General features: G+C 46.8%; 5 protein-coding genes, 2 long non-coding RNA genes, 1 other non-coding gene and 1 pseudogene across 15 annotated transcripts; 7 read left to right on the top strand and 2 right to left on the bottom strand.

Moving 5' to 3' along the window:
* The first annotated feature begins 36,053 nt into the window (after positions 1-36,053).
* Positions 36,054-40,781, top strand: LOC136474546 (uncharacterized). Its single transcript, XR_010762942.1, has 5 exons — positions 36,054-36,340; positions 36,439-36,529; positions 36,616-36,870; positions 37,001-37,038; positions 40,684-40,781. It is a non-coding gene; the product is annotated as an uncharacterized lncRNA (long non-coding RNA).
* Positions 40,782-50,323: 9,542 nt separating this feature from the next.
* LOC136477903 (dehydrin COR410-like) lies at positions 50,324-51,785 on the top strand. Its single transcript, XM_066476159.1, has 2 exons — positions 50,324-50,729; positions 50,841-51,785. Exons 1-2 carry the CDS (start codon positions 50,442-50,444, stop codon positions 51,420-51,422), a joined length of 870 nt encoding a protein of 289 aa, XP_066332256.1. The 5' UTR covers positions 50,324-50,441; the 3' UTR covers positions 51,423-51,785.
* A 30,170-nt stretch (positions 51,786-81,955) lies between these two features.
* Positions 81,956-82,064, bottom strand: LOC136478668 (small nucleolar RNA R71). Its single transcript, XR_010764386.1, has one exon. It is a non-coding gene; the product is annotated as a small nucleolar RNA R71 (small nucleolar RNA).
* Positions 82,065-87,998: 5,934 nt separating this feature from the next.
* On the top strand, positions 87,999-91,094 carry LOC136474545 (GDSL esterase/lipase At5g55050-like). Its single transcript, XM_066472114.1, has 5 exons — positions 87,999-88,437; positions 89,715-89,845; positions 89,956-90,192; positions 90,308-90,557; positions 90,677-91,094. Exons 1-5 carry the CDS (start codon positions 88,179-88,181, stop codon positions 90,904-90,906), a joined length of 1,107 nt encoding a protein of 368 aa, XP_066328211.1. The 5' UTR covers positions 87,999-88,178; the 3' UTR covers positions 90,907-91,094.
* A 246-nt stretch (positions 91,095-91,340) lies between these two features.
* Positions 91,341-91,916, top strand: LOC136470486 (uncharacterized). Its single transcript, XM_066468320.1, has one exon. It carries the CDS (start codon positions 91,341-91,343, stop codon positions 91,914-91,916), a length of 576 nt encoding a protein of 191 aa, XP_066324417.1.
* A 3,540-nt stretch (positions 91,917-95,456) lies between these two features.
* LOC136470485 (protein FAR1-RELATED SEQUENCE 8-like) lies at positions 95,457-96,980 on the top strand. The gene is made up of 3 exons (XM_066468319.1): positions 95,457-95,636; positions 95,897-96,161; positions 96,259-96,980. The coding sequence occupies exons 1-3, from the start codon at positions 95,457-95,459 to the stop codon at positions 96,978-96,980; spliced, it is 1,167 nt and encodes a 388-aa protein (XP_066324416.1).
* An 888-nt stretch (positions 96,981-97,868) lies between these two features.
* Positions 97,869-101,373, bottom strand: LOC136470484 (uncharacterized; annotated as a pseudogene).
* Positions 101,374-107,278: 5,905 nt separating this feature from the next.
* On the top strand, positions 107,279-113,286 carry LOC136474541 (uncharacterized). Of its 7 annotated transcripts, XR_010762939.1 has the most exons (5): positions 107,280-107,648; positions 108,750-109,075; positions 109,966-111,026; positions 111,188-112,494; positions 113,003-113,286. XR_010762939.1 is itself a non-coding variant. In XM_066472112.1 (3 exons), exon 3 carries the CDS (start codon positions 110,012-110,014, stop codon positions 110,927-110,929), a length of 918 nt encoding a protein of 305 aa, XP_066328209.1. In that variant the 5' UTR covers positions 107,279-107,648; positions 108,750-109,070; positions 109,966-110,011; the 3' UTR covers positions 110,930-111,131. The 7 variants fall into 7 exon arrangements, 4 of the variants coding, with proteins under 4 accessions (XP_066328209.1, XP_066328210.1, XP_066328208.1 ...); XR_010762940.1 differs by lacking the exon at positions 113,003-113,286 and having other exon boundaries at positions 111,188-112,951; XM_066472112.1 differs by lacking the exons at positions 111,188-112,494; positions 113,003-113,286 and having other exon boundaries at positions 107,279-107,648; positions 108,750-109,070; positions 109,966-111,131.
* A 367-nt stretch (positions 113,287-113,653) lies between these two features.
* On the top strand, positions 113,654-129,104 carry LOC136474540 (uncharacterized). 2 transcript variants are annotated; one of them, XR_010762938.1, is made up of 5 exons: positions 113,654-114,345; positions 114,436-114,598; positions 117,037-117,183; positions 127,625-127,774; positions 128,855-129,104. It is a non-coding gene; the product is annotated as an uncharacterized lncRNA (long non-coding RNA). The 2 variants fall into 2 exon arrangements; XR_010762937.1 differs by lacking the exon at positions 117,037-117,183.
* Positions 129,105-144,179: the final 15,075 nt, after the last annotated feature.

The raw sequence follows: 144,179 nt of genomic DNA, 5'->3' as shown, positions 1-144,179 counted from the left end.
GAATTGTTTCTTTATATAAAAGGGGTCCGGTTGCTTGTAATCATTAGCTCAGCATAAACCAATCATTGTTGACATCTTATTGCCATTGATTAATATCTGCTCAAATAATGACATTTATCTTGAATGATAACCGATTCTTCTTATACAACCCAATGAGCTTTAACCGATTTATTCTTATGAATATGCTAGAATCGGTTGTTTAGTCGATCTCCTTTCATATCGGCTCTCAGAGCCGCACATTCGAGACTGTTTGGCAACATCGGCAAGTTCCGCCCTTAATTACTGATAAGCTTTCTCTCCTAGTCAATTATAGGGTCAAATTGACTAACATGTCTTAGGAGGAGTGCGTAGGATCGACCATCCCTGCGCTGAAGCTAGGCGGATCTATAGCTCCATCGAGCAGACCCTTCCGGCTTGCTGCGTGTGTCCTCGGCACAGGACAAAAATTCTATGTCAACAGGTTTCGAACAGACAATAACGCAACCACACTTCCTGCCCAAATGATCGAAGTTGGCTCCACCTTGCCTGACCCCTGAGGGCTAGCTCTGCATCGCCCAACCCCTGAGGGCTAGACTCTGCCTCGCTCGATGTCTAGGGGCAGACTCCGCCTCGCCCGATGACTGAGGGCTGGCTCCACCTTACCCGACGCCTAAGGACAGCCTCCGCCTCGCTCGATGACTGAGGGCTGGCTCCACCTCGCCCAACGTCTGAGGATAGGCTTTGCCTCGCCCGACGTTTGAGGGTTGGCTCCGCCTCGCCCGACGTTCAAGCGTTGGCTCCATCTCGCCCGACGTCCAGGGCTAGGCTCTGCCTCACCCAGCGTCTAGGGGTAGACTCCGCCTCGCCCGATGTCTAGGGGCGGACTCTGCCTCATCTGATGATCGAGAGCTGGCTCCGCCTTGCCCGATGTCTGAGGGCAAACTCCACCTCACCCGACGTCTAGGGGCAGACTCCACCTCGCCCGACGTCTATGCGCTACTCCTTCATAACTACGCGTGCAGATAAGGCGGGGCACTCAAGTCAACCACAATATCGAGGACCATACCTTGCATGCCTATAGGAAAGTACCATCAGGATATGACCAGACAAGCACTTTAAGCCCTTCCAGGCATGTTAGAGCCCAAACAGTGTTTTGGGCACCGACATTTGTCCTACAGTGTTATGGGCTACGGCATTTACCCTCGGACACGAATCCTGACAGAAACATACGACAACCACTATGGTCTAGGAGGAAACTCATGTCATCTATAGTAACGAATGTGGGGCCTCTATGCCACCTGCTCCCCATAGGGTCACGACTCGGCACCCTGGTGCATCGCGCCGCCCGCTGGGGCGGGATAGGATCTGACCTACCGAGTCAGTAGAGTAGTCGCAAACTGGACGCAGAGTCATTATGCCTAAACCAGTATAAACCTTATGTCTTTTAGCACACCATCTAGGCCCAACGCGCAACAAATACAAATTTACTAGTTGGTGTTTACTCGAAACACTGATAGTTAGCACGCCAGGTAGGGGACCTTTGCGTGTTCCAGTGTTAACATCAGGCCATGGATGGCTGGCCATGGAATCAGCTAGGTCCTAGGCGCACACATGCGCTTCGGTGAGCTAGACTTCATCGTCATGGTGGGAGGAGAGTTGGCGTTGGCCCATGTCGCCATCTAACCTCTCCCCTCCATCAGCCTCAACTACGGGAGGCTTAAGCGCTAGCTCGATGTCTCCCTTGGACCCTAGCCAACTAGGGAGGACCTACGCCGCCTTACCCTCTCTCTAGAACACCCCACACGAAGCACCCCGGCAGCGCTTTTGTTCGGTCTCCGCAATGCCGCGACGATCGTTAGCCACCTTGTGGCACATCGCGTGATCCCATTCCCCACGAACAATGAGTTTGTGGGAGTGATCGAACAGGTCATAGAATCTCTCCATGACCTCCTCATAGAGGAGCCGAGGTCCCCCTCTAGCTCTAACTCCAGTAGGGGGAGCCATCACCCCTCCCGGGAATGCTTCATGATGAGCACCCCTGAGGGACACGTCGAAAGCATCCCTGAGGAGGAGGCTACCCCGGCGAACAACCTCAGCGACGAGGCCGAGGGGGAGACAGCGGCCCCACCTCACATGAGGGTGGAGCAGCTAAAAGCCTGACACTGGGAGATCGAGGATGCATGACTCTAGTTTGAGTAGGAATGTGTGGAGCTTGATCGGGAGATCGAGCGCCACAAAGACGGTGGGCGCGCACGCGCCATGGCCCGCGACATAAACTGGAGGATCATCACCGATGATGAAGCCCTCCCTAGCTTCGCCCAGGCAAGCCAAAACATCACCGCTGTAGCAGCCCTGCTCCATGGCCTTCCAGAGGCCATGACGCCTGAGGACTATCGGGCCCACCAGGAGATTCACACGCTACTCGAGCATGCAGCGGCACAACAGGTAGAAAGTGTGTTGTCTCGGCGACTCGAACTCGACATCAGCCAACGAACTCTCTCCGAGCGGCTTGATAGGGATGCATCGGTCCACCAGGCACCGTAGGGTGGCAGGCAGCGCACCACGGTGCTGGTACATCAGTGTCTTGGTCGCAACCGCGACACACGCAGCACCCTTGACGCCCGCAGACATACCTACGGTGACCTAAGAGAAGGCACTCGCTGTGGCTATCATCCTCATTGCGGTGGATGCTATGATAGCGGCGAGGACCGAAGCCTGAGCCCTGGCTTGTTGGGCCCTCAGGCCTTCGGCCGTCACATCCTCAACGCTACTTTCCCGCCAAGGTACCAACCACCGACCAATATCTCAAAGTATTCTAGGGAAACAAACCCTGGATTATGGCTCGAAGACTATCGGCTTGCCTACCAAGCCGATGGTGTGGATAATGATGACTTCATATCCACAACCTTCCACTGTTCTTAGCCGATTTGGCACGAGCACGGTTGGAACACCTGCCGTCCAACGCAATCCAGAGTTGGGCGGATCTAAAGGAGATCTTTGTGGGGAACTTCCAGGGCACATACAAGCGCCCTAGGAACCCATGGGACCTCAAGAACTGCTGATAGAAGACTGGCAAGACCCTCCATGGGTACATCGGTGCTTCTCCTAGTAGTGCAATGAGCTTCCTAACGTCGCCGATGTCAACATTATAGGAGCCTTCCTATCTGGACCACTTGCGAATCTCTAGTTCATAAGCTAGGATGCAAGGGCCCGTGAACCACCAAGGAACTCCTGGACATTGCCACCAGCCGCGTCTTGGGCAAAGAAGCGGTCGGAGCAATTTTCGATCGTCTCGATGGCAAGGTAAGACGAGACGAGGACGTCGGTGAAGGCGCATCCAATCATTCCACCAAAAAGAAGAATAAGAAGCAACGACGTGTGGGCTCCCTTGTGGCCATTGCTAACCGCAAGGGTGGTTGGAAGCCCACGGAGGACACTTTGAACTATTTCAAGAAATTACTGGAGGGGCCATGCCTGAACCATGTCTTCCTGGTCAAACATCTGTACAAGGACTGTAGCCTTATATGGCGGTTCTTGTCTGGGGGCTCCAATAAAGGAGAGCATGGGAAGGACCCTGACCCTACCATGGATGACGCTGAGGAGAAGGACGATGGCTTTCTGACACCAGACGATTGCCTCATGATCTTTGGAAGATCAGCGGCATACAACTCCAAACGCCATTAGAAGGTCACACACCATAACGTCTATATGACCGAACCGGCCACACCTGTCTTCCTCCGATGATCAGAGTCTACCATAACCTTCGATCAGACCAACCACCTAGAGAGCGTCCCGCATCTGGGGAGATATCCGCTTGTGGTTGACCCGGTCATCGGCCCGAATCGGCTCACCAAAATACTGATGGATGGAGGAGTGGCCTTAACATCATGTACGCTAAAATGCACAACAAAATGGGCATCGACCGCACACGCCTCCACCCAACCCGAGCACCTTTCCACAACATCATGCCCGAAATGCAGGCCATGCCACCTGGGTAGATCGATCTACCCATTACCTTTGAGGATCCATCTAATTATAGGACATAAACCCTCACCTTTGAGGTGGTCGGGTTCCCCAGAACCTTCCACACCATCCTAGGACGTCCATGCTACGCGAAGTTCATGGCCGTCCCCAACTATACCTACCTTGAGCTAAAGATACTAGGCCCCAGCGGGGTCATCACCATCGTCACCTCCTTCTAGCACGCCTATGAGTGCGAGGTCGAGTGCTGCGGTCACGCCACAGCGATTGTTGCCTCCAGAGAGCTCGTCGCCATCAAGGAGGAGGTCACTGAAGAAGCGCCCGACCCCAAAAGGTCGACCGGGTCCTTCGAGCTAGCAGAAGGTTCTAAGGAGGTCCTGATAGACCTCAAGAGCACTAAGGGATAAACAGTGCGCGTTGGTACCATGCTTTTAAAAATGGTGATCGTTGGCTTCCTCCGCGCCAATAGAGACATCTTCGTGTGGAAACCCTCAGACATGCCAAGCATCCCAAGGGAAGTCACTGAGCACACCTTGAAGATCTGCCCAGGCTCCAAGCCAGTAAAGCAATGCCTGCATGGCTTTGATGAGGGGAAACATAGGACCATCAGCGAGGAGATAGCAAAACTTTCAGTGGTCAGATCATCAAGGAAGTATACCACCTAGAGTGGTTAGCCAATCCTGTTCTTGTACGAAAGAAGAGTGGGAAATGGAGGATGTGTGTCGACTATATAGGTCTCAACAAAGCATGCCCAAAGGATATGTTTCCTTTGCCATGCATAGACCAAATAGTTGACTCTACCTCTGGGTGCGAAACCCTCTGCTTCCTTGATGCGTACTCCGGGTACCATCAAATCGCGATGAAAGAGTTTGACCAGCTCACGACATCTTTCATCACACCCTTCTAATCATTCTACTATGTCTCAATGTTGTTCGGTCTAAAGAATGCTAGGGCTATGTACTAGCATTGTATGCTCAAGTGTTTTGGGGACCTCATCGGGTGGACCATTGAGGCCTACGTTGACGACATCGTGGTCAAGTCCAAGTGGGCTGACCACCTCATTGTTGATCTTGAGCAGACCTTTGCAAAACTCCGAATGAATGGCATCAAACTCAATCCTGAGAAGTGTGTTTTTAGGGTCCTAAGGGGCATGCTACTTGGTTTCATCGTCTTCGAGCGTGGCATCGAAGCCAACCTAGAGAAGATCTTAGCCATCACAAGGATGGGCCTGATTCAGAACATAAAGTGGGTACAATGGGTTATGGGGTGCCTCGCCACACTCAGCCACTTCATCTCGTGCCTCGGCAAACGAGGTCTCCCCCTTTATCAACTTCTAAAGAAGGCCGATCACTTCGAATGGACGTTTGAGGCCTAGGAGGCACTTGACATGGTCAAACAGCTTCTAACGAAGGCCCTAATCCTAGTTCCTCCTACCGATGGAGAATCCCTCCTGCTCTACATAGCGGGCACCACGCAAGTGGTCAGCGCCGCCCTAGTAGTGGAGCGGGAAGAAGAGGGGCACGCCCTCAAGGTGTAGCGCCCTATGTACTTCATCAGCGAGGTCCTATCCGACTCAAAGACCCGCTACTCCCAAATCTAGAAGCTCTTGTACGGCATCCTCATCACAAAGAGGAAGCTATGCCACTACTTTGAGTCACACCTGGTGACGGTCGTGACGTCGTTCCCCCTCGGTGAGGTCATCCAAAGCCAGGACGCCACGGGAAGAGCCACAAAATGGCGCTCGAGTTGATGGATCAGGGCATTACGTATGCCTCTCGAACAATGATCAAGTCCCAGGTGTTGGCGGACTTCATCATAGAATGGACCGAGGTCCAAATGCCCCCAGCGGTCATCGATCAAGAGTACTGGACTATGTATTTCAATGGATCGCTGATGAAGAGGGGCACCGACATGGGGCTGGTCTTCATATTACCCCTCGGGGTATGCATGAGGTACATGGTTCATCTCTATTTCCCTTATCCAATAATGTGGCTGAGTATGAAGCACTCATCAATGGCCTATGCATTGCCATCGAGTTAGGCATCCGATGCCTCGATGTCCGGGGCGACTCCCAGCTAGTTGTCGACCAAGTCATGAAGGAGTCAAGCTGCCACGATGCTAAGATGGTTTCATACTATTGAGAAGTCCAATGGCTAGAGGACAAATTCGATGGCCTCGAATTCAATCACATCCCGAGGCGCCTCAATGAGGCGGTCGACGTGCTTGCAAAGGCGGCATCCGGCTGAGAGCTGGTGCTAACAGGGGTCTTCACCAGCAACCAACACAAGCCCTTGGTTCGCTACGAGGGGTCGGCATAGGCCGATGACGGTCCACCCGATCCAGGCTCAGGGGCCGATCAACCCTCGGCTCCGTCCGACCCCGAGGTCATGGAGCTTGAACAAGATCCAGTAATAGAGCCCGACCCTCTGGTTGATAGGGGAACACTCTATCTCAACTACCTACTCCATGACACACTATCGACGGACAAGGCGGAGGCTCGATGACTTGCACGCCATGCCAAGTCCTTCGTCCTTGTGGAGGGCGAACTATACAAATGAAGCCACACCAGGATCCTATAGCCCTGCATCCCCATTGAGCAAGGGAAGCGCTTGCTGAGTGATATCCATAGTGGGGTCTGTGGTCACCATGCCATGCCTAGAACCTTGGTTGGAAACACATTCCGACAGGGCTTCTACTGGCCCACTATAGTAGTTGAGGCCGAGCAGATCGTGCACACCTACGAAGGGTGTTAGTACTACGCTCGGCAAACTCACCTCTCGGCCCAGGCACTCTAGATGATCCCCATCATGTGGCCCTTCATGGTCTAGGGGCTCATTCTGGTTGGACCTCTCAAGAAGGTGCCCAGAGGCTACACCCACTTACTTGTCACCATAGACAAGTTCACAAAATGGATAGAAGCTCAGCCGATCTCTGCGATCAAGTCTGAGCAAGCCGTGCTATTCTTCCTTGACATCATCCATCGCTTTGGAGTATCGAACTCCATCATCATAGACAACGGCACACAGCTCATCGGCAAGAAATTCCTTTGATTCTGCGATGAATACCACATCCGGGTTGATTGGGCCGCCGCCACGCACCCTCGAACGAACGGGCTGGTCGAGCATGCAAATGGCATGATCCTATAGGACCTCAAACCCAAGATCTTCAACCGGTTGAACAAGTTCAGTGCACGGTGGGTCATCAAGCTCCCCGCGGTACTCTAGAGCCTAAGGACAACTCCTAGTCGAGCCACCGGCTACACGCCCTTCTTCATGGCCCACGATTTCGAGGACATCCTACTAACTGACCTCGACTATGGAGCACCAATGATCAGGGCATATGACAAATAGGGAGCTGAGGCATCCCATGAGGATGCCATGGACCAGCTAGATGAAGCACGTGATGTCACCCTCCTCTGCTCAGCCAAGTACCAATAGGCGTTGCGATGGTACCACAGCCGACGGGTGCAGGGCTGAGCCTTCAACGTTGGGGACCTGGTCCTTTGTCTCGTACAGAGCAACAAGGATTGCCACAAGCTCTCCCTGCCCTAGGAGGGGCCGTACATCATCACAGAAGTACTCCGGCTAGGCGCCTACAAGCTAAAAACCATTGATGGTGAGGTCTTCACCAATGCCTAGAATATCGAGCAGCTACGTCGTTTTTAACCCTAAATAAACACATACTTTCTCTTATTAGTTTTGTCATTGCAATCCCTGATCTTTTGTGACATCTGACCCCTACAAGTGCGAGGGGTCAAGTCTCACTCGGGGGCTGATATGAGTTCATTTATCCTACGAACATTCTTTATGTCTGCCCTCTTTCCTCACGGTAAATCCTAAGAGCTAGGATTTTAGGAACAAGCTCTGAGTAAAACTGGGCGGACTGCGAGACACCTACACCCTAGTGGCTACGGTGCCTTTGCTCACTAGTGTGATTAGAGCTAGCTCACCCGCGCTCCAAGCTTTTATGAACTTAACTATGGGAAGGGTCAGAAGACACTAAACCACTTTTGCAGAAAAGAGGGAGAAGAGCTGAAAAGCTGTTTGTTGTAACAAAATTTGAAAGCTTGTCAATTTATTACAAGTTTCGCCGCCTGGCTTCCCTGCTTAACTAAATTTTGTGTGGGATGTCCACATGCTTTATATCCATAGGAAATTCTTGTTTCAGTAGGTAGCCTGAATTGACCGAACGGCACGACCATTGCCAAGAAATGGATGGGCTGAGCTTCCCCTTACAAATTGATTTCATCACAAAAAGGGACTGATGTATTCATAAATACAAAAAACTATTCACACGGGGGCGCCCCCACAACTTAAATGGTTACATTTGTAGACCACTTCTACTCTAAATACTACTGTGACCATTGTGCCACGCTCTCCAATGGCAACGTCCTACCGCTCCGCGGGATCCCTGAGGGTGCCGTCGTCTATAATGTCAAGCACCACGTTGGTGACCATGGTGTCTTCGCTAGGGCATCCAAGGACTACGCCATCATGATCAACCACAACCCTGACAGTGGCACCTTGGGATGAGGTAGCTCCTGGATCGGGATGCTGCCCACCGAAGTATGGCCGCCAAGGCTGGTGGATGTCTCCGACATCTCATCAAACTTGATGAACTGGCCGACCTAAGCAGCTGCAAGGGTGAAACACCCCATCAGCGCAGTCCTAGGTGGCTTCCCCACCGACAAGGCTCGCTCAGAGAAGATTCACCTAGAGAAGTCTATGTATGGCTCCATCCCAACGAAGGCCTCGTAGACGGTGATGAAGCTGGTGACGTGTAGCACCCTCCAGTGTGCCTCCTCCTTCGGCGGAAGTGGCCCCTTCTCGGTGAAGGCGGCCAGCACCATCTTATCTATGTTGGATGACCTCCAGCTCGACATCACGCTCTGGATTCATGAACGGATCTATGAGTTCTCCTCTCCCTCGCTTTACCCTCTCTCACTTGGGAACCGCTGTGACGCATGAACGCACTTGGCAAGAAGGAAGAAGGAGGAGAGGTAGCAGCTCAAGAATTGGTAGAGGAACAGGACGAGAATGCTCTCCCTTCCCCTATTTAAGGAGGAGACGTAGTAGTTGGAGGAAGGCGAAGGTTTGGGGCGAAAAACCATCTCCCTTCCCCTATTCAATGCGGATAGGAATTCGATGGGATGCGTCTGGACCAACGGGATGCGCCCTGGTCGATGAGATGGTGCCTAGTCAAATAGGACATGGCCTAGGCATAGCCCACCACTACTGCACTCCAGGCATGACAAACAAAGCATAGCCGCATGCAGGCGACTCTCTGCCTTCCTAGGCAGGACCTAGAAGGGCCCAACGACGGAACCTCCATTAAGGGGAGACCAACGGGCCTGTTGAGTCTATCGATGGCCCAGGCAAACACCGAGCGACAAGGTTAAGGAACCAAATGGCCACCAAAAGATATGCACCCTTATTTACTTACTTTACGTATCAATTTCACTACCGAGCCTCCGACCCCAGCAACAGTAGGGGCGCGGACATCACTCAGGGGCTGTCGAGAGTGTCTACTCGTTTAGACATCCTCTTTGCTTGACCCTCCGTACATTTAAAAACCAGAGGCACGGTGTGTGGGTGTAAACTTTGAGTAAAACTGGTCGAACCGTTAGACCCTACGTCCTAGCGGCTATGGCGTTTTTGCTCACCAGCCTGATCGAATTCTTTGTCCCCGCACCCCAAGCTTCAGCATCCACCTTCTCAAGAAGGGTTTCGAGGGGTCTATCTGTGGAATCTCCTCCAAGGAGAAGCTGTTAGGTCGCCCAAGTCGATCGAACGGCTTGGATCGCTGTCGAGAGATAGAAACAAAAAATTGCGATGCTCGTGCAGGTTACACCGGCTTTGACACAAATGTTGGACCCAAACCACGCACAAACATGCCTGATATGAGCTCCCCATCACTCATGCCACCAAGGTAACATCACCGACCCTCGCCTTCATTTCCATTATATCGTACATTCATCCCATACATCCAAGCGTTGCATATGCAATTACTGCGTCTCAACACTTCGCGTCGTGTCACAAAGCGGTAGTCTCCTCATTCGATATGAGTGGCAACTAATCAAGGTTCAAAGGCTAGCCCATGAAGGGCTCGAGGCTGCCTCATGTCAAATAGATCCAGGGGAGAAAAACTAAGATGAGCCCCAGCGGCCTTGCCTGACCCCGCTCAGAAGCGGATAGGGATATCTCGACCTTTCACGTTTGATTCTAACCTCGAGCCAAACCCATAGAATCTTCGTCGAGAAGAGGCCAACGGGCCACCCGAGCCTATCGAACAGCTCGGGCATCTGCCAGAAGGTGGGTTAAGAAGTAGTGGAATGCCACATGAGGGCTCGGTCGACCCTGTCAGCGGATGACAGACCCGGATTCCACTCGAACATGCCCATTAGCGAGCTCATTGAGCGTAGCACTTGAGCCATCGAGGCAAATGTCGTTAGCTTAGCCCCTCTGGTTATGGAAACCAAGGATAGGGTAACGCATGAAACACAGCCGACCCCTATCAAACCCCAAGGGGCTCAGGGGCTCAAGCCGCCCGATCCTACATCAAGAGACCAAGGTTCGAAGGTTGGTCTGCGAAGGGCCTGAGGTCGCCTCACGTCGAATAAGAGCCAGGGGAGAAAACATAGGTGAGCCTCAGTGGCCTTCGCCCAACCCGCATAGAGGCAGATAGGGTCATCTCAACCTTGTTGTTCGATCCAGCCTCTAGCCGAGCCAATAGAATCCCCATTGAGGGTGAATCTGTTGGAAGGTGGGTTAAGGAGCAACGGAACGCCACCCAAGGGCTTTGTCGACCCTATCATGAGCGATGGGACCGGATTCCATTCGAACATCCCTGTTAGCGATCTCATCAAGCACGTCACTCAAGCCATCGAGGCAAGTGATGTTACCTCAACCCCTTCGGTTGCGAAAACTATGGATGGGGCAGCGGTCACAAAAATGAGCCAAACCTTGACCAAATCCCCACCACACGTGGGGGCTCGAGGAAAGTTGGACTTATAAAGCGACCAAGCGCACGGTCGTAGAATGATAGCTAAAATCCTAAGGAAGGGGTACATGCAAGTACGAAAGTAGTTTCGCTATCCACTCTTCAGTCTTCAGTGACATTCGACCCCAGCAACCGCAAGGGGTCGAATCTCACTCGGGGGCTAATAAAGGTATAAATACCTCCTTTTTTCAAAACAGTCGCTGCGTCGGCCCTTTTCCTTAGGTTAAAGTTAGTGGCAAGGTTTGTGGGAATGAATAGCCGAGCATGCCTGGTCAGACTACAAAAAACCCACGCCCTGATGGCTATGGTAACTTTGCTCACCAGCATAATCAAAGTTTCCCTCTTACACACCTCGGGCCCTATGGTCTTAAACAAATGGAAGGGTCAGATTACATGAGCCCCTTTTTCGAATGCAAAAAGGGAGGAAAGCAAGTTCAATCGAACAAAATGAAACTATGAATCTATTTTTAAGATACAAAAGTGCCGACACTTGTCCACAAATTAAAGATAATATCCATCAAACCCATTCGACTAACTACCCCCTCCGGGAGAGAACCATATCTTCAACTTTGCTCACCAGAGGTTCCGCAAGAGGAGCCACCGCTGCTTCTATTTCATCCAGCTTAGAGGCTTCATAGCCTGGCGCGTAACTAAGGCTCATCACCTCCAAGTCGATGCTTTCATCGTAATGCGAGCAGGCGATAGCGAAGGCTTGGGTGATCCCTGAGCGAAGTGCTTCCTTCTCTAGCTGGCGCTCCCACGCCATGATATCTATGGCATGGGCCACGAGCGAGCTAGTCCCCTCTGCCTGCACTACCTATAGGTCGTCACAGACTACGCCAAGGGCAACCTTCAGTACATCGAGGTTGTCGCTCTCTACCTAAAGAAGACTCCTCACCTTATTGAGATCTGTGGCCAGTTTGGCAGCGGAGCCCTCAGCCTCTAGCTTCTAGGCTTTCGTGGTTCCAAGCTCAACCTAGAGGGAGCTAATCCTCTGCTGTGCCTCGTCGCACTCTCAGACGGCCTGGTCGTGCTCCTCGTGGGCCACGCCGAGCTCTGAGCAGAGCCTCTCCGTAGTATGGTGTAGCTCATCTCGATCTTTGCATAGCTGGGCGACTACCTTGGCATCTAGTTTTGCCCTTTGCTCTAGGGCCGCGGACCTCTCCTCAGCTCCTAGCTTGAGATCCCGCTGCTTCTCGGCCTTGGCCAGGACGTCGATGATCCACTGGTGGGTCTCGGCATCCCACTAGAGCAGCTCGTCCCACTCATTCTGCACTCTAGCAGCCTCCTCCTCATCCCACTGCACCCTCTCCGATAGTTCATCAAAAGAATTCTCAGCGTCCTCCGCGTCCCGGTGGGCCTCGGCCTCCCTCCGTCGAAGATTGTCCGCCTCTGAGGCAAGGGGAGTCAACTCGGCCACCCTCTGTCAGAGCTGGGCAGTCACATTCCTATGCAGCCATGCCACATCGATGAGGTAGTCCTAGTCCTCCTTATGTTCATGAAGGAACCAAGATTTCTCCTGGCTACGAGAAATAAGAGACTGAGAAAATTACGGTGGTCAAAAAACAAAAATAGATGAAGAAAGAAGAGAGCGAGATGCAAGACTAAGTGAATACCCGGCCGATGGGAATGATGACATCTCACAAGGCACCCCTGGCCTAGTTCAGAGCTTCCAACGTGGTTGTGATCCCCTCATTGAGACTCTCCCGCTCCATGCCCTCGACAGCATCATCGAGGGTGAAGAGTTCCAACGATGGGTCCCGCGGATTCACCCATTGGAGCAGGGGCTCATCCCACATGGGCGGGTGGTAGCCCTCTGATGTCAGGACTAGGGACAACTTCCTACCAGTCTCCTTGACAACCGTCGTGGTGTCTAGGGGTCCCTCGGCTACGATGCCCTCCGTCCTACCCCTGAGGGGCATCATCTCTAGGGCCACCAGTAGCACAGGACGCGCCACTTCCTCAGGCGCCACCCCTATAGCTTCTAGCTATGACCCATCCATCATAGAGGCCATCACCTCTGCCTCCGTTGGCGGGACCTTGTCTAGCTGTGCCACGCCCGCCGTGGTCGACGCAACGAGTGCGGCTGACAACTCTGTTCGCTCCGACGTCGGTAGCGGAATCGCTTCCATCGCCGGTTGCGCAGCAACCTTCGAGGGCACCCCCTCAGCCTTACCGACCACTTGACCCACTGAGAGCACGGGCACCACTACGGGCGATGCCTAATTGGCCAACGGGGCTATGACGCCGGCTCCGCTCTCACCCAAAATGGGAGTGACATCAGGCAATGGCCCCCACCTTACCTGAAGGGCGATGCTCTTCTTGGGCTCCAGCATTAAAGAAGTGCCCCGTCTGACCCGTCTCCCGACACTACAAAAGAAACAAAACGCGTGAGTCATGATGAAAACAAGCAAAAGCAGAGAAAAACAGAGAAAACAGAGAAGCTAGTGACTTACGTTGGCATTGTTGGGCGGTGCAGACGTTTGGGGGACGAACCCCCAGGCCCCCTACTTCGCCTCGTTGGATCGAGACCATTTTGAGCTTGCCCCTTGCTCCTGGGCAGAGGGGTCCACCTCCCTTGTGTCTGGGGGTGTGGCAGCGAAGCCGCCCCATCCATCGACACCTCTAGCGCGGTGATAGATCTGCCCGTCCCTGGTAGCTCTTGAGGTGCAGCGGCGGGGCCACCCCCCTGCACCAGCATCTCGAGCGCAGCGAAATACCCACCCGCTCCTACTGTCTCCTAGGGTAGGCTGATGGTTCAGCCCATCTCTACCGGCCCTGTGGACACTCTTTCCCTCGTGTGGAACGGGAAAGGCCCCTACACGGATGAGTGGATACCTATCAGCGTATCCTCACTCATTGGGTCATCCCACACAATGTCAGCAACTACCTCGTCATCCCCATCATCATCATTGTCATCGTCATCACTGTATCTCTCCTCTCCTCACTCCTGTGCCCGCAACTTCTGTTGCTTATTCCTCCTCTTGTCCTCCTTGGCCTTCTTCTGCCACTCGACCGCGGTGCGATTCAGCGCCGCCATGAGCGGGTCCTTCGGCAGCGGGGCCTGGTGATCCATAAAGATGAGTCTCTTTGGCTGGTCCCCCTATCTCAATATTAGCATCGAGGGGTTAGGAGTTCAATTAAAAAGGAGGCACGGGGAAAGAGAACTTACAAAGTCAATGTACCCTGGTTCTGGCCGCATTAGGGAATGCCCTGACACCAGATACACAAAATAAAGAATGGCGCCGGTGTCATCTAGCGAAGGCTCCATTGCCTCCTTGATACGCTGTGCCACTTCGGAGGGGGAGAGTGCTCCCTCAGCGAGGACCATCCCATCAAGCGCCACCCCAGGCGCCATCATGTGCAAGGGAAGTGCGCGCCTCATCAGCAGCGCCACTCTCCGCATGTGGTAGGCACCGATGATTCCCAACCCCTTCACGCCCCTCTCTTTTAGGATGCAGATGATGGTGAGGTGGTCTAAGATTTTCTTCTTGTCTTTATCCGAGACCCCCCACTTCCTCCATGATTCTAGGACCTCTTCGATGAGGCGCTCGATGAACGCTGGCAAGGGGGTGGCTACGTCATCCTTGATGTAGAACCAATGCGAATGCCACCCCTTGTTGGAGGTCGACAGATGCATCGGTGGGTATTCATTTACTCAGTTGTTGCGGAGCTAGATGCTGGCGCATCCCATCAGCACATTCAGCTCTTGCCTCTTCTCTCACTTCTTTAGGAGGGTGATGGCGAAGAAATACCACCACAGGTCAAAGTGGGGACTAATCCCCAAGAACCCCTCACACAGGGCGACAAACGCTGCAATGTGCTGAATCCCATTGGGAGTAAGGTGCTGCAGCTCCACCTTGCAGTAATGCAGCAACCCCCGAAGGAACTTGTGGGCAGGGGTAGCAAATCCCCGCTCATGGAAGTGAGCGAAGGACACAACATAGCCTTCGGGCGGTGACAACACATCCTCATTGCCAGGCAGCCACCACTCCTCAGCGGTGGTCCACACGCAAAGAAGGCCACGGTGAACGAGGCCCTCCAGGTGCTGGAGGATGACATCGGATCTACACCATGGCTCCATTAAATGATTGGAATGGATGGATGCGAACTTAACGGTGGCTGAGATGCGGATGCGGGAGGCTTAGGCGATTGGTGACGGAGATTGTAGATGCAAAGGCAAGGAGGCAATATAAGAAACCTTGGGGGCGAATCCTTTGGTTTTATAGGGGTGATGGATGCGAGGAAGGCAACCATCCACCTAGATCTCTACGTCTGCCATGATTCGCCACCACATCACCACACGGGATATGCGCCCGCAATCCCTATCCTTTCCCTCCAAAGACATGTCGGGCATTTCGCCTTCCCGGGTGGACTAGGACTCTTTACCGACAGAAGAGATATGGGTCAAAAAGTGTTCCTTTGGCCCGCCTAGGCCTAGGAGTTTGAGAATTGGCCCATCAACGGTTTCGACGACCATCCCAAGGCAGCCTTATGATGAAGGATGGGCCCACAAGCGACCAAAACCTAGGCACACGAGTGTCACTAGCATCTCGACCCACGATTGAGTCTCAGCCAGGCTGACTCTTACCAGATCCCCATGAACAGGATACCAGGACTCTAATCAAACTATCCAATTATTAAAACACCAAATCTCATAGCCATACCCATGAAGGGTCCAAATTACCTCCTAGATGATTCTATTAGAATCACCCGGGGGCTCAGGGGCTACACCTGACGAGTGCGCTCGTGCGCACCCTCTAGCGAATTGAAATACCCCCCGGGCAATTCTATCCAAATCACCCGGGGGCTACACCCATCGGGTGCGCTCGCGCGCACCCTCTGATGAATCAAAATACCCCCTAGGCGATTCTATCCGAATCTCTTGGGGGCTTAGGGGCCACACCCATCGGGTGCGCTTGCGCGCACCCTCTTGTGAATTGAAATACCCCCCAAGCGATTCTATCTGAGTCACCCAGGGGCTACTATCGAGGATTGAATATCGAGGTACCCAAAGAGGAGCTAATAACCATCAAAACATTGATGGTTCTGAATAGACAAGAACGCAACCACACTTCTTGCCCAAATGACCGAAGGTTGGCTCCACCTCGCCTGACCCCTGAGGGTTGGCTCCGCATCACCCAACGTCCGAGGGCTAGCTCCACCTCGCCCAACCCCCGAGGGCTAGACTCCACCTCACTCGATGTCTAGGGGAAGACTCCACCTTGCCCAATGACTAAGGGCTGGCTCTGCCTCGCCTGATGTCTGAGGACAGGCTCTACCTCACTCGACGTCCACGGGCTGGCTCCACCTTGCTAGACATCTAGGGGCAGGCTCCACCTCACTCGACATCTAGGGGCTGGGCTCCGCCTCGCCCAACATCTAGGGGCAGACTCCGCCTCGCTCGATGTTCAGTGGTGAACTTCGCATCACCCAACGATAGAGGATTGGCTCTACCTCACCCGACATCTAAGGGCGGACTTCGCCTTGCCCGATGTCTAGGGGCAGACTCCACCTCGCCTGACGTCTATGTGCTACTCCTTCATAACTACGCGTGCAGATAAGATGGGGCACTCAAGTCAACCGCAATACCGAGGACCATACCTTACATGCCTCTAGGAAAGTACCATCAGGATATGACCAGACGGGCGCTTTAAGCCCTTCTAGGCATGTCAGAGCCCAAAGCGTGTTGTGGGCATCGATATTTGTCCTACAGTGTTATGGGCGTTGACATTTGCCCTCGAACATGAATCCTGCTGAAAACATACGACAACTACTGTGGTCTAGGAAGAAACTCATGTCATCTATAGTAACAAACATGGGGCCTCTACGCCGTCTGCTCCCCGTAGGGTCATGACTCGACACCCTAGTGCATCGTGCCACCCTCTAGGGCGGGATGGGATGTGACCACTTGCTGAACGAAGCCAGAGCATGGCCCTATCAGGATCACCGAACATGCTATCCCTGGCAGCATCTGCCATGTCAGCAGGGTAGGTTCAAAGGAAAAGGAAGACCCAGCACCTTCAAAGGACCTTCTTTGCCTCTGGTTTTTCTTTTCTCCCATCTGTAATCCCTACTCCCCCTTGATCTATAAAAGGGAGGGCAGGGCACCCCACTAAGGGGGATCAATTCAACACACCACGCATCATATAACACACAGCAGAGCAGTAACCAAGCTCTCAGCACCATTTCAATCTTTCCATCAGAGACTTGGGACATGTCCCTCTCTTGACCGTTTGTACCCCCTACTATGAACCTTTCAGTGCTAATAACATGAGTAGTAACTGCAAACTGGACGTAGGGATATTCTGCCTGAACCAGTATAAACCTTGTGTCTTTTAGCACACCATCTGGGCCCAACGCGCAACAAATACAAATTTACTAGTTATTGTTTACTCGAAACACCGACAATATGATTACATTCTATTATTATAACAATACATATTATTCTCTGATGTTGTATTAAAAGTGATGTGAGAAATGGTTTAAGAATGTTGTAAACTTTATTCTCTCATTTGTGATCCGGATGAAAAATGTGGATTTTCGGGTTCTCCCTTGGGGTGTTCCCGATGGAGAATGTTGTAAGCTATATGTTGGCAACGGTGGAAGGGCGTATAGGACGTGCATTCATGCATATCCTGTTTGTGAATTGTAGTGCTCGTATTGCTTGCAGAGACGCAATCCATAGGTGTCACGCGTGTCGTATTGTGCACGACTGACTCGTCCTATTCTGGAGTTATTTCTGCACTATGGCTTCATGCTCCGCGTTCACCCATGGTTCACGCATGTCATGACCCATGTCTCCCAGTACCCCTTTTCTGCGCTCTTGTCGAACCCTTGCCCTATAGTCATACTAGTTAGTAATGGCCTCGGACATTGCTCGCCTCAAATGCGCAAACGATTTTGTTGATTCATTTGTAGTGACCCCGCATAGGAACCCTAGTGGACTATGCCAGGACCACTGAGCGCTCTACCTTTATAAATAGAGCCTAGCTTAGCCATTGGTACCACCACTCGGCGCACTTTAGCTCATCTAGCTTTTCCTTTGAGCAAGCTTTTCGCTTAGTCCTTCCTCACAACCACCACCAAGGATGGCAGGAGCCTAGGTTAGTAGTTACTACTTGAACATTAAGGGTTTTCCTAGAATCCTGCATGCCAACCTACAAAAGCTCGGAGTCAAAGATCATCCTGAGTATGAGGGCCGTGAGTATGAGAAGCGTGGCATCGAGCGGTGTTAGGTTACCGTCTACATTGAGAAGAGTGAAGAGTTCCCTGACCTCACTGAAGCCTAGAGTGTGACCGCAATCGGGTTTTGCTTCATCGACACCTACCAGGTTGTGGCCCGCAAAGCCTTGCGGTACCTTTCCTAGATCTATGAAGATCCCATTGCTCGTACTCATATGAGGTTCTTTCCACCTTTGGACAAGAATCGACGGGCATGGAGGTCTTGCATGGAGGCCTTGCAAGGACGGGATGCATAAGAAGATAGTCCTACCATGGTGCACTTGACCACGTATCTGCTTGCTCTAGATGAGCAGTATGACCAGCAAGCCTCAGAGATAAGGAAGTGTCTCTGTTGAGCCGAGGAAGCCAAGATCTTCACCTAGATGCTCTAGGTTCAAGTTGCCAAAGCGCATGCCAGTGCGGCAGCTACTGAGAGTCGGGAGACTGCTATGTCGAAAGCTTTGAAGGAGGCTAAAGATTGTCATGTCCATCAGTTGGGTGAGGCCTATCTTGTCACCAGGGCCAAGCGGAGGACATTAGTTGTGGAACAGCAGGATCCCTTGATTGCGGAGGGAATCCCTATCCATCTACCAGAAAGAAGGAGAACTAGTATTGCAGCACCGCTAGCACCTCCTCCCTTGGAAGTGTGAAAAGTAGAACCATTGATTCCTCTCACTCAGCCATTGCCAAGAGAAGTGGTAGATCCATAGCAAGGGCGGTAGAAGAATCCGCCAAGCCCAGGAATGAAGATACATGGTCCAGAGTAGATTAGTTGCCTTGGGATGCTGTACTTGTAGTAGTAGTCCTTTTCGTCGCTGTCCTCCGGTATTATACTTTTGCCATTGTTTTTCGTTCGTAGTTGTTGAGATCATCCGACCATAGGGAATGTTGTGTCGAAAATGGAAGACTGGATGCCTATATGATGTACCCATATAAGACCTTTGGAATCTGCATTTTGTTATTTTGTTGTGTTTATTGTGTCCATCTATCTTAAGTCTCGTTAGGCATGCTTACGGTTTTCAATGGTGATGTTATGCGGGTTACAAGAGAAGTTACTATTTAGTTGCCAGCAGACCAGCCGTGAGTGGAGAACATTGGACATTGCATCGACTAATTGTGGATGTCCTAGTAAAACACTTGAATCTCTTTAAACCAAATCCGCCGTTCGATTTGAATTCCTTGTCCCTTGTTGTGAAGGGAACCCTTGTTGTTTGAATCTTCCCTTGCAACACTCTTATTCTGTTTCTATGACCCCACTGCCTTCATTGCGTGTAAGTTGGTAGTAGTTGCCTGGTTAATAGCTTATGGTGTTGTGATGACACCAAGGGCTCTCTATGGAATAACTGCCACATGGTGACGCTGCTCAGCACGCGCTGGTATCGAGTTTGTTGACCAAGTACCTTTACCAAGTTACACCTCCATACCGCTTTTGCTACAAAATATTCCCCTTGGAAAATATTTAGGTGTTCAAACGGGAAATCCACAATGGGTTGATGAAATAGTGTTCTCTCGAGGTAACAAGGTGAGGTGGTTTTGGAGGAAGAACATATGACATGGTCTTGGTTTACATGAAAGAAGGATGTGGTCAAGGAAGGAAAGGAAAAAAGAGTAGTAAGTAAAGTTAGCAGTGGATAGTCGGGTGTGATTGTAAAAGCCTAAGTGGACGTCATGTCACAAGCCCTGTGTTTAGTTGACCGCACTACGCATGCTGGGTTATTTTGCTACGTGCCCTAGAGATGCCATCTGTGTTGGGCCCTCTTGCATCCCGTTTTTAGCGTGGTCGTGGCATCGTGACCCACTCGCCGTCTTTGTGTACTATGTGTTTCTCCTTTTCCCTAGCATCCGGTCGGCCCTCGACTCCCACGCCTCATCCCCATACTAGACCTCTCTTTCCCCTCCCTTCTTTTCTTCTTTTGGGGACACGGCCGCCCGCACGCTTGCCTCATCGAGCGGACCCCCTCTCCTCTCCTTTATTTCCCCCTCTGCTGCTCGTGTAGGAAGCGCACCATGGCTGAGTTTATCCCCGCAGCATGAACCGTCTGTGTATGCCATCATGCCGCCTCCACTTCTGGTGTGTTGTGCCCCACCTCTGTTCACCACTATAAGATACCCTTGGTCCTTGCTCTTCTTCTTCATCCCCATCCCTTTGAATCCAACGCAGAGCTACGAGATCCTGTACTAGGTTAGTCAGTCTGAGATGATGGTGTAATCTGAGAAGAAAGGATCTAGTTTTGTCGAAGAAGTTCAAGTCTACCATTGGTTAGTCGATCTTAGAGTTCACGATGTTTGACTTCTTAGTCGACTGTTTTTGGATCTGTTGGTCATACGCCATATTTTGAATAATCATTATCTTGTTGTTTCTCCATTGTCCTCGTCTATCTTGATTTCTAGATTAAGTCTTGGTTGTATTAGGTTGCTCTTAACCATGTATCTCTAAATCCCTGTATGGTTTAGCATTAGAAGTCGTGTAATCTTTCGTATGATCTCTGATCTACATAATGTAATCGTGTTTCTCCTCTTCTGGTTCTTGCTTCGAATCTCAGGACGAGATTCTTTTTAAGGGGGTTCGTTGTAACACCTCTAGTGTTATGAGCTCATTTCACACCGAGATTCAGGCCTAAGAAAATTTTTTGAAACAGATTTCTTGGATTTTTTATTTAAAACATACTTGATGTGATAAGTGAATCATATGTGACTTCGTTTTGTGGACTCAAATAAATGCCCAAGTTAAATTACTCAGTGCGTAAAGATATTTAGGAATATCGAACGATAATTCTAGCCAATAGATAGCGAATGGTTTGTTCTATTAGATTAAGCATGAAAGACAACTTTTATAAATAAAATAAAATCCATTAATAAATAGAACGATATATATATATAGCTTTTGAATCTAATTTAAATTCGAGCTTTGTTGAAAATCTCCTTGTGCCTAGATGTTGCTAATTGTCTAAATTAGTAAACCGATAGAAATATGTATAGGTATATATATATACACTCACATGTTTATTTTGGGAAGTACGCTCAGTTGAAAAGCCTTGGTCTAGTGACATGTTTTTAAGTATAGACTTGTTTTAGTCCCTATGACAAGTTGGTAACGTACCCGCGACAGCTGCCCGTCTAGCCGCCTCATAAATTTAACCTAATTGGTGTGAAAACACGTAACAGACGAGAGATAGCACATCAGCTTCATTTACTTTTCTTGGTGCGTCGTACAGCGTACTCGCCTTGCGTTGCAATTATGCACCGCCCCGTCTCCCATCGTGGCTCTGCACCCCGACGTGTCTGTTTGCCTACGCCATTGTCTTTCTCTCCCTCGCTAGCGTTTTGTCTGAATTTTAATGGGAGAACATGCTCCGTCGTGCCCACGCCCCTGCTAAACACCATCGTCTATCTGCCCGCTTCGTCGCATCATCGCTGCGGCACCATCCATGCCTTGCTTATCTCTTTTTCTCTGATTGACTGTCTCTGCGTGTCTCTTCTTGGACGAGTGCAGTAAGCCATGTGTGTTTGCTTTCTCGTGGCCTTGCTTGAAGACTGCTGAGCCGCTCCTTGCTTTTCCTCCCTCACTGCTTGCCTCCATCGTCGGCCTCGCCTCCTGACCTTTGAGGGCGCACGAGCCCGCTCGGTTCCACGCTAGACCAGCAGCTTCCACGGTGTTGCCCCTCCCCTTCCTTCCCCACGTGCGACCTCCCAGTCTGCTCTGGACCGCTGCCCTTCTGAGCGCCTCCTCCACAGTCTGCGTGCCACGGCCGTGCTGGCACATCATCATCGACGTGCCGCCCCACAGTCTCCGTTGGCCAGCGCACCGCCTTCCCTGTAGTAGCCACAGTGCTCCACGCCACTGTGTGCGCCCATGCCAGGTTTGCCGGTGCCATAGAGCCTGTTCGCGCTGGTCGTCGTGCCGCACCACCCACGGGTGCGCCGTGGCCACCCACACGTGCGGCCAAAGCCACCGAGTTGCGCTGCAGTGGCCGCTTGCCTTGAGCCACGCGCAGCTGTGGCGCCGACGCGTCCCCTACCACTGGGTCGTCGAGGAGGTCCGCCATCACACGAAGGATGGCCGCACAGCTCCGCCTCGCCTCGAGCCTCCTCTGCACTGACGTCGCTGCGCCTCCCTACCACCCTCGCTAGCTACCGCACCCTCACCTCACCGTCGGTGTGCTCTCACCGTAGATCCGCCTGGTCCTGAGCACCGACGCACATGGCTGGAGCTCCGTGCTCTAGCTATGGTCGAGCCGTGTCCACCAGCGGGTGCGCCCGGCAGCGGTCAAGCCGCGATGCCACCTCCTCACCGCCGTTGATGACCTCATGGCCGGATTTGGGCGCCAGTCGGTTTCCCTGGCCGTGCTCTACTTTTGAAGAAGAGAAGGGTGAGAATTAGAATAGAAGATTTTTTTCAGGGTTCTAGGTGTAAATACGTGACTCACATGAATAGTGCATTTGTACCACGGGTTGATTCAAGGAAAGCTCAGGGTCTCATCGCTAAAGTGCAGCCGCCACCCTGCCTGGTCATGTGGGCTAGCTTACTGGGCCACCGGTCGTGCCCCCGCTTGGGCCGGCATGGTGCCGCCCGTGCCTAGGCCGTTCGCGCCGCAGGGGGCTGTGCTCGCTGCGCCTTGGGCCACGGCCTAGGCCATCGGCCGCGCGCCTGCTTGGGCCGGTCCAGTGCCACACGCGTCTGGGCTGCGCGTCTGCGTTGGACTGTTGGGCCGCTTAGCCACCGTCGGCCTTTTTGTTCTAGAAAATATTGGGCTAGTTTAGTTTCAGAAATAAATTTGTAAAATCAAAATAAAATTGTGTAGGTGTCCAAATATGGTGAAACCAATTTTGTTAGGCTTCTAAAATCATGATCTATCTATTAGCGTAATTGGTTCATTTAGTTTGAAAATGTTTCTAGGGTTGCTCTAATTATTTTAGAATGTTTAAAATTGTTAAAATGTGAACTTGTGGGAATTTTTGTGAGAAATCAATGATAGTATTAACTCTAAAAATTTTACAGTAAATTACTAATATTATTATCTACTCACTGTAATTTTTGTAGCTCCAAAATAATTAGTTTGCTAGATAGGTAATGATGCCCTATTTCGAATGATGATTAAATCGATAGAATAGAATAAAGAAACAACTTAAGTTTGTATAACTAAAACATTGGTTGGGAAATAATGCCTTATTTCACAACATGGATATGTAGCCTAAGTAACATCATCATTAGAACTAGCTCGTTAACTTGAGAGGCGTAAATCGTATTTTTACAAGTCACGATTGCAGTCGATTAATTATGTCTTTGCATTGCATCGCATTGCATATCATAATTGGGACGCCGATGGATCACGGAGTCATTAGGAGTTGCTAGAGAAATAGTACTTTTGGAGATCGTGTCACCATGATTGTGAAAGGATCAAGATGCCCAAGAGGGGGTGAATTGGGCTAATTCTAAAATTCTTTGCAGTAATTGAACCCTAAGGTTAGCCCACTTCACCCTTTGTGCCTAGAAAGTGTTTTTATTATTCTAACGCACAAAAGTTTAGCAACATATGTTCCAATCCTACACTAGCATGGTAATTCTATGAATATAAAGACAAGAATTGAATTGCTCAAAGTAAATGCTTAAAGTAAAGAGAGAAGCAGGAACACGGCGATGTCTTGCTGAGGTATCAGAGAGTCGCCACTCCCTACTAGTCCTTGTTGGAGCACCCACGCAAGGGGGTAGCTCCCCCTTGATCCGTGCAAGGATCAAGTGCTTTCTACGGGTTAATTCTTTGACACTCTATCACGGTGAATCACCCACAATCGCTCACAACTTGAGTTGGGTCATCCACAAGCTCTACCAGATGATCACCAAGCTCCCAAGCACCCCAAGCCGTCTAGGTGATGGCGATCACCAAGAGTAACAAGCACGGTCTCTCACTTGACCATGACAAGCCTAATGAGAAGGGTGGATGCACACTTTGCTACTCTTGCTTTCACTAATGAGGCCTCTCATTTGGATTCTCAAATCTCAATCACCTCACTAGGACCTTGCTCTTCTTAGCACTTTCAAGGGTGTTTCTCAGCTGTTGGAATGAGCAAAAGTGATCCCTTGAGTGAATAGAGGAAGTATTTATAACCCCTCATTCAAAATGAACCGTTATGTGCCTCTACGGGATGACCGGACGATCCGGTCAAGGTGACCGAACGCTCCGGTCAGTTCACCCGCCTCTGTGCAGTTTAAGTTGTGACCGGACACTGGTCAGCGTCCGGTCAGAAAAACTACCCTCTGGAACCTTACTAATGTTGACCGAACTTTGGAACCCAGCGTCCGATCACTTTGCTCCTCAGCGTTCGGTCAGTAGCTAGAACCTGACCAGCGTCCGGTCAGCACTAACCGAACGCGTCCGATCAGGATTTTCCCTCTCAGGACCCTTACTGGAGTCGACCAGACGATGGCACCCAGCGTCCAGTCACTCACCACTCAGCGTCCGATCGCGTCCAGACGACTTCACCTTGATCAAATGAACTGACCGGACTCTGTGCCAGCGTCCGATCAGCATTTGACCCTCCATTCACTTCCAACTCGCAATCATATGTGAATGAAGTTTGCTTCAATTGATCTAAGGGCTTTTTAGGAGCTACCTAGTGCTAGATTTGATAAGTGTGCACCACACCTAACCTACTAGACTCACCTAGGTCAAGCTACCCGTCCATACCCCCCTTAATAGTACAGCCAAAGGAAAAACAAAGTCCTAAACTACTCTAAGTGTCTCTTCAACACCAAATGAAACTTAGAACTAGTCCATCCTTAACCTTGTCGTCCATCCTTTGAAAAACCGAACTGATTTCCATCGTAGGGGCATGACAACCATGATTGCCCAATCAATTGCCATTACCATGACCTAACTTAATTGCATCTGCAAAACACACGTTAGTCACAGTAATCTCGTATTGTCATTAATCACCGAAACCCAACAAAGGGCCTAGATGCTTTCAGATGGAAAGCTAACTTCTGATTAAATCTTACCCAGGCAAGCCCCGGTGCACAACCCCTACTTTTTTGCACATTAAATTATATTTGTGCATTCAGTTTTAAGGAGTTTAATGAAACTCACTTGCATATATATATATATATATCCTTATCCTATGAGTCTTACTAGTATGACAGGATCGTGTAGATTGCTATGCTATAGGACTCCGATAGAAGTCGAGTGATTGCCTGTCACTCATGAGAGATAGGAAATATATTATTGTATTATTATCACTTGGAAAATATAAATGGTGACCGGATAGGGATATGGTTTGGGTATTGGTGGGTGTAAGAGGTTGTATCCTGTGGCCATGGAGCATTGCATTAGACGATAGGCAAGTCACAGACTTATTATCCCGAGCACATACTTGGGTATGGGCGCTTGGAAGACTTGTTACTCTCTTGTCATGGGTTCCGGCTCTTTCCAGACCGACTGTCTTGGTGGTTTTTGGGTTAGGAGGTCTTTGCACCGCATTGAGTCTGGGACTCAGGGGCGGGGGCTTGGAGTCCCAGTTTGGACGGGGAGGTGGACCCCATGACAGGAGGATAGTGGGTTGGTCCTGCTTGTGCCCGGGGTACAAGCGGGGCATGTGTTTTCGGGGTACCCAGCTGGAGGCATTGATTCGCGAATCGTCGGGCAATCCAGTATGGCTTGTCTAAACTCTAGCATCGTAGTAAGAACTGAAAGATGAAAGATGGTAAAAGAAACTCTGATTGCCTACCACCTGCTTGAAAGTAGCATATGTGCTTACATAGAATGGTTAATTGATGAACTAATGCACTGTTAATAAAAATCGAATATAAGGATGCACGATTAGTAATGCTTCCTGCAGATGCAATAAACCCATAAGCCAGATAGCCTTGTATATCCTTGGAGTCTTTTCTTTTCTCCTGTCGGGTAAGTCTTGCTGAGTACAATTGAGTACTCAGGGTTTTATTTCCCCTTGTTGCCGGTGACAGGTGGAGGCTTGAGCTGACCTTTGTGTGTGGATTCCTCCTAGTGGGCTCAGAGAGGATTTCCTTTACGCTGCGATCATATTTTCTATTTATAACTCTTACTAAATGTTTTTATAAATGAAAGTTTTATAATCTGTTATCGTAGTTTAGTTTATATTCCGCTGTTAACTTAAATTATTCATAACTCTGATAATATGATTACATTCCGTTGTTATAACAATACATATTATTCTCTGATGTTGTATTAAAAGTGATGTAAGAAATGGTTTAAGAATGTTGTAAGCTTTATTCTCTCATTTGTGATCCTGATGGAAAATGTGGATTTTTGGGTTCTCCCTTGGGGTGTGCCCGATGGAACTGCGTAATTTGGTGTCCTCCATTGAATACTTAGTATCCAATGGAAGACGAATACTCCTGAGAGGCATTGGATTAGGCGGTTCTGCCACAGGCCTGAACCCGGCCTAAAACACTGTTTCTTGCTATTTTATAATGTAAAATGTGCAGGCGGCCCGCCAAGACCCGGGCTCGGCCCAAAAAATTAGGCCCGACTGGTCCAGTTGGACGGTCGTGGGCGGGATTTTTTTAGCCCAAAATAACCAGCCTTTTTTGGCCCGACCCGAACCCGGTCCGGCCCCAAAATACTCAGGTCTAGGCTGTGGTAGGGGATGACTGCGGTGGGCGAGACAGAGTGGGGCAAGCAGATGATGCGGTGGAGTGGCCACGTCGGCAGATGTTGTGGCGACGGGCGGTGTGGTGCCGCGGCGGGCGTAAGGCGCAGTGGAGGCTACCTCGACCGTAGCCGCAGTTGGGTGAGTGGGGGGAATGGCAGTCGAGATTTTTTTTAGGAACACGCACAGTGGAGAGGTGAGTTGAGGACCTTGAGCCGCCGGTCCGCAGGCCCAAGGAACGGATGGCCGCGGTAGAGCATTAGCGTATCGAGAATTATGAGTTTATGACACACACAGTGGTAGCAAGTGTGTGGCCTCGGCTTAAAAACAAGCCCACAGTAGCAGTAGGTCAAGCTTTAGAGAATAATACCTGGATGAATGATATCCAGTACGGTCTAACTATGATTGGTTTCATGGAGTTCTTCAGGCTTTTATGACTGTCTTGGAGAGGTCAGGCTAGCAAAAGGGAGGACCAACATGTTTGGAAATTTGATGCTTCAAGAGTTTACTTAGCTAAATCATCATATAGAGCTTATTTTTAATGGTTTATTATCGATTTTTGAACCTTGGCGCCCTATTTGGAAATCATGTGCCCTAGAAAAATGTACGATTTCCATTTGGCTTGTTGTTCGTAATCGTTGTTGGATGGTAGATCACCTAGCTCGTCTAGGATATCATCGCATCCGAAAAAGGTGTCCCTTGTGTGATCAAGAGGAGGTGACAGTTCAATGTTTACTTATTGGTTGTGTGTTTGCACGGCAAGTTTGGTTCAACATTTTGTCACCTTTCACCCTTTGGGTCGTCTGGGAAGTGCAGCTTCTAGACACGATGATTTTTGTGTTTGCTAAGTGGTGGGCTAAGATAATCCGCATGATCAATAAGAAGTACAGAAATGAGCACATTCTCTCGTTGTTTTGACTGCGTGGTTGCTACAAAAACATTGTAATGTCTGTGTCTTTGATGGGGATTCCCCTTCTGTTAGCGATGTTTTGTGAAAGTTTAGGGATAAGTATATATTACGGTGTCTAGCCGGAGCTGAGAAACTCCAAGCTCTAGGCTGGATAGGTAGGAGCTCTCCCTTGAGTTCTTCCTTGCTATTTGGTCGTTAAAAGTGTTTTTCGGTTAATGGTGTTGTAAGTACTTCCAAGTTCCAACCATCTCATATATGGCCTTGGCATGTTGGTATTGTTTATGGACCCTTTCTTTCCTCTCTATAATAGAAAGATACGCAGTTCTCCTGTGCATTTTTCAGAAGAAAGAATTATGACACTGACAATAATCCAATGTAAAAAAATAAATATGGGAAAGCATGCATAAATAGCTAGAGAGCCATGCTAAAGATAAAAAGAACAACCATGTTCGCTTGAGCTACTTTTCAGCCATGAAATAGTGTTTTCCTCTCACAATATTTCAGTATAAGCTAAATTTCAGCATAAGCCACGGTCCCAACGAATGATGGAGTCCGGAGATACGGGAGCTGTGACGTGAACGTAGAAGGAAACAGAAATATCCAAATTTAACATCGAGCTATCTTTTTCCTTGTTGTCTAGGTGGTCCTTTATGTGATCTTATTATAGCTTCTCCAACGCGCCAAGGTGGCGTAGTGCCCCAGCCTCCACCTCGCATCAACCATCCATGTCATTTCGTCTGGTGGTCTCATAGAGGCCTGTGATAGTCTGCAGAAGTAGTAGCTCTATCTGACAAACAGCGTGTTCGCTGGTTGGTTTTTGGGTTGGTTTAGACTGGTTGATGCTAGTTTGTTGCAAGAGAAAAATACTATTGACTGACTGAATAACGAGCGAACATGATGAAAGAGCAAGGAGAACGCTCAAGAGCACGCTGTGGTCGATAGATGGTGGTCTCGGGGAGGGAGAAAGGAGAAAAGGTGCTGCATGCCCACTTCTTTTTGCCGTGCAGGAGCAGGATAAAAGGAGATGGTGGCATAGTGGTTCTATTTTTTTCTCGGTCAACATGGAATCTAGTGGGTACCTCAGTATGCCTGCGTTGTAGGTGCCCCTAGCAACAAAGAAGCCTTTTTCAGGTGTAAAAAGCTGCTTCGAGTTAGAAACAGCTAGAGATATCCTTATGTTCCCGTGTTTAGTTGGTGGAAAGTTGGAAATTTGATTACGGTAACACTTTCGTTTTTATTTGGCAATTAGTGTTCAATCATACACTAATTAGGCTCAAAACGTTCGTCTCGCAATTTTCAACTAAACTGTGCAATTAGTTTTTTTTTCGTCTATATTTAATGCTCCATGCACGTATCGCAAGATTCGATGTGATGAGTACTGTAGCACTTTTTGGGAAAACTTTTTGTGAACTAAACAAGGGCGAGGTTTATACATGATCCAACCACCCAACCAGATTTAGGAATCTTGTTTGTATCCAACACGTATGCTCGTGGTTCAGCCAAGCGGGCCGAAAGAATGGGCTGGATCATCATCTGCATTGGTAGATGAGGCCCTATTTTGTCCCGGTCTACGGGCCGAAGCCAGTGAGTGTGTGAGAAACGGTCCTGTCTCATGCTTCCCTCACGTCTATGGAGCTGACTTCCCTAAAAAAACATCTATGGAGCTGACAGCAGCACCTACTCGAATTTTTCATATAAAATTAAGACATCTCCTACAACTAAAAAGAATAAAGCGTGGACACTTTTTAGTGCGACATTTGTTTTGGGTCTGCCTCTCCGTTTTGGTGCGACAAAAACTTCGCCTCACCTTCTTGCTGCCCGTGCGAAAAAAAATTCTTTCGCGCGACAATCGTCCTCTCACCTCGTCGGTCCGCCCCCAGCGATCCCCGTCTGTTTTCACCTCGCTTCTCCCGTGCGATAGCTGGCCCAGAAAAGGAAACCGCCATCCCGTCGCTCCCCCGTGATTTGTCCATGAGACCCGCTCCTGCGACCCATCTCCTCCAATCACTCTCTATCTCCTCCCAGGATCCCGCTCCAATCATGCAGGGCCGCCGCCGCGCACGCCGCTACCCATCCCCACACCCTGCGGCCGCACATGTCGCCGCTCCCTGTCACCGCACCCCATGTCCCTGCCGCAACACCATCCCCATTGCTCCTCGCCCAGGTCCAAATCTCCGCTTGCCTTGCCGTGGATCCTGGTGGAACTAAGCGGCAGCAGCGGAGGACGCACGTGGTGTGTGCTTGGTGGCCTCCATCTCGCCACGCTTCTCGATGTCGGTGGTGAAGCGGAAGCGTCGCTTAGGGTTCTTGACGACACTGCAAAGCAGTGCTAGCGACGGAGCCTCCTTACAGGAGTTCTTGGCCTGCAAGCCCCCGAGCCACATCTCCAGATGGCTCTCCATCCTCCTCTCCGTCCTGCAGGTTCTCCGGGTCCTCCCTCCGCTCCGCCTCGGGTCATCCGGTCAAGCACCAATCAGGCGTGCTCGTGTGGTCTACAACTGACTTGTAGTTGAACCTTTTTCAACATCGTTGTATGTATTAGGCATTTTATATTCAGATCTATTTATGTGTGAACAAATGATTGTTGTGGAGTCTAGAAAATTAAACAGCAATTATTTCTTGGATCTGCTTTGGTTAAACACTATGAACATCTAATTTTTTTTAGATTGACATAATGAATTTGATGTTGATAAAAAATCATTGATAAAAATGTACCGTACATTTTTAAATATTTGCTAATTATTTCAGAGCCAGACATTCTTGTTTCCAGTTATGTACTATGCAATGATTCAATGGTTCGTCTGATCCATATTATATTCCTACTGCGTAGAACCAAAAAGAGTGGTTTCAGTAGACATTCTTTACTGGACTATACTTGTGCTCTACATTTTTTTTCTTTTAGTATTGTAAAGTATTTTCAGTGGCATTGACGCCTACAGTTTCCTTTCTTTTTTTTGAACTGCCTGCAGTTTCCTTTCATGCTTGTCATGTTCTTAAGGTAATTATAAATTGAATCACTGATGGTGTTATTAGGCATCCCAATGCAGTATTGTTCATTGAATTATCAAAGAAATAAAATTATTGTGAGGGAGTTATCATATGATTTTAAGTAGCCTGTTTGATGTGCAGGGTCGGACTATTGTTAATGGGCGTGTTGAGCAGGTAGCAATTAAAACTGGTGAAGATGTTGAGATCTTGGGTTTGACACAGGTTAGATCTTAATTTTTGAATGCTTGAGATCGAATTTATGATACTATTAAATTATTGCATGTTTATCCTACTTTCTAATGTTTGAAGTATGAGATCTTAATTTCTTTAATTGAATGAGTTGTTTGTCTATTAAATCCAGCATGTTAGTAGTTAACAGGGACCAAGATGTCTTAAATTCTAGAGCTGCCCAGGTCACTGTTTTGGTTAATGGTCATGGCCCTCATGGTGCAAGTGCAAGACATGAGCTCCAACTTAGTATATAACCCACTTTTTCTTGATTGTTTAGTTTTTTGGGTGATTTATTTGTAAATGTTAGACAATAACTAAGCACAAGACCAGTGCTATTATTAGTACCAACTTAGTATACAACCCACTTTTTCCTTGACTATTTAATTTTTGGGTGATTTATTTGTAAATCAAACCCATAGCTAAGCACAAGAGCAGAAAGTTCTAATTTTCTATTTTTCATTTTTGTGATTTAGTACCCACTGCAACGACATGTTGTGATGAAATTTATTCTTGGTCGCACAGTGATCCCTGAAGACTACAGTTACAATGGTGGAGATGTTAAAAAAGATACTAGACCGTGGAGGTCCCTGAAGACTATAGTTACCTGCAAAAGAGATGTTCAAAAACATACTAGACCATGGAGAGATAATGATGGTGAAAGGAGATTGTGCCAGGCCTTTTGTTGATCCAGAGTATCATACATGCAACTTGTGTGCAGGCTGGTAACACCATTGGTCTTCTTCTTCATGGTCTTAAGCATGGTGATGTCGAGCGTGGCCAAGTTAGTATTCCTGACTTTTTTTTTATAAACAACATTCCTAACTTTAAAGTGCTCTGAGAAGTTTTAGAAATATCCAATTGTCTGGAAACTGCCTTGCATCATGGTACATTGTTGCGTGATCACCAAAAGATCTATACAATTCTTTTATTTGTGATCTTTAGTCTTTGTTACACAATTTCTAGGTCTCCAATATCGAGATTGAACAATCTCTAATGTTGATGCACTATCATTTTGTACTATTTTAGGTGGTGTGCAAACCTGGTAGTCTAAAGACATACAAAAAAGTTTGAGGCAGAAATATACATCCTGAGAAAAGGACGAAGGTGGCTGGCACACTTCCAAGTATGTTGTAGTTTATAGATGGAATTTTCGAAAAGTCAAAACGTCTTGTAGTTTGGAATAGAAGTTGTTGCTTATCACTTGTAACATATAGTTTTTCTTGATTGATGGAGCACACATGTAGCACCAATAACATACGGAAAATTGTTTGATGATGTGAAAATTTTTAAACTGATTTATGTTAGTTGTTGCATAAATTATTCAAAAGAGGACATTATGACTTCATTTATTGTAATCTTCTATATTTGTTCACATAAAAAATATGAACTATTATATTATATTCTAATTGTTCACGCTTTGTGAGAACTCTTGTAATATTGATGATTAGCTAGGGTGTTGCGAATATCATGTTCAAAATATTGTTTTTAATAGTATATCACACATTTAAAATTGAATTATTGTGATATTTTTTCCGTCACCCGCCAGGATCTTGTGCTGTCATCATCGTCGCAGGCGGTCCTCGCCGTCATCGCCCTCGCCATTGACGTCCTTCATCTTCCTCACTAGACGATCCATCCACGGTCGGCCATCGCATGCTCAGATCTATGTGAGGTGCGCTGTAGGAACCACCGCACCAACAGGGAGGGCGACATCACGCACCCAGCTCGGCATTGGTTTGGCTCGATCAGGAGGTGCCGTGAGTGCTGGTGCGTGTCCTAATCCTATTCATCCTGTTTCTCAGGTCTTTTCCTAATGCGGTTGTTTAACCAAATCGAATCTTCTAATTAGATTGTTTTTTGAATTGTGAGTTGATAAGGTTCTAAAAGCCATACCCTTCCCTTACGCCATCACCACCTTCAAGTTCACGTCCGAATCACTCATGTGGCTGCTCAATCTGCATATCAAATCGAGACTCCCTCAAACTGGTATTGTGTATAAACAAAAAGGAAGATTACTCACCTTTGTTGTGACCTGCAGCTATAAAGATATTAGTACAAGATAACTAGACGCTCCAATTGACTAAATTGCACTGATGTAAAACTCGTTTACTCATATAACTGATGTGATGAATTATTATTTATTTGTTGATGCAGTATGCAAAGCTACTGCCTTTGGCTTTGATCCACATGCTTGGAAATGAAAACATCAAGAAAATTCTCATTCATAAAGAGGTGAGCTTTTTGCTCTTAAAATGTTCCCTAACTGTAGATTCACAACAGTTCAGCATGATATATGTTGTGCACACTGCACCTCAGCACGACCGATTCTTCCTCATCTGCAAGGACCAATTCCGGTTGGAGATCCGCCAACCAATTCCTTGGCCCTAGGACATCACCTCCCAGGAAAGCTGAACCCTCTTCAGGTATTATCCCCTCCCTTCAATGTTTATTCCCATGTAAAATTATATTGGTGAATTATTTTTGGTAATATCAAGTTTCTTTTCATAGAAGGGCGGGCCTGGTGTAAGCAGTAGAGTCTTACCGCATGTGACCGGAAGGTCCCGGATTCGAGTCGCGGTCTCCTCGCATTGCACAGGTGAGGATAAGGTTTGCCACTAACACCCTTTTCTAGACCCCCGCATAGAGCGGGAGCTCTCTTCACTAGGTACGCCCAAGTTTCTTTCCATAATTTTGTGGGATCTATCAGGTTCGATTTCGTTTCTGTCAATTTTTGTCATGCCATGGCAACACTTGCGAACATGTCTCCATGTTGTAATTCTTCTGATGCTCTCACAGTTCACCAAATTCACCATTAATCCTCAATTATCTTGTTGTTCAGCTGCATCTCGAATTGGTTAAATTTGGCTGTATTCAATTGCAATATGGCTCAGTTGTGCCATTGGATAATAAATAAATTGGAAGCTATTTTGGTGAGCATAATCTTTTTTATGATTTCACTAAATTCAGGTAGTTGTGCAGCAGTGTGTTGCCGTGATATATATTAGAATAGTAGCTTAATTAGATGATTTCATATGTATCTCAATACGTGTCCTCTGAAAGTTATATGTGTGGTTAATCCCATGACCAGGCTAGATGAAATTTCAACCTATTTTTTCTCGTACTAACCAAAATATCATATATTCATACATGTGAGATAGAGCCTGGCCGTAAAGTTTAATTTTTCTGGTGTTCATTGTCAGTATCCACAAAGTCAGAGTGTCAGACTATCTCTAAATAAATTTTACCTAATTACTAAATTTACTGATCTGTTGTGGTCACTGATCAGGAATATGGCGTGTCCCTATAGGGTGAGGCTAAGATTCATGGATTTCCTTGGCCGGTTTGGACAAGGTTTATTCTTATTGCAAAAGCCATGGGATTGTCTTTTCCCACCTTGCAAGCTTCATAAGTATCATACTTCAATAAAAGTTAATATGTGGACTTAATAAACAGGTTTGTCGGTCTAAAAAAATAAGTTTATCTTTGGCCAAACTTTTTACCAATCATGTGTTTATTTCCGTATAACTTAAATGGCTTGCTGGTGCCAGGTATTTAGCTAAAATACTTAAGAGAGATCAAATTTGGCATTGGATCATATGCATGGAATGTCTGCTTCATATGCAAGAAGAAGCGTCGCCCCTACAATTTTTGTTTTTAAGACTTAAATGGCCTAATAACAACAATCCTCCAATAATATGGCAATACTGATAAGAGGGTGTGCTGATGTAAGTTTCTTTTTATACAGTTTTGTAATTGTAATACATTCAAGGCTTATTTGTTTATGGGAAGCTATATGGCAATATAAGCACAAACAACTTCTGAAGTTCTTCGCAGAGCCACTACGGGCCTAGCAAGTCCTAATACAATGGACTAAAGAAGGGTCATGATACCTCGATTATATTCTCCTATCATTGTTACAGCTGCAGACACATCATTGGTGATCTTTTTCCTCTGCCATTGCTTCTGTGTGCTGTCGTATGCTATGCTCAAAATGTTCTTGAAGGTATTTGTTAGATTCTATGCTTTTGCACTTGTATGCTATCATTTAAGTCCCCTAATATATACTGGTTGCATAATGAACAAAATATTTTCTTACAGTCTTATTAGAGGGTGGAGATACGCATAGTGCACGGCAGTTTAGGGTACCTGAGACATTACACTATGTTGCAGTTGTCTTTCAAATTGTTGATGTCACATTTCCATCCATCACAGCTTATTCTCTTTGGAGCGTCAATGCGTGAGTGAAAATGGAATTAGCAAGTTATGGATAAATATTGCAATTAGCAAGTTATTTAAACTACCAATGTATACCAAATAATCATTTGTCAACCGGGCAAGTGATATGTGGCTGACTGGCAGTAGCTCAAATTATAATTATTTATTTTTAACTAAAAGTATTGAGCTTTGGAGGAAGAAGGCTCGAAGGGGGTGTTGTCAGAGAAACCAACAAGTAATTGTATCATGAACTTGCTTCTGTCAATTTGAGCAACACACTTTACTAGGTGATTCATTTTTGCTGGACGTGACTCTTTGCTTTTTGGTAGATTGATTTTTATGGTATATTAATTAATTATTTTTCAATAATGATATTAATTAATTATTGGACCACCGACCTAACTCAGATCATGTTTTTTTTATATTGGTAAGATTGTTTTGCCGTTACTATTGTCATGGAAATTTCTTCCTACCGATATAAAATATTATCTTAGCTGCATCATGAAAAGATCTATATAATAGAGTTTGTGAGCTTGCGACGTCGTGCTCTCAGTGACTGTTAATTTTACGAACTTCATTTTTTAAATTAAATATCAGTTTAACGTCGTATTTAATTTTATAGTATTATTATATTATCGTATGAACCATGTATTTTTATTATGAGGATTTAGCTATCCCATAACATGGCACGGCACGAAACAGTTTCTATATATTACTCGGCTACGTCGCTACGACTTACTCTCATCGGCCGCATAAGATAAGATAACACTCAGCGTCTATTGGCCTACCCCAGCACGACGCGTCGCCCTCCACGATTGGACGCGCGGAGGCCTCCCGATCCCTGCCTCTCCCTAAAATAAATAAAATAAACCGGTCGGCCTTAACTCATCCCAAAGCAAAAACAAAAAAAAGGGAAAGGAAAAACAGCCACGCCTCGCCTCGCCTCGCCACCGCCGCCTCCTTGGTCCTCTTCCTCTCCCCCGGCTGCAGCGCACGCGGATGCCGCGCCCGGCCGTGCATATCTCCACCGGCGATGCCGCTTCCTCCCCCCTCGTGGCAGCGTGCGCCGATGCGGTGGTCACGGCGACGACCGTTGGGGCTCGGGCGGGCACAGAGCGGTAGCGCTACCAGGAGGCCGCCCTCATCCTCATCTCCGTCGTCAACCATGGGCCATGCCGTCATCCTCCAGTTCCTGGCCATCATCCTGACTCTCAGGTTCGTGTCCCCTCCTCGATCTCGATGTCGATCTCGATCCGGTGTCTGATGACGATCTTTTCTTCTCTCAGATCCCAGTGGTGGAGGAGGTCCAGCCGGCACGGCATGAGTTGGGACGGCGGAGAGTAATGAGTGACCTCAGCAGTCGGCACCGTCACTCAGGTACTCCAGTTTCCTCTGTTTTTGTAATTTTATTTTGCCTCTCTGATTTGTCCCCAAATCCAAATTGACTTGGATTCCTGTTCTAGGGTTTTGCCTCTAATGTCTGCTGCTCCACTGTTCATCTTCTCCGTGGATCCCAAGGAGGACGGGACCAATTAGCTATTCCTACCTCACAGCTAAGTAATTGCTATTTGTTAACTCATGCCCTGCTATCTTCTTCTAGTCTCAACTGAGGTGGCCGTTGTTCTCTGATTTAGTTATCGTCCATTGCTCTCATACCTTGCCGTTCTAATTTTTGATAGGATGTCACGGGCACAAAAAAAATACAATTGGATAGCAGGGTAAAGATTATCTCACATTTGCTTGCAACTTTCTTATGAAACATATATTCACAGAATATTTAGCCTCAATTGTGCTAGATGTTCATCTTACAAAATTCTTCTGCATCCCACCCCAATTTTTTCAATCCAGGTGAACTGGTACGATGGTACAAGACCACTAAAACAAAGGTATGAATATTTAGTTTCCATTGGGCTCTACCTCAGAGAAGTGATTTCAGTGAGTTACTAGATGGTTGAGTGCAATTGGTACACGGTTTCTTCACTTACACCAGCTGCAATTTATGACCATCATTCTGCATAACTGTGTTGGCCACTGATCTTCTCCATTACCTTATATATGTTCCTAGAATGTTGATGATATGTCAATGTCAAGTGCCATTGTTTTTAGTTTGATTTGAGCTGTAGCCGAAAGATATATTTTTTTCATGTCTGCTAAATTTCTTTGTTCAGCAGCTTTGTGCTTGTGTGCCTCGGCATCAAGTTAGGTATCCGCTGTTCTCCCATCTGATGCAATATAGTTATGGGCGTGTTTGTTTGCCTAGACGTCGGTAGCCTGCATGGACCAGCCCAGCCAGGCTGGGTAAGGCCAGGCCAAACAGGTGCAACAGCACCTTGTTTGGGCTTTATTCTCAACTGGGCTAGGTCCATGCGGGACTATGTTTGTTTGCTTAGATCAGGTGACTGTTCTCAACCACCACCCAACTGTTAAGTTGGGATGGTGTTTGTTTGCCTAGACAGCCCGCCCAAGCACCAGAGATAATAGAATTGCACACAATGAAGGCATAGAGCAGATAATTGAACAACACATGTTTACAAGAGTTGAACCGAGATTACAACTCCATAAAACACAGTTTCGTAATGCTAAATTAACGGATACAAGCAATGACCACTACTAACAGTTGTTGCACTTGTTCAGCTTCATCCATATGACAAACCACAACACAAAGGAAGATAATGCATACAGTTTTGTAACTAATAGAAGTTGTTGATGCTGCAGTTTCTGTAGTACCAGCAGATGAAGGTTTGGAAGAAGGAATTGAGTTGATAGTTGAGTTGAAATCCAGAATTACTTTCATATGAACTGTACTTCTTATGCATAGCTTCTTTGTACCCCAAAATTTCCTCACTGCACTTAGCCCAGGTGCTGTACACACCTAGGTTCCTGCCCTTGAAAGCAACATACCAGGCACACATTTGGTCTGCAGTTAAGAAGAAGGAAAGCCTCAGTCCAAATAGGTTCAGGTGCAAGCCATCAGTTTGTTCAATGAGGCTGTCTAATCCACTTGAAGTGGTAGACAAGCTCAAGAAACAAACAGTTGTAGTACACATGGCACAAGATGTAGACATCACAGACATATTAGAATAGAGTACAAATGCCTTAGTTGTTCATGCACTACATCATAGGCAAAAGAAAAAGGTATGTGGCCTCAGACAAAATCATGATTTAATACCTTCTCATTACAGTCATTGGTGTCACTACTGAAGTAGCAAATAGAGCAAAACAGAGGAGGGCGTGTTTGTTTGCCTGGAGAAGCCAAATGTAGATAGTAGAAAACCAAAATCATGACAGCCATGGAAGAAGCATGAGAGACGTCCAACCCAAGCCATGATCAGTGATAGAGCAGTTACTTGGGTATGGACGTCTCACATGTTTTGATGATAGCCATGAGAACCAAGAACCCAGCACAAAGAGAGATATAAGCATAAGCAGTGCCACCTCTATAAAATAACCTTGTGTCATCATCAGCCTTAAGCAACAATAAAACCAAGTTCATAATAGCCATGGGATCATGAGACACATCCAACCCGATCCATCAGCAAAGAATACAAAGAGCTGTTGCTTGGGAATGGACATATCTCACGGTTTAGAGTGTAAGGAAAATGGATCCTAGACTAATTTACTTTGGATTTTGGTGTTTGATGACCAACACAATCAAATTGGATTAATGAAGTTGTAAGTGATTGTTTTATAGTTTAATAGGGTGCAAGACGCGACTTGGACGAAGGCGTCGTGATGATCCGATGATCAACACCTTAAACAAGACCCTATAAGCACAAGAGAAGACTTAAGATATCAAGCAAAGTCCAAGTATGAAGATAGGAACCAAGTCGGACGTAAGATCGCGAAGATACGAGCTCATAGAGGTGACCGGACGCTGGACTAGACATTGGAAGGTGATCGACCGGACGCTTCGATCAGTGACTCGGCTACAACAGGCGTTAGCAGCAGCGACCGGATGCTAAACAAGTAAATTAACCGGACGCTGGCGGCAAATCGACCGGACGTAGAACAACAACGTCCGATCGAGTATAGAGAAGTTCCAAAGCGGCGAAATTGCGACCGGACGCTTCCGGTGGCATGTGACCGGACGCTGGCAGCGTCCGATCAGTTGATCGTGGCTCTAACGGTCGGGACAACCGGACGTGTCTGGTCAAGACGTAATTAGCGTTCGCTCAGTAGCAGAAAAGCAGGATTTCATCCTCAACGGCTACTTTCTCAGTGGGGCTTATAAATAGATCCCCCAATCGGCCATTTGAAGTGGGTGGTGCTGAGGAAACATATCTAGGGTGTTAATACATCATTTTAGTGATCTCTACTTGGATAATGCTTAATGATTCATTAGGTGATTAGCGTAGGTGCTTTGCGAAGTGCTTAGGTTGATTAGACCACCGCTTATGCGCTTGCTCTAGGTTTAGGTCTATTGTTTAGTGAGGTTTGCATATCTCTTACTACTCGGTGCTTGCGCGTACCATTGTTGTACATTAGAGGAGCTTGTACTCTTACGAGATCACACCAACCGCGTTTGTGGTGTGGCCGCCACTGTGTACCGGAGGGAACAAGGCCCGCGGTGCTTCAACCGGAAGCTTGATAGTGAAGACGACGGGGAGCATCCGGGAGAGGCTTGCCGGAAGGCACGTTAGAGACCCACTTGTGCGTGGGGAAGGCCCGAGGCTATCCACGGAGTTATCTGACTGGGAGCTTGGCCATTGCGAGGGATTCCTTGCGAGGGCTCCAACGAGGACTAGGGGGAAGCTTGCGTGCTTCTCGATACCTCGGTAAAAATATCGGAGTCATCGATGGGAGTTTGCATATCTCTATCTTGCTTTTTAGCTTCCGCATTTACAATGATTGTATTACTCCTTTTGTGGTAGAGATAGCAACACACTAGCAAAACCATAGGCGCACATTTAGATTGTTTATCTTTTGCATAGGTTTTGCTAAGGTTAGTAAAAGATGTCATAATTTTGAAGTAGAATTTTAAGTTGCCTAATTCACCCTCCCTCTTAGGCGTCACGGTCCCCTACAAGTGGTATCGGAGCAGGTTGGCTCAATTTGGACCTTTGGCTTAACCGCCGTTGAGTCGACGTTTTTTAGAGTGGTTGGGATGGATACCTCTAGGCCTCCGCACTTTGACGGAACTAACTTCTCTTATTATAAAGCTAGAATGGTTTATCACCTTGAGACGGTTGATTTGGGTGTTTGGAGAGTCACTCGTGACGGGGTGAAATCCATTAAGAATCTCGATAAAGCTACGAAGAGTGAAGAAAAGAAAATGCATTTCAATGCTAGAGCTAAAAATTGTTTGTTTGAATCATTTAGTATGGATGTGTTTAACCAAGTGTTCACTTTAAATACGACACATGAAATTTGGTTAAAACTTCAAGAGCTCTATGACGGCACATCTAATGTCCGTGAGCAAAAACATTGTCTAGCTAAACAAAATTATGATTCCTTTACAATGAATGATGATGAGTTTGTTCGTGATATGTATTCTCGTTTGAATCTAATTATCAATGAGTTCCATTCAATAGGATTAACAAAGCTAGATGATGCGGACATCGTGAGGAAGATCATCTCCGTACTATCATAAAAGAAATATGCAAACATCATCACCATCCTTCGCAACATGAAGAACTTGAGCACCATAACCCTGGGCATAGTGATTGGCAGGATAGTGGCATTTGAAATGTCACGTAAGATGGGTCAAGACGAAGCATCTTCATCAAGTAAAGGCAAAGCTCTCGCATATAGCGAGAAAAAAAAGATGAAGGGCAAGCAAGTTGAGATAAGCTCAAGCTCAAGCTCCTCAAGTGAAGATGAAGAACAAGATGAGGACGATAATGATGATGATGAAGATTCAAGTGAAGATGATCAATTTTCCTCCTCCACCTTCGACCTTGATGAAGAATCAATCATACTCCCTCCGTTCCTTAATATAAGCCATATAGTTTTTAGCACCAATATTAACGCACGGCTTGGGGAAGGATGTGAGACCGAGGGAAAAAGGAAAATTAGGCCATCTTCTCGCTCATAATTAGATTGCTTCCTAAATCTAAGGGATTAGTTGGGGCATGTGCTATGTACGGTGGGAAGGTTTCCAAACTAATCGGCGTGGGAGCTGATACGTACCTATATTTTGGAATTTTCTTTAGAAATCTATATGGCTTATATTAAGGAACGAAGGGAGTATTAATCAACAAGGTGGAGAAGATGATCCAAAGGCTCAATGTCAAGGGTGTGTCCATCCAAGTTTAAGATCTCATTTTCACCGATCAAAGAAATAAGCAAAGAAAGAGAGGATGCTATAGATGCGGCGAGTTGGGGCACTTTGTGGAAGTTTGTTCAAACAAGTCCACACATAAGACAAAGAAGGCATGCAAGAACCATGCCCTCACATCAATAAGGTCATGGGATGATTCTTCAAGTGAAGAAGAACACTATCACAAGAGACGAGGGCGTAAGCACTCATCGTCAAGCTTCTCTTGCATGTGCCTTATGGTACGAGGTAACGAAAGCTCATCCTCTAGTGAGAGTGATAGTGATGATGAAATACCTTCCTATGATGAAATTGTGCAACAAAATCTTAATTATGCTAAGTTTGCACTAGTCAACAAAAGAAGCTTAAAAAATTAAAAGAAAAGCTAGATAGTTCATAAGAAGCATACAAAACCTTGCTTGAACAATATGAGAACTTTGCTAATCTCAATGTTAAACTATCTACTAAAATTGAGCAACTTAAGGCTAGTGCAACAACAAATGCATGCATAATCAATGATGAGCAACTTGTAAAGAAAAATAAAAAATTAAAAGAAAAGTTAATTAGATAACAAGATGCTTATAAAAGTTTGCTGGCTAAAATTGAAACCATGTGCAAACATTATGATGATCTAATTAATAAAGTTGCTAATCTTGAAGCCGTCGGTACAACCTCCACCAAGGCATCTAAAAAGAAAAGTTTTATCTTTAACATGCCTAAAAAAGATGCTTCTACTTCTTGTAATGATTTATGTTTAGACTCACCCCTTGTGCAACCAAGTTTGTGTTGAGAAAGTTGTGGATACACACACAAGAGGTTGCAAAGGAGAATGAGCAACTCAAGCAAGAAGTAGCTCATCTCACCAATGACTTGATTCAAGAGAAAGGCAAGGCGAAGCAAGCCCAACTTTATCAAGATAACACCGTCAAGGGAGTGAAAAAGCCTGATGAAGGACAAACAGTGGTTTGCTACGTGTGTCACAAGGAAGGTCACAAGTACTATGAGTGCAAGGTGAAAAATGGGAGAGGAGCGAAGAAGAAAGAGAAAAAGTAAACAAGCAAGCTCTTCAACACCTACACCAACAAGGTGGATAAGAAGGCATCCACACCATACTTGTTAAAAAAGAAGAAAAATGACAAGGTGGTGGCCATCAAGGTGAACAAGAAAGCCAACAATGAGATCAAACGATTTTGGGTGCCAAAGGAAATCATTTCCAACATGAAGAGCACTAAGAAGGTTTGGATCTCGAAAGAGAAGTGAGAGGTCCAATTGGACTTCGGGGAATTTGGAAACTTGGCAAAGTATGGATGCATTTCATGGGGTGCATCATGATGGACAAAATCATTGCCAAGTGGGTTAGTGAATACTATGGACCCAAATTTTCCTTCACATGTAAGGTAACTAGATTCAATTTGTTTCAAATGGTACTAGATTTAATCTCCTACAAGTGGCATCTTTAAGGATCTAGTTACTCTTCATGCCTAGGTTTGCATTCGCATGTTTATATCTTTTGTCATGCATACACTTGGTATATCTTATGGTAGGCTTGCTCGGTTTTATTTTTATTCTTTGGAGCAATCCTATATGGTTTAAAATTGTTTAGGAGCACGGCACATAGCTTGTCTTTCGATTGTTCATCTAATATGTGCCAAAGTCCAAATTATAGATAATTTCTCTCGAATATCACCTTCGAAAACGACTCTCATATTCATGTGATGTCATCTTTCAAGTGGTATTTTTTATTCTAAAATCAATGTGCATGTTTCCTATAAGTATTCTATACTTGTGTGCACAAATTTCGGGGGAGGCTACTCTACAAGTTGGATGTCTTGAGACTAACATCTTTTCAAGCTTATCATGTGTGTAGTAGTCTCATTGCAAGGAAAATAGAGTCTCCGGAGTTAAGCATCATACTTCAAATACCCACCACCTATTGTAAGTGATATAAATCAAATTGGTTTCTATATGTGGTATTTTTAAACCAATATCATCATGTTGATTTCATTTTGATATTTATATGCTTTCTCCAAGCATTATATAGATTAAATTCTTTTGAGCAAAAATTTGCCAATTATGCATATGTTGTCTTCTACCATATGTATGCATATATTTAGAGGGAGCTTAGTCAATATAATGTGAGTTAAATTTTATGACCTATTCCACTCTACATACAAAGGATCACAAAGTTTGACCCTCCCTTGTGCTACCAATGTCTTCCTTTTCGGTATTTTGATTCCAAAGGGGGAGAATTTAGATGATCAAAAGCAAGCATTAATTTGTAGGACCAAAAGCTACATCATAATAATTTACAAGTGATAATGGTCTACAAGTGGTAATGGTCTGAGAAAAGGAGGATAGTGGATTATAGATTGGTCTATGTAATTTGAAAAATTTATAGGAAGCAAGACTTAAATCTATAATGCCACATGGGGATATTTGCAAGGGCAAGATACGTTTTTATGTGGTATCCTTTAGTTTTACAAGTAGTTTCTTTTGGCATCATATAACATTGCCCCTTGCATTGCATCATAGCAAGTAGGTTGTTTTTAAATTTCAAAATTCTATTATTTGCTTGCTTTGGTCGTGTTGTCATTAATCACCAAAAAGGGGAGATTGTAAGGAAAATGGACCCTAGGTACATTTAGTTTGGATTTTGGTGTTTAATGACCAACACAATCAAATTGGACTAATGAAGTTGCAAGTGATTGTTTTATAGTTCAATAAGGGTGCAAGACGTGACTTGGACGAAGGCGTCGTGATGATCCGATGATCAACACCTTAAGCAAGACCCTAGAAGCACAAGAGAAGACTCAAGATATCAAGCAAAGTCCAAGTATGAAGATAGGAACCAAGTCGGACGCAAGATCGCGAAGATACAAGCTCACAAAGGTAACCAAACGCTGGACCAGACGCTTCGATTAGTGACTCAGCTACAACAGGCGTTAGCAGCAGCGACCGAATACTGAACAAGTAAATTAACCGGACGCTGGCGGCAAATCGATCGGACGTAGAACAACAGCGTCCGATCGAGTACAGAGAGGTTTCAGAGCGGTGAAATTGCGACCGGACACGTCCGGTGGCATGTGACCAGACGCTGGCAGTGTCCGATCAGTTGATCGTGGCTCTAACGGTCAGGACGACCGGACGTGTCCGGTCAGGACGTAATCAGTGTCCGGTCAGTAGCAGAAAAGCGGGATTTCGTCCCCAACGGCTAGTTTCTCAGTGGGGCTTATAAATAGATCATTCAACCGGTCATTTGATGTGGGTGGTGCTGAGGAAACATATCTAGGGTGTTGATACATCATTTTAGTGATCTCCACTTGGATGGTGCTTAATGATTCATTAGGTGATTAGCGTAGGTGCTTTGCGAAGTGCTTAGGTTGATTAGACCATCGCTTATGCACTTGCTCTAGGTTTAGGTCTAGTGTTTAGTGAGGTTTGCATATCTCTTACCACTCGGTGCTTGCGCACACCATTGTTGTACATCGAAGGGGCTTGTAGTCTTGCGAGATCACACCAACTGCGTTTGTGGTGTGGCCGTCAACGTGTACCGGAGGGAACAAGGCCCGCGGTGCTTCAACCGAAAGCTTGATAGTGAAGACGATGGGGAGCATCCAGGAGAGGCTTGCCGAAAGGCACGTTGGAGACCCACTTGCGCGTGGGGAAGGTCCAAGGCTATCCACGGAGTTATCCGACTGGGAGCTTGGCCGTTGCGAGGGATTCCTTGCGAGGGGCTTCAACGAGGACTAGGGGGAAGCTTGTGTGCTTCTGGATATCTCGGTAAAAATACTGGAGTCGTCGATGGGAGTTTGCATATCTCTACCTTGCTCTTTAGCTTCCGCATTTATATTGATTATATTACTTCTTTTGCGGTAGAGATAGCAACACACTAGCAAAACCATAGGCACATATTTAGATAGTTTATCTTTTACATAGGTTTTGCTAAGGTTAGTAAAAGAGGTCATAATTTTGAAGTAGAATTTTAAGTTGCCTAATTCACCCCTCCCCTCTTAGGCATCATGGACCCCTACAAGTGGTATCAGAGCAGGTTGGCTCAATTTGGACCTTTGCCTTAATCACCGTTGAGTCGACGCTTTTTAGAGTGGATGAGATGGATACCTCTAGGCCTTCGCACTTTGACGGCACTAATTTTTCCTATTATAAAGCTAGAATGGCTTATCACCTTGAGACGGTTGATTTGGGTGTTTGGAGAGTCACTCGTGACGGGATGAAACCCATTAGGAATCCCGATAAACCTACGAAGAGTGAAGAAAATGAAATGCATTTCAATGCTAGAGCTAAAAATTGCTTGTTTGAATCATTTAGTATGGATGTGTTTAACCAAGTGTTCACTTTAAATACAGCACATGAAATTTGGTTAAAACTTCAAGAGCTCCATGATGGCACATCTAATGTCCGTGAGCAAAAATATTGTCTAGCTAAACAAAATTATGATTCTTTTATAATGAATGATGATGAGCTTGTTTGTGATATGTATTCTTGTTTGAATCTAATTATTAATGAGCTTCATTCAATATGATTAACAAAGCTAGATGATGCGGATATCGTGAGAAAGATCATCTTCGTGCTACCACAAAAGAAATATGCAAGCATCATCACCATCATTTACAACATGGAGAACTTGAGCACCATAACCCCGGGTATAGTCATTGGCAGGATAGTGGCATTTGAAATGTCACGTAAGATGGGTTAAGACGAAGCTTCTTCATCGAGTAAAGGCAAAGCTCTTGCAGAAAGCGAGAAAAAGAAGATGAAGGGCAAGTAAGTTGAGACAAGCTCAAGCTCAAGCTCTTCAAGTGAAGATGAAGAACAAGATGAGGACGATAATGATGATGATGAAGATTCAAGTGAAGATGATCAATCTTTCTTCTCCACCTCTAACCTTGATGAAGAATCAATCACACTAATCAATAAGGTGGAGAAGATGATCCAAAGGCTCAATATCAATGGTGTGCCTATCCAAGTCCAAGATCTTATTTTCACCAATCAAAGAAATAAGCAAAGAAAGAGAGGATGCTATGGATGCGATGAGTTGGGGCACTTTATGGAATTTTATCCAAACAAGCCCACACCTAAGACAAAGAAGAAGACATGCAAGAAATAAGCCCTCACATCAATAAGGTCAAGGGATAATTCTTCAAGTGAAAAGGAACATCATCACAAGATGCGAGGGCTCAAGCACTTCAAAATCTTGGATATTAAAATTTGAAATTTAAAATTATCAAATAATATTGGATATTGATATGGTCTATATGAAAGTTATAGTTTTCAATACGATCTACAACTTTGTAGTTGAAAAGTTTTTTGTTTGAAGTCATTTAGTGTCTCAAAATTTAATTTTAAATTTCAATTTTCAAAATCTATAAACATACAATAATATTTTTGGACCATAAACAGTTTTAATTCAAAAACTTTTCAACTATAAAGTCGTAGATCGCGTCGAGGGCTTCAATTTTGATATAAAGTTTATCTTCATTCGAGTTCATATGAAAAATTTATGAATTATTTTTTAATATAAAGTTTTTTAGATCACCCTTTTTTGACCTAGATGAGACTCAAAGCCAAGTTTAGGGACCGGGATGACACAACTGAACAAGTTTGAGGACCTAAACGGGTGATTTGTAAGTTTAGGGACCGGGATGACACAGCCGAACAAGTTTAGGGACCGAGATGACATAGATGAACAAGTTTAAGGACCTAAACGGTCGATTTACGAGTTTAGGGACCGGGATGACACAGCGGTATAAGTTTAGGGACCGTTGGTGCACTTTACTCTATATTAAACAACGTTCCCTTTCTCTTCTTGCATGTACGTGATGCCCCCCACATTTAGATAGATACTTCGAGTCCAAGCTGATATTTCGTTGCCTTTTTTTTCTTCTATTCACGTGATGCACATCATTGCCGCTCCTTGCCGAGTATCGGAAATATCACCGTCTTTCTTGCGTGGCAACGAAAGATCGATTTAGCTTCTTCAACACATATTCATGCAATTAAAATAGAATGTCATGCCTGGTCTTCAACTTGTACAAATCTGATTCTTTATTGGCCTTGTTCGGTTGACCCTGAATCCGGCTTGATCCGCTTGTTCTTTTAGCTGGAACAGTATTTTTTCTCACAGAATTTTAGTATGAACAGTGTTTTCAGCTGTGATAAGTAACTTTTCTATACCAGCCGAACGAGGCCATTATAGACCTGATATGGCTTACTGAGCAGTCCAAACCAATCGGCCGCAAGTTTCTTCACAAATATTCACCAAATCGTCAGCTCCCATCAGTAAGCTCCATAGGCAATAAATTAACAGATTTTGGTGTAAGCACATAGTACCTATACACACCGGCGGAGCTATACGTCGGCTAACCTGGGTCATGGCCCCCCTTGCCTGCAGCTGGCCCTACCGGGCGTGACCGGAGCGGCAGTGCCCGACTCCCATCCCACAGCTGACATCCCCGCACTCGCTCGCTTCGCTCTGCCTTCTCGGATGCCGGCTGCTGCGCTCTCCAAACTGCTGCTGCGCTCTCCAAACTGCAATTAGTAGTGCTGCGCAGCGCAAGCCGTAAGGGCTTCCTGGCCACCCGTCACGGCTCATGAGCTCAAGTGTAGGCAGGCACCAACTAGTAGATGTTTTTACTTTTTTATTACTCCATGCTTCTGAACCTCAAGAGCTGCTGTCTTTTCCGTAACTTTCCGGTTCATATGATTTTTTATTATTATATAGACAATGACAAGCGTGCAATTTTTTTTACAAAAGAGAATTCTATTAACGATTTTTTTCAAAAGGAAACAGACAATCTAAATGTGGAGCATGGACAACCTCCAGTTCTTACTCCCTTAATTCTATTAAGACACTTTATAATTATCTAACACTCGTTCACATTTTAATTAGTGTCCCCCCCCCCCCCCCCGGCTCGTTTAGCTTCTAGCTCCGCCACTGCATATACATGGTGCTTATAGGCTCGCCAATACACCACGCACGGTTGCATGCAATGCAAGTAATAAGCCTGTTCGCTGGTTGGTTTTTGGGCTGATAAGCTCGGCTGGTGCTGGTTTGTTGTGAGAGAAAAATATTGTACCATAATTGATAAATCCTGGCTGAAACCAACAAGAATGTTCATCGACAAACGGCGATGCATTCCAGTACGTAGGATTGAGCTCATCCTTGATCAACGGTGCCGTGCTGTCATTTATGTATCTGGTCCCGTTCGACTTACCTTATAATCTATACTATTTAGTTTGTTTTTTCAATTAGAACAGTATTTTTTTCTCATAATAATTCAGAACAGTGTTTTCAGTCAACTTTCAGCCGAACGCCTGACTTTTTTGAATCAGGTCCCTCCCTTAACAACGCGGCGAATCCGTGATCAGCAAGTCGGCAAAACGCTCTGTGTTCGTGCGTACGGAGTACGTGCCGTGGGAACAGAGCCCTAAAATATCCTCGCGCCAAGCGACGCAGTACAGAGTTCCGCTGTGCAGGCATGTGGCGAGGAATCAAGTGAGCGCCTCGGCGTGCCGCTGCACTTGAATCGATTCCTGGAGCCCGTGTCTGCTCCGTGGTACGACGCCGGTGCAAAGGCCGAAGGGCTTGCCCCCCAGGGTCCCAGGTGCCCCTCGTCCCTGGACTGCTTTCCAGGCGCAGGCGGGATCCAATGCCTTGACTAGTTTATCCCCTCTCACTTCATCGGCGCGCGGTAAAAAGATCTCCATGAGGACCAGGAACCAACGCTCTGGTCCAGACGTCCAGTCCAAATCGCGTCCTGCTCTCGCGGCGCCAAACCTTTCCCTCGCACCGATCCACAGCTGAACGCGTACACGCCGGCCGGCCGGCCGGCGTGGCCCGCGCTTGCCAAGAGAGTTTTCCACGGCGAAGGACGGCGAAAAGAGACCAAAAGGCCGACACGCCACCGACATTTCCCCAGCGAAAGCTCATCAAAGCGAAAGAGGAGGAGGAAAATGGTCACAAGTGCAGGACTTTTGGGGCCGTTGATTAATCGTCCTGGCCGGATTGCTTAGCCCGTAGTCACTAGCCCCACCCACCGGCTTTCGCTAAGGTTCTGCTGCCGCCCGGCCCGGCGACGGATCTGTGCCCGGACCCACATGTCAACGTCGAAGCCTCTAGACCTCTCCCGTCGTCCGAGTCATGCACCCCCCGTGCAGTGCAATCAGTCAATCACTCTCGTGCCCGCGTCGCGTCGCCCATTGGCAACTTGCAAACTTCAATCTGGCAACGCAAAGGTGGAACTGATGAGTACACATGACACGTCTTCTGAATTCTGATAAAGAAAGAGGTGAGAGCATCCGGCTGAAAAAACTGATGCTAACGCCTGGGTGCCCCAATTCAAGTCTGACGAATCCAAAGCGAACGACAAACGCTTACTACCATTTTTCTATAAACCAAAGTACTTAATGAAATCGTAGAAAACTGATGCACGGAAGACAAGCGTCGCGCGGGCAGCGGAGCAGGTGGGTAACGCCAAGCGGCAGTGGAGCAGTGGAGCAGAGCAGCAGCGACCTGCCCGTGCCCGATGGGCGATGGCCGCGAGCCGTCCACGCTTTCTTGCCCGCGCGCGTCACCGGGCCGCCCGGCCCACATGGCGCCGACCTCTTCTGACGCCGTCCACGCACCTCGAGGCACCGCCACGTCGGAACCGGGCCGCTCCACGCGCGGGTCCTGACACGCGTCGTGGCGCGACTGGCCACAACCAGGCCATGTCCCCGTCGGCAACCGACCTCCCGTTTCCCGCCCGCGGCTGATCTGTCCTGCCCTCCTCGCGTCGCGTAGCCTACGCGTACGAAAACGAAACGTTACCTCCGTCGCATCAACGCAGCTGGAGCGGCCACCTTTCGGTTGCCTACCTTGCCGATGCTCTATATAAGGACGCCTCCGGCCTCACCACCTTCTCCATCCGAAAGCCAAAGGCATAGAAACCAGTCATTTAAGAGCGAGTTCTAGTAGCTAGCCTGCTAATCTGTTCTACTGTTGTTTAGTTGGGAAAGCCTTCTGTTTCGGCGATCATGGAGGACGAGAGGAACACCCAGCAGCACCAGGGCGGTGAGGCCCATGAGAACGCCGCCGCCGATCAGGTGGAGGTGAAGGACAGGGGACTCCTGGACAGCCTTCTCGGCAGGAAGAAGCACGAGGACCAGGAGAAGAAGCAGGAGGAGGAGCTGGCGACCGGCATGGAGAAGGTCACCGTGTCCGAGCCCGAGAAGCACGAGCACAAGGAGGAGGAGCACGAGGCCGGCGAGAAGAAGGAGAGCCTTCTCGCCAAGCTGCACCGCACCAGCTCCAGCTCCAGCTCGGTAAGTTCATAAACATGATGATCTGCTAACTGACTCCTTCGGATCAGTAAAGCAGCTTCTCACGATTAATCCTTGTGTACTGTTTTTTTCTGACTGCGATCGTGCGTGCAGTCGAGCGACGAGGAAGAGGAGGTGATCGATGAGAACGGCGAGATCGTCAAGACGAAGAAGAAGAAGGGCCTTAAGGAGAAGATCAAGGAGAAGCTGCCGGGCCACCACAAGGACCACGAGGGCGCCCCGGTGGCGGCGCCCGCGCCCGTGGTGGAGACGCACGCTCACCACCACCAGGAGGAAGAGCACAAGCCGCACTTCCCGGCCCCGGCGCCTCCCCCGCGAGTGGAGACGCACGTCCACCAGCACGACCACGGCGTCGTCGTCCAGAAGGTCGAGGACGACGTGAAGACGGAGACCCTACAGGCACCGCCGGAGGAGGAGAAGAAAGGCCTACTGGACAAAATCAAGGAGAAGCTCCCCGGGGGCCACAAGAAGCCAGAAGCAGACGCTGCCGCTGCCGCACCGGCCGCCGTCCACGCGCCGGCGCCTGCACCGCACGCCGAGGACGTGAGCAGCCCGGATGGCAAGGAGAAGAAGGGCTTGCTGGGCAAGATCATGGACAAGATACCCGGCTACCACAAGAGCTCAGGTGAAGACGACCACAAGGACGCCGGCGGCGAGCACAAGACCAGCTCCTAAGGTCGCAGCTAGCGTGTCCTGGCCGGGCCTTGATGGGCGATCAGAAGCGTCGTTGGCGTGTGTTTGGTTTCTGGTTTGCTTTTACCAACTTTGTTTCAAGGTGGATCGCGTGGTCAAGGTCCGTGTGCTTTAAGCCCGACCAGTACTGGTAGTGAGCGTTGCTGCTTGTGTATGCTTTGGTACGAGCTTTAGTTTGGTTCCAAGTCAGGGTCTGGAACTCTGGATGTTGTGTACTTGGGTTTGTTAAATTATGATCAGTTGCGTATTGTAATTCGGCTGGGCTACCTGGACATTGTTATGCATTAATTGCTTTGGTTTCTGCCCAGCACATATATATAGTATCCCGTTGTGATCCTTGTCAAATATCATTTGGATTTTATCATTGTAGAAACTTGTTATCCAGTGCATTGTCTTTTTTTTGGTTTTGAGAATTACACGGTACCATGTAGACGCACACTCACTTCTATGAACACACGCATATAAACCCTACCCCTATAAGCACCTCCGAATGACTGAATGAAACGATCCACGATTTCCTCGAAGGAAAATCCACATTAATCATAATGTGATAGTCCAGGAAGACTAAACTATCACATTATCATTATTCAGTTGATACCACAGTTCATACATCGCAGAAATACAAGATTACAAGGCATTCAACATTTGGTGACACACCTAAATACATCGTTATTCTAGCGGAAATGCACATAGATCTTCATCAGAGTCGATGTAGCGCGTCAGCGGGTGAAGGCTCCTCCTTCGCGGGTTATCATCAGAGTCGGTGTAGTGCGTCAGCGAGCGTAGACTTCATCTGCTCAACCAAACTTGAGCGTAGGAACGAGACCACCTAATCCTAATCCTTCAAGTCTTCATTGTTTTCGTTGTAGATGACGTCCAATACCTGCCAAATATCTTACAGTACGATTTGTACTGGCCACTGTCTCCCACCCTATGCTTTGTGTTTGCTTTTATGATAAGTGGAATACAAGGGTAGAGCAAAAGGCCTATTTATGGCTATAGTCTTCCTATACAAGTTCATCAGTATTTATAATAGTTCAAGTTTTAACCCATCTCATCCACACGTTCACCCATCCCATCACACACATCTCACCACACTCACTCTCTAGGCGGTAAGGACGACTCCCTCTCGTGCCTTGCCTTATCGGCTAACAGCCAAAATCCAACAAACCTCGAGGGAGAAGAAGAAAGGACTCCTCTCACTAATCAAGGGAAGCGTAGGTCATAGGAATGTCCATATCCGTGGACACGGCTATACGTATAGATCGATCAACTCTGCAGAGCGTGTACACCTAGAACCACAAGATCACCATCATCGACGGTGGCCACCGTCTAGGCTGACACCGGGCTACCTCCCAACCGGTACGATGCCACCCTACCACTCAACCCTGAGTCACCCCAGAGTCCACTGGCACGCTGAGACTATGAGACGTAGTACCGAGCCCTCAAGGTCACTACACTATCTTAGGAGGATGTGAGCCATACGCCCATACCTCCCTACACTATCACTTACATCCTAGGCAGTAGTGGCACCGCCCTAGCTCGGCAATATTCGTCCCCCGCTCATTTAGGAATGAGTGGTCTGTACGTAGGGTCCTATGATCCGGTTCTCTCGACATACCAGTCCTTAGGGGGGTCAGACAGGACATCTTATTAAGTGGGGTTAACCGACACCCCGTGCCTCGATGGCACCTCCTCCCCAAGGGCTCACCCATGCGAGGTATCCCGAGGTTTACTCCACTCACATGTACCCGCCACAGGTACCTCTTATCATAGAGGATGCTCAGGTCACACCCTCCTGGCAAGACTTGTCCCAAGGACTCGTCGTAGAATCCTGTACGGTCGACTCAACCCTCATTAGACACCCAAAACGCACGCCAAGATCTCCCCAAGTTATCACCAGTTTTAGCGGCACCATGTGCCTTAGCCACTCACAAACAATCCTCCACCAAGCACTACATCACAGATATAATGCGTAGTAGAAGTAAGCAGTAAGTAGTATGCGAGCATCTAGCCTATCAGCAAGTGTGCAGGGGTATAGGTTGCGTCAAGGTAATGGCTTCAAGCAATTCTACCATGCAACCTATCATAGCTCATTTGCATGAAAATAAAGCACTAGCAACTATATTATTGCATGTCTAGTAGGATTCTACGAGGTTGGGTGGGACGTGGCACCTGTTGACTAATCGACTCCGAGATCCTCAGTGTACTCGTAGTCGTTCTCCTCCAAGTCCTGCTGTCGTCTACGTGTCCTTCCTCCAACGGGTTCTGGTCCGATCAACGCTATCCTCGATGCAACTACCTCGATAGAGTGACAAGCAAGACAGAAAGCAATCAATACTCTAAAAAGTCAACAAGACACGAAAGAACAACTACACCGAAAGAACACCAAGGAAAATGACTTAGCTGTGGTAGAACCGCCTAATCTAATGCCTCCCAAGAGTACTTGTCTTCCATTAGACACTAATTACTAAAGGGAGGACACCAAACTACATAGTTCCATCGAGCACGCCCCAAGGGAGAACCCGAAAATCCACATTTTTTCATCAGGATCACAAATGAGAGAATACAACTTACATCATTATTAACAATTTCTTACATCACTTTAATGCAATATCAGAGTATAATATTTATTATTTATAATAGCGGAATATGAACATGTTATCAGAGTTATGAACAATTTAAGTTAACAACGGAATATAAATATGTGATCATAATTACAGTGAAAATAAATATCTATTCATGACATGATGAAGCATTAGTATATAAGCTATGACAACAGATTATAGAACTTCCATTTATAAAAATATTTGGTGAGAGTTATAAATAAAACTATGATCGCAGCATAAAGAAATACCCTCTAAGCCCACTAGGAGGAATCCACACACAAGAGTCAGCTCTAGCATCTGCCTGTCACCTGCAACAGGGGGGAATAAAACCCTGAGTACTCAATTGTACTCAGCAAGACTTACCCGATAGGAGAAAAGAAAAGACTCCAAGGATATGTAAGGCTATCTGACTTGTTGGTTTATTGCAGCTGTAGGAAACATTACTAAGAGTGCGTCCTTATATTCAATTTTTATTAGCAGTCAGCATTAGTTCATTAACTAATCATTCTATGTAAGCACATGTGCTACTTTTAAGCAGGTGGTGAGCAAGTAGAATCATTTTTACCATCTTTCATCTTCTAGTTCTTACTATGGTGCTAAATTGTAGACAAGTCGTACCGACACGGCGGCGATTCACAAATCAATGTGCCCGGCTGGGTACCCCGAAATGCACGCCCCACTTGTACCCTAGGCAGAAGCAGAACCAACCCTCTACCCTCCTATCACGGGGTCTAGGTCCCTGTCCAAACTTGAACTCCAAGCCCCCACCCCTGAGTCCCGGACTCAGTGCGGTGCTTGGACCTTCACCCAAAAACCACCCTGAAAGTCGGTCCAGAAAGAGTCGAAACCCATGACAAGAGAGTAATAAGTCTTCCATGTGCCCATACACAAGTATGCGCTCGGGATAATAAGTCTATGACTTGTCTAGAGTCCAATGCAACGGTCGGTCCTTAACCGACACAGACAGAGAAAACAGTGTAACCAAGCTATGCCTCGTTGGCCGCAGGACACAGCCCATTACACCCACCATTACCCAAATTATATCCCTGTCCGGTCTCCATTTTTTCTTTCACCATTTATATATTCCAAGTGATAATAATATAGTAACAACAATAATATATTTCCTATCTCTCGCGAGTGACAGACAATCACTCGACTTCTACTGGAGTCCTGTAGCACAATCTACACGATCCTGTCATACTAGTAAGACTCGTAGGATAAAGATATATATATATATATATACAAGTGGGTTTCATTCAACTCCTTAAAACTTAATGCACAAATATAATATAAAGTGCAGAATAATAGGGAATATACATCGGGGCTTGCCTGGGTAAAATATAACCAAAAGTTAGTATTCCATCTTTGTGTCCTGATCCCTGGCACCATCTTTTCCGCTACTCTAGTTGATTCCACTTTCCATCATCGTCCCTATTATGGTATGCAATGCAATGCAGAGATGATGCAACAATTAATTAACAATGCAACAACAACTCTTAAAATAGAGTACATACTATGAACTGGCAAGTTAGCTCTAATGACTAACGTACTAATCTACGCATCAACATCGTAAAGAAAGGTGTCATTTCCCAATGAACGTTTTAGTTATACAAACTCGGTTGTTTCGTCATTCCATTATATCGATTTAAACTTTATTCGAAATAGGGTATCATTATCTATCTAGCAAACTAATTATTCTAGAGCTACAAAAATCACAGTGAGTAGCTAATAATATTAGTAATTTACTGTAAATTTTTTAGAGCCAACACTATCACCGATTTATCATGGAAATTCCTACAAGTTTATGTCTTATCAATATTAAGCATGTTAAAATAATTAGAGCAACCCTAAAAACAGCACCAACTATATGAGCCAATTACGCTAACAGATAGATAATGATTTAGGAACTCAACGAAATTTGTTCCATAATTTTTGGACTCCTAAATGAATTTATATTTAAATAACAAAATCAACGCATAATTTATTTTAGGAAATCTTCACTAATTCATGGGAAAAAGAAAAGAGCACCACACCCCACTCGGCCCACGGTGAGTGCGGCCTCAACGTGGCCCACGATCGGCGAGCCGGCTTGGCCCATAGGCGCACGTGCAACCTACTGGCCAGGCGCGCCCCAGCGGCGGCGGTAACGGCACGGGTGGCCCAGGCATACAGCGCGCGCACGTGGCCCAGCGCAGGCGGCACATGGCTAGCCCAAGCGGGGCACGCGGCCGATGGCCCAGCACGGGGGCGGGGCGGGCGCGAGCGGCCCAGCAAAGCGGTGGTACATTTGCGAAGAGGCCCCTAAGTTTCCCTGAAATTAACTAAGCCCTTTTTTGTAAACCTATGAGTCTAGCATTTTGCAAAGTGAACACAGTAAAAAGTTCTATTTACGCTTGAGTCCCTCTTCTACCTTGAAACAGAGCATCGAGCAAGGGAGGTACTCCGTCGGCCGATGGGGCGGCTCGCCGGCGGCGGTGCTATTGTGGGGCGATGCGTGGGGCATCAGCGGCTCCGATCGCCCCCGTCGATGGCAACAACACGGCTAGGCGGGGCCGGTGGACCACCCGCCATGTGCACAGCGGCGGGGCGGTGGCGGACTGGTGCGATGGCAGCGGCGGTGGCCAAGCTCGGGCTCACGCAGGATAGCGTTGTGGGGCATGGCAGCGGAGATGGAGCGGCGCGGGGAGGTGCGCGGCCACAACCAGGCTCGCCTAGCTATGGTGTGGACCGACGTGGAGCTCAGCACGGTGGCCACATGCGGCCACGGCAGGGGAGGCGACGACGGGTGGCCACGACGCACTGAGGGTGGTTGTGGCGATGCGGCCACGGAGGGGACATGGAGCGGGGCAATGTGGGGCTCGAGAGGGGCAGCGCTATGGGCCTGCAGAGCGCTCGTGAGGGGGCCGGGCGATGACGGACTGGAGCTGGGGCGCCTCCTCCTCAGTAGTAGAAAAAGAGAGCGAGGGGGAAGGAGCGTGAGGCTCGGCCTCCACGTGAGTGTGAACGCAGGGGTAGGTGAAACGAGCGGCAGTTGCACCTCAGTGCGGTGTAGGAGAGTAGCCTGGCGTCGGCTAGCGAGCGTCGCATGCCTGCGACGACGGTGGTGCTGAGGCGACGGAGCGTGCATGCGGAGTAATGACGCCACAGAGGTGGGTCGAGCGGTCACCGGCTTAAGTGCGAGCTCTGCGCTGTGCTACCTACCCGTGTGCTTGCTTGCTTGACTTGCTGTTCACTGCTACCGCGGCCAAAGGCCCAATGGCCGAACCCGTTTCATTTTCTTAATGTTTTAACATAATTATTTAGTGGCCAAAACAAACTCCAAACATACCAACAACCATATCATCACAACGTACTTAGTTTGGTGCAACCCACTAAATAAAAATATAGCACTAGTGTTTAACTAGATTTTCTATAATTAATTTGTCAAAATGGCATTGCCTACCAACATTTCAAAGTTAAGGCTCAGTTTTAGACTAACAGCTACTACCACTTTTATTGAATTTTTTGGGATGCCCAAACATTATTAATTTCGCCCAACGAATATTTCACTCATTAGCCCGCACTACATACTAACACATGAAGCGGGATACTTAAGCACCCTTTAGCTATTTTGGCCAAAATACTCTACCAAAAATGGCATCCGCAACATAAGTCATTGCCCCGCCGATTGAACGAAACGTTCTAGTTTGAATTACGGATTCAATTTCGAAGCTCCCAAATATACTATTGGACAACCTTTACTCACCAAAACAAAAATTGCATTCTCAACTACTAACTTGCACTTCAAATTTTATTTAAGTTCTAAATACAAGTTATATTTTACTTTATTTATAAAAACTATTTTCATACTCAATGCAACAGAACAAGTCATTCGCCATTTACTTGCTAGAATCATTATCGGGCATTTTAAATACTTTTACGCACTAAGTGAATTAACTCAGATATTTTGTTTAGTCCATCAAAGCGAACGACATAAGACTCACTCATCATTCCATGTGTGTTTTAAAACCCAAAAAATTATTGGCTAATTTCTCTTAGGTCTAACCTAGGTCCTAAGTGAGCTCGTAACACTAGAGGTGCCCTCTTGGCAGATGTCCGATCCTTGGGCCAAAAGAAACTAAAGTGGTTGTTTGCTAAGCACAAGCTTAAGTCTTAGCCTAGACAGTACTTCCCAAGTCGATCGTGTCGACCTGTACGGCTTCAATAAAAATGGTATAGACCCTAGCTCATCTTAAGCGAACACCATGGCTCACGGTCTTTCGATCTGGGCATCATGGAGATTGATGGGAATCGAAAAGAGCGGCCCCCAGGGGGAAAGGAAGCAGTTCCGATCTCTCTCTAAATCCATATGCCATTATAATTAACGAGAATCAAGAGAGGGTGGAATGGGGAGAGAAGAGAAGGGGGGTGGTCTAGTTCTTCCAATCCACACACCATTGCAAGAGATGGGGCATCGAAAGGAGCAACACACAAGAGAACACGAGTGTCCAAACTACTTGTAGGGTACCACGACCTTGGTCCACTAAATGCACTAAGACATCCCTAGGGTTCTTAGCGGTGTGGTTGTCACCGCAAGAACCAAAGAAATGCTATGGTCTAAATACGTACAAGCATACAAGGGCTTAAGCATGACATAACCAAAAAGAGGGGGACACGGGATTCAGCTTCCTTTGATCCACTCGCCATAGCAAACGACAGGAATCGAAGGAATAGAATCTAGAGAGCAGTAAATACCAAACTAACAGAAAGGGAACTTGGTTCCACAAAACTTTGACTTACATGTCATTACTCTAGTTCTACAGCTCTTTGATCTACATGTCATGGCAAGGACATGAGCCAAAGATGTTGGAACAAGAAGATCAATCCCCATCTTACTAGATCAACGGAAATCGATAGGGGGAGAAGAGAGGAGAGAAGAACAGTCTCCCCATTCTTCTAACCAACTTGCCATGGGGATGAGCTAGGGTTGAAGGAGACACAAACCCTACAGTCTATCGATCCACACCAACTCGTAAGGCTCCATGACCAAGGTGCAATTGAATCGGCACAAGGTTATCTCTATGGTCCCTAGCGATGCGATTGTCACCGTGAGTGCCAAAGAAATGTCATGGTCTAGGTGGCACAAGCATACGAGGTGGTTAGGATGAACAAAAGAGCAAAGGAGAATAAAAGAGCAAAAGAGATAGAGCCCGGTGGTCATAGCGAGGCAACTATCATCCATTGGACACTATCATTGGTGATATTTCAAGAGGTGTGCAAACTAGATCAAGATTGGCTTCATTTTGTGAGCATTTCTCATTTGTGTCATCCATTGAACCAAAGAAGATAGATGAAGCATTGAAGGATGTTGATTGGGTGAATGCTATGTATGAAGAGTTAAATAACTTCACAAGAAATCAAGTATGGGAATTAGTAGAGAGACCAAAGGGACACAATGTGATTGGAACCAAATGGATCTTTAGAAACAAGCAAGATCAAGATGGGATAGTAGTAAGGAACAAAGCAAGATTGGTAGCACAAGGCTATACCCAAGTTGAAGGTCTTAACTTTGGAGAAACATATGCCCCGGTTGCTAGATTGGAAGCTATTAGAATCTTGCTATCCTATGCTTATGCCCACAACATCAAGCTCTATCAAATGGATGTCAAGAGTGCATTTCTCAATGGTTACATTAATGAAGAAGTATATGTTGAGCAACCTCCCGGTTTTGAAGATGATAAGAAGCCCGACCATGTGTATAAGTTGAATAAGGCATTGTATGGCTTGAAGCAAGCACCTAGAGCATGGTATGAGAGATTGAGGGACTTCCTACTCTCTGAAGGGTTCATAATGGGCAAGGTTGACACCACTCTTTTTGTCAAGAAGATTGAAAAAGACTTGTTTGTGTTGCAAATCTATGTTGATGACATCATATTTGGATCAACCAATCAAGATTTTTGTGATGAGTTTGGAAAGATGATGGCTAATGAGTTTGAGATGTCCATAATTGGAGAGTTGAGTTACTTCCTTGGTCTTCAAATCAAGCAATTGAAGAATGGTACATTTGTGAGTCAAGGCAAGTATATCAAGTACATGATCAAGAAGTTTGGTATGAGTGATAGTAAAGCCATTAGCACACCAATGAGAACAAATGGCAACTTGGATAGTGATGCAAGTGGAAATATGGTGGATCAAAAATTATATCGGTCTATGATTAGAAGCCTACTCTATGTGACTGCATCAAGGTCGGATGTCATGTTTAGTGTATGCATGTGTGCAAGATTTCAAGCCTCACCAAGTGAAAGTCATTTGAAGGTTACTAAGAGAATATTGAGGTACTTGAAGCATACACAAAATGTTGGTTTGTGGTATCCCAAAGGAGCAAAGTTTGAGCTAGTTGGTTACTTCGACTCGGATTATGCGGGATACATGGTTGAAAGGAAGAGCACCTCGGGCACATGTCAATTGTTGGGAAGATCACTTGTTTCATGGTCATCAAAGAAGTAAAAATAGTGTTGCATTATCAACCGTGGAAGCCGAATACATATCCGCCGGTAGTTGTTGTGCACAAGTACTTTGGATGAAGGCCACTTTGAGTGATTTTGGAATCAAGTTCAAGAAAGTGCCATTGCTATGTGACAATGAGAGTGCAATCAAGATGACCAACAATCCAGTTCAACATGCAAGAACAAAGCACATTGATGTCCGCCACCATTTCTTAAGAGATCACCAACAAAAAGGGGACATTTGCCTTGAGTGTCTAGTCACCGAAGATCAACTTGCCGATATATTCACCAAGCCATTGGATGAGAAAAGGTTTTGCAAGCTAAGGAATGAGTTGAACATATTGGATTTCTCAAATATGTGTTGATGCACCCCCCACTCATATGACATGCCTCTCCTTCGAGCAATCCAAGGTAAAAATTGATTGGGATGGCATACATCCTTGCTAAGGACTTATTTAGTGCATCTAGACATCTTTCACATTTAATAGGCTCATTCATGAAAATCAAATGAATTTGATGATTGTATGGTACCACTATTGCTTCTATGCTTATTTTGATCTAGTGGTAGCATATGACATGTTTGTGGGCTTGTAAACCTAGTGTTTGATCTAGAAAATGAGCTCTAAGTGTTTAACTCAACATAGTACAAGATAACCCTTATTTAGAGGTATGAAGAAGCTTGTCCTTGGATCAAACCAAGTTAAATGTCTTTGGCAAGTATTCTAGATTGAACCAAATTTGGGAAAATGATCCTCACCCCATTGATTGACATTGATAATCTCAACCTATCTACTTTTTGAACCTTTGTGGTCATTGATGAAAAAGGAGGAGAAAAACAAAGATATTACTGATATTAGTACATGGGGAGAAGAACAAAGATATTAATGTACTAAGATGGTGAAAAGACAACAAAGGGGGAAAGAAATAAAGATATAAGTGATAGGGGGAGAACTTGACATAGGGGGAGAGATATGGCAAGAGATATGACAAAGGAAAGGGATCAATTAAAATTTTGAGCACACAAGTAGGGGGAGCAAGCTCATGAACTTGTATGATGCATTTGAATGTGCATTTCATATGTTTGCTTGCATGGCACAAGTTTTAAATTTCAATATTCATGCTTTGTGGTGTATGCTAGTTATAGGTTTGAGTGATGAAATGAAAATCTAGTTTGCATAAGTTTATCTAGTGATTTCATTTCCAAGTAGTTATATTCTAGTTTATCTAAGTGCTAACCTAGTTTATCAAGTGATCATGAGATAGGTAGCACACTCCAATTAGTGAAGCAGATGAAGATCACAACATGATGATGATGATGCCATGGTGATGATCAAGTGCTTGGACTTGGAAAGAAGAAAGAGAAAAACAAAAAGCTCAAGGCAAAGGTATAAATTGTAGGAGCTATTTTGTTTTCGTGATCAAGACACTTAGAGAGTGTGATCACATTTAGGTTCGATAGCTGTACTATTAAGAGGGGTGAAACTCGTATCGGAATGTGGTTATCAAAGTACCACTAGATGCTCTAACTCATTGCATATGTATTTAGGATCTAGTGGAGTGCTAACACATTTGAAAATGTTTGTGAAAATATGCTAACACATGTGCACAAGGTGATACACTTGGTGGTTGGCACATTTGAGCAAGGGTTAGGAACTTCACCGGCGGAGTGTCCGCCCGTAGAGTGCGGACAGTCTGACGGTGCCATCGACACCCTAGATAGAAAAGACGGAGGTCACTGTAAGTGACCGGACACTGGTCTCGGTTGGACCGGCGCATCCAGTCAGTAGCAGCAGAGGGCGCACAGCGTCAATCTCTGACCAGACGCTGGGTCACTCAGTGACCGAACGCTGACAGGGTGCGTCCGGTCCTACTGATGTGGTAGTAGACAGAGGAGTCGCCGAGTGACCGAACATTGGGTGTGTCCGGTCGAGCATGACCGGACGCGTCCAGTCATGAAAAGTTGTCTCTAGATGCTTACTAGAAACGATCGGACGCTGGGGTTCGGCGTCCGGTCACTTTGAGCTGCTGCATTCGATCGTCACTTGACCATTGAGATCGGGCGATCAACATTTGAAGAGAGGGGACACGTGGCACGCATCGCGTGACCGGACGCTAAGATCCAGCGTCCGGTCAATATGACCGGAGCGTCCGGTCACCCCGTGTTATACCCAGTGAAGGGGTACAACGGCTCTATTTCGTGGGGGCTTCTATTTAAGCCCCATGACCGACTCAAGCTCACTCTCTTGGCCATTTGCATTGACATAGCAACCTTGTGAGCTTAGCCAAAGCCCTCCCACTCATCTCTATCATTGATTCATCATCTTTATGAGATTGGGAGAGAATCTAAGTGCATTGCTTGAGTGTTTGCATCTAGAGGCACTTGGTGTTCATATTTTGCTCATGGCTTGTGTGATCCTCATCTTGTGTTGGTTGTGCGGCACCCTATTGAGGGTTTGGCATGTGATGCCAATTAGTGCGTGAACCTCCAAGTGAGTGAATCGCCACAACGAGGAGTAGCTTGCCAGCAAGCAAGTGAACCTCGGTAAAAAATCATTGTGTCCATCATTTGATTCTGAGGTGATTGGTTTTCATTGGTATTCATCCTTGTGATTGATTAGTTCACTCCTCGACACGGCAGTATAACTATCTTGCTCTCTCTCTCTTTACATTACCGCAAACTAGTTGTCAAGCTCTTTAGTGTAGCTAGTTGTGAGAGCTTGTTAGTTTGGTTAGTGTGACTCTTTAGTTAGCCTTTTGAGAGCATGCTAACTTAGTGTAGTGACATAGTTATTGTGTGGATAGAAACTACATAACTAGAATTGTGGTACGTGGCTTGCATTTTTAGTAGGCTAGCGCAACACTCGCTTCACCTCATAATTGTCTAACCGTTTTGTTAAGTGTTGCTGTAGAAATTTTTAAATAGGCTATTCACCCCCTCCCTCTAGCCATTAGGACCTTTCACTGCTGCAGCTTGTCTCGGCGGGCTGTAGCTTGCTGCTGGCTGGCTGCGGCTGGCTACGGCTTGCTGTAGCTAGCTGCCGACTGGCTAGACGTAGCTATAGGTGGTTGTTCATGGTTGTGGTCGGCTAGGACGGGGCAGCAGGCGGCCAGAGGGGCGACGGAGTCGACGAAGGGTGCTACATGGTTGGCTGCTTTCCTTCGGCAGTGAGGAACAGCGGCACGAAGGCCGGTCTTAGGAAAGGACAATGGCAAGATCATCGACAAGAAGGAAAAAGGTGAGGCTTTCGGTCATGGTGGCTCACCGGTGGTGACTGTTGTTGTACTCCGGCAAGGTTAAGGCAGAGCAGAGGATGCCAAGGTTGATGTTGGGGCATGAACAGAGGGCGAGGAGGAGCTCCTATGCGTCTATTTCCGGTAGCTACTGCTCCTGGTGGGCGCCCGAGGTGGAGGTGCGCAGTAGGTTCAGCTCCCGGTTGTAGCTGCTGTCCTAGCGAGGTAGAGGAGGACGGTGCTTGGTGAGGCGGTCGTCGGGGAGCCGGGCAGCATAGGGAGGAAGATGGTCAGGAGCAGCGTCAGAAATGGGGAAAGCAAAAGCTTGGGCCTTTGGGCTAATATGTGAGGTGGTCACGGCTCGGCGTCGTGGAGAAGAGGTAGAGGCTCGATGTGACAAGGGCAAAGTAGAGGCACGATGTAGATGTGGCACAATGTGGCAGCACGGCGATGAGGTTGCCATGATGCTATCGTTGTCGTGGTTCGGCACGGCGCGATCGGCGTCCATGTCTCCTATCAAGGCGTGGACAGAGGAGCAAGAGGCACGATGTGACAAGGACAGAGCACAGCGAGGAGGTGGCGTAGGAGCTCATGGTGAGGAAGGAGAGGTGCACAGCATCGCAGGCTTAGCAAAGCTCGATACAGGAGGAGCTCGGAGGTGGGGAAGGTCGTGGTGACTACGGACGTCTCTAGTGCGGCTTGGTGGCGAGGCTTGGCTGGTGGAGCAGCACGGCAAGGCATCGGTGGCATTGCGGGCGAGCTGCGGCGTGGTGGTGCTTGGTGGCTGCGTGGCCGGCGGTGGTAGAGGCATGGCGCAGCCAGGTTGGTGGTGGAAGAAGGGGGCAAGCAGAGGGCGGCAGCGGATGGGGAAATGGAGGAGAAGAGCAGCCGACTGCGATTCTTATAGGGTGGCAAGTGCTAGGGATTTGGGGCACCGATGGCTGGATGCCTCGACATCTATACTTGCAGGCATGCAGCGAACATTGGGGCATGTGCGGTGTCTAGAGCTGAGGATCGAGCGGCGGCTGGGAGCAGGTTAGGGGTACGCCTAGGGTTAGGTAGGGGCGCAGGCCTACGAGGGCTCGTGGTGGGCCTGCGGGGGCTATGGTGTTGCACTGCTGGGCCAGCTACTGCGCTCACATAGTGGGAGGCGAACTAGGCCGACACAAGGTGGAGAGGCTAAATTTTTTACATTTTAGCCTTTTTAAAAAAAAAGTTTATCACAAATAGACCTCTGGAGGAAAGATTTTAGAATATAGACCCTTAGCTCGGCACCATTGATGATGGCGCCGAGCTAACACGTCTCGGTGCTAGTGTCCCTAACGCCGAGCTCCTGGGCTTGACGCGAACATGGAAGGTGACATGGTAGGTAGGTCGGTGCCAGTGACTCTGGCGCTGAGCTCAGCGCCGTAGATCTTGGCGCCGAGCTCGGCGCCAGAGTGACTAGCGCTGAGCTCCCTGCCATTTAACCCAGCCCAAGCGTTCTTCCTCTTCTTTCTTCTCCCTCTTGGGTTTTTTCTCTCCCCACTTCACCCTACCTCATGAATTGGCATATTGGACCATGGAAACTTTGATTTGATTCGTATATCTTTGTGAGCAAGGTATCCTCGCTCCCCTCCTAGTTTTTTTCACGTCGATTCGGTATATATTAGTTGGATTTTTGAACGTAATAATCGTCATCACTTAGGGTTTCATTCTATCCCTCAATATATGTATTATACAAACGTAGGATGATGCTAAGGCGTGGAAAAGCTAGCAAACCTAGGCGCGTGTAATTATATTATGGGTTCATTGTTGTGCATCAAATGGGAAGCCCTAGGTTTAGGGTTTAATGTTAACTGCTTTTGGTTCTTAGGAAGAAATTGGTTGTATTGTAGTTATGGTTCTCATTGACATTTATCTGTGCTGTTTTAATTTATGTTTGTTAAATTACATCGTTTTATTAGATGCAAGAAATGTTTCGGGAGGAGTTTGGGCAAAAACGGTGTTGTCCTCGAGAATTATACCCCGACGCGTCTAGCAAAGATGCCCCCGTCCCTCCTGACCTCCCTATCCCTAACTGTGACTGTGGTTTCCTGGCCCATGTTTTTCAATCGAAACATCCAGACACAGCAGCGCATTGCTTCTACACATGCAGTCGTTTTAATGTAAGAAATTATTTTCAACATAATATGTCTTGCACAGTCCAAATAGTCCACAATGTCCATATAGTCCCAAATAGTTACAGAAAAGTAAATACAAAATCCATAATAGCGCATACTAACAACATCCACATCCCTCACTGTCTCCTACTCTTGCCCTTACCCTTGTGACTGAGAGCGCTTGTACCTAGAGTGTAAGGGTCATGCGGACGGCGTCACCTAGTGCCTAGAGGCGATGTAGGATGAGTCGAGGGAGCATCATGGAGCTGAGAGGGGCCAAGCTCCTCGTGCCTCTTGTCCACGTCGTCGTCGTTGTTGTCTTCCTTGTCCTCGTCCCCATCCCCTGTAGCTGCATGGCTAGAGGAACCCAAGCCTCCTCTACCTATGGAAGAAATGTACACATCTTGCGTCATGTCTGTCCTGCAACCACAACAACTAGCCACACGGCGTAGATGACGTGACAGTCTCTGTTGTACAAAATTATGTTAACTAAAAGAATCTAACATATTAATGATATGTTTGAAAGAATATTTTTAATCTTACGTCTAGGAAGCTAAGCATGTAGTCATCCCTGACTATCGGCCGAATGCGCTAAATCTCTTCAACTGAGCATTTGAGTGTATTGCCCTGCAACAAAGTTCTCAGTAATAATACTTCTGAATAGATAGCAATAGGTTTTGTTTTCTTTTGTATAAGAATCTAACGTATTATAAGGGTGATATGGCTCAAAGGTGGCACTAACTAAAATAGATAACTCCTAATGTCAGTCCTAGAACGCCTAATGTATTGTTGTGCAACTTAACATAGAAAAATAAGGCAATTGGCTTACCACTCTATCCAAGATCGGTCCTGCCTCCACCTGCCTTCCTACACGAGTCGATTGGTCATACATCGTGTCTTCATCGTCGGAGGACTCGATGTCGGTATAGTCATCTTTTGTCCACTGTACCCTCAGCCTACAATGTGTCGCACGCTGGTACCAAGCTTGGTACTGCCTGAACTCATGGTTCATGTGCTGCTCGTTGTTGTCATCCACATTGTCGTGCATCTCCTCCCATTGCTCAATGAAGGACTGGTGGTGCCTCTCCCAGTCAAAAATCTTCTGACGGCCAAAAATCGTTACTTGAATTCATGTACATGTCACCATATTAATAGAAATGGACCATCACGAGACATTTGAAATATCAAAACACTTACTGACAGGTGAAACTCGACAGCATAGAAGCAGATTAGAGGGCACCTCATCCTATAGAAGTCATCGTCGAACCCACAAACATTGCTCAACTAAAAAGGAAGTGCGCCCTCTCCACCGTATGGCTCCCACTCCACCTACAACATGTCCAAACAAGATGTTAGATGGTATACTAATCCTTTTCAAACCAGCATGGAAAATAAAATTTACTTACACTAGACGTCGTCAGCGTGTCTAGCTCATTCATGGACTCAATGTATGTCCGGTCTAACCTCGCGTACGAAACCCTGACCTAGTCCCAAAGGTACGCCCACATCGGCTGTCGACTTGGAGGCTAACCTTGGAACCACTCACGACGAGCCAGAACCTCTGGATGGCCAACTGGAAGACGAGCCCACATCCACAGCTGTAACAGGTACACGCATCCACCAAGTGATGCATTGGATGAAGACTGACGACAACCCTCGCACAGCTATCGGTATAGAAAACACAAGATAGCAGAGCCCCAGCTGTAGTGACCTGCCTGGTCCTAGACACTGAGGCAGTGGATCCACATCCAGAACGCACTATCATCCATGGTGCCGGGGAAGAGAACGCAGACAAATAGGTGTAGGATCCATGCCCTACAGTAGTACCCAACTGTCTCCTCATCTGCCTCCTCGGAGCACTATGTGAACTCTTCCTGTATCCAGGAGATGGGAACTCCAGAAGTGCGAGCCCCTTGCTCGCCAAGCTCACGCCCAAGGAAGGCCTCCACTCATGCTCTCTAGCCCTCTGACCTGCACTGCCCGGTGACTGGGTTGCCGTGAATCCTTAGGCCTAGCATCTTCTGACAGTCCTAGAGCATGACTGTCATCTCCCTGAAAGGTAGGTGAAAGCTGTGAGTCTCTGGCCGCCACCTATATTTAAGACAAAGCAAGATTACTTGTCAAAAAGTCAATCGCATGAACAAATGGCCATGAATGGGGGCAATGATTCAATTTAATACCTGTCAACCAACGCAGTTATGGCCGCTGAGTTGAACTTGGGCAACCCACAACGAACCTGAAAAGATATGACATCTAGGCCAGCTCTTTGCAGGAAAGGAGTGTACCTGTCGTCGTACCACATGTCCAAGAACCCACTGTGGATTCTAGGACAAAGGAGCGGAAGGTCCAGCATCGAATAAAACATAGTCTCCTATTACTTCACGAACACATATACGCTCACCAAATTTTGAACAAAACTTATAGATTATTACCTACCCTAGTGCTATGAGACGTCCTCGGTGGGTCTCCTCATACGTCGGGTCGAGCAGGTGGAATTGAGTCATCCTAGAAAAAAAGTGAATGAATTAGAATTTCAATATACAATGAAACATGAACTTAGAAATGCATAAGTAATTGACACAAATACAAGCATAAATTGAGACATGCATAATTAATTAAATGAATATGACAAATATAAAATAATAAAATCAACCAATAGTCGCACCTCACTAATCTGCCAATGCCAATGGCACCTCACAAATATAAAATAATAAAGTCTACAGCACTTGTCGCACTCGTACTGCTCGGGGTCAGTAACAAATGGAGTTTCTCTCCCATGCCTCGTTCTTTCGGGTATCTGATCCATAACCATCATGTGCCTCATCCTCTACCCTGATCCATGCTTGTTCCAATGGTAAGCTAGATCCACAATGTACTTTGGCCCATCATATGGAGGCCACTCTCCAGGGTCCCAGAAAGGCATGAAGCGGGGGCTCCATGTGTGCACAAGCATGTCGACACTAAACTCGTGAGGTATCCTCCTCTCGATATTATAGTTGCGATGGCTAGCTGCTACCACCAAATGAGAACATAGAAAGTGGTACTACCTTGGTTTACCACAAGTGCATTTGAAATCTTGGAGGACAACCACATGTATCCTTGACTCTCGGACCTCGCCGTAGGACATTGTACCGCCCCTATGCTCGACCTAATAAGCCCATGTGGCATGGTCAAAGCATGTAACCTCATGTGTGCTAGCCCTCTCTCTTGCCTTCTCTAGGTGTGCCTTTGGTTTTGGAGCCCATATCTCTCCATCACGCCGCAACTACAATGCATGGGCGTGTCTATCGTTGAACTAGGCAACAAGCTTATAGAAGGTGTATTGAACAATTGCATTCACAGGCATACCACGTATCCCCAATAGCAACTTATTTAATGACTCCGCCATGTTGTTGCACTGAAACTCATACCTCCATCCACCGGTGTTGTGAGCTCTCATCCATTTCTCTAAATCCCTCATCAAACCTGTGAGCCATTGTCTACCTTCTGCATTTGATGCGGTTCTGACCTGCTCCAACTTTTCCTGAAAGTACTTGTCCTCAAGCTGTCGAGCAGCCTCCTAGAACATATCAAAGTTACCCTTCACACCATCCTTCTGGAGTAGATTCTCGACAAGGTACCGAGTACACCAACGATGGTGCAAAGGTGCATAACCCTCTATCTGCTCTCGCACGACATTAAGTATGCCCTGGTGCCTATCAGATATGACGCCAACCTCCCTACCAGGCCCAACCATGTGTATCCGAACTAGCCTCAAGAACCATCCCCAACTATCATTGTTCTCCTTCTCAACCAAAGCAAATGCCAAAGGAACTAACTTGTTGTTCACGTCATAGGATATGGCTATAAGAAGTGTGCCCTGGTATTTACTAATCAAGAACGTACCATCAATGGAGAAGACGAGATGATAGTGCCTAAAGGCCTCGACACACTGAGGGAAGCACCAGAAAGCATGAAAGAATATCTGCCTCCCATCCTTCCATGCATTTGGTTTTGGGATGTACTCATAATGCATGCCTGGATTCACCGCTTTGATTGCATTGAAAAGAACTGGCAGTTGCTCATACCCATCCTCTAAGTCCCCATATATCATCTTCCACGCTCGCTGCTTAGCCCTCCATGCTTTACCATAAGTTATCACATAACCTCCATACAACGCCTCAACGGTCCTGATAATTATCCTCACCTTCATGTTGGCTTCTCCCTGCAAAATTCCCATCAACCGCTTGGCAATGAGGGTAGATGTCAACTGCAAATGCCTCAGTGTCAGCTCATGGTCAGCACAATTGTGTGGCCCGATAACTATTGTGATCTTTCATTTTCCGGTGACCTATTGCTTCCTTGCACAAACCCTCCATTGGTAGCGTTCCTTGTCACACATAACTGTGTAACGATGCTCTGCATATGAATGCAATACCTTGTAAGGTCTCTTTCGTATCACTGCAAAAGCCTACAACCACCTCTTCAAAGCAGGGAGGTCATTGAACACCCTCCCATTCTCAATTACCATGTTAGGACCGGCCTCAAGAGCTTCTAGGAGCTCATCATCATGTCCTTCTACAAATGCCTAATCGGAATGAGCAAGATCGCTGAACTCATGAACTCTAGGATCATGGTGGCTGGGAAAGATATGCCTCATCATCTCAACATCACTCTCCGTCAGCTCTCCAATAGGGCGATCATCATCAGAATCAAGAGTCCTAGCCATCTCATATGGCTCTGAATCATGCATAATTTCAACACTATTGGAGCCACGGAATCCATCTCCAAAGTGCACTTGCGCAGCAATAGGGGGCACATCCACATTCTCAGGAATGTCTCCTGCAATATAAGTAGAAAAATGAGGAAAGAAAGAAAGAAATAGATGTAAGGAATAGGGTAAGCTCCCAAAAACTATGCGGTTAAGACACTTACTCGGATGATTCTGTGTCAAAGGTATCTCATGAGGAGGATCTACCATGGAAACATGAGTCTGACAACCATCTCCAACTACCGCATTGGGGGCAGATTGAGCATTGGGAACCATAGGTGCAATCTCCACATGCATATAAGGTTCTAGAACGGGAGGGTCGATGTGTGCTTGCTGATCCATTACTGAGGAAAACCCATGAGGGATGGGATCAACTAACACCCGATGCACAACCACATCCAAACATTATAGCTGGCTCTTCATAGTCGATCTCACATAGTTCTCCCACTGATCCACACAACCAATTGAGATCATTCGCCTAAAGATGTTGGGAGGAGAACCTAGGTGTAGTACACCATCAACTGCAATGCCATCATCTCCAAGGCAATGCAGCTCCTCCCGAGCCCATGCAACCATCTCACTAAATGAAGGCCTATCATTAAATAGCACAGGCACGCTTTGCATATCAACAAACTCAACTTATCCATAGCGATCGCTTTCAATGGTGCCTCTATGATATATGGTCACTAGGTTGTCCATCTAGTTCAAACACGTAACGAAAGGCATGTCCTTTAGTCCAAATTAGACGATAGATAGTACCTAACAAGTACTTTCTAAATACAAACTAAGTAAATAGGATAATAACTACGTATATATACAGTACACTCACTAAATAGCTAGATAATATTTAGTTAACTAAATATGTAACTACATATCTAAGTAGCTATCTAACTATATCTATGTACCTATGTATCTATGTTTCTATCTATCTACATATATATCTCACTAGATCACTAACTAAATCAACTACCTGAGTCATCATATTAACTAGTAAATAACAAATGCTAACTAAGTAGGTACATTGCATATTCATAATTTTTACATTTCCAACGACTGATCCACGAACGTCGACGGATCACAGCGGACGATGAGCGTGGGTCAGACCGACGATCCAAGCCGACGATGGCACGGCCGGCCGCTGCAGGTGGCAGGGTCGGTGGTGGCGCGGCCGACGACAGCGGTGGCACGCGGCGGGCGCGGGATGCCCAGGGCTCCGCGTGGCGAGTCCGGCTCGATGGGCGCAGGAGGCACGGCGGCTGCGGTCGAGGCCGGCGGGGGAGGGTGGCAAGGTGGGGCAAGGCCAAGGCGAGGAGAGGGCGCGGCGTGGGCGCAGGATCCGGTGAGGGGACCAGGGCACGGGCGGAGGGGCGCTGGCCGCCGGCGGCAACAGCGTGGCGCGAGGGGGGCGGCGTGGCCGTGGGTCGCGGTGCTCCTGCACACCGAGGCACGGTGCTGCCGCGGGGCGTGGGTCGTCCAAGGTAGCATGGCATGGGGTGGCCTCGGGACGGCTGCGGTGGCGCTCGGTGGGCTCGGGGGCGGGCGCAGGAGTAGGTGTGGCGGTGGCGCCGGCGAGGGCGGCCGGTGGAGGCGTGGGCGCGGGCGGCGGTGAAGCTCGGCTCTGCTCTGCTAGGGTGAGAGAGGGAGAGGAAGAGAGGAAGAGAGGGGCGGGGCCCATAGGTAATAAAGGCTCGGCGCCAGAGTGTCTGGCGCCGAGCTTGGCGCCAAGATCTACGGCGCTGAGCTCCCTGCCATGTCACCTTCCACGTTCACATCGAGCCTAGGAGCTCAGCGCTAGGGACGCTGGCGCCGAGACGTGTTAGCTCAGCGCCAGCATCAATGGCGCCGAGCTAAGGGTCCATATTCTGAAATCTTTCCTCTAGGGGTCTATTTGTGAGAAACTTTCAAAAAAGAGCTAAAATGTAAAAAAATCGGGTGGAGAGGAGGGGTTGGGCCAAGGCGCTTGCAAGGAGGAGCGTTGGGCTGCAGCTGCGAGCTGGGTCAAGAGAAGGGAGAAGGTGAGCTGGGCCGAGTGGAAGAGGGAATAGAAGGGAAGGAGGGGGTTTCGGCCCAAGAGGAGGAAGAGGGTTTTCCATTTATGATCTAAGGATTTTAGAGATGGAATTTCAAAAGAGATTTGAGGGGATTCAAAAGAGATGAGAGAAATCGCAAAGGATTGAGAGGAAGTTGCTATGGATCTATGCACTCCAGACTCCGAACAAACTCAGACACAAAACTGACTCAAGAGCACAGGCACACTTCAGCAAACAAATCTAAATGGATGCAATGATTTGTTAGTGGGTTAGACTCGGGTTTGACCTAGCGGCTACATGCTTCACACAATTGCAGAATTTTTTTTAAAAGCTCGCATTTTTTGTTGCACGAAAACCTGGGTTGTTACACTGAGCCGGCAGATTTTGAAATTCACAAAATCACCATTGACGTCTCACTGTCGACGGAGACATCGCCTACCACTAAAAGCATAGCACCATTAAATCCTAGAATAAATTTAGAAAAATGAGAACACCCATGCCTACTTGTATCTTTTACCATTATCTCTGGTTGATGCACAGGATAATGGAGCCTAGCTCAATTAGAGCACCTTCAACAGCTCACCAATAAATCATCCCCAATAACCAATATAATGGTATTGGTGGCCACCAATAATACTTTTTAAATATTGGGAGAGTTGCTTCAGCAAATCACAAATAATCTTCCCCAATATATGAGACCCACATATCAGAATAGAGGATGTTGGAGGAAAAATATTACAATTGTTGTGATCCTAACACTGTTGGGGGAGATGCATCTCCCTCTTTATTTGAGGGGAGATGGAGAAGATATTGGTGACCAAAAAAAGAAAGAGCTATTGCGGAGCGTCTAGAGCAACAAAATTGCCTCATCTTCCCTAATACGATAGTTTTATGGGGATGAGGAAATAGGAATGGTATTGGGGAGCTCCTGGTGAAGCTCTAGGTTCTTTGTGTCTCGATTTGATATGAGTCTTTATATTTTTCTAAATTTATTGTACAATTTAATGATCGTTATTTTTCAATGGTAGAATATATGTATTCATCTCAAGATTTGTTAGTTTAATCTCACACTTAAGATATGTCATCTTAATCTCACGCTTAGGGATGAAAACGGATCGGATACGGACGGATATCACCGATATTACATTTGTTTTCATATTTTTGTCCGGATTTGGATTCGAATACGGATAGTGTCAACTATGTCGGATAGGATATGATTGGATATCGACATCATAAATATGCGATTTGAGTATTTGGATACAGATACGATATCGGATGTTGAATATCCGGACTCGGATACGGACAGATCTCAACCCCTCTAAACGGATTCGGTTTCGAATACGGTCGGAAAATATCCATACCGTTTTCATCCCTACTCACGCTTATAGGGGTAGTGCATAGGTGCGTACGTTGTGTTTGTAGGGTTGAGTGTGTATGCATTTACGTGGACGTCTTTGTTTGTTGTGTGATTTTTTTAATGACGTCCTTGCTTCTAGTGTGCAAACTAATTATGATTTATCCAAGTTTTTGAGTTTGTGATTTTGTCTTCACTTTTACAACCCAAAAGAACTATTGCCCCTATTTTTAACGATGTTGATTGGAGTCGGAGTGAAGAAACTAAAATGGTGAAAACGTCCAAAGAATTGTGACCTTGTAATTTATATTCATGCACTTTTAGACTTTTGAATGTAAGTGTCTGTTAAAGTTTTCTCAACTTTAAAATATATTCAAATTTTGTCAAATAGCTTCTTAAAATTAATTTGGTCTCATTCAAAATGCTATAAATGTCAAAATAGGGGTAACATGACAGAGTTTGTTTAAATCTCATGTCAAAAAGTAGATAGTTCTGAATAGACAAACTAGTCTTTTTAAATCTCATTTCATACAAGTCCTCTTGTAGGAATAGAGGCAAACATTGTTGCCTTCAGTGGCAAAAAAGAAGAGGCAAAATCATAATATTGGAAAAAATATAGGTAAAATTACATTGGAGATTTGAAAATGTTATAAAACATATCGCCAGCGGTTAGGACCTTTCCCTCTCCGTCTCTCATGATCAACACAGTAGTTAAAAGTAGAAGAACAAATACACACAAGATAGGGATACTATTCTTTATTCCTCTAATTATTGGTAATTACAACATAGAGCTCCCACGTATATATATAGTCCTGCCAAGGTCCAAGAGTTTAGTAAGATCCCACATACAAACGGATTAGGATTATGATTCCTCCTTCTCCTTTCCTTCTAGGAAATAGTCCATATATTTTACAACACTCTCCCTTAGGCTATTTCCACGATATGCACATGCCTCATTAAAAACTCCATCTGAAAATCCAGTGGAAAAAACGGTTCTTGGAGAAAAGAGTACATCGCATTCGTTAATTGCATTGCACATGTTGTCTCATTAAAAACCCTGTGTGAGAAACCTTCAAGTAAAAACTCACATAGGGAAAAAGAGTACAACATTTAACCCTCTTGGTCATGTATTCTTCAAAATATTCTATTCTTCATGAATAGATAATTATCTTCATGATAAATGCATAAACTTCAATGTTTTAGCAAATATGATCTACTTGATCTGTGTAATTCTAGTGGTTTTTCTTACCTTCAAGGTAGATTCAATCAAATTGCTCCCCATCATAAAGCCATCCTTTGAACATCATTGTTCAAACCACACTTTTCATAAATATGTGCTTAATAATGGTATGCAGTACCACAATACTATATCCTTCAAAATATTGCCTCACAATTTTTCTATGAATTATAATATGAGTAAACAAGAGCAATATGCTTCATGCATACATGACCACTTATTAGTTGTGCAAAGCAAATAAAATTTATCCTTCAAGATAATAAATCCTTTCAGAGGATTATGGGGTTAAATAGTTTATAATATTCAATATCTTCTAGATAGTGCATCAAACTTATACTAGAATTTGAATACTTATAATTATTCCTTAGTAGATTTTCAAATTATATGTTCTACAAATCTTTAGGACTTTAATTGTACCACTAAATAATAAATCCAGTCTTGCAGTTGGCATTTAGGGGATAATTCAATTGCCAAAATCACCATTATTCTCATACCTTTTATGGTATTTAGGATTTCTCATTTTCTTTTTCTCGGGTCTATATTCACTTCAGGGATTGATGGTGTTTATTTAAGAATCGACTGGTAAATCCTTCATGGATTAATTTCATGAAGGATGTTCTCATTCTTAGCGAATAACATTTCTCTTCTATGAGATATATTCTCTACTATATGAGAGATATTTATGCGATATACATAATAAAATAGTGTTATTCATTATAAAGTCATTCAATGACTCTTTTCCTTCTAGGACATACTATTCTTGAGACTTCAATATTCATACAGGAATATACATTCTACCTTAGACTTCTTAATACTTGGTATTAGATTTAATTTTCATATGTTGCGATTTACATTCTTCAGGAACTATATGGATCTTCATAATCCAATTATTAACTACATATTTCATATTCATTCATTTCATTTGCTAGAGATATAGCAGAACATTTATTTCTTCTTAGTAGGAGATTCAATCTCAATTGCTTTCTTCATTAACCTGATATAATCGCTACAGGTGACTTTGCCATGGACTTTGTTTTCCGGATCCGGGTTCTCATAAGAGAAACATTTGCAATTATAGAGGTAGCGTTGTTGACAACTATTATTTTCTCCCAACACTCCCATAATGTGAGATTATTCTATCTCTTTGTCATTTCCTAAACAAGAGATAATTTATTGTTCTACGTACCCAACACTATGATGCGCACGCTTAGTGTGTTGGATTTCATCTTCATGATGATCCTTTTCATGAGATGCTTAACCTTCTTCATGAGGTGTTCTCTTCATGAGAATGGAGGATTTTTGTTTTATTTCTATTTAACAAGTATACACTAAATTAGAATCCACAGGCGTCCCCATATATTTTAGCTTGATAGTATACAACATTTAGTTTACTACTAATAAACACAACTTCTGGTTTATAACTTCAAGTTACATCTCTCATTTTCTAAAATATCTAGCATATGCTCCGCTTCATGCTTCACAAGAGCATTAGTCAAACTATTGTTTGATTTAGTGCGTGATACTATTCCTGCTTCAAGCTTCAAGGAATAATTTTCTCTTTAGACAATTTTCCTTCTATGGAAGTAATATTTGGCATTCAACATAGGCTTTCTCTCCCTCTAATGCCAATATTAGATCTTTAATAGCATACTTCAAAAGATATCCTCTATCATGGGCTTAAAATAATTCAAATTCATGTATCTCCAGCTATAAGTGGAGGCTTATTCATGTATGTTATGATGTAGTATTTTAACATGGGGTTATTATTCACAAAATGCAGCGAGCTAGAATACATAAAGTACACTTAAGAATGTTCAGCATTCCTACAAACTCAGGGATATTCTCCCCCTGATTTGCACATATCATGGTTTAGAAAACTATTTCATTATCGAGCTTCTTTGTTGTTTAGCAAAAAAATGATCCAATTACTCATACATAAAAAATAGACCATATACTTCAAATGTATAAAATACGCAACATTCAAAATCACATGAAATTTCTTCTAGAAATTTCTAATTGCCATTAATGCAAAAATTCTCGAAATGCCTTTTCTTCAAAAATCCCAAATCATCTAAGTGTGTTATCCACCATCTTAATTCCACAATTATTCATCCCATCAATTGGGTCACTTCTCCATTTAGCTAATTTCAAATTAACGGACTTCCCCTGATCTTAGGCTACTTGGCCATAAACCAATGTATTGCTTATGCATGCAAACACATTGAAAGCAAAATATTTCTTAGTTCAACGAGAACTAGCGTGCTAGCTAGCCAATTTAATTATGAGAGGAAAAGGTAGTAGCTACAAGCTACGAATATAGCTTCTATGCTAATACTCATGTAGGAGTGGAGAAGTTGCAGCTCAATGAGAGCACAACATAGTGATACACATTCATGTGTAATATGAAATGTTGGTATTCAATCCAACATAGCAGATAACAACGAAATGCAAAACTACAAGCTTGCTTGTAATTCGTGCGATGTAGAGAAAGTTAACTCGGCCGGAGAGGACACGGCTAGAACTTCAAGTCCTGATACATGCACTTAAAGATAAATTTAGAAAGGCTATGCCTATTAAATATATATTACCCATATTTTCTTATACCTTTACCCAAAATTGCTCCCCCTTTTCATGACACAATTACTTCAAGTGGTAATATACTTCATGCATCATCTATGAATAATCATTCCTAATGTTTCAAAAAATCCAATCATACTTCTAGTATTCATTGATTATGGCATGAAATTCACATATATAGTGTACTATTTAGTGTACAACTATATATTCAGGGTAAAACATAAACTTCTAGTTTTCGGGCTAACGTATTAAATACTTAGTTTTAGGATTATACTATTTCTTGGCTAAATCGATCCATCCAAGATCAGTTAATATGCCAGTATAGTCCAATTGTTCATGTGCTTCTAGAAAATCCAGTTTCCCTTCTACATACATGGTAGTAGTGCACAAAGAACTATAACCTTCATGGTTAATTGAGGCTTCTTTGTGGATAAATCATTGCAAACTTATTTAGATAGGTAAAAATAAATAATTATTTATATGCGAAACATATAAAACTTATTTATTCCATGCAAGATTGACATATATTACTGCAAGTAAGAATTGCAACTAAGAATATATAAATACTTCGTATTAGTCTTCAAGCTAATAAAGTAACCATTAACTCTTCTATGAGTTTACATAATCCACTTAATTCAATGGGAACTAAAACTTAAAGCATCATCACCACTACTACTAATACTTCAGGATAGTAAGTTTAAAGACATACAAGTCTATAAGCACATGGCTAAGCCCTTCAAAAGAACCTTTAAATTCTAATCATTGTCTATTCTTACATGTCTTAGCTTCTATGCTTGACATTTAGCAGCTTCATGCATGCTCCACTTTATAGTTGTGATATGTAATCATGATCCTTCTAGGAGTACGACACATGCAAGTCACATATCCTGATTCATAATGCTGTCCAAAAATTCTAACTCAATTTTTACTTGAAATTGAGTAATTATGGATGATAAATTGGAATACTTCTAGTACTTCAATGCTCTCGGTCTTTCTATTTCAAGAAATATTTCTTCTAAAATTAGACTAAGTCTTATTTACCATCTCGTCTTCTATGACTTTTAATCATAAAGCTTCAAACTTATTTTATTTGTTTATAGAGCAACATTATATCCCATATGGTCATATAGCTTGAAAATTCATTTTTCAATATTTCTGGCATTATGCAATCATAATGTAGGATATCTTCTAGAATTTCTCATTCAGTGAGTCCCATAAGACCTTCGGGATTTAGATTGGTCACATACTCATTCTTTGAGAGTAATATAAGGAAGTATAATGCTTAAGGTCAACTCGGCTTCAGTAATAATAGAATATCCTACTAGGATTTAATAAATGACAATGTTATATAATTCTGTCATTCAGGACAAATTTAGGATATTCCTTCCTCACGAAGGTATTCATATATTATTATTACCGGAATCATCATGTGCGTATGAGTTTATTACGTGTAAACAAGTACCAAGGTGCAAAAAGATAGTGGATGGTTATACAAAATATTCTTAGAAGCATCCTAGCATTTTTCAGGATAATGGTATATGCAATTTTCATATTTCATACCAACTATTGATTTATCCCAAAAAAATCAATATGCTAGGAAAAACAAATATGAGCCTCTCAAAGTTAATAAGTCTAAGGTCTCCAGGATTTAGTGAGGCCATATACTTTATACCATGTTTGTTCTAATGTCATCATTCAAGATTTTATTCTTATAATTACATGGCATATAATTCATAATGATATTGCGCTAGCATATTTTTCAGAACTAATTTCATAGTGTAGAAATTTTTTAGAATTAATCTACTATTTAATTCGGAAAAATAAAGCTAGGCAAAACAACAATAATTAAACTACAGATTTAATGTTGTATACAATCTCTTATACATGCGGGTATAAGAAATACAGTAAATATGTACAAACAAAAGGTCTAGGTTTAATTAAATTTCATGCTAAAATATTCTAAATCTGCATTTTCCAGAAAGTATAGGCGCTATTCTCCAAGAATACCAGGCCTATAAATAGTTTCTACAGGAAACAAGGACTGTTCAATGAATTTTGAATCTACAGTTCCTTCCTCAATTTCTGGTTTTATTTCTTAAATTATTTGCAGCATGATCTACTTCTTTATTAGACTGATTCTAGCCCGTATTTCTTTCCTCTGTTCAGTTTGGTTGGTTCGAAGGCATGTCCGGCCTCGACCCTTATAGACCCTATTCGTTTCTCTTATAATCCGTCTTTTTTAATTTGTTTTTTCAGCCAGAACAGTGTTTTTCTCTCACAACAAATTAGCCGGAACAGTGTTTCGGCTTGTTTTTCAGCGAAGTGAACGTGGCAATAACCAATAAGTACCCCGCCGGGTTTGCTTTCTTCTATCCATTGCAGCACCGCCACTACTTGTCGCGTGTGAGGGCGGGCAGTGGCGTTCAAGCCATTTGAAAAACCAGAGGTCCTACAAAGATGGGGTGACGTGCTCGTTGTGGCCGGAGCAGTAGTGGCATGCGAGCCGCGGGCAGAGGTGGCAAGCAGCGTGTAGTCTGCTGGCTGATGAGTCATGGTGTCAGACGTGAGCCTACCGGTGGCATTGCGGACGACATATTTGGCTACGGACCCTTACGCGTGCGAGTGTAGTGGCTACTCTTGATGGCCACGTTCAAGTGTGATCACTCGCCAATGACTTAACGAGGACATACGAGGGTAATTAATGTGGCCACTGCGGTGGCCGATTAGTGCTGGGTGCCTTCAATAGTTGGCAATTTGAATCTAGCCACAAGCACTGCATGTACTCAACCTTCTTGTTTTTTTAATCAAACCTAGATGCAAACTCTGTTATACGACAGACAAACGAATACGTGTGCAAGCATACGAGTCTACATGCTATTGCTTGAACTGTGTGCATGTACTGCTTGTACATTTGATCCACTACGGTAGAAAAATTAGGGCAAAACCCGGCTCGATGGTCGGGACAGACACAATCTCCAAGCTGTGGTTCTTTCATACCTGATTCATGGTGTCAATCTAATCTACCTCACGTGCCGCGTAGGGCAGTGGTTAGTAGATACATACCGCGTAGGACGTTTAACATTGTTGTAGATCTGCCTGCTTGATGACGCGATGCATGTCGATACAGTGCAAATTTAGTTGCAGGTAGAAGTAGCAGATCTGTTTCGCTAACAACATCGGGGATATCGACGTCGTCGAAGTAGTCGCGGCAGGGATGTCAGTATAAGCGTCGGCGTCAAAGATCGGCGGTTGTGTTGACGTTAGTTAACAACCATTATAAACCATCAATAAAATATGCATAAGGGCACAATTGAGATCACGAACAAAGGTCTAGGAGTTTAAACTAATAAATTCCATGAGTTTTGGTGAATCTGTGATTTCTATAGGGTTTATCCAGAAAACCGTTAAGGTGGACATACATATCAGATTTAATTGCGCTTATCCACCGCGAAACGGACACAAGAGGACACCACGTCGAGGCAAAGAACGAGGGGTTGCTAGGTGGGGCCGCCCGGCCCCTGGGCCCACCTGTCAGCCTCCGCGTTGCAATGTTGGTTCTCCACCGCTTTCTAGGTTGCATCTACGCCGTTCTTTAAGTCGCTTTTAACCTTTTGGAAAACTACATTGAAGATCCAAAAGCATTAATCAGGAGAACTAGAGCCAAACTTAAGAAAGTCTCAGCTTTAGAATCGGAAGACAACCAGACAAGACGAAGTTTAACACCAGTTTTTGAAGCCATGGCTGATAAGACTCTCCGTGAATTCTCTGCTCCAACTACGGCTAGCATCCGTACTGGACCGGCGGTCAATGTTAGAGACAATGGTTTCGAGCTCAAGCCAGCTCTTATCAACATGGTGCAAGCCAGCCAGTTTTGTGGAAAGACACATGAAGATGCGAGTGCTCGTCTCCAACACTTCCTAAAGATCTGTATCACTTTCACCATCAAGGAAGTTTCCAAAGATGGCATACTACTTCGCCTCTTTCCATTCTCACTATTGGGGAAAGCGAAGCAATGGTTCTACGTCAACAAAGATAGAAACACTACATGGGATAACTGCTCCACTGCCTTCCTAGCAAAGTTCTTTCCCATGGGCAAGACCAATGCTCTGCGTGGGAGAATTTTAAGTTTTTAGCAGCAACATGATGAATCTGTCCTTGAGGCATGGGAACACTTTCAAGACTATATATCAGAATGTCCTCATCATGGGATGGAGAATTGACTACACATGCAGACGTTCTACCACGGGTTGACCAATAGTACCCATAAGACCATGGATGCTGCTGCTGGAGGTGCATTCTTGTCACTTACACTTCCAGCTATGACCACTCTTGTGGAGAAGATGGCCTACAACCAAGGCTAGAATAAAGAACATGTTCAGACCCATAAGAGATGTGGACTGAGCACTACTACACAAACTTTACTGGAGGCGGACGTTTTCGGTTTTCCGTGGCGGGCAAAGCCTTCCGCCGCGGCCTAGAGGCCATGGTAAATCGTGGCTTAACCGCGGCGGGCGGCCTTGCCCGCCGCGGTTAATATACTTTTACCACGGCGAGCACATTAGGATGCCCGCTGCGGTTAATCATTTAAAAAAAACAAAAAAAACCAGGAGCCCACCGACGAGCCCGTTCTCGAGCCCACCGGCGACGGATCCGGGCTTCCCACGGCCGCCACCACCTCGCCAGTCGCTCGCAGGGGACCACGCCGACGCCTCCTCGCGGATCCCCATGCCTCCTCGCGGATCCCGCCGCGCCGTGGTGGAGGGAGCCTGCCGCGCCGACGCGTCCTCGCCCGTCGTGGTGGTCCCAGCGTTGTGTCCGTGGTGGATCTCGGCGTCGTGGCCGTGGTGGAGATCCACCGCCGGATCCGGTCGCTCCACCGCCAGATCCATGGAGGAGGAGGGTGCAGCCGCCAGATCCGTGGGGGAGGAGGTCGCCGCCGCCGGATCCATGGAGGAAGAGGTCGCCGTCGCCGGATCTGGAGAGAGGAAGAGGGAGGAGTGAGGGAGATGGAGAGAGGAAGAGGGAGATGGAGAGGAAGAGGGAGATGAACTCACTGGATTTGAAACCCTAGCCCCGCGCCGTCGTCGTTCATGGAGGATCCGTGGGGGAGGAGGAAGGCGCAGCCGTCGCCATCGTCCCGCGCGCGCCGTCGCCTCGCGCGCCCTCGATCCGCCGTCTGGAGGCCTCGCGCGCCCTTGGAGGAGGCCGCCGACGGGGAAGGGAGGGGTCCGCCGCCGTTGTCGTGTCGCTCGGTGCGGCGCCACCCTGCGCCGCTCTCCTCCTCGCGCCACGCGCCGCTGTAGGGGATGCAGAGGGAGAGTGGGGGAGGCGGAGAGCTGAGAGAGAGAGTGGGGGAGGCGGGGAGCTGACAGAGAGAGAGTGGGGGAGGCGGCGACGATGGTGCGAGGGATGTGGGTGATGTGTTTCAGTGAAACCCTAACTCCCTCCTTTTATATTGGAGATGGCTATTGGACCTCGGTTTGGGTCAGTTGGGCCTCCACATTTTAGGTGGCGGGTATTTTAGGACGTCCGCCACGGTAAATCGATTTACCGTGACGGGCAAAAATGTCTGCCGTGGTAAATAAAAAAATGTCCGCCTAGGTAAACCGTGGCATTTACCGTGACGGGAAAAAATAGGTGCCCGCCTCGGTGGCCTCCGGGGGGTGTCGCGCAAAATCATTTTTATAGTAGTGGAGGAAGTATAATTAGATAAATCGCTGAAGATATATTTATAATAAACTTATTTAAAGATATGAATATTATTAATATTTTCTACGAATCTAGTAAAAAAACTGACCAGCACGCATGTCATCACGTCTTTATTTAAAGACTGAGGGAGTATTCACGTAGTTGTCTTGTCGCTGCGTTCCGGTGTGCATTGAACCGATCGCTGCGGCACAAGATGAGCAATTTTGGTCTGATGCACCGTGCTCGCATTGAACCGATCGTCGTTATTAGGGCATGCAAGGCGCAAGTGGTCGCACGCGCACGGTACGATCGTACATGTGGTTGCACGCGCTTCCGCATGCACTGGGAAAAAACGAGAAAAAAAATTGGGCCTGGTGGCCAGTTCCTGCAAGGCTGATGATGACGCTTGTAAGGCCGAGATCATGCCATCGCCGCATCGGGGTCACCCTATATATAGCCTAGGCCATGCCCACAACATATATAGCCTAGGCCATGCCCACAACTCGGCGGTGCACGGGCGGTGGCGGCGCGGCACGGTTTGGTCCATGCTCGTCAGTCATCGCCAGGTGGGGTCACTGGCGGTATTTTTAACGCGGGTGACACACTGACACTCACGTCTCAGTGTCTCACGGTCTCACCCACAAAGCAGGAGAGAGATGAGACGAGATGGAATCTCCATCGATCGATCGACCTGTATCGGAATGATTACAGCTAGAACGTGCGCTGATGTTCTTGTAGCGCGTGTTCGACGGTACACACGGGAAAGAGCGGTAGGAAAAGATGCCTCGTAAGCTAATGCAGGCCTTGTTTAGATTGTGAATAATTTCAACCCGATGAATAGTAGCACTTTCATCTTATTTGGTAAATATTGTCCAATCGTGGACCAACTAAGCTCAAAAGATTCATCTCGTGATTTCGAACTAAACTGTATAATTAGTTATTTTTTTTATCTATATTTAATGCTCCATGCAAGCGGCTAAAAATTGATGTGATGGAGAGAGAGTGAAAAAACTTGGAATTTGGAGGGTAACTAAACAAGGCCGCAGTCCCTAAATGTAAGTCGCCACAATTTATATGTCGATAATTTTAACTCGATTGATAGAAAATACGTGCAACATTTCTATCTCTAAATAAATTTATTAAAAAACTAGATTCAAATATCTATCCTATGATATTAATTATGTATCATAAATATTAATATTTTTTAATATATATTTAGTCAAAGTTGTTTCTCAGAAAGCGAAAACGACAGCCATTTAGGACCGAGGGAGTACAATTATTTGTGCATCTGTAGTAGTGGAAGAAAAGGAGGCAATAAAATACGACAGAACGAAAAGGCCTCACGGATTTCTGAACAGTATATTCATGGTGGCAGCTGATTTCTACTAAGTACTAGTTCACCGTGCCCACATGCTACAATCGTAATAGCATATGTCAGTATTTTAAACATGAATTTGAGAAGTTATTTTAGTATTTTTAACAATGACATTGACAGGAGTGTAATTTAGAGACAAACTTGAGGAGATATGTAGGCTATCTTTTCATAATGATGGGCTGAGTACATGGAAACTTAGGATCACTTTACATTACGTTTCATAATGGCATAGGTGGGTACTCTCTACGTCCGAGAAATGATGTAATTTTAGCCTCCCATTTTGGTCCAAAAAGAATGCAATTTTAGACTCTCATAGACATACCAAATTGATGGCCAGATGTTTTTGAATTTTGTGACAGTTTATAGGATTTGCCTTTTTCTATTGTGTCGTGTGAGAATTAACATAGAGGCACTGTTGGAATCTCTAGTTATAATTTTTAAGATTTATATTTTTTCTAACGTGATATGTATTTAACCAAAATTTAAGATTAAATTATGTAAACTCTTGTTGCATTCATTTATGTGAAATTGTGAATCTATATATTAGCTTTTTTAACTTTTGTCTTATCAATTGTTGCAATATTTTTTTTATCCAGTGTTAACTTGAAGTTCTAGTGCTTATTATATTTTTTCTTTAAAAGTTCTATTTTTTAATTTTATTAAGAAAAATATTCTAGATTTTTATTCTACACTCTTAGGTACTATATGGCATGAACACTCATTTTTGCTTGAACTGTAGCACTCGAGATGTTAAATTTACTAATCAAAGAATTATATATATATAGCAGCATTATTTATAAAAAAACATAGAGTGTCTAAATTAAATTACCACTATGATTATGACGTAATGTTTCAAATAAAATGTATAACCTTATTTAAAATTTGAACATAATATAAATTGATAGGAATGGAGTTTTTCGTGAAAACATGACCTTCAATTATTTTCTTTAACTAGTCCTCACTAGTATAGAAAAGATTTTTAGATGTGCGCATATTTTTGTTTCAGAGGTGCTTCTCAAGACTCGAACCCACAACCTACTACGTACTTAGGAATAACACCTTCTTACCATCGTACCCTCACGCTCACTTGTGAGTATATATAGGATTCTATCTTTTTATAAATAATTCATAATCTTGTATTGGATATTTTGGCTGCTAAATAAACTCAAATGAAAAAAGTTTGAACTACAAGTTTCAAATCTTGTCATGAACTACATCTTTAGTATAATACGTGTCTCCATCCAAGATTTTTTTGAAAATTCAAAATTTGAATATCAAAATATGTGAATTAAAACAAATAGTCGAGACATTAAAAAACTTCGAATAAAAACTTATCAACAACAAATATGCAGATCAGGTCGGCTGCTACAACTTTGGTATTGACTATGTGAACACTCGAGGTTATTTAGAAATTCAAATTTTTGAATTAAAAAATCTATGAACTTAAAACACATATTTGGGACTCCAAACGACTTCAAATAAAAACACTTCAACTACAAAGTTGTAAATTGTATTAAGAGCTACAATTATCTCCATAAAATGTTTTTGTGGTAGTGTCTTCAAATATTGTTATTCTCTATTTTGAATTTCTCGCTAGTAGAAAATAGAGAACATGCTCTCTGCAATGTGTATAAGATATAGAAAAGCTTTTGGATGATTGAAATATATAGATAATATTATTATTAAATGACGCTAAATGATAATTTAGAGAGCAGGCTTAAGAAAAAAAAACTCCTAAAGATGCTATTATACTCAACTACCCTATGTTATTATATGGTTATTACATACTATACTAAAAGATAAATAGTCATACCGCTAAAGTCTGGTACGTACGTAGTCGAAGATCCGGTAGGTAAAGATGCACGCTGCTGCAGCTTGAACAGCGACACGCGGTAAATAAAACATGTAAAAGCTGTTATGTGCAGGGCATCAGATCATCAGAAAGTGAATCGCAGATTACCCTCTGGCCTCATCTCGATCTCAAAAGAAAAAGGTGGCCACTGCTGCCGTTTTATTTTTGTTGCTTTGCAAAGGGCGAAAAAGGTCACACGTATAGCTAGTGGGATACATGCAATGGGATCTTCTTTTCTGTCCGCCAAGCGAAAAGCTGCAACTGACACGCTATAGCTTAAAACGTAAGGAATGGTAACAACAGTATGAAATGCACTAAGCGTAAAGACAGAATTATTGGATGCTTTGAGCAAAGGAAAACCGATAAATAAAACGTACAAGAATAAGCTTGAGCAAAGCTCGTGTGCCCATCTTAGGATGCTGCATCCCACTAGCTAGTGTATTAACTGCGGTACTCGTGGATTCCATCTGGCCTTTTCAATCTTTCAAGGTTCGTAAGCGTGTTGGGGTTGCATTATGCGTGCACAAATGTATCAGTGGCAATTGGCACTGGTAGGTAGAATATATTCTCTTGTTGACACTGTGATTGTTCGAAGTAATCAGTTCAATTAAGCCAAGTTACTCCTGGCCAGGTGTTTGTTCGTAGAATATATTCTGTTGACAATGTGACAGTTCCAAGTAACCAGTTCAGTTAAGCCACGATACTTCATTCCGGCCAGTATTTCAATCAGAAAATAGGAAAACCAATCTCATTGTTCTACGACTACGATGTGCACTTATCCTATAGCAGAGGACCACAGCACTTGAAGTGAGTGAATGGAGATCAAGAGGTAGAGATTCCAACATGTTCTGATGGCACTAAAGCACACACCGAGAGATCTGCCTTTGCACAGCACAATTCCTGTCTGTGTTTTTCCCTTCTCCAAAGTACTCCGTACTCTAGTTCTACCAAACGAGAGATTCACAAGCACAGCATGTAGGAGATCCTGCCCACCGCTCATTTCTATACTTTCTAGTCACCGCTCCCGTCTACGACGGCGTGGATACGTCGGCCCCCTCGGACCCAAGACGACGACGCACTTGCCGAACTCAGCCACATCACGCCACGGTCCTCTTTGCCAAAGCCGCCATTTTTGTACTACCACTACCAGTCGTGGTGCCATGCCGCTGGCTGGCACGGTCATAAAGCGAGCCACTACAGCTTGCCGCCACCTCCCTTTAAAGCGCCGAGCCGTGCCGGTCTCGGCTGGCCCGGCCCTTTCCCAAAGCCGAGCAGCAGCGACCATCGAGGGAGCCACCAGCCACCACCGCCCGCCCCCAGTCCCACAGGCCAAACCCAGTAATCATCGCTAGCTAGCTGCGCCCTACGCCGAGCATCAGCGGCTGGCAATCGCAGCCGTCCGGCCGGCCATGGCCACCGTGCCGCCAGTGCTAGTCCTGCATGTTCTGCTCGCCGCCTGCGCCGCGGCGGTGGACGCGGCAGCGGCAGGGAGTAGCAAGGTGCCGGCGATCTATGTGTTCGGCGACTCCACGGCGGACGTGGGCAACAACAACTACCTGCCGGGCAGCGACGTGCCGCGGGCCAACTTCCCCCACAACGGCGTCGACTTCCCCACGTCGCGCCCCACCGGCAGGTTCAGCAACGGATACAACGGCGTCGACTTCTTGGGTAAGCTCTCAAGGTCATTCACTCATTTGTGGTTGCGAGTTTTGCGATTCAGTATTACGAAGGATCGTGTGAGCTGTGTCCAGATGAATTTTGTTTGAGCAGAGCTCATGAGTCATAGCTTCTGCCTGCTGCATGCACGGTACACTACCGAGATCGTTTTCACTTCAATATATCTTTCCCCCAATCGACCTTAGCCTGGATGGCGCTAGAGTTTGCAGTGAAGACTTGCAGAGTGTCTTTAAACTGCTTTAACGCTTTCCGAATTTCCAGACAAGTTTGAGTTCCAGAGTTGACAACTTTATAGTATATAACAGAGAAAACAAGCGTCATCAAGTATGTTGCCGCGATCCGTTAGGTTTCAGTTAAAGAGGTTCAGGACCAGGTAGATAGCAATATCTCTGCATCTTCAAGACGAGAAGAAACAAAAAAACACAACCTCCGGTCATCTTTATATGACGTTTCGGACAGAAGAGTAGAACTGCAAGCAAACAAAAATGCTTGTCCGAATTCCGAAACGTCATTCAAAGTTGACTGGAGGGAGTATGAATTTGGTCAGAATCGGATATTTTGTGTCAATAGTAAAGTCTAAATAGATTCATACTCCATATATGAGCCTAATTCATTGGCCAATGTGACGGCAAGAAATATACGGGGAAAAAAATATTTCTGAAACCACCAAACCAAACTGTGTAAGCTGCTCTCGCAGTGTTTCAGAGAATCGATGGAACTATACGTAATAAATTGCCACTGCACACTGTGAACAGACGTGGTAAAAGGGCTCCATCACTCGCTGTGCTACTCTTAACGCATTTGGCATTTGTCGCTCAGATAACACACAGTGTACATGAGCGTCTGCCCGAGGCTCCGAGCACACTGACCGACTCGCTTGGCGTTGGCGCTTGAAGGAAGCAGAGCCACCACACAGTGGAGTAGTGGACACCACGCAACCACTGCACGTCTGCACCTCTTCTGCATGGCTTCCAAAAACTGCATGGCACATGTCACATGAGAAACAGTAAATATATATCCACCCCATGGTCACAGACTCACCCCCACACATGTTCTCCAGTTCCACGACCTTTTTCCTGAGCACCTTGGAGACTCTGAAAACTGAAATCTCTGAACATTTGCTGTTGCCAATCCTTAGTTATTGTCTGCGAGTACAAGTAGGGATAGAACAATTTCGAAAATGATGTACTGCAGCGAGCAGGAGAATTGTGCTGTCAACATGTTCATCTGGTGCTAAAACTAACAGGCTTTTCGTTCAACTCTATCAGCTGTGAACATGGGCTTCAAGCGCAGCCCCCCGCCATTCCTCGCCGTGGCCAACAAGACCAACAAGCAGGTCTTCAGAGGTCTCCTGGGAGTAAACTTCGCCTCTGCAGGATCAGGCATTCTTGACACAACAGTAAGCCACTCGTGACCAGAGTTACCGCTAGCTAGCGCCCGTTTACTTTCCTGCACGGGCACTGCAACTGCAAGCAAAGATGACACACGTGGATGACTCTGTTCGTGCAGGGGAGCTCCATCATCCCGCTGAGCAAGCAGGTGGAGCAATTCGCCGCCGTGCAGCGCAACATCTCCTCGCGCGCCGGCAACGGAGCTGCCGACACCCTGCTGTCGCGGTCCCTGTTCCTCGTCAGCACCGGCGGCAACGACCTGTTCGCCTTCTTCTCGCGAAACAGCACGCCGTCGGACGCCGACAAGCAGCGGTTCGTCGGCAACCTCGTCGCGCTGTACCAGAACCATGTGAAGGTAGGTTGCCGCCGCCCCGTGCTCTCTGAACCATGATCCATGATATGATCCGCCGAGAAACCTCGCTGAAACGAAACGTGCGCTGCGGCCGGCCGGCCGGCGGCGGTTCAATCAGGCTCTGTACGTGCTCGGGGCGAGGAAGTTCGCGGTGATCGACGTCCCGCCGATCGGGTGCTGCCCCTACCCGAGGAGCCTGCACCCGCTCGGCGCCTGCATCGACGTCCTCAACGAGCTGGTGCGCGGGTTCAACAAGGGCGTCAAGGCCGCCATGCACGGCCTCAGCTTGAGCTTCCAGGGGTTCAGGTACTCCGTCGGGAGCTCCCATGCCGTCGTGCAGAGCATCATGAAGCACCCTCAAAGGCTGGGTACGTACGTGTGCCCTGAACAGCTACGACGCTTTGATCAGATAGCTGATCGATGCGGTTCAGGCTTGAGAGAATCGTGTCCGGGTTTGACGTGAAATTTGAGAATGACGTACGTGCAGGGTTCAAGGACGTCACGAACGCGTGCTGCGGGTCGGGCCGGTTCAACGGGGAGTCCGGGTGCACGCCCAACGCGACGCTGTGCGACAACCGGCACGAGTACCTGTTCTGGGACCTGCTGCACCCGACGCACGCCACCTCCAAGCTCGCCGCCGCCGCCATCTACAACGGCTCGCTCCACTTCGCCGCGCCCATAAACTTCAGGCAGCTGGTGGAAGACAACCGATACTAGGTAGCGGAGCACGAGAGGGCGTACCCGTGCGACGTGTACCGTGCTGCTTACTACTGTATGTGCCATAGAGTTACGGCCATGTCTGTCTGTGCTGTGGTGATATTGGTGTGTAGGACAATGGATGGATATGTATGGCTGTGTTCATTATGCAACGAAACTGAATACGTAGTTGTTCTAACTCGTATGAGCGTGGGTTATGACACTACTACAATATCTTTATTGCAGGCGGGCGTTTTCGATTTACTGAGGCGGATATTGCAACCACCTCGGTCCAAAGGCCTACATAAATCGCCTTTTTTCCTAGGCGGTCGAGTTGCCCGCCTGCGAAAATTGATTAAAAAAATAAAAAAAAATCCATCCGGCGAGCCCGTTTTGAAGCCCACCGTCAAGCCCGTCTGCTCCGCGCGGGCCCCACCACCGCCGGAGGCCTCCCCATGCACGCCGCAGCCGGATCCGGCTACTCCAAGCGCCGCCGCTGGGGAAGGCCTCCACGTGCGCCGCCGCCGTCGGGATCCGACTCCCCGCGCGGCGCCGCCACCGGATCCAGCCTCCCCGCGCTGCGCCACCACCGGAGGGAGAGAGAAGAGAGGGTGCCGCCGGAGGGAGAAAGGGCGCCGCCGGATCCGGCTTCCCCGCGCCGCTCCGCCACCGGATCCGGCCTCCCCGCACCGCGCCGCCGCCAGGATCCGGCCTCCCCGCGCCACGCTGCCACCAGATTCGGCCTCCCCATGTCGCGCCACCATCGGAGGGAGAGAGAAGAGAGGGCGCCGCAGGAGGGAGAAAAGGCACCACCGGATCTGCCCTCCCCGTGCCACGCCGCCGTCGGATCCGGCCTCCCTGGGCTGCGCTGCCACCGGGTCCGGCCTCCCTGCGCCACGCCGCCACCAGAGGGAGGAGAGAGGACGCCGCCGGAGGGAGAGAGGAGAGAGGGCACCGCCGGGGGGAGGAGAGAGGGCATGCCGGAGAGGGAGAGAGGACGCCGCGTCGGGGATGAAAGGGGCGCTGCGTAGGGGCTGAGAGAGAGAGAGAGAGCTGATTTTGAAGTGAAACCCTAAGTCCCTTTATTTATATGAGCCCGGTAGGAGCCCGATTTGGGCTTTGGCTGGGCCTTGGCCACAATTAACAGAGTAAATCGATTTCAAGAGGCGGTTATTTTTGAACCGCCTCGGTTAATCGATTTTATGAGGCGAGCAATAGTGACCGCCTCCGTAAATAAAACAACCGCCTCGGTAAATCGAGTTTGCGAGGCAGTCATTTTTTGGTGCCTCGGTAAATAAAACGATCGCCTCTGTTAATCGTCGGGTATTTTACGAGGCGGTTGGATTTTGTGACCGCCTCGGTTAATGTTTGGGCACCGCCTCATAAAATTTTTTTTTGTAGTAGTGTGAGTTCGGGACATATACGAGATACGTAGGGCGTGACCCAATACGTATTGGAATCAGACTCCGTATTTATCATCGCTAGACGCAAGTTGCTCTAACTCGTATGAGTATGGGGTCCTGAGACTGGATCATATAAGAGACACGGAGGATGTGAGTGCAGTTTGAGAAGTATAAAAAAGGGGCGCAAGAAACTATCCACTAGCCAGGTAGTTAGAGGAGGTGGACGATAAATAGGCTGAGAGAAATTTTGTCTTTTTAATTAACTAGCAAATGTGCCCGTGCGTTGCAACGGAATGTGCAACTTGTTACATGTGGCCATCCATCTGAACGCAACTTGTGGCTCGGAAGTCATCTATTCCAATATGTATTGAAATCGAATCGGACTCTATACCATCGCTTGGCACATCTTGTAATAGGATCCATATCATTGCTTGGCGCGAGTTATTCTAACTCGTATGGGCATGAATCATGAGTGCGAGTCACATATGAGACATGGACGGTGTAAAGGCAGTTTGGAAAATAAAAAAGAAAAATAAGGCTATATATATATATATATATTACCCTGTAGCTGGCTACAAAATAACTTATTTTGTAGCCACTTTGAGTTCGTAATACCTTATTTTGTAGCCCAGTCCGACCGCACCATCCACCGGCAGCGATGCCTATCCAGGCGCGCGCTCGTTGGTTCCCGTAATTCCATCCAGTCTAGTAATTATTGACCGTACCCTGCTAGGAGCTTTAACTACCGGTACAGAGAATTACCGGAACCTAAATGACCGGAGCTGCTGGGATTGACGGGTACTTCCCGTTGATGATGGCTCATTTATGTGCGGTCAAGGCAGCTGCTTTTATCGTATTTGTCAGAGAATTCCGTCGCATGAAGTCCTAAGTAGCGCTCATAGCACTAGTGCATGCACGCAAGTAACTGATGAGCGTGGGTGCATTTACTACTTTCCGGCACTAGTGCTTGATTATTGGCGTTGAACGCTTGCATGTACGTAGCCAACATCCATTGCGCTCTTCCAATGCACCCATTCAGATTCTAGATTCATACGTGAGTCGCCTAACATCGCCGGCCGGGGACTCATCAGTTCCATCGGCCATGTTCATCCATGGCGGCCAGGAAGAGCAGTCAACAGAGTTGGTGCAGGTTGGGTTGTCGGCGCCGCCGGTGACGCCGATGCCAAATGGGACAGCAGCGAGCAACTCTTCACCATCGCCATGCCTTACACCAGCCAGATTAGTTACAGTGACTCCTCTTCAACCAGTATCGCCGGCAACCATGGTGACTCCAGATAAGGAGAAGACGTACATGCATGTGAGTATATTTACTAGCTTCGAATAGTAGCATGGAAGTCGTATGATAAGGAGAAATATTTTATTTAGTATTTGATTTGTACTGTTTTTTAAATTCAGTCTACGACATATTTCTTAATGCGCAAAATCTCGTAAATATTTCTTTGTGCAGTTTCTCGTAAATATTATTACTGAAAATTCTCGTAAATGTTTCTTGGTGTAAATTCTCGTAAAAAATATTATTAGTACAGAATATTTCGTAGTGCAGATTCTCGTAAATATTATTAGTGAAAATTGTTGTAAATGTTTCTTTGTGCCAATTGTGGTAAATTTTCTTGATATGAACTGCTGCAATCATAGTGGAAAAATTTTAATTACTATGGTATATACTATGTGTACATAAGAATCTATCGACGGTGTTAGGATAATTTGTACTGTATGACCGGTAAATGTTCAGTGTGATCATAAAGTTGTTGTCTGTGAAATAGGAACCCTTGTTACCTGAAGCAATGGTGCCAAACGATGAGTTGTGTTTCAACAGTATTGATGAAGCTAAGGAGTTTTACTACAAATATGCGAGCAAAGCAGGATTCAACGTTCGCATAACCAAGAGCCATAAAACTGTTATTGAGTTGAACTGCAATAAACAAGGGCACTGGGATTTCTATAAGCCCGGGGAGGACAGAGTCAGAGAGAAAATGTCAATGAGGTGTGGATGCATGGCATTTGTGAAGGTTAAATGGAACATTAAGAAGGGGTATTGGTTTTTTGAGAGGATACGGTTGGAACACTCTCACCCCTGCATCCGTCGCCAAGCTTAACACAATACATGAAGGCGCACAAGGAGAAGGACCCAACGATCATGGGGATTGTTGATTAGATGCAGAGGTGTGATGTACCCCTCAATGCAACCGTTAATGTGTTGTCAGACATATACGGTGGTCGGCAAAACTTCACATTCACAGAGATGGACTTGAAAAATAGGTAATGTAGATAGCACAGTACTTTCACAACATCTCATCTCATTTAGTAATTTATCTGTTTAAATGGATTTGTTTGATATTGTGATTTCAGGATAGCTGCAGCTGCCAAGGCGGAGAGGGAAAACGATATTCCCAAGCTGCTAGAGTTCTTTTCGGAGATGAAGACTTGAGGTGCAGGTGGACAACGAAAACATTGTAAAGAATGTTTTTTGGAGTCATGCAAGCCAGCGTGCAGAGTATAGAGATTTTGGAGATGTTGTCACATTTGACACCACATACAAAACTAATATGTATAACATGCCTGTGGCTATGTTTGTCGGTTCAAACCATCACCTACAAAATGTCGTGTTTGGGCAGGCACTTTTACAGGATGAGCAAGCTGACACGTTTGAGTGGTTGTTTAAATCATTCCAAAAGTGCATGACTGGGAGTCGTGATCCAAGATGTATACTCACAAGTTAGAAAACAAAATTTTCTTAAATATTTCTCAAAGATAGGATACAAAATTCTAGTAAATGTTTGTTATTGCAATTTCTCGTAAATGTTTCTTGGTTCCAAATTATCGTAAATATTTCTTAGTGCAAATTCTCGTAAATATGTCTTGGTGCTAATTCTAGTAAATACTTCTTAGTGGAAATTCTCGTAAATATGTCTTAAAAATGTTTTGACTTCTCGTAAATTCTCATGATTATATCTCGTGGATGTATGTTATGATTTTTAACTTCATGTTTTGTGGTACAGATCAGGATCCGGCCATGGCTTTAGCCATCAGTAGGGTGTTTAAAAAAACTCAACACAGGTTGTGTCGTTGGCACATGCTGAATATCGAAACGAGCTGAAGAAACTACACAAGTTGCATGAGGGTCTCAAGATAAAATTGCTCACTGTGATGAATCACCCGCTTACACCTGTAGAGTTTGAGGCAGCATGGAATGCGTTGGTGGATGAATATGGTATACGTGAAGATGAAGCTATTCAGGGTCTTTGGCAGAATAGGCACTTATGGGTTGAGGCTTATCTGAAATCCTTGTATTGTGGGAGGATGACTTCTACACAAAGAAGTGAAAGTGTGAATAAGATGCTCAAGAGTAGGCATTTCACAGGTCATATGACATGCATAAGCAAATTTGCACGCAAGATGCTTGAGTTCATTCAGCACACAAATCACACGGCGGCAGGAGAAACACATTGGTCATAGGTAAGATCATAAGCAGTCGTTGAAACTGAATTAGTATCAACTTGTATGTATATAAATACTATCTAAATACGATAAAGATTTACCTGTTGCTTATGTTGACTAAATGTTTGGTGTGTTTGTATATGAAATAGGCTGATAATTTCCGTGTGACCTTGCAACGCTTTGATGGCCATTTGAGCAGGGTGTACACAAGGGCTGTGTGCAAAAAGTACAGGGATACTTATTTATACAGTACCGCATTTCGTATTGATCCTGATGTGGACAACATTGATAGTTACCTGGTGACCCACACGAATCAGTCTTGGAAATATGCATGGTTTCAACATTCTTTCAAAGTGGAGGCAAATGTGAGAGAAGGTAAATACACATGCGAGTGCAAGACATGGGAGCATACCGGTAAGATAGTGTTTTAGTAAAGTAAGGCTAGTATATTTTCTTCATTATATTGTTATGGTAATCATATTAATTATATGTACAAAATTGATCATTTCAGGGTTGTTCTGTGCTCATCTTATTAAAGCTTTCACATACCTGCAAATTGAAAATATACCTTCAGAATATATAAAGAAGAGGTACACCAGGGATCCTAGGCTGATGGTAACTTGGGACAGGAATGACATTGTGAATTTGGGAGAAGACTGTGAATATGAACGGTATAATACCAAGAAGCTAGTTGAAGTTGTAATGATGGCGGTAAGGGCACTCCGCAAAACAAAAATTGGAGTTCAGAGAGGGTGTGAAGATTTCATGGCATTAGCTGAGTGGGGTGAATCCGTTGCTAGAGATACTGGAGCAACATTGATTGGGGACAATGGAAATGAAGGAGTTGCGGCAAATATAGTAAGAGAAGAACATCAAGCTCCTACATTTGGGGAAGGAGAGGAAACTGAAACTGGTTTGGATCCCCAGTCACCTCCAAATATAAACCATGAACTGATATCAGAGTGTGCACCGAGGGAGGCAATGACAAAGGGTAGGAAGCGCGGAGGGAAAAGGCCCAAAAGAGATGAGACCTGTAACAAGAAGTCAGGGGGCACCCGCATTTGTTCCCATTGTGGATTGAAGGGCCATTATATTACGGGATGTCCTACAAACCCAGATAATGCTACGAAGAAAAGAGGAGGCAGTGGTAGTTTGCGTGGTAAAATGGGACGGAAGAGAGGGAGGCCACCCACAAAAAGGCAATTGGAGGATGAGTTTGATGATGTCGCATGAAATGGGTGGATTGGTGCACAAACCCAGAAAATTTTTTGTTTAAAATGTCGTTACTAGTAATGATGTATGAATAATTAAGTACTATGAAAAGTGGTAATAATATATAAGTATTGTGTGGTTAAGTTTGGGGTACGTGGTCTCTGTGAATTTGTATCTGAATTTATCTTTGAAAATATTTTGAATGTGGTAACATATTTGAATAATTTATTCTAGGGAGAATAAAGCACGTACCAATTGACAAGTTGGATATTCAAGAAACAGTTACGAGGACCATTTTGATTGATGAATATAAGTATTTACTATATTACTGATGAGACATTGGTAAAAGTTACGACATGACATCAATATGACTCAATAATTATGCGAATTTTGTATCATGACTACTACGCCAGCCGAACTCACAATAATATTTAGGAGACTTATGTGCTACGAACACATGGATTTACGAGAATATTTTAATAATATCAAGGAACCACATACTGAGGAGGTTGGATATCAGAAGATAACATGGTAGAATTGGACTACAACTATCTTCAGGAACTTGTATAGGGAATATTTACGAGAATTTTGTATAATGCATACTGCTCCGGCCGTAACTCACAATAATATTTACGAATTCGGTGCTATGAAGATATGGATTTACGAGAATAGTTTAACAATTGGTAAACCACAAAATTGACAAAGTTGAATATCCAAATAAAAATAGTAGATTTCAACACAAAGTGACCATAGTATAGGTTCGGAGTACAGATAAATATGTCACACAAAGAATCCCGTATAAGAAGTGAAACTACGAAAACAAGGTCTCAAATTTGATTTTGGTAAATTGGCTCGTCGATGACCAACAGTAGCGGTGAAGTAAAAACACATTATCTGAGGCATCCATATTTATTCTTTCATTCCAAAGGAGAATGGTCCCAACGTGATGTTCATCGACGTGGCTAGTCCAGCAGGAAGCTTCTCAATAGTGTTGATTTGGTGATAGATGGCGTAATAGAGAAGCTGATCTCTATACATTGCCGCATTTTCCTGGTTTTGCAGTGAAAGGAGATCAGCAACATTGCAACAGAGAGGCAGTCTTGGATGACAAAGTAAGTACAATGTTAGGACGTACCGTGAGGATTGGAAGATGGAAACTGGAAAGATTCACCATTCCATAACTCCATGAATTTGATGGCAAAGAATCCACTGTCGGTGGCATTGCGCTGCAGCGGTACAGGTAGGATGGGTCGCCTGAATCGAGTAAATGACTTAAACTTACCATCTGTGGCCTCCTGGAACAGAAGATTGAGCCTTGGAATAATTCTGTTTCCCACAACTTCATGGTAAAGCCTATGGTCATCAGGACTAGAATCGAGTATATCTATTCGGTCATGGATAAGGTTGATGCAGTAAACAGTATAGTGGTCCTCCTCCATAATCGGCAAAAAGAACTGCCAATTCCCAAAAAGATATTAGTAAGGAAACTGTAATTAATATACATTTCATGGAATGAGAAGTAATACTTACTAGCTTAACATTAGTAGTGTCAACAGCAGCAATGTCACTCTCTAGAATTTCAAGGGCATTATGAAACTCCCACTGTTCGAATTCCTCCTCATCCTCCATATTGACGCATTCCTAGAAAGACAGTTGAGACATATTAGTAATAAGCTGAAATTTTGTTGGCACGGTTGTTATGGTGTTCTTTGTGTGGACTCACCCTAATCCGGTGGGATAGGAACACCCTGTAGCCACCACCATCAGGCATGCGGACTGATTCGTCATGGCTCAAGCATTGAACAAGGTAGGACATAAATTTGCTCGAAAGCTCCTGATCATCACGGAAGGAATCTAATATTTCATTGCCAGTGAATTCTATGAACCCTGTGCTAATGAAAACCTGACTGGTATGAGAAAAAGGTGGTCGTCGGTAACTTGTAGGATGATACAAAATTTGAGAAGGGGTCGTAAGCCATACTTTAAACTCTTGAGACTAGGGAGAAACTTCTTCCTCACAGCTAGTGCCTTTGACATTGGTACTCGTGTTCACATTGGATCGCCTTTAAATGGCGACACGTACTTGGATGGGCGTCTTGTAAGGCGTTGTGGTTTTGGATAAACAGCAGCAGGTAGGAGGGGCTCATCATCAATGGTGCTATCAGGTCATAGAACCTGTGCTCATCCCCAAACAGTAAAATTGTAGTAAGCAGCTTGATAAAAATACAATAAATGGGGAATGAACGTGTGGAAGGCACCTCATTAGGAAGCTGATGTTGGGTTTGTGTAAGCACAGCAGGCTCTGATGTCACCGTGTCGGTTGTTGTAGTTTGTTGGTGGGTAGTAGGTAGGGGGGGTTCATCGTCAATGGTGGGATTAGGTCTTAGAATCTGTGCTCATCCCCAAATAGTAAAATTCTAGTAAGCAGCTTGATAAAATTACAATAAAGGGGGGAATGAACGTGTGAAAGTCACCTCATCAGGAAGCTGATGTTGGGTCTGAGTAAGCACAGCCATTGGCGGATCCAGGGGGGCTGGGGGGCTGCAGCCCCCCCCGTGAGAGTGATTTTGCTTTGATATTACTGTAGAAAAACACGATTTCATCGTTAATCTTCGACATTTGTTCTAAATCTCTATTGATTAGCCCCCCCTGAGATGCTCATCCTGGCTCCGCCACTGAGCACAGCAGCCTCTGATGTCATCGTGTCAGTTGTTGTAGTTTGTGTGTGGGCAGTAGGTATAACAGATGCACTAATGAGGTCAACTAGAGAATCCAGGGATGAGGTTCCTCCATGAACATTGACGTTGGGGCCTGCAGCTGATATAAGTAAGTATTATGATGATATTTGATCAAACAAATTTAAGAAAACACATACTGCCAATCTGTGATGCTTGTCCAGTGCCTCCTTGGTCCGTCGCCTGATCCAGAATTGGAGGAACAACATCACCAATTGTCACATCCGTGTGAACCTGCATATACAAAAATCACATGTTTATTGACTGACTAAGAAAGTTGTATAGTAAATAGTATAGCTATACACTGCAATCTTAATGTGATTGGACATATGGTAACTAGAGATCAAACCGGTGAGTGTTCATGATCCAATTCCTGTTCTGACTCGACATTCGCTGTGGCATCAGTGGGCTGTGGTGCCGCTGCCTTCGTGGGATTGTTCTGTTGCAGTGGCACATGTGCCTCCTGGTGTATGTGTTGGTTAGTGACATCCTGAAACAAAAAAAATGTAAATTAGTGGAGACATAAGTACATAACTGCAGTTGCATGTTTCATGAGGATCTGCAACAGGCATTTACCAATACAATTAGCAACAGATATCTAACTCAATGTCGGCCTCCCAAATCTCTTGCAGATACTTGGTGTGCACATCCTCATCTTCTTGTAAACCAATAAAATCCTTGAAAGCATACATGGCCTTGCATGCTTCCTGGTTTGTGTGTAGAGATAATTCTTCGCCACTGTCTGGAATGCCAAACGCTTGCTTAACAGCAAAATGGTTGATATGTATAACCCTATCTTTACCAAGAACCAATACCATAGTATCAGGGTCTAGCCTGTCATATAAATACTTCAACATTTCTTTGCTAACTAGCTTGTCTATTCGGATCTGAAGGAGGCCAAATTCATATTATTGATTCTCGTACGCTGGCTCATGGTGAGGAGATCAATAAATGAGTTGAAAATTGAAGGTGCACATCGAACAGTTGGTGCATGAAGATATTTGGTAACCTTTTGCTGTTTAGGCTGTAGAAAGGAGACATAGGACTTGTGTAATTGTTCAAAATAAGTGCTAATTAATAAGAAAGAGTGAAAAGAAGGAACCATTATGGTAAGAATGTAATGGGATACTGTTTGGGAAAAAAGTACATCCATATGAATAAAATGGCAAAAAAAATATAGTACACAGAACAAACAAAAATTAATAATTTAGTTGCAATAGTATACCTTCATAGGTGGATCCGTGCGAGGGGCATTTTTCTTCTACAGTTTTCCATCTCTGCGTGCATTGACAACAACATTTGTAGTACGGCGTTGATTATTGTTCATTACCGGGTGCCTAGTTGGGGGTTGCATGAAGTCGTCATCATCATCGTTCTCCTCTGAACGAGGGTGTGCCGATGGTCCTGGACAATGTGGTGGCTGCTGATGAACTGGTTGAGGTGGTAGTGTGTGAGATACACCAGTGACGTCACTTATATCAATGTTGAAATCCTCCTGTGTGGTGTGCAGGGTGAATGATTTCAATCTCCCCTGAACAAGTTTAGGAGGCCTCATTTCCTATGAAAGAATCAACAGTAAGCCATGTGGTAAGCATATTTACGACAATAGTATGAATACGTTGAAGTAATAAATATTTACGAGAATTTGTACTGAGAAATTTTTACAAGATTTTGCACTAAGAATAGTTACGAGAACTTACAGTAATATTTACGAGAAATATTTTGCACTGAGAATAGTTACGAGAACTTACAGTATATTTACGAGACATGTGGACAGTGAATATAAGTACTAAAATTGACGGTAAAATTTAGTTAGAATGATCAAATTTACCATAAACAAGAACATCAATTACTACTTAAACTAGCTAGAATGATCCGCACAATTTCGGTTGAAAGCAGGAACATCAATTACTAATTAAAATCACAAGAATCATGTAAACTTATGCAGCTCGGTTTGAGATGCCTACTCAGACCAACAATGTGCATTGGTAAACAGGGACTGCGAAGGCAAACAGAAAAGGAAAATAACTAGCCTGATGTGGATCTGCAGAGTAGAGACGAGCAGGCAGCTTCCCAGCAGACAGCAGAGAAACGAGCAGGCAGCTTCCCGGCGTGGAAGTTTGGGGCCTCTGCAGCAGCCACTTCCGATGGAGGATTGGGGCCTCTCCAGCAGCTAAGAAGAGCAGCGGACTGCGCTAATCAGGATGCCGTGGTAGGGGGTTGCAGTATAGAGGAAGCTGCAACGGAATTTGGGGAATATTCCTTCGTTTCTGGATCAATCCGGCATTGATACGGAGAAGCAGCCGAATCATATTCTTGCGCGGTGATATCGGATTGTAGCAGGATGAAGGGCATCGGCAAATCCGATCAGGGTCTTCAATGGCAGGCAGGTGCGGGGGCAAGGGGATGGGCGGCAGGAGCGGGGGGCGAGACGCGGGTGCGGGGAAGAGGCGCGAGGCACGACGAAGAGGGCGGCGTCGGCGGCAGGCACCAACTGGAGCGGTGAATGAGGATCGAGGCGCTGGGACGACATGTGGTCGGACCGGATCAGCCCGGCGCGACACAACGACCCGGCTACAAAATATCATATTCCGTAGAGAAAAACACACACACACACACACACACACACACACACACACATATATATATATATATATATATATATATATATATATATATATATATATATATATATATATATATATATAGAACTACTACCCTGTAGCTGGCTACAAAATAACTTATTCTATAGCCACTTTGAGTTACGATAATTACTATGTTAATTTACGAGATTATAGTAACCCCTTAAGTGGTTTACTATAACGTTATGTTAAATATCCCCATGTGTTATAGTAACCCAACTATCGTAAATATGTATTGATATTATCGTAAATTAGTATATAAAATTATCGTAAATGGAGGTGACTACAGAATAACTTATTTTATAGCTGGCTACTGAATATACTCTCACTATATATATATATATATATATATATATATATATATATATATATATATATATATATATATAAGTCAAAATGTCTCCTCCGTTCTTTTTGTGTGACCCATTCTATTCAAGCACAACCATCCGACCACTCGCTTCCCCCTCCGCTCTCCTTCTATAGCCCAAGCATCTGTTCGTCTCCTCGCGCCGCCACTGCTCCTGCCACCTGCATCACCTCAGCGTTCGGTCGTCCCACTTGTCCATCGCGCTGTGCAGCTTGGCTGTCACAGACATTGTGCCGTGCAACTCACCCTAACTTGAAAATACTACATTTATTTAGATTAGATTAGATAAAAGTTGCTCAAGAATCAATTCACGGTTGGATAAGTTGAAACCATTAGTTGATCCATGTTCTAACAAAAATAAATTTTATTTATAATCAAAACTATATGAATAACTCAGTGGTGAGAATATTTGTTTGTTAAAGAAGGCGAAGGGTTCAAAGGTTCGTAATATTGTATCCATTATTTGTTTTAAATTTTTTATTTTTATATAAGAAAAGGCGAGATACTTTAGAGGTGGGTGCACGTGGGAACAAAAGGAAAGAAATCGGCTGGACATAGAGAACGGAAAGCAAGTCTACATGAACAAAACGGAAAGTAGCGACTCCCGGGACTGTTGGGCGGACTCTGGCAGAACGACTCCTGAGCGGACTCCACAGTCGACCAAACAGGGGAAAAAACGGACGCACCAACACGACGCGAGGGGAGCCGGTGTTGGACGGTTGGGCTGAATAGAATGGACCGGACAAAAATAGGTGAAGAGAAATTTTATCTTTTTAATATTAGACTAATAAATATGTCCGTGTGTTGTAACGGGAGAAAATATGCAATTGAATATTCATAGGAAATGAGAACAGGAACGCTGTAGATCTATTTATGTTTTACTTTTATAAAGCTACAATGATGCCAATAATATGACAATGTTTTATTAAACTTATATCAAATTAATGCATGACTTTGTATACAAAAATACTATTTTGAAAGATTTTTTTCTACCGTGCAAAGCACAAAAATATTTACATGTAAATATACCATATAGCTTTAGTTTTCATACTATACATGTATTGTTACAATACTATCGAATTATGTGCTTTCTTTGATCGGAAGCCATAAAATTATGTACTTCTAACATTTGATTGTCGAAAAGGAATTAGTTGATGTTAGTTGACCTTGACTTTGGTTGCCGCTTGGCCCATGCTAAAGTGGCTGGGTATTATTCTTTTCATGTTACAATGTGCGGGCATGATCCTAGATAAATGCTCGTGCGTTGCACAGGTAAATACAGGCCCGTCCCATGGGGGAGGGCAGGCAGTGCGACGCCCGGGGGCCCATGGCACTAGGGGCCCATGAGTATACGTATATGTAGTACATGTATTTGGCTCCATACGGTCACGTTCATTTCAGTCTGCGGCTCTGCGCGGCAACCCTTTCCTATTCGCGACTCCGCGTCAAAGCATGCGTGCTGTTGCGCCGCGGCGGCTGTTCCGGCGTTCCCAAATCCTGAAATCCCGATTTCCGTAATCTGGAATCCCGTGATCCCAGCAGGCGCCCACTAACCCAGCTGCGCTGCAGTCCCTTCATCTTTGTCCCCGACTCTCTGCGGTAAGTGATTATGGTTTCAGTTCATCAGTATTTATTGTTTGTTCGATCTGAAAACTTCAGTTTCTTTTTTACCTTGCAATCCAATACATACAGGCATCAAGCGATAGTGCAGCGAATTGTTGATCTATTAGTTTAATTATTTAATTCATCAAGGAACTTATGGACATGCCACAGGCAGCAGGCTGCCCATAATTTGTTTTAAATTTTAAGTCATTTCATGTTACTGTAATTTCATCGTTCTTTAAGCTTCTTTGATGTATTGTCGTTTTTTAACGAACTATATTTTGCGAGTTAACTCTTATTACCAGTAGTACTATATAGTTCAATCTCGTGATATTAAAATATTAGATTGCCGGGACTTCATTGTCTTGCTTGCCCAAGAGCCCTAGAAATTGTTGGGACGGCCCTGGGTAAATAATAATGGTACGATAGTTTAAGTATGATCGTATGTTGTCACCAGAAGAATAATTTTCGAACATGATGTTTGAATCATCAATATTACAAATTTAATTTTATGCATGGCTAGAAGTAAGAGGAGCAATTATGTTCTAATTATATCCTTCGACACACCTAAATGTCACGACTTCTTAATAGTATCCTAAGATTATTGTCTCGGCAAGCACCAACAGTCAGTCCTTACAATTCTCCTAGTTGTGTTGGTAGCATCGTGCATTAAAACTTTTTATTGATATTTAAAGCTAGAGTACTGTTGACCATATGGAGAAAAATATATATTGCCGAAAGAAATTACCTATTCTATGGAGTTAGAACCTCACGATATTGTTCGTGAATATACCATTTGCTAGTTTCTTCTCCCCCTTCCCCTTATTCATGTCCCTCTCAATAACTGGCACGGTTAAGATCCTAATGTTCAATCTTGCCGTTGCTCTTGATAGCGCTACATATAACTGGCCATGCTAGAACACTGGTTTAGGTACACCTGACATTAGGGACACTCTGCCCTGTGCCTTGTACGGTCATGGCGAAGCTAAGCAAAATGGGAAACTACTTTAAGGTAAACATATTTAGCAAAATACAGAAAATACAGTACCGGGATGAAACGCTGTAGTTGATGAAAGCACGTGAAACAATTTCATGTATGTCCAGCAAATAGCCACTCAACTCTTGGTAGCTTTTTGTATGCGCTTAGCAAAATTCACTAACTTAGATTCCACGTGAACTCTTGCCCTTCTCCGCACGCAGCTCAACCTTCGATTCGTGGGCAGCTACAACTTCGATTCTTGGTGCAGGTACCACGACGAAACAACAGCAGGTCAGCAGCTCTGATAGTCGTCGGTCAGTACAGCTTCCGTAGATTGGATTTTTTTTTTGAGAAACCGTACATTGGATTAAATAAAGAATAAACGGCGAGGTAGGTAGCACCCGAGTTCGTTTGTGATTTCGTTTAGCACCTGAGTCCGTAGGACGTGGGCCCTGACGCGCGGCGGACTCCGGACTCCACTTCCGTTCGGCCTCCTTGACGCGCGGACGATGCGGACTCAGTAAACGACGGGCGGGGCGAGAGTGGAGCGATTTCCTTCTGTGCGACGGATAAGATAAGAGCATCTCCAATAGTTCCCTAAATATTCCTTCTAAAAAGTCTATGTTTACCAACTCCTAAACAGGTTTTAGAGGAAAAAAAGAAGTTCATCTCCAATAGTTCCTAATATTTAACTTCTAAAAAAATAAAATACAGTCCCATTTGACCTTTTTTCTGCGGTCCTCTTTTTTTTCCACACATCCTGCTTGAGGCCACCTGCTTGACGACCGCATCCACATCCTGCTTGAGGCCACCTGCTTGACGACGGCCACAGTAGGAAGAGGGCATCCCCACGTGAAATCACCGGCCACCTGCGTGGTTATAGAAGAAGAGAGCACGCTGAGTTAACGTGGAATCAAGGAGGTTGCAGTTCGGCCGGACCTCGACAAGGCGGAGGCAGACATTATCGTCGGTGAACTGCTCTGGATGCGGAGGCCGCACATGCGCGTGGCAAGCTGCTCGTCCTGCTCCATCTGCTTGCGCACGCACTGGTTCTACTTGGACACCACTCGGAACCGTGGCCGGCTTCGGCTCCGTGCCTCCGTGGCGGTGCGGACGCGTGCGAGCTGTCCTCATCGGTGGCGGCGGCCGGGGAGCGCCGGGAGGTGCGCGACGCGGCCGAAGCCACCACAGTGCAGGAGATGCGGCGCCGCTGCCCCTCCACGCCGGCTGCTGGAGTCGGCCCATAGCTGCTGCAACCTCGCACGTTGCGTCTCTGGAGAAGATTGCCGGGAAAAAGGTCGCGGGAAACCTTCCCTGCGGTGTGCGAAGGAGGAAGACGCGCGACAGGGAGGATACGCGGACGGGGAGAGCGCGGATCTTTGCGCGTGTTGGCCCATTTTTTTCCGAGTCCTAAAAGATTAGGAGTAAATATTAGGAGTTGTTGGAGAATATTTTTTTCTCATCTTTCTAAAAAATAAGGATTAGAAGGATATTTAGGGAACTCTTGGAGATGCTCTAAGATTATCCTTTTCAATTTGAATTAGATTAGAATTTCTATTCAGGTTTCTTAAGTCTTACATGTTTCGTAATATCAAACAGGATCTGAGAGCTCTCTTAGAGCTCTATTTGATTAAAATTAGAACTCCTAGCTATCTAGATTATCTCAGGAAGCCTTTTATATTATGTCACATATAAAATAGGAGGACGGTAGACAGACACGAACTTAGACAATTTCAACATTCATGGAGTTGGTTAGAAGAGGTGGATAAAAAAAAGGCTAAAATTTTGTCTCTTTATTATTATATATATATATAGATATAAATATATATATTAGGTATAGGTAGATATTGATTATTATTATAGGTACAGAATTATTTATTATAAAAAGGATAAATAGTTCAAAGTCCCATAATACTATGTTTATTATTTATTGTTTTTGTTTGTAAAAAATAGGAGATAAAAAGGAGGAAAAAGTCACCTACACAACCAAACGTGGGTTTCCATCTGACGAAGAAAGACAGAAAGAAACGGAACCAGAGAAGGACACGCGGATGACAACGTCTTCCACGCAAAACAAAAAAAACATACGGTTCCATGATGGCTGAGACCGAGCCACTTTAGGACCCCTTCGGCAGCGCTCTTGCGACTCCGCTTCCCATGAGAATCGGCGAAGCGCTGCCAAAGGCCTCGTTTCCGCGCTGCTCCGAGGGGAAAGCGCTCTCGCCGCTCCGCCCATCTTGCACGCAGGGTGGGGAGCGGAAAAACCCGCTCTCCGCCGCTCCGCTCCGCTCCCTCGTCTCTCTCGCGTCCCTCGCCGCCGTCGCGCCCCTCCGTCGAGCTCGTCTCCGTGCACCACTCCACCGGGTAGGTCCTCTTCATCATGGAGCTCGCCGAGATCTAGCCCACTGCCGTCGATTTCGCCGAGATCCAGTCCGCCGGCGGCGAGTTCGCCGAGATCCAGCCCGCCGCCATCGAGTTCGCCGAGATCTAGCCGTCGTCGTCAACTTTGCCAAGGCCACCGGACTTGCGGAGGTCATCGATCTTGCCGCCTCCTTGTGCCTCCACAGCTTGCCCTCCCCTGCCTAGATGCTGGTTAGGAGCGGGAGCCATCGAGGGAGCTCCACCAAGCAGCACCGGGAGCAGTGGAGAGCTGGAGGGAGCGCGAGGGAGATGAAGCAGTGGGGAGCGGCTGTGGGAGCGGGTTGAGAGCACCGCCAAAGGAGACCTTAAGCTCGACGAAAAGTTATTAGTGACATAAATTTTAGCACTTTAATTTAATATAATATAATATAATATAATATAATATAATATAATATAATATAATATAATATAATATAATATAATATAATATAATATATAGTAATAGATAACATAAGCAATGAGCTACATTATATAAGCTTACCTTACAATTTGAGGTGTTCGTTTCTCGGTTCGATCCATTATACTTACCTCCGTTTTCGTTACTCGTTACCGAATTTTTACGGTAGCAATTTTGACCATACGTTTTTTTCTACAAAAGATTTTTAGATATATCAAGTTTTCATATATATGATTCTTTATTGAGCATACTTCATTAGTGTTATATATATTGAAGTATCTAAGATTTTTTTAGAAGAAAAAATAGATGGTCAAATTTACTACAGTAAAAAGTTACTGACAAGTAAACACAAATGGAGGAAAGTATAAGCTACTCCAATTCCGATTAGAGTAAAAAAGCAAGCTCTTTTTTTTTGGCAGCTTTCCGCTGGGCCCAGCCCTCCCTTGCATTTAGCAGGACAACAAAGGAAATGGGTTCATTTGAATCCAAAATTCAAAATTCGAAACATTGGCCTGAACCATAGATTTTACATCCTACGGTGCTAGTGCAGCCGCTCGTTTTGAGGAAGCGTCGGACCCTTGTGACATTCAGCCTGTTCGCGTGTGCGTTGGATCCTTGTGACTTTCCTGTTCTCTTGTCAATTTCAGCCGGAGCTTATCAGTCGTAGTATAGGAGCATCAGTCAGGACTTATTAGTCTGGAAACCAATCTGCCAACGGGCCGCTTGTCTAACTGTCCACCGCGCCGCGCACCAGGCTCACTAGCCGGGCCAGTCGTGAGGCGGACTCGTGACTCGGGAAGTCGGGAGCGGCCTCGCTCGACTTCTTCGTCTCGGGGCGGAGGCGGAGGCGGAGGCGGAGGCGGAGGCGGAGGGTATCGGATCTTCCACGTCGTCGTCGTCGGCGGCGGCGAGCGCAGAGGCCGCGGCGGAGATGACGGGACAACCGAATCTCCTCTCTATCGATTATAGTTCGGTAATCTCTCACCCGTCCCCCGTTGCCCTGGTGCTTTGTCTAGGAGGCCTCGTTAAGGCGAGATCCGTTGCCTTGGTTGCGATCAGCTAGTTGTACTGGTGTGGATTGGTCAATTTTGCTTGTGATTAGATGCATAGGGTTACTAGTAGCACCAACAGTATTTGGTGATGGATTCGATAGTTCTAGCGCTGGTGAGCCGATCGTGTTGTTACAGTGAGTAGTTGGTGTGTATTTGCTTTGATGATTTCTAGTTCTCATGTAAAACTTGGGTATTTGCATATACTGATATCATCATGCATGGGGTTAATACTAGCACCAACAGTAGTCGATGATGGATTTGATAGTTCTAGCACTGGTGAGTCAATCGGGTTGTTATTTGGTCTGTATTTGCTTTTGTGATCCCAACCTCTGATGTAAAACTTGGGTATTTGCATATACTGATCTCATCGTGCATAGGGTTACAGGTTACTAGTAGCACCAACAGTAGTTGGTGATGGATTTGAATTTGATAGTTCTAGCACTGGAGAATTGATCGTTTTGTTATAGTGAGTAGTTGATCTGTATTTGCTTCTGTGATCTCAACTTCTGATGTAAAACTTAGGTGTTTGCATGTGCTGATCTCAAATTCTGATCTCATTGTGCTTAGACAGGAGTAGATGTTGCATTCAGGTTGTACAGTATAGCTGCTCCTATTCTTCCAGTACCCAAACAGTTATACAGTTGCTTGATGTTGTTTGCATGTACTGATGAACACATGAGAAAATGGCTGCATCAGTGCTAATGTCTGCCAAATTTATTTGTATTCAATATATTTGCATGAATGTTGTTTTTTTCTTGCATTTCATGGGTTTACTTGTACACATAATAACATGGGTGGAATGCACTTGCAGGTGAAAAGGATTCAAAGCTTCCAGATACAAAATCTGCATAATAACAATGAGGGCACTGGCAAGATTTGCTCGTCTGAATCTGAAGGACCGGCGTGTCATTCAACAGATGCGTTGTAGCAGTTCATCATGGGAATCTGCTGCTAAAGAGCTGGCAAAGTCACCGCAGGTTCACCGCTGCTTCTCAACTGGGCGTGAACCACCCGCCCCTGATTTCCTATGCTCAAAGAGGGCTAAGAATTTTATCAGCAGTTTGGAAGTGAAGACACAGGATTTCGCTGATGGTTATGGCTCCAGTCAACAGTTACAATCTGAGATAAAGGCATCACTGAGAGTGACAAACCAGAGGTACAGCAAAGATGTTCTGGAACCAATGTATCACAGGTTGGTGAGGCCAGAACTCGTATCAAGAATGCTGATACATAAGCACAAATTCGATGACACATGCACGCACTGGCTTACGTATCAGACACACGGGCGCACTAAGAAGAAACCCAGGTTTATCTCATCCTATGACCTGATGGTTCATTTGGTAGGCTTACTGGAGGCACACTGGGTTTTCTTCTTGAACTACCTTGTTGATGAGCGAATAGCTGTCGTTGAAGAATGGATCTCAATTTGCACAGTTCAACATCTAATGTATGACCATGGTCTTAAGGACTTTGGCTCTGACATTCATTTTTACAAGGGCGAATGTGATGCAGCCTATTTTCATGCAGATGGAGCAGCAGATACATCAACAAAAATATCGGACAATGGTCAGGTTAAGAGTGAGTGTGAAGGAAAAGCAGATCTCGCAACAATCATATGGGACAATGATCAAGTAATCAGCTCCTTAACTTACCGAGGTGTTGGAAGTAAATCAACACAAGAAGCTGAGGCCAAAGCGGCTTTTGCATTATTGAACAAGGCCAAGGAGCTCAAGCTTGAGCACTTTGTTCTCTGGACTGACAGTAGAACACGTTAGGGGCATTTTGTAGATTAATAGCAGCAGAAGCAAAGTCTTATGTCCCAACTCCCAAGCAAGTTGAGTAGGGACCAAAATATAAGGCACCGATGAAAAGGTAAAAACTTACGAAAATAAAGGTTGTAGGTGAGCAGTGCTAGAGATATAATGAGATGACATATAAATCTAAGATCTTACCCCCTTTGAAGTGAATCCATAAAGATGCACTTAGTTCCTTGGCCTGAATCCTTGCTAAGGCTTGTCTATCTTTCTCTGCAGAAAGTATGATTACCATATCGACACGACGGTCGAGCAAGTTGAATGGGCATATGCCATCGTACACAATAAGCACAGATCCATTTTTTTCGTCTCTCTGATATTTAGTGCATAATATAGACCAAGGACCCTGACGAGTCAGAACAGAATTTCCAATGATTTCCTCTAGATCTCTACGGACTTTCTCTGGCTTACTCTCAGCATCGTGCACAGCAAGATATATCCTATTAGCATTCAAGGCTCTACTTAAATTCAGGAGGGCGCTGATTTTTTTTATCTGGTGCAACTTCCACATAGTACTTCTATGCTCTTATCTCTCCATGAGCCCTGGGACTGGCTTCCGTGCAACACAACATAGATTATTACATGATGATTTCATAGGAAAAGATTAAGACAAATTAGAAGAAGTCACAATATCAGTCAGTAGCAGAAATTATTACATGATTTAATAGGAAAAGAACCAAAGAAATTTGAACTAGTCAAAATAACTGTCAAAATCATACCGACATTTAGAATTTTCTGCGCCTTTTGAGTGAGAGTGAGCCTAAAAACTAGTAATCCATTTAGATAGTATGCCCACTCTTTAGCTGATTTCTTCTGAAACCTTGGATACTTTAGGGCAGTCTTCTTGAGCATCCCATAAGAAATCAGCTGAAGAGTGGGCATACTATCTAAATGGACTACCAATTTTTAGGCTCACTCTCACTCAAAAGACGCAGAAAATTCTAAATGCTGGTATGATTTTGACTAGTTTAAATTTTTTTGGTTCTTTTCCTATTAAATCATGTAATAATTTCTGCTACTGACTGATATTATGACTTCTTCTAATTTGTCTTAATCTTTTCCTATGAAATCATCATGTAATAATTTATGTTGTGTTGCAGGGAAGCCAGTCCCAGGGAAGCCGGCTCATGGAGAGATAAGAGCATAGAAGTACTACGTGGAAGTTGCACCAGATAAAAAAATCAGCGCCCTCCTGAATTTAAGCAGAGCCTTGAATGCTAGTAGGATATATCTTGTTGTGCACGATGCTGAGAATAAGCCAGAGGAAGTCCGTAGAGATCTGGAGGAAATCATTGGAAATTCTGTTCTGACTCGTCAGGGTCCTTGGTCTGTATTATGCACTGAATCTTCAGAGAGACGAAAAAAATGGATCTGTGCTTATTGTGTACGATGGCATATGCCCATTCAACTTGCTCGACCGCCGTGTCGATATGGTAATCATACTTTCTGCAGAGAAAGATAGACAAGCCTTAGCAAGGATTCAGGCTAAGGAACTAAGTGCATCTTCATGCATTCACTTCAAAGGGGTAAGATCTTAGATTTATATGTCATCTCATTATATCTCTAGCACTGTTCACCTGCAACCTTTATTTTCGTAAGTTTTTACCTTTTCATCGGTGCCTTATATTTTGATCCGTACCCCAACTTGCTTGGGAGTTGAGACATAAGACTTTGCTTCTGCTGCTGTTAATCTACAAAATGCCCCTAACGTTTTCTATTGCATGCTGATGCTGGGTAGCTGAAAGATGTCAACACTGCAGACTGCCTCATAATATGATATTAGAGTCTTCTCAATATACGGTGACCGAAGAATAGTTTCGCCGATCGTTATACATTGCCAGTGCCGTTGGCCTGAATTATGGCATGTCCTTTGTTATTTCTGCTGTTCTTTGGTTGGTTTATAAGATAACCTGACGCATGTTTCACAGAGCACCAGAATAGTTTGCGCAACCGCTAAGCCATACATTGCCAGTGTTGTTTGTTTGTGGCCTGCCCTTTCTTATTTCCACTTTTCTTTGGTTGGTTCTGTTACAGTGCGTCAGCTTTTTATTTGGTTTTGCAACTCGCTCAGTCGCTGTATGATTTTCAAATGAGGTAAAGTACTCCAACATCAGCTTATGAAAGAACAAACCCACACCGAGACCTGGAACGAGGTCAACAAGAGGCGGTCGTCGCTGTGCCCCAGCGGAGAGCATGGCCGCTGAGCGCTGATCTGTGCCCGAAGCCCCGAACCTTGCGAGTTGCGAGGACCATCCTGCCATCCTCTCCAAGTCTACATAGGATGGGGAAGGCATCATCCATCAAAAGGCTTGCTCTTCGTTTCTTTAACCCTACGTCCCTACCTTGTAATTTCCACATATACATTCACAGAGACCCAGGTTGAAGTCACGAACATCCATGGAAAACATGCGCACACGAACGGATAAAAAGGAATCACCATTTTGATTAGCTGTTGCACTACCAAATCACACGTGCATAATTCTTTTGAAGTAATGTAATCACAAGAAATCAGAAAAATGCAGAACTGGATGGAGATTGAATCGGTCGGCGGCCAAATAGATGGGCCACGATAGCAAAAAAAAAAAAAGGTTTGATCTAGTTTTAACTATCTTGGTTTACCCAACCCTTTATCTCTACTTCTCTACTCCTGGCAGTCTGCCCGGTCCTCGTCTCCCGCTCTTGCCATGCCATCCTGACCCGGCTATCCTCGGCCCCGTGATTGGCGCGTTCGCTCCGCCCGGCCTCGCCTCGGCTCCTCTGTAAATAAGGGAAGCCCATCCTACCGGTAGCTCTGCCCGCGCCCGCGATCCCGCCCCCGCTCCTCGCACGCCGGACTCTCTCCTCAAATCACGGCGTCCTGGTCTCCCGTCGCATGCCCACTGCCACGCCGCGCCCGGGCCCTGCGATCTCCTCAGGTTAGAAACCCATCCGGTACAGGCCGGTAGGAGGAGGTGGCCGGACCTCGATGGGCGGCAGCGAGGACTGGAGCGGGACGACCTTGAAGCCGCCAATGGACGCCATTCCCTTGGCCTTGACCGCGGCACCGGCGACGTCGACCACGTACTTCTGGTGCCTTCATCCGGCTGGCCCCGCCTGCAGATCTGGTGACTAGGTGTCGCGCCGTGGGAGAGACCAAGGTAATGCCGTCCATTCGCTGGAAAACTCGCCGGTAGTTTGGGTTCCCAGAATCTGTCGAGTAGATATTGCAGAACCAGCATAAAGATGGATCTTGGGATGTCAACCAATCCGACTCATCAGTCAACAAGAATGTTCTCTTATCCACGGATTTATGCTATCTCGCGTTCAGGAGATGGAATCGTTGACAGAGATAACATGTCACGATTTATAAATTGAGGTTCTTTGAGAGAGATTTGAAGGTATTTTTATTTCAGTGAAAATTGATGCCTACCAGTCACCTTTTTTTTTCTTTTGCGTTTTGATTCTTAAACAGAACTACATTTCATTAGGAGGAATTTCTCTTTCGCTATCCTGGACGAACAGGTCACTGCTCCTAAGGTTTCAACATCTGTTTTCCTGAGCCTCACCATCGATATGGGTTTATAGAATTCCTATAATAAGACAAACGGATGTATGTGGGATTCTTCACCTCCAGGAGATGCAATTGAAAAGGTTTGTCAATGACTTATCTGTATCTACAACTAAAAATTATGGAGGGGAATCATCCACCCGGCTTTCACCTCACCTCCCCTCGCGAAAGTCCACCCGGCTAATCACGCGTGCCATGCGATCCGCGACACTGCCGGCAAATCACCGCGTGCCTGCGATCCGTGACCCTCCCGAAAAATCACCGCCGTTATTTTCCCTAAAAAACCGATGACCACAAGAATAGTTAAAACTAGATGACGCGATCCCAAAAAAATTTTCGCGACTGTGCCTTAGCACGTATTTCATTAAGGGGACCCGAGAAACACTGACAAAAACATTATAAGGACCCGTAAGTAATCCAAGGATTATCGCCGCAGTCCCAATGACATAAAAAGGAAATAAAGGCGGTAGGGAGAAGCCCCCACCACAAACCTAACCGACTGAACCTGCAAGAAAAAAATACATCAACGCAAAGCTGCCAGCATAGGAGATGAAGCCACGGTGGCAAAGCATCCACCGAGAAGAGACGAGAGCACGGCGGCAAAGTATCCGCCCGAGCAACACGGCGGCAAAGCATCCGCCCAAGCAATCACGGCGGCAAAACATCCACCCGAGCAAGAACCACAGTGGCAAAGCATCCGCCCAAGCAAAACCACGGCGGCAAAGTATCCGCCAGAGTCATCGCAACAAAGTATCCGCTAGAGATGGGGTCCAACACGCACTCAGCAGCAATTGCCTGAGGAGGGAGCCCGAAGCGACGTCGACGGCAAAGCATCCGCCTGAGCGCAAGCGGCCAAGCATCCGCTGCGAAGAACCGAACGACGGCGGCAACACCAAGCATGCTGAACAGACCAATGCGAAGACGACCTTGAAGCACAGACAGGCGCAGCACAGGCAGGAGCAACTCCGACGAGAGAGTGGGAGATGGGCTGCAGCAGTGCTCCAACGATGCCTTCAAGAAGGACCTTGATATCCGCGGACGCCAACAACGCTGGAAGAAGCACACGAGTAGGTCTTTGGGCCTAGCTTGCCCCAACAAACATGAACTTCGACGACGCCTTCAAGAAGGTAGATGGCGTGGTTGCGCCACCGCCGCCGGCCCAGAAGAACCGGGCAGGGTTTGCACCCAATTCCCGAACGTTCCCAGGCGCAGGCCACCCATGGCACCCGCAGCGGCGGCACCGAAGGGCCGAGGCCGCCAGCACGGACACCAAAGACCACAGCAACATCCACACCACCACAGAGTCGGAAAGAAGCATTCCCGGTCGCCAGATCTGGCAGCCGCGAGCCGGCAGAAGGCGCTCCAACCAGGGCACCGGCAAGCGACCGACTCAGCCCCGGCCGTCAGCGTTGTGGGGCCGGCCAAGAAGACCACGGCCGGCGCAGTCCGGCCCTGAGCGAGACCAAGCCAGCCGCTTGGAGGCCACAACCCTGGCAGCCGCGAGCCGACAGAAGGCGTTCCAGCCAGGGCACCGACAGGCGGGCCACAGCCGGCCCGGCCCCGGTCACTAGCGTTGTGGGGCCGGCCGAGAAGGCCACGGCCGGCGCTGTTCGGCCGCGCGCAGGAAGGGGAAGAGGCCAAAGTCGGTGCTGGCAGGGCTGGCCCGAGATCCGGCGATGGTGACGCGGGCCGCCTGGAGACCGCTACCCACGCACGCTTGCCGGGGCGAGGGGGAGACGTGGGCCTCCGCAGGGCGCTGCCGGGCCCGGCCTGCCGAAGCTGCCAAGCCGCAGCCACCGCGCAGAGGCAGGCTCCCGAAGCGCCAGCCATCGCCAAGCCCAGGCGGCCCGGATCTAGCCCGCCGACCGGCCGACCCGCTGGAGAAGCTCGGGGAACAGGCAGGTGGTGGAGGAGGGGGGGAAGGTGGTGTAGCGCGACGGTGACCTTTTTCGGGCCGCCGCCACTGCACGCCAGTGGGTGGTGGCGGCGGCCGGAGAGGAGGCAGGAGCGGGGCGCTGGGGCGGCGCCGGCGAGTGCCCCCGAGTCGCCCGTTGGGGATGCTCGGGGGAGGGGCATTCAACTTTTTCACTCCTTTAGGATTCAGTACGCGATCCCAAAATGATTCTTGTTGCTCATTCTCTAGCTGCTCTTGGGCCTGGTCTTAGTCCGGGAGCTGACTCCGTTAGAGACAGCGTTCCAGCTTGTACCCAGGTACTTGTGGCCAAAGATTTGGCCGCCGTCATTGAGTAATGGAGTTCTACTTCCATGTTCCAAAAAAAAAAGAATAAATTCAACGACGCCTTCTACGATCAGCGTGTCCCTCGCCCCTGAATCAATTGTCGACCTGCAAGGGAGATTCACCGGTCATCGTCGAATCGCTTTGCAGTCCGCGGATCCTGCGACTGCTGCAGGTCTGCCGATCGTCGCGTGCTCCACGCCCCCTGCACGATCGAGCAGCAAGAGATCCACGATCCTAACGGCCTCGCCGCCTCTACTTCATCCTCTCCGTGATTCGATGCAGGTCTGCCGATCGTCGCGCGATCCACGGCCCCTGCACCATCGAGCAGCAGATCCACGATCCTAACGGCCTTGTCGCCTCTACTTCATCCTCGCCGTGTTAGTGGAGACTGGAGAGGTAGCAACAACAGATCGTCCACCGCCTGTCCAGGTTTACGCTTCCTCATTGGCGGATCTACACTTAAGCTGTGGTTGCCACAACATGTTAAACCCCCTATATAACACTTGTTAATTACCTTGCAATTAAATGATCTTGTGTACTCCCTCTGTCCACAAAAGAATATAATTATGAGAACCGTGCCAGTCAAACTAGCTCATGTTTAACGGAGTTTATAGTAAATAGTATTAGCACTTATATCTCTAAATAAATATATTACAAAAAATATATTTGTCGGGTACCATAAAAAGGGATCCCCTAAGCAAGAGCGAAAGCTAATTGCTTAAACCCTTTAAAAAATCAGAGCCAAGAGACAACTATTGGCTAAACCCCGGCCTCGTCCGAGGCCACCTACTCTCCGCCTCGCTAGAGGCCTCGTACGAGAGGCCTCGGACGGCCTACCGATTCTCCGTCTCGCTCGAGACCGGCTCGTGAGGCCTCGGACAGGAAACCGATTCTCCGACTCGCCCGAGGCCCCGTCCAGAAGGCCTCGGACGAGTTACCGATTCTCCGCCCCGCTCAGGGCCGGCTCGGCAAACAACCCCGTCGCCTCCGCCTCGACCGATCTCCCCGACAGAACGTCACGCCCAATCAATGCGACCAACCACTCCCACGACATCAGCCGGACGATGGCTCGACACGGCGGAGTGGCCAACGAGACGCAAGTCACATCAACGCCATGCTGTCCAGGACAGGACAAGGCAGGGGTTACCGGCCGCTGTGCTCGGTACTATGCCCACGACCGGCGCCCGCAATGCACTGTGCTACCTAACCCCTGTTCCAGGAACAACGCGGCGTGGGGAGTCAGGCCTGGGTCACTGTAGCCTCGAAATCAGTGTACAGGATCAACTGCTCCCCCCACGCCTCGATAGTCTACCTCAGGGTCTCGACAACCTTGGGATTCGCGCCCGCCGAGCCCCCACGATGGCTCGGCCTCGGCACCAACCGAGCCTCGGCACTTCGCGTGGTCAACACACAGCGACCGGCACGTCGCTCGCCAGGCCCTACGTCAAGCTATCGCTAGAGCTCCCACGTCGCACAGGATCGGATGTGATCGGCGCGTTGCTCCAGCACCTCAAGGGCGGAACCACTCCATCAACCATGCCGCCACAGTAACAGGCTACAGGGCTCGGACATGCCGTCTCCGCTCACACGACGCCACGTAGCTAGCACATATATTCCCCCTTGTCCCCCCTTCAACTATAAAATGAAGGGACCGGGGTTGTTTCTAGACAGGCGGATTCTCACTCTCACACACACTCAGGCACATACGAGCTCACGAGATAGACGAATACGCACTCAATACCCTGTAACACGGACACTTCCCCGTTGCTTGAGATCAACATCTCAAGCAACCCACACCACTCTACGCCGGGACCTGGGACCAGCTCCCTCTCTCGCCCTGCTTGTAACCCCCTACTACGAGCATTTCGGTGCAAGGAATACAAGATCGATCTCTCAGACTGGATGTAGGGCACCTATTGCCTGAACCAGTATAAACCTTGTGTCTCTTTGCATCACCATCCGGGATTAGGGGCACGCAGTATATTTTCACTAGTTGGTTGAGGACCTGCCGGTCCAAAACACCGACAGTTGGCGCGCCAGGTAGGGGGTTCTGCGTGTCAGCTACATCATCCCAACGAGTTCCGGATGGCAGACCCCGTACGACCATTGCGTCTCAGCACGGTGATCTGGTCCGGGAGCCTAGAGTTCATGTCTCTAGGATGTGAGTACGACATGGTGCTCCTCACACCTCGAGCCCCACCGACCGACGACGATGACGTCACGCACCGGCAGCCCAGGCGCAGACGGCGCCCGGGTGGCCGCTCTCGTCGTGCTCGCCAAGCACGACGCGAGCGGGGCTGCCCTGACACCACACGAGCTCATGGCGACGCACCGCGTTCTGCCGATGTCCCATGCCATGCTGTTGGCGCAAGGTCCCTGGTTGGGGACCTGTCTAGCCTGAGCCCGGACAAGGGAAAGACACCGGTGGCGTGCGGGGGGCGACGCCCCGTCATCAAGCTCTGCCCCGCCGCCTCCTGAGGAGTCGACTTCGGCGGAGCAAAGCCTGGCGATGGCGCCATCCCCGTACCCCTTTGGGTTGAGAAACGCCGCCGCCACCTATGCTTCCGCCTATACTTCTGCTCACGCAGAACCCTCAGGACACCACCAACGCTTCGCCCTCGACTTCGATACCACGATTTTGACCCACACCCATGCTGACTCCTCGGAGGAGGATGAGGCGTGGGCTGGGGTGGACTTCTCTGGACTTCGCAACCATGAAGCCATGCGCCGCTTCCTGGCCACGAGCGACCACTACTTCGGCTACTCCGACTCTGACGACGAAGGCACTTACGATCCCACTCGCGAATGCTTCCACGTCGGACTCGGGATGCCGAGCATAAGCGATGAGGACGAAGGGGCAGGCAGTCGTTCCCTACTTCACCAGGGGGTAGGCGACGCCACACCTCCACGCATTGTCCCACTGGCAATGCGGAACGAGAACCCCGCCCCCGCACCACTTCGACGCCCAGACCTAGAGCAGCTCCGTGAGCTTCAGGCCAAGGTCGAACAGGATCGACTCCTTCTGCAACAGCTCCGAGACACTCTCGAGCAGGAGCAGTGAGGTCGCGGTGATGGCAGAGGAGCCCGGCGAAGGGCCCGCGATGTTCACCACCGCATCAACGACGATGACGGGGGTGAGCAACCCCCGATCTTCAATCGCGCTAGCCAAAACGTCGCGGCTGTGGCAATGCTAGTCCGAACAATGCCCGAGCCCTCTACCATGGAGGGGCAACGGGTCCGTGGCGAGCTTCGGGATCTCCTCGAAACTGCCGCGGTGCAGCAGGCCGAAAGTTCCACCTCCCGACAGCGCGGAGACGCCTTGGAGCTTCCCACGGCACCGCCTCGGCAGGATAGGGAGGCCTCGGTTCATCCCGAGCCCACTCGGGCACCGACACCCAACAGGGTCCACTTGCTGCACGACCGACTTGGCAACCGACGCGAGGCGCGGGATGACCACGAGGTGGTCGGCAGGCGATGGCGCCATGACAGCGAGGGGCCTGCCCGAGGCTACCACATGCACTGAGGTGGCCGCTACGACAGCGAGGAGGACCGCAGTCCTTCTCCTGAGCCACCTGGCCCTCGAGTCTTTAGCAGAGCTATCCGCGTTGCTCATTTCCCGGCCCAGTTTTGGCAACCGGCCAACCTCATGAAGTACAGCGGCGAGACCAACCCCGAACTTTGGCTAGCCGATTACCACCTGGCTTGTCAGCTAGGCGGCGCAGATGATGACCTGCTCATCATCCGCAACCTCCCGTTGTTCCTGTTAGACTCGGCGCGAGCCTGGCTCGAACACCTTCCTCCCTCGCAGATCCACGACTGGCGTGAAGGGTCTTCGTCGGGAACTTTCAGGGCACATACGTGCGCCCTGGGAACTCCTGGGACCTCAAGAGTTGTCGCCAGGCGCCGGACGAGTCTCTCCGAGACTTCATCCAGCGCTTCTCTAAGAAATGCACCGAGTTGCTAAGCGTCGGCGACTTGGAGATTGTCCAGGCTTTCCTCTCTGGCACCACCTGCTGAGACCTAGTCCAAGAGTTGGGCCGGAACGTGCCAACCTCGGTGGCCGCGCTCCTCGACATCGCCACCAACTTCGCCTCGAGTGAAGAGGCCGTTGGGGCCATCTTCCCCGACGACGACGCCAAGGGGAAGCGGAGGGACGAGGCCTCCGGGGCCTTGACTCCCCACCTCCCCAAGAAAAAGAAGAAGGGTCGCCAGGGGAAGCAGGAAGCCCTCGAGGCTGGCCTAGTCACGGCCACAGAGCGCAAGAATCCCCGAGGCCCCAGGGGCCCCGGGCTCTTCGATGATATGCTTAAGAAACCCTACCCATACCACCAGGGCCCGGTGAAGCATGCCCTCGAGGAATGCACCATGCTTCGGCGCTACTACACCAAGCTCGGGCTCCCCGACGACGATGCCAAGAGGGGGGGTGCCGGCGACAAGGACGACGATAAGGACGACGGGTTCCCCAAGGTGCACAACGCCTTCATGATCTTCGGCGGGCCTTCAGCGTGCCTCATGGCACGCTAGCGAAAGAGGGAGCGCCAGGAGGTCTTCTCGGTAAAGGTGGCCACTCCTCGGTACCTCAACTGGTCTCAGGAGGCGATCACCTTCGACCGGGACGACCATCCCGATTATGTCCCGAACCCCATGCAGTACCCACTTGTCGTCAACCCCATCATCGGCAACACCCGACTCACTAAGGTATTGATGGACGGAGGCAGTGGCCTCAACATCCTCTACGCCAACACCCTGGAGCTCCTGGAGCTCGACCAGTCGCAGCTCCGGGGTGACGCCGCGCCTTTCCACGGCATCGTGCCGGGGAAACGTACGCGGCCCCTCGGGCGCATCGACCTGCCCATCTGCTTCGGTACTCCATCCAACTACCGCAAGGAGGTCCTCACCTTTGAGGTGGTTGGATTCAAGGGAACCTACCATGCCATCTTGGGGCGGCCGTGCTACGCCAAGTTCATGGCGGTCCCCAACTACACGTACCTCAAGCTCAAGATGCCGGGCCCCAACGGCGTCATCACCATCGAGTCCACGTACGAGCATGCATACGACTGCGACGTCGAGTGCATCGAGTACGCCGAGGCTATCGTAGAGGCCAAGACCCTCATCGTCAACCTCGACCAACTCGGTAGCGAGGTACCCGACTCCAAGCGTCATGCCAGGACTTTCGAGCCCGCAGAGACCGTCAAACTTGTCCCGGTTGACCCCACTATGGGGGATATACCCCCGGGTACCACAAGATGGTACATGGGCCGCACCATCCGAGGTGGCCCGGCCCATAAGATCAAGGCGTGCACATCAAGATTACAAGTTGTACTAGATATTGTAATAGTACCAAATTAGATACTTTACTTGTAACCTTGTCTCTTCGGAGTATATAAGGAGAGACAAGGGCCCCCTAGAGGATAGGTTAATCTGTATACATCTCAATACAATACACCAAAGACACATGACGTAGGGTATTACGTCGACTAGGCGGCCCGAACCTATCTAAATCGCTGTCTCTGCGCCTTGTGTCACCATCTGGTTCCAGATTACACGCACCGTCTACCGATAATCTACCACCACGGGCACCCCCCTCGGTAGACTGCCGACCATATTTCGTCGACACCCACCTACCCCGATGACCGGGCGCTGAGGATTAGTGCCACCCTCAACATCAAATAGGAAGCCGTGCTCGTCGACTTTCTTCGCGTGAATGCCAATATGTTCGCATGGAGTCCCTCGGACATGCCGGGCATACTGAGGGAAGTTGCCGAGCACACCTTAGACATACGGGCCGGCTCCAGGCCGGTGAAGCTGCGCCTACGCCGATTCGACGAGGAAAAGCGCAGGGCCATCGGTGAGGAGGTGCAGAAGCTTTTGGCGGCTAGATTCATCGAAGAAGTGTCCCATCCGGAGTGGTTAGCTAATCTTGTATTAGTTAAGAAGAAAAATGGGAAATGGAGAATGTGTGTGGACTACACCGGTCTAAATAAAGCATGTCCAAAAGTCCCTTTCCCATTACCTCGGATCGACCAAATCATCGACTCCACTGCGGGATGTGAAACCCTATCCTTCCTTGATGCGTATTCCAGTTACCATCAGATCAAGATGAAAGAGTCCAACCAGCTCGCGACTTCTTTTGTCACACCATTTGGCATGTACTGCTATGTGACTATGCCGTTCGGCCTCAGAAACGCAGGGGCCACATACCAGCGGTGCATGACCCATGTTTTTGGCAAGCACATCGGGCAGACCGTCGAGGCCTACGTAGACGACATTGTGGTCAAGTCCAGAAAGGCTAGTGATCTCGTCAGCGACTTGGAGATAGCCTTCAAATGCCTCAGAGAAAAGGGCATCAAGCTCAACCCTGAGAAGTGTGTCTTTGGGGTCCCCCGAGGCATGCTCTTAGGATTCATAGTCTTGGAACGCGGCATCGAGGCCAACCCGGAGAAGGTCTTGGCCGTAACCAACATGGGGCCAATCCGAGACCTCAAGGGAGTGAAGAGGGTTATGGGATGCCTTGCGGCCCTGAGCCGCTTCATCTCGCGCCTTGGCAAAAAGGCTTGCCCCTGTACCGCCTCTTGAGGAAATTGGAATGCTTTTCTTGGACCCCCGAGGCCAAAGAAGCCCTCACCAAGCTCAAGGCGTTGCTCACCAATCCTCCCGTTCTGGTACCACCAGCCACGGGCGAGCCCCTCTTACTCTACGTCACCGCAACAACCCAAGTGGCCAGCATGGCAGTGGTGGTCGAGAGGCAGGAAGAGGGGCACGCCCTACCCGTCCAACGACCTATTTACTTCATCAGCGAAGTCCTCTCCGAGACCAAGACGTGCTACCCCCATATCCAGAAGCTGATCTACGCCATAGTCTTGGCTCGACGCAAGCTGCGTCACTACTTTGAGTCCCACCCGGTCACCGTGGTGTCATCTTTCCCCCTGGGGGAGATAATCCATAACCGAGAGGCCTCGGGTAGGATAGCCAAGTGGGCTATCGAACTCATGGGGAAGCCCTGTCTTTTGCGCCTCGGAAAGCAATTAAATCTCAGGTCTTGGCCGATTTCGTGGCAGAATGGACCGACACACACCTGCCACCTGCTCAAGTCCAGGCAGAATACTGGACCATATACTTCGATGGGTCCCTAATGAAGACTGGGGCAGGCATGGGCCTGCTCTTCATCTCGCCCCTCGGAGTACACATGCGTTACATGATTCGGCTCCACTTCGCCGCCTCCAACAATGCAGCCAAGTACGAAGTCCTCGTCAACGGCTTGCAGATCGCCATCGAACTTGGAGTACGGCGTCTCGATGTACGGGGTGACTCGCAGCTCGTTGTCGATCAAGTGATGAAGGAGTCGAACTGCCATGACCCCAAAATGGAGACGTACTTCAAGCTGGTATGTCGCCTTGAAGACAAGTTCGACGGTCTCAAACTCAACCACATCGCGCATAAATTCAATGAGGCCGTGGATGAACTAGTAAAGATGGCATCGGCATGGGCCCCGGTCCCCCCGAATGTCTTCGCCAGAGACCTCCACAAGCCTTCCATCGACCATGCCTCAGCAACGGGAGAGGGCCCGCCGGTCGAGCCCACCGCAGGGCTCGTGGCCCCCTCGGTCACCGAGACCCCTTCGGCCGAGCCTGAGGTCATGGAAGTCAACCCGGAGCCTCCCAAGGCCAACCAGGACACGGACTGGCGAGTCCCATTCCTTGATCGCCTTGTCCGAGGAGAGCTTCCTGTTGACAGGACCAAAGCCCAATAGCTTGCCCAGCGACCAAGACTTACGTTCTCAGCGACGGCGAATTGTACGGACGAAGCCCATCTGGCGTCCTCCAACGATGTATCACCACCGAGGCAGGTCGAGCCCTACTTTGGGACTTGCACGCAGGAGCCTGCGGTCACCACGCAGCGCCTCGGACGCTCGTCGGAAACACTTTTCGCCAAGGGTTCTACTGGCCAACAGCGGTTGCTGATGCCACCAAGCTCGTACATTCCTGCGATGGATGCCAGTACTACGCATGGCAGACGCATCTCCCGGCTCAAGCCCTTCAAACCATCCCTATCACATGGCCATTCGCCGTGTGGGGGCTCGACATGGTTGGGCCTCTATAGAAGGCCCCCGAGGGCTACACCCATCTGCTGGTAGCAATCAATAAGTTCTCCAAGTGGATCGAGGCTTGTCCGATCAATCGAATCAAGTCCAAGCAGGCGGTGCTGTTCTTCACCGATATCATCCACAGGTTTAGGGTTCCAAACACCATCATTACCGACAACAGGACGTAGTTCACCGGCCACAAATTCCTAACATTCCCCTGGTGTTATGCTTGCATAATTGCACTTGCATTCCATGAACATGAGCATCATTCATCCATTCATGAGCTTATATCACATGAAACATGTTATCGAAACATTTCAACATACTGTATATTTCATGAGTGTTGTTTTTGTGAATTAAAGAGTGTGCAACACCCAAGTGCAACATGTGCAACTCACTTTAGTGGAACCTAGCTAGTTATTGTAATGCAACAAGATCGTGAAACATGTGAAACATGACTATGAAACAAAAGTATCATTTCAATTGTTTTTCATCGTTTCAGTACATTCAGTGCTTGATTCTTGTGTGACCAATGTGTGGTATGGCTAAATATATTGTTAAACAACTTAGCTATACTTAGAAGGTCATTAGGAACAATGTTCATGTTGATCATTTTGCATAATTAAGTTTCCAAGTCATGGTTTGACTTGTTTTGACCCTAGGACTTTTTGGTTTGACTGTTCAAAAAGTACCGCTTAGAATGTTTGCATGTCTGAGCAACCTAAAACAAAGTTGTAGCAAATTATATAAGAAACAAAAGTTATTTTGTGACCAAGTCATGAAAATGTCCACAACATGCTCTAAATGGTCCCACAAGTTAGAATTTGGGGTTGGATTCAACACTTAGAATTTTCTAAGTCTGGATGTTGATTTTCAGTTCGTATACCATTGTTTGGAGCCTTGTATCTCCCTAACCTGACCGAATCAGTTTGAGTGCCAATTGGAAATGTTGTAGCTCTCACTTCAGTCTCCAACTTTGTCAACCTAACCTAGAGCTAGATCATCACCGTTTATGAGTTTTTGGTCGTTGAAAACTTGCTGTCAGACGTTGAGGATTCGACTGAATCGCGCTACAATGTTTTGGCTTCAGACCGGTCATGGCCGACCGAGGTCAGATGGCGGCCGCCGTGTGTCCGCCATGCGCTCGGCTCGCCCTGACCATGCCACGCGCTGGCTGCCTTGAAGAGGAGCGCGCCCTGCTGCCCTCCGCACGCGCTCTGCCCTCATTCACTCCTCCGTTGCCTTCCCCATTCACAGCCGCAGCGCACCGCCGACGCCATCAGCTCCGCCGAGCTCGCTCGAGCTCGCCGCGGCGCCACAGCCACCACCATCCCACCCGTAGCTCCGCCATCGCCTCACGGACCTCGTCAGCGCCCTCACGGAGCCAGCCAAGCCTTAGGTGAGCGGCATTGCCGAACCATGCACCACCACGGCATGGCCGCCATGGTCGCCGCCGGTGATCTCACGCGGTCCCGCCTGACCGCTTCACCGTAGCTGGTAGCCGTAGCGTAGGAAGGTCCGTCTTGTTCACTAAAAGCTTACGCGCGCCTTGTCTGGCCACCAAACGCCGGGGTTCGCCGGAGCACCACCGTGCGCCATGGCCGAGCCGCCGTGGGCCATGGCCGATGTCCCTGGAGTCCGCTAGAGCTTAGGGTTAGTAGGTCTTTTGGCGTGGTAGGTCATGGCGTGCACGGAGGTACCCTCCGCGTCGCCGGTGAAGCCACCGCCGGCGAGCTACGCCGTCTTCCGCGCTGTCGAAGCCGCCTCCTCTGTTCTGGTGTGGATGACATGCGGGCCCGATTTGCTGGAGGGCCCCAGCTGTCAGCGTCTATTGAATGAAAAGCTAGTGCATTTGTTCAGATTTTGATGCTATTTTGTGAAATTTGTATATCAAGTTTTGTAGATCCAATTTGAGTGAGTCTAATTTTGTTAGGATCTGAGTGAAGTCTAGTATTTAAGAAAAATATAACATCAGCACTTATAGTATAATTTTTGGATGAATTAAATAGGAACTTGAAATGTATTTTTAGATGCATGCAAACTTGTTTGAATTTTATCTTGAGTTTCTGTGGTCCAAAAATTATGAAATTTTGTAGGTATGCTAGTCTTGCTTAGTAGAAGCTCTGGTAAAAATTTGAGAGTCATTTCATGTATGGTTTTTGAGTTAGAGATTTTACTTTTATCATTGATTAATACTTGTGTGAATTTTCATAATTTTTCTATAGATCCAGTAAAGGTAAAATTTGGTGAGTGCTATTCTTATGCTAGAATGATACTAGGAAAAATATGAAATCTGTTGTTTGACACTTTTAACTAGGGTTTCCTATTTATGCCTTTTTAAGCATTTATGCCTTGTCATTTTTGTGTAGGCTATTTTAGTTATCCAAATGCCATGAAAATTTTATGGTAGTCTACTTAGAGTAGTACTATGCTACTGTAATTTTCTTAGGTTTTTATGAGCACCAGAAATATATGTTGCTGTGGTAGCCCTAGTTAAAATGAAATAAAATAATCTTCTTTAATGCGAGTTTAGTTGATAATGTTCGCCTTGGTGTATCTTTGAAGCATCTTAAGTTGCCGAAGTGATTTAGCCTGTTAGTACAGTGGTTGTCGTAGTAGATAGTAGTACATGTTCTTGGATGATGTTGACTACCTTGTAGAAGAACTTCGCTACGACTATGTCCAATGAAGTTAAACATGCTCATCCACATTTCATGCATCATGATCATTACATGTTACCTCTTCTATGCACCTATGCATTAGCACTTATACATCTGCATCATACAGGATCGCAGGAGGAGTTGCTTGTAACCGTTCAGGAAGAGCAGACCGGGACCGATCCACAAGAAGTCCAGGCACAGGAGGTGCCAGAGGAAGAGGAGCAAGGAGAGGACTTGCCGGAGTGCGTGGATCATCAACCTAGTTCATTCGAACGAGGCAAGCCCCGGAGCATTATAAGTCTCCTACTTTATAAAAAAATTCTTTCTATATATATATGAGTTTATATATTGTTGCATTAAGTTGTAGGAGTTGATTGAAACCGTTGATGCATTCCTTACTATCCTTGCCTACCTTATTACCTTTTCCCTGTTAGGTCAGAATCGAATAACTGCTTAGCCTTGCTTAGACCGGTAGCGATCGGTGATACCCGATCACCTACATTATAGGTGGTTACTGGAAGAAATTGGCTATGGGAAGAATGATATCCTGGAATTAACCATATGTGATGGAAAATTGGAGACCGGATGGAAAAGTTGGAGGCAACCAGACAGGGTTCTGGGGTGCTATTAGTTTCCATCTGTGTTGATTAAGGACCGATCGTTGCTCGTCCCTCTTGTCATGTTGAACGCATGCCTCACATTTAGTTGGCCGAATAAAGTACCTTTCGACCGCGAAGCTAGTGGCACTATTCGGGCCGGGATCTACACGGGTGCGCGTATTGGTGCTGATGGGGGTATGACAGGGGCGCGAAGAGTGAGCCCAAGGGCAAGTGTGACCTGATTCCTGGCAGTCGGGCGGTCCCTGGGTACTGCAGCTCTAGTTTGTCCCACGACTACCTGAAAAGTGTCATTGGTGATCTATCGCTCACTTGATCGGTGGGTGTGGTTTGTGTGAGGAACAAATCACCAGCTGGTTAGGAATCGATTCGAATCGCCATCACTCCTGGATAGTGAGCACTTGACTCGAGCTACGGCATCGTAGTAATTATTATGGAACAATGATGGTTATCTGGATGGTATGGACATGCTAAAGCTAAATTGGTAACTGGATGTTAATGGTTAATCATGTGATTGCTATAGTACAGGTGCTTACCTAGATGAATAGGTTATACTAAAGAAGATGCAAAGTATTTAAAAGGATGTCTTCAGGATAGCTTATGCTTTTCGCAAACAAGTCAGCTAGCCCACTAAAGAAAGCCTTGCATAATCCTTGGTGTCGCTTTATTTTGGTTTAAGACGGGTAAGTCTAGCTGAGTACTTTCTCGCACTCAGGGCATTGTTCCTATTGTTGTTGCAGATGGTCAAATGTACTACGGTTATTGCATTAACTGCCTGTACCCGGCGATGGGTGACAACTAGGACCAAGGGCAATTGGTCACTCCGTATCTCTCATCTGATGCTTTTGTTGGAGATGACTACCTACTGGCACTGTATCTAAACTAAAAGTGTGTGTGTGGCTTTAAAACTATGTACTTCCGCTATTTCAGTTGAACTTGGTTTGTAATAACTTTATGTTCTAAACTCTAATGTATCCACTGTCGTTGTGAACTTTATGTAACGTGTGACGGTACTTGTTAAACTTGTATGATCTTGGTTTGTATGTCGATTGGTTTGAAATCCTTCGTGGTTTCACGGACTACCGGGTTATACGGGCTTAAGTTTGCTAAATTATCTGCTTCGACGGAAGATTTTCTTACTTAATCTCGTATAATTGGTCGGTTCTGTTACAGCTGGTATCAGAGCAAGGTTTAGCAGGTTACTGTTCATGCGTGTATTTAAAACAAAAGGGTTTTGTGTTACAAAACTAATTATGAACTTATAGTATATAGGTGTTTCAACCTTTAATTTAAAACTTAAGAGTGTGCCAGTGGTCATATCCAGTATGCCCAGTTAAGAACTCTAGGTGGCTTATTTAAGTACTGACTTGGGGGTCTTTGCATCATATTTCTATTTCGTCGCTCATACGGCGTGCTATTGTATGAGTGCCATTCACTTGAGTGGTAATGTATGGATCCATTGCCTCTACGCCTCGGTAAGTGAGAGTTGTGAGAGCATGGTCAGACGCACTGCCGACCTAGGGAAGTGTTTATATGATGCCGGATTATTTACATGCCATACGCGTGTTTGTATGAAGGTATCCAATGTGTGGGGAATTCCGTCCAATGGTGACGATGCCGTCGATAGGACGATGGTTCGGGTAGTTGCTACCGTTGTACGCGTATCTAGGGGATGCGGGTAGAGCGAGTAGATTACTTTACTGCTTTCATGCATCATTTTCATAATGTCAGGCTTGGGCTGAAGTGGATCTTTTGCAGGTACATAACAGCGCTATCGTGTAGTACGTATTAGCTACGTTATGAGAGATCGTTGTATGCCACCGTCTATGCCGCTAGCGATTGTTATTTTTCCTAAGTTTGTAAGAACGTACGGAACGTGCATGCATCATATTGTTACATATCATTCATGGCATTGTTCCTCCCCTTACAAGTTGATTATCTCATTTTGATAAAAATGACAACTTAACCTTGTTCTCATGTAGGTAATAAAACAACAATTTGCTACAGATGGCTCGCACGAAGCAGACTGCCCGTAAGTCCACCGGAGGAAGGGCACCTTGATGTCAGTTGGCCCTGAGGGAGCATCGCACCACGAACACCTTCTTGAGCGAGTTTGGCATGCCGACCTTGCTTTGGAGAGTGCTCCATGATGTGGGGTACCCAGAGGGTCAAGAGCTGGTGTACTCTTGGAATGAGAGCCAGTTAGCAGAGGATGGACTCGCAGTGGTAGAGATCACCGTTCTTGCTCTTGGTGATGCTCCAGAGTGGGATGGTTGGCACTTGGAGTTTGAGGGTCGCACTCCTGTTGAGGGTGCAGAGGGAGCAGCTTTCCGCGTCATCAGGGACATCATGAGCAGATTTCCCAGGGAGCTTGCAGCAGCTCTAGCTGGCACCTTTCCTAGGGATGATCCTCGTGATGCTATTTGGGTTCAGCCTCAGGGAAGTGCTTTGGTCAGAGGTCCAGCTGAAGGGCAGGCTAGCAACAACCATGCTATGAGTGCTATGTTTGCCGCTATCAGAGCGTACCAGGGTCTTGAGTGTACCTACTAGACTTTGACTGGTTTGCGTGGTGATGATAAGCTCAAGGCAAGAAAGCAAAAGAAGCAGCAGACACGTGCTATAGATAGTTTGCAGGAGCAGTTGGCTGATATGAGCTTACAGCGGGACCAGGCAGTAGAGAGAGGTGATAGAGCTATGCAGCGGGTGCATACGTTGACTCAGGCCAACAACAATGCAGACCACATGATTGGACAATTGGTTCAGAAAAGGAATGAAGCCTGGAACGCAAGGGACCTGCTGCTGCAGAGGGTCGATGAGCTAGAGGAGTACAACGTCAACCTGCACGAGGAGTTTCACGCGCTCTACAATGGGGTTGGCCCATATGCTCCTCCAGACGCTGCTGGCATGGACATCGACGATGAGGACGAGCCTGTAGTTTCACCTAGGGGCGATGGTGACGTCTCCGACCCCGACGACGGCCCCGAGGAGTTGTCTAGTGGCCTTGCGCTAGTGTGTAGGTCCTATCGCGGTGACTTTTCTTTTGTCGCTTGTAACCTGATGTATCTTGTTTCGAACTTATGAGACTTGGCATGTGTTGGAACTTGGCTAGTACTGCGATATCTGAACGCATAAAAGTCCAGTGTATGTATGCTGGCAACCCGGTTGTAATGGACACGATGTGTGTGCTTAAGTAATCTAATTAGTGATGTTGTGTTAATGGGAATGAATTATTGTGCCCCTGTTTTATTGTATGAATTTATTCTCTCTAGTGAATTCAGTACGGCATAATTTCTTTCCATTCACCTGTAATTTCTACAACATCGCCTAATGATTACTATTGCTGAAATATGCAGATGCCGAACACTCGCCGCACCGTGTATGACGCTACTGAGGCAGGTGGTAGTGCTGCTGGAAATGAGAACTGTGAACCGCCACCACCTCCTCCTCCACCATACACTGCGGAACAGTTCTTCGCACAGTTCCTTGGAAGTCAACGCAACATGGAGGGCATGCAGCAGAACATGGAAGCTGCATTGCGCCATATTGCTGACAACACCCGCCGTGGGTTAAACCCAGGTGGACATGAAGCGAATCAGCATAGCAGTTTCAAGGACTTTATGGACACCTGACCACCAATTTTCAAAGAAGCTGCAGAGCCATTGGATGCAGAAGAGTGGATAAACACCATGGAAGATAAGTTTCGTGTTCTCAGGATGATAGAAGTATTGAAGACCGAGTATGCAGCTCATCAGCTACAAGGCCCGGCAGGAATGTGGTGGAAGCACCACCGCACCACTTTTCCCCCTAATGCCCACATTACTTGGAGGGAATTCACTGAAGCCTTTCATGGAGTTTACATTCCACCTGGTCTGACAGAAATGAAGTTTGGAGAATTTCTCGCACTGACCCAAGGCACCAAGACTGTGACCCAGTATCTACATGCATTCAATAATCTAAGTCGCTATGCCTCTGACATGGTGAATACCGATGCCAAAAAGATTAATAGTTTCAAGAGAGGTCTGAATCCCAAGATGATGAAGCATGTGGGTACTAACACCAGAACGGGTTTCAATGACTTTGTTAGTGACTGCTTAAAGCAAGAGAAGAACAACAATGTATATGCTACTTCCAAGACTCGCAAGAGAGCTTTTGAGTCAGGTCCGTCCTAGCCAAGGGCCCCGATGGCAAACCGTTCGGCGTATCGTTCGCTTGCCCCTGGTGCAAGGTTCAGGCCACCTCAACGGAGGAATCAGAATGCCCAGCAACCTCAGAGGAATCAGAAGCCATTTAAGATGGCGGTGCCACAAGCCAAGACCGGACAAGGTAGTTCATCTGGAGCTGCTACTCCAGTAAGAGGACTGTGTTTCAACTACAATCAAATTGGGCACTTTGTGAAGTTTTTCCCATATCCCAAGAGGCAGCAGACTCAGTACCAAGCTCGTGTGCACCACACCACCATCGATGACATCCTGGAAGGAGAGCCCATGACAGCCGGTATGTTTTCTATCAACAATCATCCTGCAGTCATTTTGTTTGATTCTGGATCATCTCATTCATTCATAAGTCAAGCATTTGCAAGAAAGTATGAGCAAAAGATAGTTGAATTGGAATGTGCTTATCGGATCAGTTTAGCTAGGGCTGATCTGTTAACTAATCAGATAATCCGGGGGGTAACCCTGTGTGTAGCAAATAGGCAGTATAAGCTTAACTTGATAGTTATGCCAGGGTTAGTTCTAGATGTAATCCTGGGAATGAACTGGATGAATAAGATGGGAGTAGTAATTGATGTTGGAGGAAGGAACATTTCTCTCAAGGAACCTGTTGGAGAAGGTACATTTCAAGTAGCTTTACCTCGGAGAATAGAGCTGGCCAGTACAACTTGTGCAGTCCAAACTACACTTATGGCTAAGATTCCAGTAGTGTGCGAGTTTCTGGATGTGTTTCCAGATGAGTTACCTGGTCTTCCACCGGACCGAGATGTTGAGTTCGCCATTGAGTTAATCCCTGGAACACCACCAATCTCAAGAAGGCCGTATCGGATGCCTCCAAATGAATTAGCCGAGTTGAAGAAGCAACTCAATGATCTATTGGCTAAGGGTTTGATTCGTCCCAGTTCCTCAGAATGGGGATGTCCCGCACTGTTCGTGAAGAAGAAGGATAACTCCTTACGGATGTGCATGGACTACCGGCCACTGAATGCGGTGACAATTAAAAACAAGTATCCTTTACCTCAGATTGATATCTTGTTTGATCAATTGTCAAAAGCCAAAGTGTTCTCCAAGATAGATTTGAGATCAGGGTACCATCAGATCAAGATTAGACCACAAGATATACCCAAAACTGCGTTCTCCACTAGATATGGTTTGTACGAGTATCTTGTCATGTCCTTTGGTTTGACAAATGCTCCTGCATACTTTATATATCTGATGAATTCAGTCTTTATGCCGGAGTTGGATCAGTTCGTGATTGTGTTCATTGATGACATTCTGATATACTTTGAGAACGAACAAGATCATGCTGAGCACCTAGGAATTGTCTTGACTAGACTCAGAGATCACCAGTTGTTTGCTAAGTTTAGTAAATGTGAGTTCTGGCTGAAGACAGTTCCTTTTCTCGGTCACGTGTTATCCGAGAATGGAATCTCAGTAGATCCGAGCAAAGTACAAGAGGTTATGGACTAGAAGGCACCAAGCACAGTTCATGAGGTTTGAAGTTTTCTCGGATTAGCCGGATACTATCGCCGTTTTATCCCGGACTTCTCAAAGATTGCCAAGCCGATGACAAGTTTGCTACAAAAGGACCACAAGTTCGCTTGGACAGAGGAGTGTGAGGCAGCTTTCTGCACCTTGCGGAAATTGCTAACCACTGCTCCTGTTCTGGCGCAACCAGACATAGAGAAGCCGTTTGATGTGTTTTGCGATGCATCAAAGAATGGTTTAGGATGTGTCCTGATGCAAGATGGGAGAGTTATTGCTTATGCCTCATGTCAGTTGAAGAAGCATGAGGTTAACTATCCTACACACGATTTAGAGCTTGCGGCGGTTGTGCATGCTCTAAAGATTTGGAGACACTACTTGCTTGGAAATGTGTGCAATATCTTTACAGATCATAAGAGTCTCAAGTACATATTTACCCAGTCTGAATTGAATATGCGACAAAGAAGATGGTTAGAGTTGATAAAGGATTATAATCTGAATGTGCACTATCATCCGGGAAAGGCAAATGTAGTAGCAGATGCCTTAAGTAGGAAGTCGCATTCTCTTGCTGTGCAACCATTGTTTGAGGATGGGTTCAATTTGTTACATCCTGCTGTGTTGCATAATATCCAGGTTAGTTTTACCTTGGAGAGCAAGATCATTGAGGGTCAGAAAATAGATAAGGGAATATTCTATATCAAGGAGAAAATGAGGGACGAACCGACTAAGCACTTTAGAGTGGATGAACAAGGAGTGTTATGGTTTAAGGACCGTTTGGTTGTACCGAAAGATTGAGAGCTCAAGCACAAATTGATGGATGAAGCTCGTCACTCTAAGTTGTCTATCCACCCTGGAAGTAACAAAATGTACCAAGAATTGAGACCTCATTATTGGTGGACGAAGATGAAGAAGGAGATTGCAGCATATGTTGCTCGTTGCGACACGTGTTGTAGAGTGAAAGCTCTTCATATGAGACCCACAGGAATGTTGCAACCTTTGTCAATACCAGATTGGAAATGGGATGATATAAGTATGGATTTTATCACCGGTTTCCCCACCACACCAAAGGGGAATGATTCGATTTGGGTAATTGTAGATCGCCTTACCAAATCAGCTCACTTTTTACCAGTCAAAACAACTTTCCGACCACCTCAGTATGCTGAGAAGTATATTGCAGAGATTGTCCGATTACATGGTATACCAAAGACTATCGTGTCTGACCGTGGGTCACAATTTACCGCTCATTTTTGGGAGCATCTTCATAAAGGTTTGGGTACTAGCTTGATTCATAGTACAGCTTACCACCCACAGACAGATGGGCAGACAGAGCAAGTTAATGCTGTTCTAGAAGATATGCTTAGAGCTTGTGTGTTATCGTCTAAGGGTTCATGGGAATCATGGTTACCTTTGGCAGAATTCGCTTACAACAACAGTTACCAAGAGAGTATCAAGATGGCTCCATTTGAAGCATTGTATGGCAGGAAATGTAGGACACCATTGAATTGGGTCGAGCCGGGAGAAAGAAGGTTTTACGGAGTCGATTTTGTTGACGATGCTGAGAAAAAGGTCCATATTATCCAACAAAACATGAAGGCGGCACAGTCATGCCAGAAGAGCTATGCCAATAAGAGAAGGAGACCGCTAGAATTTCAAGTTGGTGACTATGTTTATCTGAAGGTTACTCCAATGAAGAAAGTACAACGGTTTGGAATAAAAAGAAAACTTGCACCTAGATTTGTAGGACCATACCAGATCGTAGAAAAGAAGGGTCTCGTGGCTTATAAGTTACAGTTACCCAAAGCGATGGGTTCGATCTTTCCAGTCTTCCATGTATCACAGTTGAAGAAGTGCTTGCGTATTCCAGAAGAGAGAATAGAACCTCAGAGCATTCCGCTCAAATCAAACTTGGAATACCATGAGCAACCGGTTCGAGTTTTGGACACTAAGGATAGCACTCGGAATAAAGTGCTAAGAACCTATAAGATACAGTGGAGTCATCACGATGATGGTGACGTGACGTGGGAAACAGAAGAATATCTACAAAATGCTTATAAGGATTTTTATAACAAATGGTTCGTAACTCAAAATCTCAGGACGAGATTCTTATAAGTGGGGAGGGCTATAACACCCCTGGTGTTATGCTTGCATAATTGCACTTGCATTCCATGAACATGAGCATCATTCATCCATTCATGAGCTTATATCACATGAAACATGTTATCGAAACATTTCAACATACTGTATATTTCATGAGTGTTGTTTTTGTGAATTAAAGAGTGTGCAACACCCAAGTGCAACATGTGCAACTCACTTTAGTGGAACCTAGCTAGTTATTGTAATGCAACAAGATCGTGAAACATGTGAAACATGACTATGAAACAAAAGTATCATTTCAATTGTTTTTCATCATTTCAGTACATTCAGTGCTTGATTCTTGTGTGACCAATGTGTGGTATGGCTAAATATATTGTTAAACAACTTAGCTATACTTAGAAGGTCATTAGGAACAATGTTCATGTTGATCATTTTGCATAATTAAGTTTCCAAGTCATGGTTTGACTTGTTTTGACCCTAGGACTTTTTGGTTTGACTGTTCAAAAAGTACCGCTTAGAATGTTTGCATGTCTAAGCAACCTAAAACAAAGTTGTAGCAAATTATATAAGGAACAAAAGTTATTTTGTGACCAAGTCATGAAAATGTCCACAACATGCTCTAAATGGTCCCACAAGTCAGAATTTGGGGTTGGATTCAACACTTAGAATTTTCTAAGTCTGGATGTTGATTTTCAGTTCGTATACCATTGTTTGGAGCCTTGTATCTCCCTAACCTGACCGAATCAGTTCAAGTGCCAATTGGAAATGTTGTAGCTCTCACTTCAGTCTCCAACTTTGTCAACCTAACCTAGAGCTAGATCGTCACCGTTTATGAGTTTTTGGTCATTGAAAACTTGCTGTCAGACGTTGAGGATTCGACTGAATCGCGCTACAGTGTTTCGGCTTCAGACCGGTCATGGCCGACCGAGGTCAGATGGCGGCCACCGTGTGTCCTCCATGCGCTCGACTCGCCCTGACCACGCCGCGCGCTGGCTGCCTTGAAGAGGAGCGCACCCTGCTGCCCTCCGCACGCGCTCTGCCCTCATTCACTCCTCCGTTGCCTTCCCCATTCACAGCCGTAGCGCACCACCGACGCCATCAGCTCCACCAAGCTCGCTCGAGCTCGCCGTGGCGCCACAGCCACCACCATCCTACCCGTAGCTCCGCCATCGCCTCACGGACCTCGTCAGCGCCCTCATGGAGCCAGCCAAGCCTTAGGTGAGCGGCATTGCCGAACCATGCACCACCGCGGCATGGCCGCCATGGTCGCCGCCGGTGATCTCACGCGGTCCCGCCTGACCGCTTCACCGTAGCCGGTAGCCGTAGCGTAGGAAGGTCCGTCTTGTTCACTAAAAGCTTACGCGCGCCTTGTCTGGCCACCAAACACCGGGGTTCGCTGGAGCACCATCGTGCGCCATGGCCGAGCCGCCGTGGGTCGTGGCCGACGTCCCTAGAGCCCGCTAGAGCTTAGGGTTAGGAGGTCTTTTGGCGTGGTAGGTCATGGCGTGCACGGAGGTACCCTCCGCGTCGCCGGTGAAGCCGCCACCGGCGAGCTACGCCGTCTTCCACGCCGTCGAAGCCGCCTCCTTTGTTTTGGTGTGGATGACATGCGGGCCCAATTTGCTGGAGGGCCCCAGCTGTCAGCGTCTATTGAATGAAAAGCTAGTGCATTTGTTCAGATTTTGATGCTATTTTGTGAAATTTGTATATCAAGTTTTGTAGATCCAATTTGAGTGAGTCTAATTTTGTTAGGATCTGAGTGAAGTCTAGTATTTAAGAAAAATATAACATCAGCACTTATAGTATAATTTTTGGATGAATTAAATAGGAACTTGAAATGTATTTTTAGATGCATGCAAAGTTGTTTGAATTTTATCTTGAGTTTCTGTGGTCCAAAAATTATGAAATTTTGTAGGTATGCTAGTCTTGCTTAGTAGAAGCTCTGGTAAAAATTTGAGAGTCATTTCATGTATGGTTTTTTAGTTAGAGATTTTACTTTTATCATTGATTAATACTTGTGTGAATTTTCATAATTTTTCTATAGATCCAGTAAAGGTAAAATTTGGTGAGTGCTATTCTTATGCTAGAATGATACTAGGAAAAATATGAAATCTGTTGGTTGACACTTTTAACTAAGGTTTCCTATTTATGCCTTTTTAAGCATTTATGCCTTGTCATTTTTGTGTAGGCTATTTTAGTTATCCAAATGCCATGAAAATTTTATGGTAGTCTACTTAGAGTAGTACTATGCTACTGTAATTTTCTCAGATTTTTATGAGCACCAGAAATATATGTTGTTGTGGTAGCCCTAGTTAAAATGAAATAAAATAATCTTCTTTAATGTGAGTTTAGTTGATAATGTTCGCCTTGGTGTATCTTTGAAGCATGTTAAGTTGCCGGAGTGATTTAGCCTGTTAGTACAGTGGTTGTCGTAGTAGATAGTAGTATATGTTCTTGGATGATGTTGACTACCTTCTAGAAGAACTTCGCTACGACTATGTCCAATGAAGTTAAACATGCTCATCCACATTTCATGCATCATGATCATTACATGTTACCTCTTTGATGCACCTATGCATTAGCACTTATACGTCTGCATCATACAGGATCGCAGGAGGAGTTGCTTGTAACCGTTCAGGAAGAGCAGACCAGGACCGATCCACAAGAAGTCCAGGCACAGGAGGTGCCAGAGGAAGAGGAGCAAGGAGAGGACTTGCCGGAGTGCGTGGATCATCAACCTAGTACATTCGAACGAGGTAAGCCCCGGAGCATTATAAGTCTCCTACTTTATAAAAGAATTCTTTCTATATATATATGAGTTTATATATTGTTGCTTTAAGTTGTAGGAGTTGATTGAAACCGTTGATGCATTCCTTAGTATCCTTGCCTACCTTATTACCTTTTCCATGTTAGGTCAGAATCGAATAACTGCTTAGCCTTGCTTAGACCGGTAGCGATCGGTGATACCCGATCACCTACATTATAGGTGGTTACTGGAAGAAATTGGCTATGGGAAGAATGATATCCTGGAATTAACCATATGTGATGGAAAATTGGAGACCGGACGGAAAAGTTGGAGGCAACCAGACAGGGTTCTAGGGTGCTGTTAGTTTCCATCTGTGTCGATTAAGGACCGATCGTTGCTCGTCCCTCTTGTCATGTTGAACGCATGCCTCACATTTAGCTGGCCGAATAAAGTACCTTTCGACCGCGAAGCTAGTGGCACTATTTGGGCCGGGATCTACACGGGTGCACGTATTGGTGCTGATGGGGGTATGACAGGGGCGCGAAGAGTGAGCCCAAGGGCAGGTGTGACCTGATTCCTGGCAGTCGGGCGGTCCCTAGGTACCGCGGCTCCAGTTTGTCCCGCGGCTACCTGAAAAGTGTCATTGGTGATCTGTCGCTCACTTGATCGGTGGGTGTGGTTTGTGTGAGGAACAAATCACCAGCTGGTTAGGAATCGATTCGAATCGCCATCGCTCCTGGATAGTGAGCACTTGACTCGAGCTACGGCATCGTAGTAATTATTATGGAACAATAATGGTTATCTGGATGGTATGGACATGCTAAAGCTAAATTGGTAACTGGATGTTAATGGTTAATCATGTGATTGCTATAGTACAGGTGCTTACCTAGATGAATAGGTTATACTAAAGAAGATGCAAAGTATTTAAAAGGATGTCTTCAGGATAGCTTATGCTTTTCGCAAACAAGTCAGCTAGCCCACTAAAGAAAGCCTTGCATAATCCTTGGTGTCGCTTTATTTTGGTTTAAGACGGGTAAGTCTAGCTGAGTACTTTCTCGTACTTAGGGCGTTGTTCCCATTGTTGTTGCAGATGGTCAAATGTACTACGGTTATTACATTAACTGCCTGTACCCGGCGATGGGTGACAACTAGGACCAAGGGCAATTGGTCACTCCGTATCTCTCATCTGATGCTTTTGTTGGAGATGACTACCTACTGGCACTGTATCTAAACTAAAAGTATGTGTGTGGCTTTAAAACTATTTACTTCCGCTATTTCAGTTGAACTTGGTTTGTAATAACTTTATGTTCTAAACTCTGATGTATCCACTGTCATTGTGAACTTTATGTAACGTGTGATGGTACTTGTTAAACTTGTACGATCTTGGTTTGTATGTCGATTGGTTTGAAATCCTTCATGGTTTCACGGACTACCGGGTTATATGGGCTTAAATTTGCTAAATTATCTGCTTCGGCGAAAGATTTTCTTACTTAATCTCGTATAATTGGTCGGTTCTGTTATAGGAGGCGCTCCCTCCCCTGCCTGTGTTGGGGCCACCTCGACATCCTCTCCTTAGGCGACCGGCTCCTTCAGGTCGGCCCTCGCCGATGCCGTGCCACATTGCATGGCGGCTTGTGCCTCCACCACCCAGTGGGCGGTGGAGCTGGGGTTCACCTTGAGTGCCTTAAGTGGCGCCAAGGCGGGCACATCCGCAGGACGCTTCCGACTGAAGACAAGATACTTACGGGGTCAGCATGCGACCAAAGAACGAATGAAAAATGCTGCAACTCTGCCGAAAATACGCTTACCATGAGTGGGGCTGCAACTGCTTCGGCATGGCGACCCTCCTCTACGAAGGCGGTGGCGGCGGTGGAGGCACGACCTCTGTATCCGCCGGTGCCGGCCGGTCCTCGATGGACCCCGGCACCCCCTCGGTCCTCCGAGGGGGCAGTTGCGTCGCCCCCGTCGCCACCTGCTCCACCTCTGCCATCGAGCCCACCGGGCTGACGGCATGCTTTCCCAACGACCGCGCCTCGGGTTTGTCGACCTCAGCCCCGAGGCATCTCCTCCTCCTCCTAGGAGCGCCGGGCTGCTCGCCGATGCCCCAGGCGCCGTCTCCTCGACGTCAGGAAGATGGTCCAGGGGACCCCGCCCCACCTCGCTCTCGTCATCTCCATCCGAGGCATCCGTCGACAATGACGGCGACGGAGACGACTCCAGAGGGAGACCGTCCTGCCTCTGCTGCCGACGGCGCTTATCCAGTCCCTCACGCGTGAGGATCTTCCTCGTGCGCTTTGCCTCCTTGGCGTCCTTCCGCTTCTTCTACGCCTTGGCGCACGCCCAGTTCGCCGCCCGCCGCGCTGCGTCCTCGAGAACGGGCGGCGGGGAGGCTCGCACGTCCCTCATCCCCTGCTGGAACAGCAAACATGGGTAAGGGAACAAGTAACGGTGAGGAACAAGGAGGCCTCGGGGGCTACAGCGGCGCATGACCTACCAGGGAGAGGAACCCCCACGACGGACGCATCATGATGGGGGTCAGGCCACTGCTCCTCAGCTTCGCCTCCACCGTTTCCCTCACCCGGCAAAGAATCTCCTCATCGAAGAGGGTGGAGGCGGACATCCGGATGCCCTCGATCGGCTCATCTGGCCTCATCTCGAACAGGCGCCGCCGCCGAGCCATCAGCGGCAGCACCCTCCGGCGGTGAAAGGTGGCCACGACCACAGCCGCCGTAAGGCAGCGGTTCCGCAGCCTCTCCAGCCTCTCTAGGAGCGGCTGCAGCTTGGGTTGATCCTCCCTCGGGACGCCATACTTCCACTTCTTTGGACAGCTCTCCACGATCCGCCCGGTGTAGGGGGGAAGTCCGCCGTTGTCGTTGCGGAGGTAGAACCAGCTAGTGTACCAACGGCGATTGGTTGACGCCAGCTGGGCCAGGATATAAAGGTGCTAACAGTCCTGACGCACTTGGAGAGTGCAGCCGCCGGCCCTCACTACCTTCCTGGTGCCCGACGTGCCCGTCGGCTTGGTGGTATGCCCTGCCCAGAAAAGGTGGAGCCACAGCTCCCAGTGGGGAGCAATCCCCATGTACCCCTCGCAGATGGCGATGAAGATGGCCGCCTGCGTGATGGAGTTGGGGTTGAAGTTGTGGAGCTCCACGCCGTAGTAGTGCGGGAGCGCCCGCATGAATCGGTCCGCCGGCAAGCCAAGGCCGCGCTCGTGAAAGGACACGAAGCTCACGACGTAGCCGTCGCGTGGCCTCGGCTCCGGCTCGCCCGATGGAGCGATCCACTCCGGACTGTTGGGGTTGGTAACCGGACGGAGGAGGCCATCATCGATGAGCCACTGTAGCGTCTCCACGGTGACGTCGGACTGGTCCCAAGGGTCCGCCTCAATGACAACGGCGCCGGCCATGGGTCCGACGGAGAATACGACTACGACGATGAGCCTCTCTCGCTCTCTCTACCTCGCCTCTCTCTCTCCTTCTCCCCGGCGCTCTCTGTTCTAGCAACAGCTCAAGGGCGGCAGGGGCAAACACAGGCAAGGTAAGGGGGGAGGGGCGAGGCTCGTTGCATATTTATGCAGGAAGGAGGCAAAACGGGCGGGCGACAAAATCAGGAAAGTTTCCCCTAGATCCGGCACAGTTAATCCAGATCCGATTTTACCGCCCACGTACCCACCTTTTCCACATTAATCGCGAGGACAGTTATGTCCCATCCGCTGACACAGCGTCGCGCTCAACCGCTGCAGCGGCAGGCGCCGTTCCGCCTCCTTGAGAAAACTGCCTCAAAAGGCGCACCTGCCGTTGTTGAGCCGATGGGCGGGAGAATATTCCCCACCTGATTCCTTTCAGACGAAGGAACTGGGCACCGAGCCTGTTACGGTCCAGGGGTTCGATGGCTGGGCCCCCAAGAGTTTCGATAGCCGCCCCAGGGCAACAGAGTCAGGGACGACTACGGGCGAGCCCATACGGGGCCGAGACCCAAGCATGCGAAACGCTTGGGACGCCCTAAGTCGTGTCCGAGACCGGCAGGGAAGTCTCCGAATGGGATCCCACCGTAGGGAGGCACCGAGCCACCGGGGCCCATCGAACGGCCACGACACCCACTAGAGGAACCCTCTGGTACTCTTGGAGTGCGTCTCTGGACCGCTAGCCGACCCCTAGCGAACGGGGCACGGGCCTCCACTCGAACTTACCCGATAACAGCTCAACGGAAGTGCCACCGCTTGCGCCCATCGAGGGTAGCCTGGCATATTCCACCCCTCCTTCTGAACGAAAAGGATGCGCGAGGGTCGTACAAAAAGCTAGGGGAACCCCTGACAGCCCTCTCGCTCCATGCAGAGGCTAGGGGGCTCTCCTGCAACCTTGCCGAGACCCAGCGACCTAGGCTCGCACCGGAGGGGGCTCGGCAAACAACCCCTCCTTCTGAATGAAAAGGATGCGCGAGGGTCGTACGAAAAGCCAGGGGAACTCCTGACGGCCCTCTCGCTCCGTGCAGAGGCTAGGGGGCTCTTCCTGCAAATATGCCGAGACCCCGCGACCCAGGCTCGCACCCAAGGGGGGCTCGGCAAACAAACCCTCACGCGCGAGGGGCGCACAAAAAGCCAGGGGAACTCCTGACCGCCCTCTCGCTCTGAGCAGAGGCTCGGGGGCTCTTCCTACAACTTTGCCGAGACCCAGCGACCCAGGCTTGCACTCGAGGGGGCTCGGCAAACAACCCCTCCGTCCGAACGAAAAGGATGCGCGAGGGTCGTACAAAAAGCCAGGGGAACCCCTGACCGCCCTCTCGCTCCGTGCAGAGGCTCGGGGGCTCTTCCTGCACCCAGGACAAAGACAAGCGACCCAAGCTCGCACTCGAAGGCTCGGAAAAACACGATAAAGGGCATCGAGCCCGTTATGGTCCAGGGGTTCGAAGGCTGGGGCCCCGAGGGTTTCGATAGCTGCCCTAGGGCAACAGAGTCAGGGACAACTATGGGCGAGCCCGCACATGGCCGAGACCCGAGCAGGCGACTGCTCGGGACACCCTAAGTCATGTCCAAGACCGACAGGGAAGTCTTCGAATGGGATCCCACCGTAGGGAGGCACTGAGCCACCGGGGCCCAGCGAACGGCCCCGGCACCCACTAGAGAAGCCCTCTGGTACTCTTGGAGTGCGTCTCTAGACCGCTAGCCAACCCCTATCGAATGGGGCATGGGCCTCCACTCGGACTTACCCAATAACAGCTCACTGGAGATGTCACTGCTCGCGCCCATCGAGGGTAGCATGACATCCTCCACCCCTCCTTCCGAACAAAAAGGATGCGTGAGGGCCACGCAAAAAAGACAGGGGAACCCCTAATAGCCCTCTTGCTCCGAGCAGAGGCCCGGGGGCTCTTCCTGCAACCAAACCGAGGCTCGGTGACCCGAACTCGCACTCATGGGCTCGGTAAACGCAATAAAACCTCTCGCACGATGTAAGAAAAGCCCCTGAAGGAATCAATCCATTCCTCCAGGGCCTCAGGGGCTACACCCGGCGGGTGCGCTCGCGCGCACCC

Source organism: Miscanthus floridulus, chromosome 8, assembly GCF_019320115.1.
Source record: "Miscanthus floridulus cultivar M001 chromosome 8, ASM1932011v1, whole genome shotgun sequence".
NCBI classification, from domain to species: domain Eukaryota; kingdom Viridiplantae; phylum Streptophyta; class Magnoliopsida; order Poales; family Poaceae; genus Miscanthus; species Miscanthus floridulus.
Note: the sequence above shows the minus strand (reverse complement) of the source record. Positions and strands in the feature narration are given on the sequence as shown.

Bases quoted from the DNA above. Each gene is read 5' to 3' on its own strand.
- LOC136474545 (XM_066472114.1), top strand. From the start codon at position 88,179: ATGGCCACCGTGCCGCCAGTGCTAGTCCTGCATGTTCTGCTCGCCGCC. The intron at 88,438-89,714 runs GTAAGCTCTCAA...CAACTCTATCAG, and splicing joins CAACGGCGTCGACTTCTTGG to CTGTGAACATGGGCTTCAAG. The intron at 90,193-90,307 runs GTAGGTTGCCGC...CGGTTCAATCAG, and splicing joins TGTACCAGAACCATGTGAAG to GCTCTGTACGTGCTCGGGGC.
- LOC136474541 (XM_066472113.1), top strand. From the start codon at position 110,012: ATGAGGGCACTGGCAAGATTTGCTCGTCTGAATCTGAAGGACCGGCGT.
- LOC136470486 (XM_066468320.1), top strand. From the start codon at position 91,341: ATGCACGCCGCAGCCGGATCCGGCTACTCCAAGCGCCGCCGCTGGGGA.
- LOC136470485 (XM_066468319.1), top strand. From the start codon at position 95,457: ATGAATCACCCGCTTACACCTGTAGAGTTTGAGGCAGCATGGAATGCG. The intron at 95,637-95,896 runs GTGAATAAGATG...TATATGAAATAG, and splicing joins CTACACAAAGAAGTGAAAGT to GCTGATAATTTCCGTGTGAC. The intron at 96,162-96,258 runs GTAAGATAGTGT...TGATCATTTCAG, and splicing joins CAAGACATGGGAGCATACCG to GGTTGTTCTGTGCTCATCTT.
- LOC136477903 (XM_066476159.1), top strand. From the start codon at position 50,442: ATGGAGGACGAGAGGAACACCCAGCAGCACCAGGGCGGTGAGGCCCAT. The intron at 50,730-50,840 runs GTAAGTTCATAA...TCGTGCGTGCAG, and splicing joins CCAGCTCCAGCTCCAGCTCG to TCGAGCGACGAGGAAGAGGA.